The sequence below is a fragment of the Oncorhynchus keta genome, chromosome 19 (assembly GCF_023373465.1).
Source record: "Oncorhynchus keta strain PuntledgeMale-10-30-2019 chromosome 19, Oket_V2, whole genome shotgun sequence".
NCBI lineage: Eukaryota > Metazoa > Chordata > Actinopteri > Salmoniformes > Salmonidae > Oncorhynchus > Oncorhynchus keta.
Window position 1 is genome coordinate 54,084,831 of NC_068439.1, and position 101,699 is coordinate 54,186,529.

Here is a 101,699-nt window from a genome sequence, read left to right on the forward strand (position 1 = left end):
ACATAACAAGGGAGACAAGAAAGGTTCTACTTCATTGGATATTGCTATGTCCTACAATATGCACTCGTAGTGCTAGAGGGTTATGTATATTTTGTGTGTGATGATATCACTGTGGATTAAAGATTGAAGCCCCTTTTTTTGACCACTAATTCTGTCATGTCATGGTCATGGAAGTGGATGTAACATGCTACAGCACATTCATCCCTCTGTTGGTATGTTGAACGAATGGGACATCTGACTAAGACCACGGGTCTGGAAGGCAAAGAGACATTCCAACAAACATGGTAGCACACACTAAGTGCTTTCTCACTCACCCAGAAACAGAAGCCACATAATTCACAGCAATTAAAGAACCACAGTGGCCTGGGAGAGAATGAGGGAGAGAGGGGAGGGTGGATGGGATAGAGGGAGGGAGAGAGGCGACAGAGTCTCTCTCTCTCTCTCTCTTTCCCTCTGGCCGGTTCCCAGTTCTACTCATTTTTGCAGTTTAAAGAGAATGTCCTGCAATTCTACCCATTTGCCATGACTTATGCCTTGTTAATGATATCTGAGTGAGAGTGACTAACAAAATCAATGGGGGCCCCCTGGAGGTCAGGACCCCTGGTTTCTCTGTGTGTTCTAAAATCTCCATATCACTGTCCATTAGCATAGAAGGTCCTTGAATTGGTGATGGAAATGGGCACGTCATGGCATTGCCTTTGAAACATTTTCTTGAAAAAATTGTGTTTGACTAGACACGATGCTATTTTACAGTAAACAAGGACATTCAACAAGCACAACACTTACACAAATTACCTATGATTGGCTGAGAGAAATTGATGATAAAAAGATTGTAGGAGCTGTTTTGTTAGACTTCAGTGCAGCTTTTGACATTATTGATCAGTCTGCTGTTGGAAAAACGTATGTGTTATGGATTTACACCCCCTGTTATACTGTGGATAAAGAGTTACCTGTCGCAGAACACAGAGGGTGTTCTTTCATGGAAGCCTCTCCAATATAATCCAGGTATAATTGGGAATTCCCCATGGCAGCTCTCTATGCCCCATACTTTTTTCAATCTACTAATGACATGCCACTGGCTCTGAGTAAAGCCTGTGTGTCTATGGGGTGGCAAGGTAGCCTAGCTTTGGACTAGTAACCGAAAGGTTGCAAGATCAAATTCCTGAGCTGACAAGGTAAAAATCTGTCGTACTGCCCCTGAACAAGGCAGTTAACCCACTGTTCCTAGGCCGTCATTGAAAGTAAGAATTTGTTCTTAACTGACCTGCCTAGTTAAATAAAGGTACTAAAATGTATTTTTAAAAATGTATATGGATGACTCAACACTATACACGTCAGCTACTACCTTGAGTGAAATCACTGCAACACTTAACAAAGAGCTGCAGTTAGTTTCAGAATGGGTGACAAGGAATAAGTTACTCCTAAATATTTCAAAAACTAAAAGAGTTGTATTTGGGACAAATCATTCACTAAACCCTAAACTTCAACTAAATCTTGTATTAAATAATGTAGAAATTGAGCAAGTTGAGGTGACTAAACTACTTGGAGTAACCCTGGATTCTAAACTTCCATGGTCAAAACATGTTGATACAACTGTAGCTAAGGGGAAGAGTCTGTCCACAGTAAAGCACTGCTCTGACTTTTTAACAACACTATCAACAAGGCAGGTCCTACAGGCTCTAGTTTTGTCGCACCTGGACTACTGTTCAGTCGTGTGGTGCCACAAAGGGGGACCTCGGAAAATTCCAATTGGCTCAGAACAGGGCAGCACGGCTGGCCCTTAAATGTACACAGAGAACTAACATGAATAATATGCATGTAAATCCCACATGGCTCAAAGTGGAGGAGATATTGATTTCAACACCTCTTGTTTTGACTAGAAGTGTTGACATGCTGACTGCACCGAGGTGTCTGTTTTAAACTACTAGAACACAGCTTGGACACACATCCATACCCCACAAGACATGCCACCAGAGGTCTCTTCACAATCCTAAAGGCACTACATAGAGCCATGTCTACATGGAACTTTTCCACTTCGGGTAACTGATGGAAGCAGTAGAATCAGATTTAAAAAATAGATAAAAATACATTGAATGCCACAGCGGGGACTGTGAAGAGACACACACAAAGGCACAGACACACATTCACATGATAAGACACGCCCTCTACACACATGGATGTTGTATTGTAAATATATGATAGTGGAGGAGTGGCTTGAAGGAACACACTAAATGTATTGGGTAGTGTTACTACATGTAATGTTAAGTAATATTTTAAATAACTGCCTTAATGTTGCTGGACCACAGTAATAAATATAAAAATACAAATGGGATTCCTACCCACACACACACACACACACACACACACACACACACACACACACACACACACACACACACACACACACACACACACACACACACACACACACACACACACACACACTGTGGCCTCAGACACTCTCTCCCTCTCTCCTCTCCTCTTGCGTTTATGCAAACACACATGTTGTGAAAGAGAGGTCTTAGGTGACCAGGTTTGAGGTTTTAAATGGGGGGTGTTGGTTTACCTGTCAGTGTTACTGGGGACAACTGAGTGGGAACACAATCTGTCCCTAAGCTAGACTATTATTTAACCCAAGACGCCCTGGTTCACCCTCCTCCGAAGTCATAGTTCATGCGGACTCAATCAAACAGTGTGTGCGTGTGCGTGTGTCTGTATGCGTGTGTGTGCGTGTGCGTGGACAAGAGGCATGTTGTTCCATTGAAATAATTACATGTGGTTATGTAGTTGAGCTGTCCTATAATAAGTAGGGAAGAGAAAAACCCACAAACCTGCTCACTGAATGGGAAACTAGGGCTTTTCCTGTCCAAAATGACTGGTATTTACATACTTTGTCCCAAATATGCTTCCAGTTTCAGTATTAGTAGGCTTCAATCTCTTTACACGACAATGCTGTATATAAGACTATGTTGAGCTTTACTAGTATATGAAATGGATTTGACTCTAGGCGAGAGAAAACAGCATTTTTTTCTTGCAATCTGAAAGCTGAACTTTCTTATGTAAGAGCATATTTGGGTTGTCTGTATGTCTATCCATCCATTGCATGCTCCCCTCTGCTATCTCCCTACCCCAAATAGATATATGAATCAACAGATCCGAGTTATCCTACAGTGTTGCATACTGTTATAGGATCTATAGTTTCTCAACTTTGTACAATCCTTAGGATTCGATGACAATGAAAATAGCTCTTCACGAGGCATCATTGAGGGGGTAGGAACGCTATCGGACCACAGGTTGGGTTCCTGTAAATAAGAAACCTGATGATATCCTAAAACAAACATGTTGGCTTTGCTAAAGACGTGACGGCTGCCAAGACACAGAGAGGTCCAGCCACTGACCACGAGGAGACCAGACCTCCCAGTCTTCCTCTGTCTCTCCCTCCCCTCTCTGTCTCCCCTACCTCCCCACTAGTTTAAGAGGGAGAGAGAGAGAGAGAGAGAGAAAGAAAGAGAATGAGCCTGCTATTACCCAGGGTGCTCTGCAGTGGGAGTGTGTGATGACCACAGAACAAACGAATTCCACTCCGACCGCACGCAAGCGGTTCAGCAAGTTCAGCCAAGATTGCTCAATGCAGCGGTCACTCTCTGGAGTGGGGCTTGGCCTAAACCCTTGCCTGGTCACGGTCACAGAGGTTGAACACTATGTGACCGCTGGCTGGTCAAGTGCCCAGTGTGATCACTGATCACTTAAGAGCATATTGTGTTTTTTCTGCCTTTCCATTTTGTTCTTCATCGGTTTTAACCAGCTCTGGATAAGAATGGGCATTTCCTAGAACACTGCTTTACACTGACCCAACGCGCATTAAAGATCCAATGTAGCCGTTTTGACCTATATATGAAATCACTTCGGGGTAACAATTAAGTGCCTTACTGTGATTGTTTTCAATTAAAATGGGCAAAAAGTAGGGGGAAAAATGCTCCCAAGCAAAGAGCAATTCATCAATCAAGAATTTTGCTAGGACTGTCTGGGAGTGGTCTGAGTGGGGAGGGGGAAACTGAAAACTAGATGTTATTGGCAGAGAGGTTTCAAACTCTATTTCTTATTGGTCTATTAACTCATTTACCGGCTGTCCAAAACTCCATCCCACCAAAACAGGATGAAATTTCAGGCGGGCTTTTCTGACAGCTTTTACACTAAAAGGGCATAATCATAATTATCTCAATTTCACAGTACTACTCCAACCTTATAGTGTGAAAATATATATGAACACAGGAAAATCACAGCTTTGACTGTACTGGGCATTCAAACACTGACCCAAGTGTAGTAGATTTGCTTAGATTGTCTACTCCTGACACAGGTTACTTTCAGCAGGCCTAAGCTGAGCCGACCTCCAGACCATCACATGAATGACCTTTGACCTCTGCAGCCTGCCCCTGAACCAATGGGTCAGCACTTAAGATGGACAGACACATAGAAAGAGAGGGAGAGAAAAGAGAAGATAAGAAAAGAGAAAAGAGAAAAGAATAGAAGAGAAGAGAAGGAAAAAAAAGAGAGAGGGAGAGAGAGAAGAGAAGAAAAGAAAAGGAGAGAGAGAGAGAGAGAGAGCGAGGGAGGGAGGGAGGGAGGGAGGGAGGGAGGGAGGGAGGGAGGGAGGGAGAAATTGACTGCTATATTTGTTTTGTGTGTAGTCCTTTCTTTTCTATATTACCTGGGACATCATTAGACTAGATTAGTTGAATGTATTCACCTTTGTCACCTGATCAGGACTTACTGTTATAACATCTATCTCCATAACAGCTCCTTGGATAACTTACAGCTTATCTATGTGCAAGATAGAGATGCCTTCAGGCAGTCATTGAACAGCTCAATCTATGTGTCATGGGCCCCGGTGGTAATCTGTTCATGTAGTGTGAGAGGGTAGAGTACAGCCAGAGGCTGGGAATGTGAGTGTGTGTGCGTGTGTATGTGTGTGTGTGTGTGTGTGTGTGTGTATGTGTGTGTGTGTGTGTGTGTGTGTGTGTGTGTGTGTGTGTGTGTGTGTGTGTGCGTGCGTGCGTGCGTGTGTGTCTGACGGTGAGGAAAAACATCAGTCAGAAACCCTCACAAAGGCCCTGCAGCCACAGTACTCACATGTCACCCATCCACCCTGTTACAAACGGCAGGAGGAGTGGCTCTTATACCGCAACTACGCCCCTATACCCCACAGTGCTCCCCTTCTCTATCCCCCTCCTCTGTTCCCCTCTTCTCCCTCTTCTATTTATTTACCCCCCTCTCTTCTTATTTATTCTCTGCATTCACAACCGCAAAAATATGACCTCTTTTATTTGTAGTCCTACCCCCCCCCTCACACCTCTCCACCCGACCCTGTCTCATTCTATTCATCACCACAGACTGCAGTGAATTTGAAGGAAAAGAAAGAATAAGGAAAAGAAAAGTGGAGGCTGGATGGCTTCCATCATGATTTAGTCAACTTTTACCTGTGTGAAATGTTGGCTTGCGGCCAAAACGTGAAACAATACTCTTTCCAGGCCCAGAGTCATTAGCTGTACACAACTCAACTCTGTGTGTGTGTGTGTGTGTGTGTGTGCGCACGCGCACGTGTGTGTGTGTGTGTGTGTGTGTGTGTGTGTGTGTGTGTGTGTGTGTGTGTGTGTGTGTGTGTGTGTGTGTGTGTGTGTGTGTGTGTGTGTGTGTGTGTGTGTGTGTGTGTGTGTGTGTGTCAGCATGTGAGTGTGACTGTTAGGGGTGTGGTTGAAATAAAGTTGGGTCATAAGCACCTCGTGAAAAGAAGACTGTATATCCGCCATACTATCAATACAATTAATCACACAAAAACTCACACACCCACTCATACACACAGACTGCCCAGTTAGCACATAAGGTTCTGAGAACCATAGCTTGGTGAGAGCTCGGTTGTCCTGTGGTTATTTTGCATACAACCTTCCAAGAACTTTCTGGTAACGGTGCAGGATAGTTGCTTGGCTTTGGAACATTCTCAGCATATTTAAGGAGCTTGACATTATCTTCTTGATATTTCATTACTTTAACAGAACGTTTCCTAAAAGCTGAAACATGGTCTTAGGTAACGACCGTAAGAGGAAAACACACACTGTAAGTCGCTCTGGATAAGGGAAGGGAGAGGAAAAGGAGATACCTAGTCAAGTTGCACAACCGAATATGTCTGTTGAATGACTGAAATGTAATGAAGTGAGTATCCTACTACCCCGCCTCATATGTTACATAACCCTTCTGGACTTTGTCTCTGGCCATGTCATGGCTGATGGTCTGTTCGCTGCTGGAGCCATGGTTGGATAACCCCATGAGAGTTCATCATACCGCTCCACCCTCCTCCTCTCCTCTAAAGCGTACATAACATGGAGGAGAGGGAGGAGGGGAGGAGGGGGATGGTGGAGAATCAGAAACCATGTTGAAGAGTAATTGGTGTCCAAGAACACCAGGCAGTAGACTTAATCTAGCAACACAAGTGAAAGCGCCTGTTACCCCTCTCAACTACATTTACATTTACATTTAAGTAATTTAGCAGACGCTCTTATCCAGAGCGACTTACAAATTGGTGCATTCACCTTATGACATCCAGTAGAACAGTCACTTTACAATAGTGCATCTAAATCTTAAAGGGGGGTGAGAAGGATTACTTATCCTATCCTAGGTATTCCTTAAAGAGGTGGGGTTTCAGGTGTCTCCGGAAGGTGGTGATTGACTCCGCTGTCCTGGCGTCGTGAGGGAGTTTGTTCCACCATTGGGGGGCCAGAGCAGCGAACAGTTTTGACTGGGCTGAGCGGGAACTGTACTTCCTCAGTGGTAGGGAGGCGAGCAGGCCAGAGGTGGATGAACGCAGTGCCCTTGTTTGGGTGTAGGGCCTGATCAGAGCCTGGAGGTACTGAGGTGCCGTTCCCCTCACAGCTCCGTAGGCAAGCACCATGGTCTTGTAGCGGATGCGAGCTTCAACTGGAAGCCAGTGGAGAGAGCGGAGGAGCGGTGTGACGTGAGAGAACTAGATAGTGTGGTTCATTCTGAAATGGCACACTATTTCCTATATATGCACTACTTTTGGCCAGGGTTCATAGGACCATAGGGCTCCTGTTGATACCTGGAGTTTTGATACTGTGTACTTTAAATGATATGTACTGTATCTCTGAGAACTGTAACACTGAGAGTGAGTGTCAATTTGCTTTGGCCCTAGTGTGGACACTTTTCAATGACATTGTGTTTGGCATGGCACAAGTCTATTTTGTTTGAGTCCAAACTTCTGTTCCATTCTGTCGGAGTAAACAGACCAGTGGTAGAGTTGTATATCCACCTCGTACAGTATTGGGACTTTGGACAGGAGGACTGGAGCTGAAACATGTAAGGAGGACGGGAGGACGGCAGGAAGAGGAGACAGGGAGGTAGGACTTCAGATGTGAGGGGGCTTTCTCTGCTAAACTCATCATTGGTCTTGGAGGTTTGGGAGATGTCACTCATAGTGGGCCCACTTTACGTGATTTCACATTGGCGGCATGGATTCCGCCCTGATAATATCATCTTTATGAGAGCCCACCTGTGTAATGTCAAACATACACTGCAATTCCGTCTTTTCACAAGCAATTGGTGCACTTTCCCCAGTGGCTGAAGAACAATTGACTTATTATGTTTTATTGGTTGTAATGAGAGCAAACTATGTCAGTACCTCCCTTTTCTCTTATCATGAAATCATATTGACACTTGATTGGAATAAAACTGGAAAGTCTATTGACTCATTTAGTTCTATTCATCTGTGTGTATTTGCGCCCGTTAACCCCTTGTAAAAGTACTAAAGACATGATATGACTCAAAGTTGAAGATCAGAGCTCTGTTTATCAGGGTTGCAGTGGAGTAGTGTGGCAATGACTGTCTGCTCATATCTGTGCCAGACAAGGTTGTCATGCTGTGTTTGAGATAGTAAAAACGGAAGAGGCCCGAGAGAGTGTATGGGGGAGGAGAGAGGGTGTGTGGTGTGGTGTGTGTGTCACAGGAGGTTGGTGGCACCTTAATTGGGGAGGACGGGCTCATGGTTTTCATTTACTTCGTTCCAGCCATTATTATGAGCCGTCCTCCCCTCAGCTGCCTCCACTGGTGCGCGTGCGTGCCTGTCTGTCTACGTTTATGTACTGTATGTCTGCGTACAATTGTCTGTTTACCATGGGGCAAATCCCCTTCCTCAAACTGACTTAATGACAGGTCTTAACTGGGGTCTGGGGGCTGCAGGGCTGGAGGCTTTGGGAGTTGTGGTGGTGAAAGCATGATGGGAACCAAGCCTCCTATCACCATCTCTCTTATTGGAACCAGGCCTTGACTATCTCCTGGAGAGGAACTGTCTACATGAGCCCCCCATCCTCTGATGACTCCCCACAAAACCTCTGCACAGCCCCCCAACCAACCCCCTGGAATCCCCACCCTCCTTCCCCTCATCCTCTCTTCCTTCTCCAGTCAGAACAACAAACCCGTGCAACTGAAGCCTGCGGCCTGCAGTGTCAGTCTCCTGTGACAGGAAGCCACATGAGAGAGAAACTGCCAGGGAGAGCAGAGAGAGGCACTTATGGCTGTAAGAGAATCTCCCTCTCTCTGTTCCTCTGTTCCCCCGATTGGAAAAGACAGAATGAGAAGTTCCCAGTCCCATGGTGATCCACTTAACCCCCCTTGTTCTCATCATCTCTCTCTCTCTCTCTCTCTCTCTCTCTCTCGCTCTCTCTCTGGTTCTCTCCTTCTATCTTCTGTCACACTGATGAAAACCAACCACGCCAACCCCAATAAGGCTCACAAACTCCATATCTCAATCACCCTCATCATTAGACCGAAGCTCTACTCATCCTAAAATCCTACATGAACTGAACTCGGTATCCAGCTAAGCCAAAACAGCCCTAAAATCATTCTATCATACTGATTGCTCGAGTGAAGAATACCTCAAAATCCCAATCAACATTGTCTGCATGGCTTAAGACTTGTTTGTTGAAAAACAAAACAACATTAATTTGATATCATATTAATCATCAGTTTTGTCTGTATGACTAAGACGGACAAAAACAATAAGGCATTCATTAAAATCGTCTTGAAGCCAGAGCGATCTGTTTCTGGTTGGGTTTTAAAACTCATTCCTGTCTAACGGTTTCTCTCTGGCTCTGCAGGATTAAGTTGCATCCTGGGAAAGTGGTGAATGACACACACACACACACACACACACACACACACACACACACACACACACACACACACACACACACACACACACACACACACACACACACACACACACACACACACACACACACATACACACACACACACACACAAACACACAAATGACAGTCTTTCCTGTCCCTCCCCCTCCTCTTCTGATTAGTGCTGGACACTTGGCTCTGATGCAGCCTGCTTATTAATTGGTCCTTTCTCAGTTGGATCCTGGAGAGGCTCCAGAGCATGTTATGTGTCTGCAATTAAACTCTGGCCCACAGAGAGGAGGCTTGTGTGGGTGGGGAGGGCACAGTGTGTGTGTGTGTGTGTGTGTGTGTGTGTGTGTGTGTGTGTGTGTGTGTGTGTGTGTGTGTGTGTGTGTGTGTGTGTGTGTGTGTGTGTGTGTGTGTGTGTGTGTGTGTGTGTGTGTGTGTGTGTGTGTGTCATGGGGAATCTTGTGGGTTAGGATGTGTGTGTGTGTGAGAGAGAGAGAAAGAGAGAGAGAGAGGGAGATCTAGAAAGATAAATAGAGAGAGCTAGAGAGAGAGAGGGGGGAGAGGAAGAGAGAGAGGGGGAGGGAGAAAAGAGAAAGGTTCACGTCACAGTTATCATGGCTCCTCTCGAGACGACTGCACTCTACACCTCAGTTAGGACCGACAGAATCAAAATGTTTTTCATTCATGTTGTTGACTCACTTGCTGAGTTGAGTAGATGTCATACTCAGTAACTTGTAAAGACTTGCGGCGCGTCCGTGAGAAAGAATGCAACAGTCAGTCGTGGAAAGGGTGTTTCTCCGTACATGTATTTGTCTAATAACCATGAGCAAGAGCAATGGAAACAGGGTTGTACTGGTGTCGTTTGAACCTTTGGATGGCACCGTCCCAAAGAGAAACATTTGAACAGTGCACTAACTGTCTACTCTGGCAGAGGTCCCAACCTCTGCTAATGTCATGCTAATTGGAACCAAATATCCTGTCACTCCAGCTCCATTTCTCAAACTGGTACCAGTCCAATACTAGAAGAGCTTTACCGTGGATCTACCTGTTCCATCCAAAACATTAACCTGCTATTATTAAATGTCATCCCTGGCCTGGCGTGTCACTTCCCTTGCCGTTGGTTGAATCCCTGGACGATGTTGGGGCTCCAGCGAGCCGTGTCTCCGCCCCCACATGTGGAAACCATCGAAGCCCAGGCCGGAGACACAGGACTGGGCTTGGATTGGAACACTGCTCCCTCGGAACACGCTCAGGACCATGCCTTCTCAGAGAGGTTAGGGCCAGGGCGGGTATGTGTGTTTGGTTAGAGCCAGCAACAAGGCAAAAGAGCAAGCCTGTATGTGTGCTTTAGCATGTGTGTGTGTATCTATGTGTATCAGCATCACTCCGTCGATACGGGCAGGGTCTGTCTCAGCCTCAGGACTCACTGATGTGGCCATTACATTCACAGGAAACCCCCCCCACATTCCCCCTCTTCCCATTACAACCGGGCAATTGGGAACGACAGCTGATTCCGGGAAACTGTCTCGCTGCACCGTCAAAAGTTTATGATTAACAAACAGCCGGAGGAACTCAAACCCTATGTAATGTTAGTGTGCTCTCTGTGGGCTGAAACTGGGGGCTTTTGTTGGCAACAGACTGAACAGCTCATACATTCTAGATGGATGGAAGTAGTTAGACTGGTTTGATCTGGATCCAAAACAGAGGGAAGATGTCTGACAGAGAACGAAACTTTGGCCTACTACAGTATGTGTCTTACACTTACTGGAACATGCAAGTCATTTTCCTGAATTTACATTGGACACATCCTAGTGTAAATTTTGTTTTCCATCATACCTTGCTGCTCTCCCTGTATAGAGATCGTTGGTGATTATGGAGGAGAGAAAGGATGATTTGTAATGCAGCTAGATGTGGTGGGTGGGGTGGACCCCCACTCACAGGAAGAGAGATGTATCCTGAACTGGTCCATAAATCCACAGGTATTTCAGGAGGAGGACAGATCTAGGCCTAGGGAAAAGGGCCACTTTTCTACATCTCTCCAGACCTGACAACACAGCCCTTCAGGCCCCAAGCCCTCCCAGCCCTCCCAGCCCTCCCAGCCTACCCCCCACTAGCACCCTAGTACAGTCGAAGTTGAGTATTGAATCTGTGGCACAGCAGCTACAGTATGATATGAGCACGACTGTAAACATAAACACACACACACACAAATACAAACACACACACAACCCCAAAACAGCCTCAATCCTCAATTTCCTCCATTACATTATTATTAATTTGACATTTAAAAGACAAAAACCCAGTTCCCCGACTAAAAAGTACAAACATTTGATACAAAAGAGCTATTGTGTTATCTGACGTCAAATGCCATGAACAGGAAGGATACAAATAACGCACCAGGAATCCATACAGGATGTTTTCTATACTTTATATTGTGCCTTACTCTGGACACTTTGTTTCCCAATGCTTCAGTCACTTGGCAGTTGTTTTCATGAAAGTTAATCCTGGAACTGGTAGAATAATTGAGAGAAGAAAATCTAGAACTGGCAGAAACCAGGCTGCAAAAAATAAAACACAGGGACAAAATGAGCACCAACTCTGTAGGATGTTTACTGTAAAACGTACAGTAACTGTTCAAATGTCACGTGTGTAAAGTTTCCTTAGCTTGTCAGTACAGGTACAGGTAACTGCCAAAATAAAGGAAACACCAACATAGTGTCTTAATAGGGCGTCACAAGCCAGAACAGCTTCAATGAGTCTTGGCATAGACTCCTCAAGTGTCTGGAACTCTATTGGAGGGATGGGACACCATTCTTTTACGATCATTTGGTGTTTTGTTGATGGTGGTGGAAAACATTGTCTCATGCTATGCTCCAGATTCTCCCATAAACATTGTCTCATGCTATGCTCCAGAATCTCCCATAAGTGTTCAATTGGGTTGTGATCTGGTGACTGAGACAACCCTTCAAATGGCAGAAGATGGCAGACGTTTTACGTGCCCCCAGCCAACGCTTATTTGCGTTGTTTGTAACTAGTTTTTTAAAAACTTATTTTGTACATAATGTTGCCACTACCGTCTCTTAAGTACTGAAAATAACTTCTAGACATCAGGACTGCGATTACTCACCATGGACTAGCAGAATCCTCTTTTCCTTTCACGACTCTGACTCTGACGCGAAGGATACGCTGCTTCCTCGGGAACAGGTCCTGATCCCCGTGATCTGCGTGAAAAGGAGGTGGAGAAAGAGGGGCCGAAGGTCCTGCTGCCTTCTGAGATTTCGCAGGTGATGGAATAAACCCCCACTTCCCTTCATTCTGCTAGCAAACATGCAATCTTTGGACAATAAAATTTACAAGTTACGCGGACGATTAAACTACCAACGGGACATTAAAAACTATAACATCTTATGCTTCACGTAGTCGTGGCTGAACGACGATAACATCAACAATCAACATACAGCTGGCTGGTTATACGATGTGCCGGCAGGATGAAACAGCTGCGTCTGATAAGACAAGGGGCGGCGTTCTATGTATTTTTGTAATCAACTGCTGGTGCACGATATCTAATGAAGTCTCGAGCTATTGTTTGCCTGAGGTAGAGTTTATCATGATAAGCTGTAGACCACACTACCTACCGAGAGAGATTTGATCTGTATTCTTTGTAGCGTAGCTGCTTACATACCACCACAGTCAGAGGCTGGCACTAAGACAGCATTGAATGAGCTGTGTTCCGCCATAAGCAAACAAGAAAACGCTCACCCAGAGGCGGCGCTCCTAGTAGCCGGGGACTTTAATGCAGGCAAACTTAAATCCTTTTGACCAAATCTATGATTTTGGGAGTTCTATTCCTCAGCGCCCGTATTCCTAAAGCGTCTCAGGGTAAGACTGGTGATCTAGAAGGCTAGTGTCATGCCCTGACCATAGAGAGCCTTTTTATTCTCTATTTTGCTTAGGTTGGGGTGTGACTGGGGGGTGTCCTTATCTAGGTGTTTTATTTCTGTTGGCCTGGTATGGTTCCCAAACAGAGGCAGCTGTTTATCATTGTCTCTGATTGGGTATCATATTTAGGCAGCCATTTCCCCACTGTGTTTGGTGGGATCTTGTTTTTGTGTTGAGGCCTGTGAGCACTACAGAACATCACATTTCGTGTATTCTTTATTGTTTTTTGTGCGGTTCACTTAAATAAAAAGTTGTCGAACCGATTCCAAGCTGCTCTTTGGTCTGAGTATGCTTACAATGACGATCGTGACAGAAGATCCCACCACAACAGGACCAAGCAGCGTGCCCGAGAGGAGAATGTATCTTGGGCTTGGTAGGAGATAAAGGAGGAGAAGACATCCTGGACTTGGGAGGAAATTATTGCAGGAGACGAAAGCCTTCCGTGGAAGGAGACATAAGGAGAGAAGGGAGGATAGCGACAACGCCGGGGTTTGCGGTCACATAGAAAGCCCCCCAAAAAAAAACGTTTTGGGGGGGGCACACGAGGTGGTCGGCAGAGCGCGCCAGAGCCAGTCTGGGAGAAGACGGTCCACGGTCCGGAAACTCCTGCGACGGTCCACGGTCCAGAACGTCCAGCACCAGAGCAGGAGCCTCTCTCTGCGCCAGTGCCCAGTGCAGGCACGGCGTCCAGTTCAGCTCCAATGCCAGAGTCTTCCTCTGCACCGGTGCCCAGTCTAGGTAAGGCGTCCTGTCCCGCGCCAAGGCTGTAGCCTTCCTCTGAGCTGATGCCCAGTCCAGGCACGGTGGCCAACTCAGCTCCATGGCCGGGGACCTCCTCTGCGCCAATGCCCAGTCTGGGCAGGGCGTTCTACCCGGCCCCATGGCCGGACCCGTGGTCTGGGCTGGGGCAAAGGTTTTGCGGCCGGAGTCCGCACCTTTGGGGGGGGAGTACTGTCATGCCCTGACCATAGAGAGCCTATTTATTCTCTATTTTGGTTAGGTCGGGTGTGACTAGGGGGTGTTCTTATCTAGGTGTCTTATTTCTGTTGGCCTGGTATGGTTCCCAATCAGAGGCAGCTGTTTATCGTTGTCTCTGATTGGGGATCATATTTAGGCAACCATTTCCCCACTGTGTTTGGTGGGGTCTTGTTTTTGTGTTGAGGCCTGTGAGCACTACAGAACATCACATTTAGTGTATTCTTTATTGTTTTTTGTGCGGTTCACTTAAATAAAAATATGTCGAACCGATTCCAAGCTGCTCTTTGGTCTGAGTATGCTTACAACGACGATCATGACAGCTAGTGTTATTCATTATGATCTAAAAGGCTAAACTGATCCTAGATCAGCACTCCTAGTCTGAGATGCTTTAGGAATATGGGCCCTGTACATGGCTGTTTGTAGGAAGGGTTCATTAGACTGTGAAGTAAATGAGGGACCTAACAGACCATCTCCCTGCAGCCCTGCACTTTGACCTGCTCTCCTGCTATAATTTACAGCCCTCTGTGTGCTGTTGTCTGTTGTCTTTAGGTGTGGTGACATGCTGATGGATTTGTAATCAACACTCCTGTTTGTTTGTCAGGTCTCAATCGTTAGCAGTTTATCTGACCTTGCAGACAGAGTCCGTAATCTTTCTCAGGTAGCTTACACAGACGTGACATCAAAGAGTTGTAAAAGCTGCTCTTTCTGGCCTCTTTTCTGGCATTGAGGGAGGGGGGAATGTTTGTGTGTGTGTCTTACTCGCAAACTTAGAACAAAAGCATGGTGGACAGGTGTTGTGTGCAGGAAAACATTCCCTCCTCATACACACTGACCCATTTCTGTTGCTTCTAGGAAAGGAACTGGCAACACTGCTGCCACAATCACGTAGGTTAGACACACACAAACACACACACACACACACACACACACACACACACACACACACACACACACACACACACACACACACACACACACACACACACACACACACACACACACACACACACACACACACACACACACACACACACACATACACACATACACACACACACAGACACTAGAGGCATCACCATTATTAATTACAGATCAAAGACCTTGAATAAAATCCAGGGTGCCACAATTAAACATTAAGGAATTCACGATCTGTGGAGTGCTGTTGCATAAGTTCATGAAATATGGAAAGCTTCAGAGGCTGAAATATGTGTCTCCCTAATGTTCTAGCTCTGACATGGTCTGTGACGTTATTTAAGGCAATAGCATTCCTCGGAACCCCTGAGATAACATAAAGTGGTGGAAAGGAGGGAAGAAAGAAACAAGCCCCATTTGTGTATTCACTCTGTCCTAACAGCACTGAGCACCTCTTTCATTGTAACTCACATGACACCTCCTCAAGTCTCTATGGCAATTGTCCATAATGACCCATGTGTAATTTGTTATGATGACCTCATCACTACTCGCCTCAGGTCGAGCAGAAAGTACAGGAAGTTTATTTTGATTTAACCAGGCAAGTCAGTTAAGAACAAATTCTTATTTAGAATGACATCCTACTGGGTAACAGTGGGTTAATTGTCTTGTTCAGGGGCAGAACGGGGCAGAACCTTGTCAGCTCAGGGATTCGATCCAGCAACCTTTCAGTTACTGGCCCAACGTTCTAACCACTAGGCCTTTCGCCCCCAAGTTTAGATTGAGGTCATATGTGCTCTCAGTGAGGTGCGTTAACATCAACAAAACTGCACAATGACATGGAGTTGACACTTGACACAAGCGCTGCCCATTGCCTTTACGGCTTTGAACACTTAGGAGAGAACAATGAAATGGACACGGGAGAGGCAGGCTAAAGCTAACTTTACCATTCTATCATCTTCGGTCAAGTGCTGAAGCACAGCAAAGCTATGATGGGCATGATTCATTATGGAGGGTTCACTTGAAAGCTGTAATTCAGATACGTCAGTTGACTGTGTGTTTATCAAGTTTTGAAGCCAGGGGTCAGATGCATTGTGAAATGTCGAGTGTTTGATTTGGCAGCCCAGCCGCAGTGCAAGGTCCACTGTATTACTTTGGGGTTTGAGACTGCCAAGGAGAGAGAGAGAGAGAGAGAGAGAGAGAGAGAGAGAGAGAGAGAGAGCTCACCCTTCTCAGTCATTTCATTTTGAAAAATGAGTTTTACCATACCAATCAGAATCCTTCTCAGAGCAGGCACTGGAAACAATTTGGTGTAAAATAGTCTAATTTTCCTAGAAAAAGTGGAGGACATAACCACTTTATTTTTTTCAGCGTGCTTCAAAAGTATTCTTCAATCTCTGTGGCTATGAACCATGTCCTGACTCCTCAGCACAAAGGACCTTTGTCTTCACGCGACGTGACAGACTATCTCTGACATGTTCATGGTCGACAATGAGGCGACCGTAACCCAGACCGTTACTGAACCGGCATCTCTAACCACACATGCTGGGTGAGACGGTCGAGTCAGCTTCCAGCCGTATGGTTTGATGTCACCTCCAGTTTCAAGCTCTAGACAGTGATGCAGGGGGGACAATAATGGTGACAGATAATATATCACTTCTCCTCAAGTCCCCAGAATGTCACATCTCTTCCTGTCCATCCTAAGGCTATGGGCCACTGACCTCAAAATACAAACCCTGGGGGTGGACAGGTATCATATGGCAAGTAGAGGTGACTGTGGTGGTAATAGCAGACACCCAAGCTATTCTCTCAGGGAAGTGGAGGTAACTATGGAACTGCACCCTGTAGTCTGGACCCAGATCTGTTTGTGCTGCTTTATAGCCAACTTGTTTGGAATGACATTGACCTTAGGAGTTGACAAGACAACACAAACAGATCTGAGATCAGGCTACATATAGAGAGCTCAACAGGAGAATGTTATGACCATTCGCCAACAGTCTGGGTTGGAGGTTGAAAGCATATCCCTCTATCAGATGATGATAATCAGATAAACATTATGTCATTCACATCAGGTGACTAGCAGGGCTCTGAGCCAAGTATGACATCTTCACCACAGACCACAGAGCTCAAAACATAGCTTGCCGTACTTCCTCACAAATCCTAAAAGCAATGTTAGCTCACTTCAAGATGCCCTAGGAGGCCCCACCAAGGGTTTAGTTTCATTGCTAACTCGAACTCGGTGTGTGTGTGTGTGTGTGTGTGTGTGTGTGTGTGTGTGTGTGTGTGTGTGTGTGTGTGTGTGTGTGTGTGTGTGTGTGTGTGTGTGTGTGTGTGTGTGTGTGTGTGTGTGTGTGTGTACTCATATGAGTCATTCTAATATTATTCGCTAACATTTTTTATCAAAACTGTCTTATATAATATAGGATTGTATAGTATACATTTCATTACATAATTATACACATATCATCACTCTTTCTCTCTATCATGTATCCCTGAGTTAATAGCCTGATTATTATCTTGTCATTTCGACAGTGTTCTGGTTCAGTTTGAAACCTAATGGCGATGTTCCTTCCCAGATATAATTCTAGATGATGAGACCCATGAGTCCAATGCTCATGGCTTCGCCAGAGGAACAATGTGGCTTATGTAATATCGCTGACCCTCACCCAACCATCTGCTCGTGGATTCGAGGTGATCAGTCAAACCAATGACAGTCACAAGTGTGCAGGTGGGAGGGGGGCTAACTACCCTCCCCCCCTCCCCCAGAGAGGCCTTCCTTCATTCGGTGGTCGGATAAATATGTTACAGAAAAACGAGGAGGGGTGAGAACAGAGTAGACAGGGGAGAGAGAGAGAGAGGTCCACCTCAGGCCCAGTGTTGATTCTTCCAGAATACATTGCTCAGAGGAATGCAGGGGTCAACACTCTATTTCAGCAGGCCTGTAAATCCTCAGAGCTTGTTTACAACTCCTTTCTGAATCGGAGAGACAGAGGGAGAGGGAGAGAGAGAGAGAATTTAAAACTGTGTCTACATGTGACTCCTCCCCCCCCCTTTCCTATCCTCCGCTATCTCCCTCTATCCCTACCTCCTCCTCTCACCTCCCAGGCTCAACCATGCAGCCCACGCTGCCAACACACGGACGGCTTCCTCAGATTACTGCTGTGAAAAATGGTTTAGTCACACCGGCAAGCGCACCCACAACATTCCTGAGGCATGACTGAGCATTTTCTCCCGACACACACTCTCTCCATACAACTCTTTTTCTTCGACTCATTGCACTCATTCTCTTTCACTTTCTCCTTTTTTCTTTTTGCATCGCTGGTCTTCTTCTCTTTTTGTCGTCCTCAGAATTGATCATGCCTCTCTGGTATCTCCAAATCAATTTCCTCCTTTTTTTTCAAGCACACCATGAAATAGCATTAATCTATACACATCTGTTCTGTTTTGTTCTGTGTGTGTGTGTGTGTGTGTGTGTGTGTGTGTGTGTGTGTGTGTGTGTGTGTGTGTGTGTGTGTGTGTGTGTGTGTGTGTGTGTGTGTGTGTGTGTGTGTGTGTGTGTGTGTGTGTGTGTGTGTGGAGGAGGAGCCATCTAAACACGAGTGGTCAGAGGCATGTTATCCCTGTTTACGTGCCCACAAATTGACTTCGCTAGTGGAAAAATGCCTCCGTGGAGAACTGCCCGCCTTCTGTGATTGTTGTTTATTATTTCAAGCTTTCAAATTGTTGCATGTGTCGTCTTCCTCAGGGGGTGGAAAGCTCTGTTTTTGTTTGCGTGGTCTGAGCGTAAGCAAACAGAACCAACAGTGACATAGACCACACAACTCCAGATGTGTCCGTTCGTCTGAGGCTCTGAGCCCCTTGTCAGGCCTTCTTTCCAGCTGTGATTGAGGCCTCTCCCTACGCAAACATGGCTTTTGTACGGCATTCAATGTCAGTCAACCCGACAATAAGAAATCTCACCCTTTTATTATTAGGCTAAGACTTGACACCAAGAAAAAACATCCTTGCATAATCATTTAACGGGCTCTATCCTGCCTTTCGATCATCTCTCCTTCATTTGGCGGGACAAATGAGAGAGTCAAAAAAAGAGAAGAAATCTCTCCGCGCACAAGGAAGAGTTGTCTCAAAGGCTAAGCGAAAGCTTTGCATTTAATCCAGTAAACATGACGGTGGAGAGACTTGATCAAACCTGGATTTGAATGGGGAGCTCTTATCTTACCACGAGCCTCTTGTGAAATAACATACCATGTATGAACTCAAAGAAATCACAGAGGTGTTCTTCAAACAGATTCCCCACCGCTTTCCTCTCCTCCCTGCTCTCCTTCACTCGCTTTCTCTCCCTCTCCCCCGATTAACAGCGCATAGACGTTAATCCACCACGAGCAATAACAAATAATGAAATTGGGAAAATAAGTTGCAACATGGTAGAAAGAAAATATTGTTTTCCCGAAAATAAACCACAGTCCGCTTTGTATTGCAAAACAGCACCGTGTCAACAGTGTCAGGCGTCCAACACTCCGCGCCAAGGTCTCTGGGCTCTGGTGGAGAAAAACATGCTGGTCGGAAGATTGCCATGGGAGATTGGAACAGAGACTGTAAGGAGAAATGGAGAGAAGTAGGAAGAGGAGAGAGAGAGAGGAGGAGAGAGAAAGGTGGTTTACAATTGGATTGCTGCTTCCAAATCTGCACATTGAAAGCTTTGTGGAACAACGTTCAGATACTGTAGTACACTATAGCTGTTCCCATATATTCCTCTGCTACCAGAACAGCAATATTAACTGTATTGTTGATGCTTTCTACCCTCCTTTGTCCTCCCTAGCTCCCTCTCTTCGTATAATCTGTTCATCCTGTTTTGGGGGCTCTTTGTTACTTTTATCTTGTGCAGTAAGTCTTTTGGTATGTTTTTAAACTCTTATCCCCAGGGAGGAGAACGTGTCGGTCCTACATTCATTTCTCTGAAGGTAATTGCATAACCTGTGTAATTAATCATCCGAATTGACATAATGTATTTTTCCTGATGCCTGTTTTTTTTGTGCGACTTGATAAGGACCAGTTAATAACTCTGGCCCAAGTTCACCACCACAACTAGCCAAGTCCATTGGGTCGTCCGACTAAAGAGCATACAGTGATCCATTTGACTTGGCCGTCACGTTCCATCTCCACATCAGATCTTCTTGCCTTCCTATGTTCTGGACAGTGTTTTATTTTTTACAAAACGGAATCTAAATAGTTGAAGGAGTCAGTCACCCACATTGCTTGAGAATGACTCCGTCCCTCTGAGCGTACACTCCACCCAGAACCGTGTGTGTGTGTGTGTGTGTGTGTGTGTGTGTGTGTGTGTGTGTGTGTGTGTGTGTGTGTGTGTGTGTGTGTGTGTGTGTGTGTGTGTGTGTGTGTGTGTGTGTGTGTGTGTGTGTGTGTGTGTGTTTGTGTGCGGGCTTGTGTGTGAAATTAGTGCCTTTGATATTTTAAGAAGAAATAAAAGCATGTTATGTTAGATGAAGTGCCATTTAATATATAAAACATGGAGAATTCAATCAATCTGATTTTTAATATGAATAAAGACTTGCTGAAGTGGCAAGATTCAGCATTTTGACATGTCCATCCGTGCCCCATCTGTGACATCTTGGAAGATTTTAACCCACTGAACCCCAACATTTCTCCAGGTTTTCAATATAAAGCCCTAGTTATTTTGCTGCTTTGACAGTTATTACAGAAGATGATGATTTATTTCATGTAATTAGTGATTCACGTACGTCTGTCCCTCATTTTTAAGGTCAACCCTGTTACGTGAACTGAACTCTTGTTTTAATATGGTGAAACAACATTTTTTTTCAAATATTGTTTTCTGAAGAAACATTGAGCGTCTAATAGTCAAATCCTGGTGTAAATGCAGGTGAGCTGGTTCTACTCTTTTTGGCCATTTTCTGGTGTTTAGTGGTGGAAATGTTTTAACAATTTGTCACGCCTTAGTCTTAGTATTTTGTGTTTTCTTTATTATTTGGTCAGGCTAGGGTGTGACATGGGTTTATGTTGTTGTATTTCGTATGTTTTTTTTTGTATTATTGGGATTGCGGCTGATTAGGGGTGTTGTATAGGCTTGGCTGCCTGAGGCGGTTCTCAATCAGAGTCAGGTGATTCTCGTTGTCTCTGATTGGGAACCGTATTTAGGTAGCCTGATTTCGCTTTGTATTTCGTGGGTGATTGTTCCTGTCTCTGTGTAGTTTCACCAGATAGGCTGTAATAGGTTTCACGTTCCGTTTGTTGTTTTTGTATATATATAAGTTTTCATGTATCGCGATCTCTTTATTAAAGACATGAGTAACCACTACGCTGCATTTCGGTCCGACTCTCTTTCGACAAGCGAAGAACGCCGTTAGACAATTGAAATGTTTTTGTGAAGTTTGCGTTCAATTGCCACACCCTGTTGCACACAACAAGCTTCCATTCCCCCTGTCACAAGGGGATTTATGGCTGATTTAAGATGAAAACTTGTTTGTTTTTTATGGAGTTAAATATGTGCTCTTTATAACAGAATGTTGAAATAAGTGAAATCAAACATTGCATTTTTTTTTTTACTACAAAGTTACACTTCTCAAAAGGCACCGAATTGATGAAACCACCCATGAATTTGTCTCCAGTCTCACCCGGAGAGAGACAATGAAATGGTAGTGGGAAAAGGAAGTAACACATTACATGGCGTATTTCCTCTAGGGCCCCGAGCAAACCAACAAGCTAGCTTCCTCCATCGTGACCTGATGGTCATCTCTGTGTTTTGTCATAGCTCGTTTTCATCCGTTTACTATTCTTTCGAACGAATCACTTTGAATGTCAGTTCAAATTTGATTTGGATGGAAACTTAGTTTGTATAATCACTTGATTACTTTTCTTATCTCATACTACTTTGGAGGTTAGGAACCATTTTGAACAGGCTTTCCCACTGGGCACAGGTGTCAATTCAGCGTCTCTTGCATGTTGGTTCAAGGTCATTTTATTGAAATGACGTGGAAACAACGTTGATTCAACCAGTGCGTGTTGAATGGATTATAATGTACAAGGCCTTAAAGGGGAATTTCACCCTGGCTCTGCCACGACGTGTAGTCATTACTATATTAATAATATATTTGTTTTTATCATAAACACCACAATTATCGAAACCACTAGCTAGAACTTGCACATTTTCATTTTACTGGTAGAATCCGGAAGTTTCGACTCCCTGATGAACCACAAAGTCCAGCACTTATAGCGAATGCTGGTACTGCCCGTTAGGTAGAGGGGGCGTGCCCAAAAACGTAAATAGTGGCATTGTTTACTATGAACGACCAACACACAAAAATGTGTGTATGTGTGTGTGCGGGTTTGTATGTGAAATTAGTGCCTTTGATATTTTAAGTTGAAATTGTACACCAATATTGAATTTTAAAAGCCTGTTATGTTAAATGAAGGGCCATTTAATATAGACAACATGGATAATTCAATCAATCAGATTTTGCATTGATGAATGTGTATATATCGTCTATGGTTGGTTAGTTGGTTCGCAGCCAGTCTCAGCTGGCTAGCAATCTTGCTACCAATTTAGTGATGCTAGTTAACTAACAGCAAGCTGACGATATTGAAATGTCCACGTTAGGAATGCTTAGCTAGCCAGTTTAATAGAGGTCAATACAATTAGTGGGGTGGTTAAATTGTGTATTGTTGTGTATTTTGTTGAAGGTGCAACAGAATCTGATTCCACCAACATGCACTTCCAACCACTGGCTCTGCTCAATATGAAGTTAAATTGGCCAAATATGTACAAACTGATGGCTAAGACAGCTCAATTTAGAGTAAGCATGGTATAAACATTAATTGGCTAGTGTTTGTATGGTTTGTGTTGTGTTGTGGGGTTACAGGTGGTTCGAGGTAGCCAGAGGACCACAGAGTACCTTTCAGACCAATTTAGTCTACCCCTCTTCTCTTTTTACCTTTTCTATTTGTACAACTCAGATTATCTGGAGTCATTCCGCGGTGCCCCAAAGCGGGGGCCTTTTGAGTGCACAAGCATGAGGGAGTGGACACAGTTATGGAGCACAATGGGACAGAAACCAGCAAGTGACACTGAAAGGTATAAAATCAAGACTACAACAGTAATGGCACAACCGTCTCACTATTTTCTCTGCAGATTCTCCAAACACAATACAAAAAAACGTCTACAATATTCCACTGCAAAGGGCTACTATTGACAAGGATGTTTTCTTTCTTTCTTTCTTTAACCTTTATTTAACTTGGCAAGTCAGTTAAGAACAAATTCTTACTTACAATGACGGCCTACCAAAAGGCAAAACCAGAGGTAGACCGGGAAGAACTGTAGCGGAGAGGAAAACAGCGTCAGGCAAGAAAAACAGGCACAACAGGATAACAGGATATGAATAGTAACAAACGGCTAGAACTTTAGACTGACTGACAAATCAACTGTAAATTTCGGTGTTCCTCAAGGTTCCGTTTTAGGACCACTATTGTTTTCACTATATATTTTACCTCTTGGGGATGTCATTCGAAAACATAATGTTAACTTTCACTGCTATGCAGATGACACACAGCTGTACATTTCAATGAAACATGGTGAAGCCCCAAAATTGCCCTCACAAGAAGCATGTGTTTCAGACATAAGGAAGTGGATGGCTGCAAACTTTCTACTTTTAAACTCGGACAAAACAGAGATGCTTGTTCTAGGTCCCAAGAAAGAGATCTTCTGTTGAATCTGACAATTAATCTTAATGGTTGTACAGTCGTCTCAAATAAAACTGTGAAGCACCTCGGCGTTACGCTGGACCCTGAACTCTCTTTTGAAGAACATATCAAGACCATTTCAAGGACAGCTTTTTTCCATCTACGTAACATTGCAAAAATCAGAAACTTTCTGTCCAAAAATGATGCAGAAAAATGTATCCATTCTTTTGTCACTTCTAGGTTAGACTACTGCAATGCTCTACTTTCCGGCTACCTGGATAAAGCACTACATAAACTTCAGTTAGTGCTAAATACGGCTGCTAGAATCCTAACTAGAACCAAAAAATGTGATCATATTACTCCAGTGCTAGCCTCCCTACACTTGCTTCCTGTCAAGGCAAGGGCTGATTTCAAGGTTTTACTGCTAACCTACAAAGCATTACAGGGGCTTGCTCCTACCTAACTCTCTGATTTGGTCCTGCCGTACATACCTACACGTACGCTACGGTCACAAGACGCAGGCCTCCTAATTGTCCCTAGAATTTCTAAGCAAACAGCTGGAGGCAGGGCTTTCTCCTATAGAGCTACATTTTTATGGAATGGTCTGCCTACCCATGTAAGAGACGCAAACTCAACCTTTAAGTCTTTACTGAAGACTCATCTCTTCAGTGGGTCATATGATTGAGTGTAGTCTGGCCCAGGAGTGGGAAGGTGAACGGAAAGGCTCTGGAGCAACGAACCGCCCTTGCTGTCTCTGCCTGGCCCTTTCCCCTCTTTCCACTGGGATTCTCTGCCTCTAACCCTATTACAGGGGCTGAGTCACTGGCTTGCTGGGGCTCTTTCATACCGTCCCTAGGAGGGGTGCGTCACTTGAGAGGGTTGAGTCACTGATGTGATCTTCCTGTCTGGGTTGGCGCCCCCCCCCCCTTGGGTTGTGCCGTGGCGGAGATCTTTGTGGGCTATACTCGGCCTTGTCTCAGGATGGTAATTTGGTGGTAGAAGATATCCCTCTAGTTGTGTGGGGACTGTGCTTTGGTAAAGTGGGTGGGGTTATATCCTTCCTGTTTGGCCCTCCGGGGGTGTCCTCAGATGGGGCCACAGTGTCTCCTGACCCCTCCAGTCTCAGCCTCCAGTATTTATGCTGCAGTAGTTTATGTGTCGGGGGGCTAGGGTCAGTTTGTTATATCTGGAGTACTTCTCCTGTCCTATTCGGTGTCCTGTGTGAATTTAAGTGTGCTCTCTCTAATTCTCTCTTTCTTTCTCTCTCTCGGAGGACCTGAGCCCTAGGACCATGCCTCAGAACTACCTGACATGATGACTCCTTGCTGTCCCCAGTCCACCTGGCCGTGCTGCTGCTCCAGTTTCAACTGTTCTGCCTTATTATTATTGGACCATGCTGGTCATTTATGAACATTTGAACATCTTTGCCATGTTCTGTTATAATCTCCACCCGGCACAACCAGAAGAGGACTGGCCACCCCAAATAGCCTGGTTCCTCTCTAGGTGTCTTCCTAGGTTTTGGCCTTTCTAGGGAGTTTTTCCTAGCTACCGTGCTTCTACACCTGCATTGCTTGCTGTTTGGGGTATTAGGCTGGGTTTCTGTACAGCACTTTGAGATATCAGCTGATGTACGAAGGGCTATATAAATACATTTGATTTGATTTGATTTGATGACTGAACAGAGATTACATTCTGGCAGTGTGAAAGTGACAGGGCTGAGTATTTGTAGAGGTCTTGATTATGGAACAGGTTGCAGCTGGTGGTGATCTGCTCTGACTCCAGCACAACTGTCTCCGCCCACACAATCACACACATAGAGAGAGAGGGAGAGGGAGAGAGTACTGGGGGAGTGAAGGCACGTCAAGGAGACACAGGATGAGAAGTAGAGGGCGGTGCAGGAGCAGATGTGACAGGCACAGAGATTACATTTACAACTATATCTAGCCTAATAGTGTCACGTGTGCTCCCTCTCTGGCCTCTAAGTCACCAGGCTGCTCGTTATGGCTCACACCTGATTACCTTCCCTATATATGTCACTCCCTTTCGTTCCTTACCCAGGCGTTATTGTTTCTGTTCCTTTGTCATGTATGTGCGTTGTTCGTGTTTCTTATTTTGTATTATGTTACATTTATTTATTTAAACACTCACTCCCTGAACTTGCTTGCCGACTCTCAGCGCACTCATTACAAATAGAAAGAAATATGGCATAACCCTCAACAATTGAACAGTGACAAGACCGTACAAAAGAGCATACTGTAGGTAAGTATGCAGACAGTATCTACCTACAGCCATGTCTATCAGGCATGCTTAGGCAAATATTCTTTATAGTAAACCAGCGTCATTTTTAGAGATATACAACTGTAAATTGTTGTATTATTATTTATCCTCATTGTTTGCTAGGTAACTTAGCTAGCTAGCTTGCTAGATATAGAATACTTGATATTTAAATCTGTTTGGAATCCTATCTTGCGTCATGCCTATAATTCTGTGAGATTGAAATGCATCCAAGTTCATAATCATAACTGATGTCAACCCTCGTCAATTGTGTTACATAGCTAGCTAGTAAAATTATTTACAGTTGCTGATGTTATACCTGTTTGCTAACAAGTTACAGATACGAGCAGTGGTGTAAAGTACTTAAGTAAAAGTTCTACTAAAGTCGTTCTTTTGGGCTATCTGTACTTTACTTTACTATTTCTATTTTTGAAAAATGTACTTTTACTCTACTACATTCCAGAATAAACACAGAAATGTCTGCACTTATCAAGAGAACATGCCTGGTCATCCCTACTGCCTCTGATCTGGCGGACTCACTAAACACAAATGCTTAGTTTGTAAATGATGTGTCAGTTTTGGAGTGTGCCCCTGGCCATCCGTAAATTAAAAAAAAAAAAAAAATCGTGCCGTCTGTTTAATATAAGGAATTTCAAATGATTTATACTTTTACTTCTGATACTTAAGTACATTTTAGCAATTACATTTAATTTTGATACTTTAAGTAGATTATAAACCATATACTTTTAGACTTTTACTCAAGTAGTATTTTACTGGGTGATTTTTTTATGGTGTCTTTACTTTTTAAGTATGACAATTTGGTATTTTTTCCACCACTGGATACAAGGCGTGGTGCATAACAAGTTAGCAGGCTCCAGGCTAGCCAACTCTAGCTAGCCAACTCCAGTCATACGCTAACGTTTGCTGGTAAACCTAGCTTTAGGTGGATGGTTGTAAACACTGTAGCTTGCTGTTTAGTAGCTAGCCATATCTACCACTAAAAAGAGAAGAGGTTTTACAATCGAGATACAAAATATATCTGATTATAAACCTCTTTTCTATTTATGTATTTTTATTTTTTCCCCAAGTCAGTCTTGTACCATCGCTGCAATTCCCATAGTGACTCGGGAGAGGTGAAGGTGTCTGTCTATTTCAGACCTTATGGCATTTTTCAAGGATGAGCATAAGAGCACTAAAAGGGGAGAAGACCACTAAGTCTGGCCATGTGGAGAAGTGCATCTATAGTGAAGGGAATCTTACCAGTTTGATCAGGGCCAGCATGAGGGATAAAGTTTATCCCGTGTCAGTGAATGTAGCTGTTAAGTTTGAACATTTTAGCAATACAATGTGTTCTATACAGCTGTCAACATTCTATAAGAAAAGAGCCACTTAATCAATTATATAATCATTAACCAGATTACCCCCGATACCAGACTTTGATGAGTGATAACTCAGCTCTTGAACGGTATCATTGATGAGAATGAATCTAAAAATCTATTGACATTCAGAATTTGCTTTGTTTTGACATCCAGCCTGTTTCATGACCAGAGACAAATCTTCAAAGGCACAGTATTTATATATTTGGAGTGGTACATGCAGTCACACAGTCTTGATTTATAGGATCCTTCCCACTATATGATTGATATGTCAAGTGGTAAAATCCCAAGTTATCAATTTATTTTTAATTTTTTTAATTTTTTTATTTCACCTTTATTTAACCAGGTAGGCTAGTTGAGAACAAGTTCTCATTTGCAACTGCGACCTGGCCAAGATAAAGCATAGCAGTGTGAACAGACAACACAGAGTTACACATGGAGTAAACAATTAACAAGTCAATAACACAGTAGAAAAAATGGGCAGTCTATATACAATGTGTGCAAAAGGCATGAGGAGGTAGGCGAATAATACAATTTTGCAGATTAACACTGGAGTGATAAATGATCAGATGGTCATGTACAGGTAGAGATATTGGTGTGCAAAAGAGCAGAAAAGTAAATAAATAAAAAACAGTATAAAAACAGTATAGGAATGAGGTAGGTGAAAATGGGTGGGCTATTTACCAATAGACTATGTACAGCTGCAGCGATCGGTTAGCTGCTCGGATAGCTGATGTTTGAAGTTGGTGAGGGAGATAAAAGTCTCCAACTTCAGCGATTTTTGCAGTTCGTTCCAGTCACAGGCAGCAGAGTACTGGAACGAAAGGCGGCCAAATGAGGTGTTGGCTTTAGGGATGATCAGTGAGATACACCTGCTGGAGCGCGTGCTACGGATGGGTGTTGCCATCGTGACCAGTGAACTGAGATAAGGCGGAGCTTTACCTAGCATGGACTTGTAGATGACCTGGAGCCAGTGGGTCTGGCGACGAATATGTAGTGAGGGCCAGCCGACTAGAGCATACAAGTCGCAGTGTGTGAAGGAGTGAAGGAGGCTTTTTTGCCGAATAGAAAGCCGACTCTTGATTTGATTTTCGATTGTAGATGTTTGATGTGAGTCTGGAAACAAATTCAAAGAAAAAACTGCACTTGTCCTCATGTGAAAATTACAGTTGATTAAATATTCTACAGCTGTAATGTCATCAACCAAATCCAACTTTATTTATACAGCGCATTTCTTACAACGAATGCATTTCAAGGTGTTCAAAGTCATGCATGGAAAGGCATGTGGCACTTAACATCCTTCCTCTTGGCAGGCCTCTATTGGTGACCAGGGGATTCGCTCTACCACACGGGAATGCCTCCGTGAAGCTCATCAGTGTAGCCATGCAGCCAATTTTGGCAGTTCCCAATATCGGCCGTACGGATGTGGAGTGCGAGTGGAGGAAGCCAACCATGCCCAACCAGGTGCAGTCAGTTAGTGAAGGACCTGCACCCGGCTGAAGACTACAACCCTCTGTTCCGAGAGCCCACAGAGGAGGATCTTCAGTGGCTAAGCAACCGTCTCCGGGGCAGGTTCAGTGGAATATCATGTCTCCTTGAACCTGAGCCACAACAACCTCTACCCTCTCTGTCATCATTGTCTGTACCGGACATAGTTAAAAAACAAGGGCACCTGAGGCATGGAGGCATCCTGGCTGGCATGATGCTGTCGGTGGAGAAGCAGGAGGCTATAGGGCAGATAACAGTTGGACAGAGCACCAACCTCAACTGGCACAACAAGAGGAAAGGGAGGTTGACGGCCAGCAATTATGGAACAGTGGTTAGGGCCAAGCGTGTTACTGCTTCGCTGCTAAAAATGGTCCTTAGATGTCATTGGATGAGGTGTTGTCTGTAAAGTGGAGCACAGATAATGAAGAGAAGGGCACCAGACCATCCAGTGAGGCATCATGGCAAATGACCACATAGACGGATGTGCAGGAGTCAGGGATTTGGGTCACGGGGTCTTGGATCCCGTGGGCCTCGCAGGATGGTCTGGTGGACAACACAGCAGTGGTGGATTTCAAGTGTCCCTATGGTGCAAGGTACCTTACCATTGAAGAGGTAGTAAAGTCGAAGAATTTCTATTTCAAGGACGAAGGGTCTTACAGCCTCTGAAGACCATCCTTACTGGCACCAGGTCCAAGGTCAGCTCCACATCACTGGAAGGGACATCTGCTTCTTCGTTGTGTGTACCACCAAAGCTTCCATCACCATCCCCATCTGACGTGACTACATCTGACAGATTCATATTGCTCCTCTTGTCAGTACCCGTTTTCAGGGAAGACAATGGTCCAAAAATATTCCACATAGTTCATACACACACACACTAGGCTCCCAGAATAGGTTATATTGCATACAAGTTTTGCTCAAAGCATCCAACTAAAGTAATGTAAGTTCAACCACAAAGGCTGGTCTGAGTGCATCTCAGTTTCATTCAGTAGTACAAAACAATTCACATTGTATTCTATCATGGGCACAGTGGGAATTTAAATCTGTGACGATTAAATGATGTCTTTCCCTCAGAGTGAGAGAGTACATCACATCCAGCATATTTGCTGAGGGTGTGGTTGATCCTTTCTCTTTCCCGCCGGGAAATGACAGCTACAGACCCGAGTGTTATCACTGGGTTTTTGGTCTGCACATCTGAAAGACAAAAAAAAAGTTACTTTTACTAGCGAGCTACGTTGATTACTAAAATGATAACATCTATACTAAAATACCATAACTCACAGACTTGACTATAGTAATGGTAAAATAGACTGGGCTTCGGTCTATCTGCACATTTACTATCCTGCTATGTAGATCGGGATTTCTGCTGGGGTGGAGGAGTTATCTGGAATGCTCAACTAGATGATCAGGACAGTCTAGGGTACTACATGCCCGAAGAGGTGAAGTATTGTGATGAGCTACACGACTGCTCTTCTTACTCTACACTAATTCTCAAGAGGAAAGTTAAAATCCTCAGCCGTACGTAAGGTCACGGAGGAGGACCAACAGTGATAGGAGGATCGTCTGAAAGGGACTGACATGTAGGGATGTAACATAAGATTTTTTAAAAAGGCTTTTCAACCATAATTTGCAAATACATTCATTAAAAATCCTACAATGTGATTTTCTGGATTTTTTCCCCCCTCATTTTGTCTGTCATAGTTGAAGTGTACCTATGATGAAAATTACAGGCCTCTCTCATCTTTTTAAGCAGGAGAACTTGCACAATTGGTGGCTGACTAAATACTTTTTAGCCCCGCTGCATTTCATTTAAGTGCCAGACCTACTGTCCTTTCAAATCCACATTTTTCAGTTGAGTAGTTAGGTTCTTGCAAGAACCCCCACCAACTAAGGAGGTTTTTCGATTAATCCCACCTCCTGTGGGGTTCTTGGAAGAACCTATTGGGGGCAGTTTTCAGTGCCAAGAATCCTAAGGTTCTTTGAAGAACTTTGAGGATCTTAGAAGAACCCTTGTTGATCCCCTCATTTTTAGTCTACCCGAAACTCAGTGAAACCAGGTTCTTCTCTCTTGCTGCAAAAAAATATATAAATATCGCAGCAGACTGGCTGTTAAAAACACCTTGAGTGTCCCTCTCCTTTCCCCGAGGTTTGAACTGTTGGTTCCCAGGAGACAGACACACCCGTCTCAATGATTAGGTGAGTCAAACATCTTGTACTATTCTATTTTTTTCACCCGTTGGTATATATTGATAGAAGGAAAGATGTATTTGTTTATAAAGATTCAGTTGTTACATTGTTTTTATTGACAGCACAGATAATATGATTGTGTATAACGACTCAGTTATTTCTGTACGGTCTTGTCATTTATAAACAGACAGCCCCAGAACGAACACAGCCCATAAACAGAGCCCCTGAAGACCGCCCATGAAGAAAGCACAGAGAGCGACACTGTCCATGACTACAACACAGGCAGACACAGGCAGGCAAAAATATAGACAGACAAACAAAGAGGAAGCCAAGTAAATACATAACTCATTAATTTTTATAAAGAAAAAGCGAGTTTCCATAATGTTTTACCAAAGCGGTCCTCAGAGGAATAAGGCCATGCCTTGCTGGTCCCTGGGCCCAAAAATGTTTGAAAAAGGGCTGCTCTGACAAGCAAGAAATAAGTGGTGAGGGCAGACAGTTACTTGTGTCAATCACACTCAGGCCCCTCCCAGCAGACATAACCATGCATAGAGCTTTTAAAAGGGAACTGCGCACAACTGTTGCAGGACAGAGGGGGCTCTCTGCAGGGCAGAAAGAACACTTCAATCTGGACTTACCACCAGCCCTGTGCTTTAGATAAATTATTTTATATTTACTTTACAGTATCCACTCAACAAAAATGACTGCAAGTATCGTTTCTCCTTTCTTCGACTACAACGAAATGAACAAGGTAATAAATGTGTATTGCTTGCTTCGAGCTGAGGGCTAGCTAATTGCTAGCTAGCTAACTTGGTTAGCTTCGCCCAGTTCATTTAACTTTTTTTCGGGGTTGTTCAGCAAACGTTAGCGAGTGTTCTCTACACGTTTTGGATCGTAAGTGACAAACTGATGACAAAGTATAAAGTGTTTACTGGCCGCTAACAATTCAACACTTTAATAATTAGCTAGCTCACCAGGCAACGTAAGTTATCGCTGCTTCTGTCACATGTTCTTGAGTAGTTAGCGTCGCGAATTTATCATTTATTTTAAATGTTAGTTTATGGTTGTTTATTAACTAAGTGATCGCAAAAATGAATCTTTGAAAATGCAACACGTAGCTATCTGAGTTCACATCGCATGGCATGCCAGCTATTTTGGTTGAAAATAAGCAACAGGCGGATTCAACCCTAGCTGCTATTGGTTGTCTTGCAACAATTTACGCGCTTTTGTGTGCAAGCTGTGCTGTCTCGCACGGATAACGTTATGGAAATCTCACACACACAGTACGAATTGTAAACAGTTGTGCCTAAGTACCAAAAATATTGTCTACAAAGGTTACATGTCAGCATTTGACTACTGTGTATTTCTATAGCTAATGGCTTTTGAATTAGATTACCCGAAGTTTACTGGTTATCGTTTTCAATCTATTGTATTATCTAAGATGTCGAACTATGTAAAAGGCATTGGTGCCTACCAGTTTTGGGCATACCAGTTTTGCTGATTCTTCTCATCCAAATAAATCAATCACAGCACGTTTTTGGACATATTCAGCAGCTATTACCTGATTGAAGTACAATACCATTGGAAATTCATGATGAAAGGTCATGTTTATATTCTTAACTTAAATTGAAATGCTGTCGCTGCTTCAAAAAACACATTTTGATAAATAGCCCAATGTCAATAGTTTTTTAATGTCCAAATCAATAACCAGTATGCAGAAAAGGTGGAACAAAGTACTATGTTTATCTACACATGTGAAACCATAGTAATAATATTACATGTGTTTTTTTTTAAACGAGCACCTTATCACTGGTTAGAGTACAACATGAATGTTGCATTTTTGATAGACGTCACCAAAACAAAAGAAACACAACACTGTTGTCAATATCGATTGTCATGTTTAAAATCAGTTAGCTAGAGGGGGGGAGATGAGGTTCCACGTCCTGTTAAAACTAACACGGCTCAAAAAGCCACTCGTAATCTGGAAATAATGTGTACATCACTTGTTAATCACTTCCATCGATATTATGCTGAAATCAATAGAAATCAACGTTTTGGAGTGTAGTGCTGTTTAAATTAACACTTCAATGGCCACACCGAATCATGGAATAACCTATACATGTTTGGTTAGATGAGAACTTTTGGAATGTCTGTTGATTGAATTAACATTGGAATAAGCTAACCACTTAGCAAGATGGATAACTAGCTACTAAATTAGCTAACCAAAATGCTGAACTGCAGAGCATTTGGCACATTTTAGGCAGTAACTTAAGTTACAAGATATCTAGCTTGTAACGATTTTGGTTTGAATTCTACACGGTAACTAGATCACCTGACTGCACACCAGTGAGTGACTCAAGAGACTGGGGACCTGTTTACTTTATAATGAAAAATTGTGACCTGTATAATGAGATTGTTCATGTCACAGGTCACAATCTTCTATCTCAAGGTATTGCACACGTTGGCTACAGGTATTTACTTAAAGTAGATACAAATAGATGTGTATGTGTTTCAACAGTATTGAATAACCATCCCGTGGCTATTTCCAAATACACCGGTATAACACCTACTAATCTGAGGTAAAAAAGGATGTATAATTCCACTCAATTTAATTGGGTGAAATTGCAAGCTTGTCTAAGGTAGTAAAACAAACTGTCCACATTAGGGGAAATTGACACAATATAAAATCATTTAATATGTCAATTTAAGATGATAGTATGTTTCCTACTCAAACTGTTGCAACAATGACATTGTCACCCATTTAACCATTTAGAGTGTTGGGGGGGATGCTCTCAATCACAACTTATCTGGGTGCTTTAGACTAGAGCCCCTATAGCATCTGTGCAGCAGCCTGAGGGTTTGCGGTCTGTACTATCACTGTTGCGCCAACATCCTATGGCCATAATTGTTTGGCAGTGCTTTTTATTTGATTGACAGCTTGTTAGAGTAAACTGATTGCACAATTCTCTTTAACTTGTGACTTTGGAGACCAGTCTTTCTATAGTGCTGTTGAACTAGTAAGTATGTCATTAAGATCCCGGCCCTGCTTTTGTAATGCGTCTGGACTGTAAACTAACACGGCTAGCCCCAAACTTTTTGGGATTTAAGTTAAAAAATGTTTTTTTTTTTTTCAGTACTGATTGACACTTTTATTAAGCATGACTGTTCTTTTCTTTGCAGAACAATAAGATGTTTAACTACAACAACAATACTTTTGGTGGGCCCCACTCCACATCTGTCCCAGTCTGCACTGGTGCCAACAACCCTCCCTCTTGCCCCCCCACTGGTTCCCTGCTGGACAGGAAGGTAGTGGGGGCCCCCTCTGCAGGGGGCAGTGGGCTGTTCCAGCGCCGCCACTCCGTCACCCTCCCCAACACCAAATTCAACCAGAATCAGTTCATCAACAGTCTCAAGGCTGACCCCTCCTCGCTCCTGATTGGTGGTGGCAGTAACAACAAGGAGAACCGCTTCCGGGACCGCTCCTTCTCTGAGACCGGGGATCGCCTCAAGCCGGGCAGCCAGCTCCAGTGCCTTGGCGGCGGGCAGGGCCAGCAGCAGCAGCAGGTCAACTCCAGCCGCTACAAGACGGAGCTGTGCCGGCCCTTCGAGGAGAACGGCACTTGCAAGTACGGTGACAAGTGCCAGTTTGCCCACGGCATGCACGAGCTGCGTAGCCTGAGCCGCCACCCAAAGTACAAGACGGAGCTGTGCCGCACCTTCCACACCATCGGCTTCTGCCCCTATGGCCCGCGCTGCCACTTCATCCACAACGCAGAGGAACGCCGCGGCCCGCCGCCACCGTTCTCCACTTTCAACAAGATGGATCGCCCCCGCCTCCAGCACAGCTTCAGCTTCGCCGGTTTCCCCAGCCAGGGCGGTCTACAGGACAGCCCCACCTCGGTCACCCCGCCGCCCATTTTCTCCACAGAGGACCTGGGCGAGTGGCCCAGCAACCCCTTCACCTACTCCAGCCAGGAGTTGGTCAATCTGTTTGGCCCGAGCCTAGTAGGGGGGCCCCCTGTCTTGGAGCCCAACCTGCTGGCCCCGGCGCCGCACTCCCCCACTACCCCCTGCTTCTTCCGGCCCATGTCGGAGTGTCCCCCCAGCCCCCCGGACTCTCTCTCCGACCAGGAGGGCTACCAGAGCAGCCTGGGCAGTCAGAGTGGTTCCGAATCCCCCAGCCTGGATGCCTCGCGCCGCCTGCCCATCTTCAGCAGGCTCTCCATCTCTGATGATTAGAGAGCCTACACCCCCGGTGCCTGGGATGGATGCATGGAGTGAGAAAGTGAGTGCCTGTCTCCCCATGGTCCTGTCCCCCTCGTCTCCTGGCCTTGTTTACAACCCAGAAGTGGACATGATTCTGTGTCGCAGTGTTGTAGCCACTGAGTCCAATCAGGAAACTCAGCTGCCCCCCCCCTCATCTCAGATGCCTCCAATTAGTCAATCGAGGTGTTTTTGTTTTACCCAAACAATCATTCAGCCAAGTGGTCACTCAAGAATCGTGAGTAGCAAGTTGGCCCTGGGTGAAGTGCTACAATAACGGTGTACAGTAGAAATCAGAGGGGATGGATAAGGTCTGTGGGAAGTTTCAGTATGTCCCAAGGCAGGATTTCCCTGTCGTTTTGTGTGTAGCGGTGCTGCAGATCTTCACTTTGCCATTGCTGCCTGTGCCACAGCTATCTTCAAAAACATCCCATACTTTTACATCTCAAGAGGACTTGTGACAAATTCGTGCTCCATTTTTAAAAAGGGTCACATTTCCCTTCAAGTTAAACCATAAAAAAAATGATTGGACGACCAGATTAAATGAAGTGCCTTGGTGTTGTCCGATCAATGTGCGGGACTACAATTGTTACTTTTTCCACGTCCTAATGATTGCAAAAAATATTTTTCCAGCTTTTTTTTTATAAAAAAAAAAGTATATTATGAGGACTAGACAAACACAGATGTTTTAAAAAAATATTTTTTAGAATCAGGGCTGGAAGAGTTTTTCATTTTCGTTTGGCGCTACTAAGAACCCTTAGTAATTGTCTACTGGTCTGTTTGGTTTCTTTAGTTGTGTGGAGTAGGACTGTTCATCAATGTAAACTGGTCGTTAAACATTCATATGTGAGCTTGGCCTGCCCCCCTTCTCCTAGCCCCCACTCGGCTCAATAGCTGACTGAGATGATACCTCAGTCACCGCTGTCAAATCACATGAGCGCCATGCTCTCCCATCGATTCCACCTTGTTCAACTATATTGTTTTGTAAAACCTTCAAATGGAAGGTTTGCTTGTCACTGCTTATTTAACTTATCAAAATGTATTTATTGCTGATCTTAAAGCATTTTTTTTATTTTGTATTTATCTGGATAATGAAACGATAGAATATATTTTCTTTTATGTTAAATTATGATCTTCCGTATTAATCGTAAGATTGTGAAGACTTTTTTTTTCTTTTTTTTTACAGGTAATATATTATACTGCAATGACATTTTTTTTATTTTGTAACTACACTTTGATTTATTTTGAAAGTGAATCTTAATTTAAATACAAAAATGCAAATGTTTTTGCGTTTATATTTATTGTTTTTCCTCTTCCCTGATATTGGACTGTGGTTTTCAGGTTCTCTATTTTGATGTCTTAATTTCTCTTCCAGTTGTGGGCTGCAGCAGCTCTCGAAGGCCCTCTAGAATGTAGACGAAGTTGAGTAACAGTCCTCTTCCTGTTAATTCACTGTCCCTTTGACTGGGAAAAAAAATCTACATTTTAGTATTTAAGAAGTCACTTAGCCTATATAACCAGCAGTTACGCTGTAAACGACAAATAGAAAGCTCTTATTTGAATTAGTTATGGACGATCACCTATTCCGCAATACCATGCATACATTTACTAGCACTTTTAGTTGATGTGTTGTTGGACCACTCGTTCCCATAAGTGCCTATCGAATACATTCCAGGTATCCCCAAGTGTTGTGCCTTCATCACATGTTTTATAACACAGCAGATTTAAGCCCGAACTTGTAGTTAAGTATAAAGGTTAACAGGATTGACACATGACATGAAAAGCAACAGTTGAATGTATTCTTTATAGCAGCTGTTGCTGTTCACTACAGTAGTTTATTTGTTCTCATGTATTTTTTTTTTAAATGACAGATTGCAGTTTAAACTTAACTAATAAAACCCATATTTCTATTGAACATCTGTCTTCCTGATTGACAAGGGTTGTTTGAGGCCGAGGTTGGCAACATTTTTGTTGTATTATCACTGTTTATGTAATGATCATATACAGCAACCCTCTCATCACATGACTAGGGTGAGAATATTTATCAGTGGAGAAAGCAGCCCATGTACTGGAAGCTGGCTCTATTTGGGCTGGGCATTGAAGGGGAACCATAGCGTTCATGTGGGTGAAGCGGTGCTATTGAAATATTGAGCAAACAGCCCTGCTTGTTATCCTACCACATATCTTTGACTTATCTTGCTACAGTCTCTACACCAGCAAACTGGGGAACTTTGTTTTAAAGTTCCCATTGAAAAGCTACCCCCTCCCCCAGACACACACAAATAGTCAGACCAAAAAATTACTTAAAACAGTTTTCCAGGAAAACATTTCCAAGACAGGAAATCCAACTCCTGTGCTTTCTCTCTCTCTGAAACTGTTGTTGAGGGTTGGTGTGCTGCTCTACTGTGATTTAAAGAAACTGAGGAACAGCAGCCACAACTTTCAGTGCTACTTCTCGTCTTGAGGCCCTAGATCAGCCTTTCACCATGGTTACTGTAAGGTAGGAGACTTTAGCTTTTACAGTGTTGACTCTCCCATGTGTTTTGGCCAAGACTTCTCCCAGTCCCTCAGTTAGGCCTGTTACAGCTGATGAATTGCAGGTTCAGTTCATTTGTTATTCCACACATAGGCATAGCCAGGGCTGGTTCCCCTGAGGCCTGGACTTATCTCCAATTTCCACAGAGACAAGTTAGGAACCCGGCTGCTCCATTAGTCTAAGTCAATTCAAACTTAAAGCAAAACAGTGGGGCTGCATGGAATGGTACTCAGGTTTTCATTGTAGTATGCTAACAAAAAAAATCTCTAACTTCTTACCTCATGCGCCAGCTACGACCTTGTTGGTTTAGTACTCTCCCGGCTGCCTTAACCCTTTTGAATGTAGACTAGAAACCAAACCACTACCTGCTAATGACTGAAACACCCAAGGCGTGACACTTTTTACTAGAGAGAAGTGTACTTGTTTCAACAAGTGGGTGGGTGTTGCCTGGGGTACAAGGAGTAAAATACTCAAGTGCTGCGAATCCTTAGCACATCAATGATTTCTGATTCCTTTGAACAGACTTCTGCAGGAGGATCACTGTGCCTTTAACGGTCCAGTGCAGTCAAAATATTCTCAACCAATATAAACGCATGTAAAGTGTTGGTGTCATGTGCTGAAATAAGACTCCAGAAATGTTCCATGTGCACATTTGTTTACATCCCTGTTAGTGAGCATTTCTCCTTTGCCAAAATAATCCATCCATGTGTCAGGTGTGGCATAGCAAGAAGCTGATTGAACAGCATGATCATTACACAGGTGCACCTAATGCAAGGGGACAAAAGGCAACTTTATAATGTGCAGTTTTGTCACAACACAATGCCACAGATCAAATTGAAGTTTATTTGCTCCAAATACAACGGGTAATGCTTACTTACAGGCTCGACCCAATAGTGCGAAAAAAGGTATGGGTAAGTAAATATTTTTTTTTTGTAAAAATACATTTGAAAATAAGAGTAGCAAGGCTATATACAGACAGACACCTGTTAGTCAGGCTTATTGAGGTAGTATGTACATATGGTTAAAGTGACTATGCAAATATGTTGAACAGAGAGTAGCAGTAGTGTAAACGGAGGGGTTGGTGGGACAATGCAGATAGACCGGTTAGCCAATGTGCGGGAGCACTGGTTGATCGGGCCAATTGAGGTAGTATGTACATAAATGTATGGTTAAAGTGACTATGCATATAAGATAAACAGAGTAGCAGCAGCTTAAGAGGGATTGGGGGGCACACAATGTAAATAGTCTGGGTAACCATTGGTTACCTGCTCAGAAGTCTTATGGCTTGGGTGTAAAAACTGTTGAGAAGCCTTTTTGTCCTAGCCTTGGCACTCCGGTACCGCTTGCCATGCGGTAGTAGAGAGAACAGTCTATGGCTGGGGTCTTTGACAATTTTTAGGGCCGTCCTCTAACACCGCCTGGTGTAGAGGTCCTGGATGGCAGGCAGCTTTGGCCCAGTGATGTATTGGGCTGTACACACTACCCTCTGAACTGCCTTGTCGTCAGAGGCCGAGCAATTGCCGTACCAGGCAGCTGTAGAACCTTTTGAGGATCACAGGACCCATGCCAAATCTTTTTAGTTTCCTGAGGGGGAATATGCTTGGTGTGCCCTCTACACCTGCATTGTTTGGTGTTTTAGGCTGGGTTTCTGTACAGCACTTTGAGATATCAGCTCAGTCTTGATTACGTTGAGGGATAGGTTGTTATTCTGGCACCACCCGGTCAGGTCTCTGACCACCTCTCTATAGGCTGTCTCGTAATTGTCGGTGATCAGGCCTACCACTGTTGTGTCGTCTGCAAACTTAATGATGGTGTTGGACTCGTGCCTGGCCATGCAGTCGTGGGTGAACAGGGAGTACAGGAGGGGACTGAGCATGCACCCCTGGGGAGCTCCAGTGTTGAGGATTAGTGTGGCAGATGTGTTGCTACCAACCCTCACCACCTGGGGGTGGGGTAAATTAGGGGGAAGGAGTGTGAGAAGTTGAGCTCTGTTCGTGGGGAGTGAAGGGGACTTGGGAACATCAACTTAAAGTAACACATGAGTAGGCCTATTTGACTGACCGATTCACCAACAGGCCTATTTGAATGACTGACAACAGTATTTGAGTAAGTTGAGTTTGCCAAAGTAAAGGCATGGATGGAGTTGATCATTGACAAAAGTGAGGGAAATGTTTTTTAATTGCAGGGAGTTGTTTTACTTGACAGCAGCCCTAAAGATCCTGATTATAGCACCAATACTAAAAGGGGGAGCCTGACTCAGATATAAACCTTTAAAGGTGTATTACACAAGCAGAGATAATAACAAACTAGAAAACTTAAACAAAAGCAAAGTGAATATTAGAGCAGTGGGGCCATGCAATCTATCTCCCGTCCAGGCTGTATCACATCCGGCCGTGATTGGGTGTCCCATAGGGCGGCGCACGATTGTCCGGGTTTGGCCATCATTGTGAATAAGAATGTATTCTTAACTGACTTGCGTAGTTAAATAAAGGTTCAATTTTAAAAAAATGAAATGTTCCATTGTCATTACCTTTCTCATTGGTTAGGAGACGGCTGTAGCGACAGGGATGAGCTGATAGGGTGTTTTGCGTACTTCGTTCCCAGCCCCGTGACCCTGCTACAATTCCTCAGCCATTATATGACTTTTTCCAAGACTCCAGTGCTGGGCTGTGCTGGCTAAGTCAACCTGCAGGAGCGGAGCCCGAGTCCAGTCACGTGGTTCTCCACCTCCCACAGGCCGTGTCATAAGTAACTCCTCGCTCCTGACTGGCTGCGAGTCAAGCCTACGGCGACAGCATTGGGGGGGGGGAGCAGTTGCCAGGAGGAACTATGATTTGAGAAGTGCGGTTTTGGCACCGACTAGGGTCGTTTCTCGTTACAGACGAAGGCAGGGTAGTGTGAGATACTGCTGCGGGGTCTTTCTAACCATGATCAGGGTGTGTGAAGGAAAAAACAAAGGCTGACACCCCCGGTGAAGGAGTGCTGCCTGTCCCCGAGGCTGTGCTGGGGCCCTGTGACTGAACACTCTTAGCCAAGACTGAACATCACTACTTTCTCCAACATACAGCCTCAGACTGGCATACCTGTCAGCACTCATCATAAAGACTAGCTGTGTGTATGTGCGTGCGATACCTCACTACTGCTGTTGTCTTTTTCATTAGAAGTGAAATAGTGGTGTGTTTGAACTTGACATAACGAACTTGACCAAACACAGAACATAAAACAGCGTGAGGACTACTAAGGGGAAAACTAAGGGAAACTCCCGTTGCTCTTTGATTGGCGTGAAAAGAATGGCTTGAACCAACCGCATATGACTAAAAAGACAAACATACTGCCTTTTGATACTCATATGAATACTTTATTACGGTTCCTCCTCTCTTTGGCAGTGAGCTATAACACACACAAGAAAAAGCATGTGTCTACTGTATGATGTATGTAAAAGAACACACACACACACACACAGAGGGAAAAACAACAGAAAAAGGAGGAACTATCCAAAATAACACCATTGTTCAGCTAATCAGCCAAACTTCCCCTTAAAGCACTGGAGGAGCCATGGGAACAGAAGTCATGGGAACGGGAGGCATGGTAACGGCCTATCAAGTCCCATTCGAGTCAGCAGAAGATTGATGGGTTTTCCTCGAGCTAAAAGCCACTTAAAGGGTGTCAATTAGTAGCCGACTGAGAGGCACTTTTCAGTATCCCGGTAAACTCTAACAGCAGTGGCTGTGTGTGCATGTGCGAAACCTGTCCAGCCTGCTCTCTCCTCTCGCCTAGTGCCCCAGGGACTTGTAACCTGCTGAGCCACACAGCAGAGCACTGTTTAACCACAGACGGCCACAGCTGTACACAATGAGCCATTACACAGCAGCCACAGCACACAGAGCGTCAGAACTTACATACCACCACTCTGCAGGGCAGGGAGAAACATCCGTATATACATTCAGGCCTGGTGGTGAACACTGAAAGGTCCAGAGTCCCAGATGAGTTCGTGCAATATGTTCTGTACTGTGGGATGATGATGGCACAGTTGAAGTCGGAAGTTTACATACACTTTAGCAAAATACATTTAAAGTTTTTCCACAATTCCTGACATTTAATCCTAGCAAAAATTCCCTGTCTTAGGTCAGTTAGGATCACCACCGTATTTTAAGAATGTGAAATGTCAGAATAATAGTAGAGACTGATTTATTTCAGCTTTTATTTCTTTCATCACATTCCCAGTGGGTCAGACTATTACATACACTCAATTAGTATTAGGTAGCATTGCCTTTAAATGGTTTCACTTGGGTCAAACGTTTTGGGTAGCCTTCCACAAGCTTCCCACAATACGTTGGGTGAATTTTGGCCCATTCCCTCTGACAGAGCTGGTGTATCTGAATCAGGTTTGTAGGCCTTGCTCGCACACATTTTCTATAGGATTGAGGTCAGGGCTTTGTGATGGCCTCCCCAAAACCTTGACTTTGTTGTCATTAAGCCATTTTGCCACAACTTTGGAAGTATGCTTGGGGTCATTGTCCATTTGGAAGACCCATTTGCGACCAGGCTTTAACTTCCTGACTGATGTCTTGAGATGTTGCTTCAATATATGCACATAGTTTTACTTCCTCATGATGCCATCTATTTTGCGAAGTGCACCAGTCCCTCCCGCAGCAAAGCACCCCACAACATGATGCTGCCACCTGCGTGCTTCACAGTTGGGATGGTGTTTTTCGGCTAGCAAGCCTTCACCTTTTCCCTCCAAACACAACGATGGTCATTATGGCCAAACAGTTCCATTTTTGTTTCATCAGACCAGAGGACATTTCTCCAAAAAGTACGATCTTTGTCCCCATGTGCAAACTGTAGTCTGGCTATTTATGGCAGGTTTTGGAGCAGTGGCTTCTTCCATGCTGAGCGGCCTATCATGTTATGTCGATATAGGACTCGTTTTACTGTGGACTTTTGTACCGGTTTCCTCCAGCATCTTCACAAGGTCCTTTGCTGTTGTTCTCGGATTGATTTGCATTTTTCGCACCAAAGCACGTTTATCACTAAGAGACAGAACACGTCTCCTTCTTGAGCGGTATGACGGCTACGTGGTCCCATGGTGTTTATACTTGCATACTATTGTTTGTACAGATGAACGTGGTACCTTCAGGCGTTTGGAAATTTCTCCCAAGGATGAACCAGACTTGTGGAGGTGTACAATTTTTGGCTGATTTCTATTGATTTTCCCATGATGTCAAACAAAGAGGCACTGAGTTTGAAGGTAGGCCTTGCAATCCATCCACAGGTACACCTCTAATTGACTTAAATTATGTCAATTAGCCTATCAGAAGCTTCTAAAGCCATGACATACTTTTCCGGAATTTTCCAAGCTGTTTAAAGGCAGTCAATTTAGTGTATGTGAACTTCTGACCCACTGGAATTGTGATACAGTGAATTATAAGTGAAATAATACGACTAAACAATTGTTGTGAAAATTACTTGTGTCATGCACAAAGTAGATGTCCTAACAGACTTGCCAAAACCATAGTTCGTTAACAAGAAATTTGTGAAGTGGTTGAAAAACAAGTTTTAATGACTCCAACCTTAGTGTATGTAAACTTCCGACTTCAACTGTATATACTGAATGTACAAAACATTAGAAAGACCGTCCTAATATTGAGTTGCACTCCCTTTTGCCCTAAGAGCAGCTTCTATTTGTCAGGGCATTGACTCTACAAGATGTCGAAAGCGTTCCACAGGGATGCTGTCCCATGTTGGCTGGAAGACCATTCTTGATACACACAGGAAACTGTTGAGCATGAAAAACCCAGCAGCGTTGCAGTTCTTGACACACTCAAACCGGTGCACCTGGCACCTACTACCATACCCGGTTCAAAGGCACTTAAATCTTTTGCCTTGACAATTCAACCTCTGAATGGCACACATACGCAAAGTAGCAGCAGCATAACGGGGGGGAGGGGGGAATAGTCTGCTTAGCCATTTGATTAGATGTTCAGAAGTCTTATGGCTTGGAGGTAGAAGTTGTTTAGAAGCCTCTTGGACCTAGACTTGGTCGCTCCAGTACCGCTTGCCGTGTGGTAACAGAGAACAGTCTATGACTAGGGTGGCTGGAGTCTTTGACAATTTTTTGGGCCTTCCTTTGACACTGCCTGGTATAGAGGACCTGGATGACAGGAAGCTTGGCCCCGGTGAAGTACTGGGCCGTACGCACTAACCTCTGTATTGCCTTGCGGTCGGAGGCCGAGTAGTTGCCATACCAGGCAGTGATGCAACCCATCAGGATTCTCGATGGTGCAGCTGTAAAACCTTTTGAGGATCTGAGGACCCATGCCAAATCTTTTCAGTCTCCTGTGACATCAATAAGGGATCATGGCTTTCACTTGGTCAGTCAAAGTCATGGACAGAGCATGTGTTCCTAATGTTTTGTACACTCAGTGTAGGCTCGTCTTTGAGCAGTGTCCAGGAGGAAATCCGCCCAGTTGTGTATATGAGAGGTTCTGTGTCTGGCTTTCACCTGTGTTCCTGACACCGAGTACCACTTCTATAAAACATTGACAGACCTGCCTGGCTGGCTGGTACTCCCATCAGTCTCCCCTTGAGCAAACTCTGAGCTAGCTTCCCTTTACCTTCACCTCAGAGAAGCCAGCTAGTAAGACAGTGGCATTGCAATAGATCAATGACCAGTCCTTCTTTCATACACACAGGAACTGATAAGGGGTTAATACAACACTGACTTCAGTCTGGCAGGTTGGTGATGTGTTTTATTTGAATATACAGTATTGTACATGGTATTTTGAGAACAACAAGGGGAATGTTAGACACTAAGTCACAAACACAGACAAGCAGACACACACATTAAAACACACACACACACATGGCTCTACAGTTCTTCCAAGGAGCACATGTGGTCCTAAGCTGAAAAATGTAGGAGCACAATGACAAATATTAAAGAGGCAATCCGCAGTTGAAATGATAACGGCTTGTTTCTGTAAAAGGTTACGGGATGGGGCTGGATAAACTTAAATGATAGAGCTATGGATGCAAGGACTAACAATCCATGATATCAAAATGTTCATTTTTTGTTTTGAGGCAGTCTTTGTTTACATAAAGCTTATATTTTGTCTCATAAGCTCATGGGGCATTTATAAATTATACTCCTCAAGAATCAATGGGTTTACATTATTAATTTATAATAAAAAAAATGGAGTAAAAGCAGATTGCCCCTTTTAATGAGAAGAATTGCCAGCAATTACAAAATACAGGGTTTATCACCAGTAAAATAGATGTTTAAGATTGAGATATAGCCTACATTTATGGAATGGCGTTTCTTTATTCGCATGTAAAAAAAAACATCAAATAACACTGACTGGTCAAATAATCTTTTAATATGACATGTCAAATAATACAATTCTATTGTAGAATGCTGTGTGTGCTGAATTTGCACGTGCAAGCCAAGAGCCACCATTACGATCACAGTCAAGTGGTAGAATACTGCGTTGGTAATAAGGAATTATTTGTTTGACCGAATGGGAAAACGTCTGTGTGAGCATTTGAAATTAGATCAGGATCAAAAATGTTTGCAAATATCTCTGATACAGATGCTATCAGCAACTTCTGGGGTAACTAGCTAGTTTTAGCGGTGTACAATATCTTCAGTTTCTCGCATGGAATAGCCTTCATTTCTCAGAACAAGAATAGACTAACAAGTTTCTGAAGAAAGTTCTTTGTTTCTGGCCATTTTGAGCCTGTAATCGAACCCACAAATGCTGATGCTCCAGATACTCAACTTGTCTAAAGAAGGCCAGATTTATTGCTTCAGAACAAGTTCAGGTGTGCTAACATAATTGCAAAAGGGTTTTCTAATGATCAATTTGCCTTTAAAAATGATAAACTTGGATTAGCTAACACATCGTGCCATTGGAACACAGGAGTGATGGTAGCTGATAATAGGCCTCTGTATGCCTCTGTATTTCATCAGAAATCATCCATTTCCAGCTACAATAGTAATTTACAATGTATACTTTGTATTTCTTATCAAATTGATGTTATTTTAAAATGGACAAAAAAAAATGCTTTTCTTTTTTTCTATTTAACACGTTTTTCTTAACTTCTTAAAGCATTGTTGGTTAAGGGCTTGGAAGTAAGCATTTCACTGTAAGGTGTTGTATTTGGCGCATGTGACAAATAACATTTCATTTTTGAAGGCGAACTGCCAATTCCACTCTTGTGGCTAGCTTCACATAGGTGGGTCCAACCACCATTAATCAAATAAGAACTGTCTTATAAATTAGGAGTATTTTAGATGACACCACCTAGCTAGATAGTTAACTACAGCTACTGAAACGGATGTCATTTTGCTATGTTTTTGGCAAAGAACATTGTTTGCATCCATCAGCTAGCTAGCTATTTTATGTTCAGCGGTGATTGTGTAATCAATGTGTAATAACTACGTAAAACATTATGTGACGTGTAGTCATATTCAGGTCCTGATTGGTCAACAAGCCTATTTGACGTGTCAAATTGTGTTAGCGTTACGTGACACGTCAAATAGCGTTATTTGACTTGTATCATTTTTGACACGCAAAGACCCAAACACCGTTCCATATCCATTGGGTCTATATGAATCCTCATCTCCTAAAAAAGCTATTTTCCTTTCTTTCTGTGCCACCATGTTTGCATACTACCGAGGCTGCGGAGAAATCATAACAACAATTATTATTTGGGTGATTTGTTTTCTATGGTCATTGGAATTCCCAAATTAAAATTCCTGGTAGCACAGCAAAATATTTGGGAGCATATGCCCCCAAAATGGTAGCACTGTAGAGCCCTGACACACACACACACACACACACAGTTCCCAGAGTCAAAGACGCTTCAGATGGCCAACGGCAGCAGGATTGGCTTGTGTCAGGTTGTAGTTGAATCCTGTCCTCACTCTGATCGGCTGGAGGCCCGGGTCTGTGCCTTGATGCAACACTTCCTGGTTATCATCATTTCCTAGAAAACACAATACAGGGCCCTTAGCATGTAATAGATCTGGGTCTCACTGAAACAACAGAAGCGAGGTATTACATTACCAGTGTATATGGATTTTCTTATTTACTCGTCCATCTGAGTTTTATTCTGAATGACAAATACCCCCCCCATCACGAGTTCTCTCGGCGACAGCCTGGGGCTTGAGGAAATTGCTGGTCATTTGTTTGTTTCAATAGGTTACCATATTCGTAGGGAGTCAGGGACCGATGTGGGCTCGTGTGAGGTAAACATTTACAGAAAAAGTTGATCCAAAACAGACTATGTAAAACAAAACCTGGCCCAAAGAAAAATAGGGGATTGATTACTGAGACACCTATGGATGTCGTCGAGGGTATTTTTTATAAAATCTCTTTGTTTTGCCATAATCCTTATCCATTCCTCAAGGGGAGAGGAGCTGGGTTCAGAAAGCACAGTGCGGCTACAGACCATGACAAACAGCAGTACGTCTGTTTGACTGCATGATGTGAAATGGGCCCAACTGACCAAATGCACATTTAACTTGTCAAAGTGTACTGTATGCAGTTCAGACAGGTGAGGAGTAATCGTGGAGCAAGGCTAACTTTCCTTTTCATTACTTATCCATGGTGTTTCTGTTAGGTGTGTTTCTGGTAGACAGGGTTGGGTAGGTTACTTTCTAAATGTAATCTGTTAGTTACTAGTTACCTGTCCAAAATTGTAATCAGTAACAATTTTGGGATTACCCAAACTCAGTAACATAATCTGATTACTTTTCTCTTAAAATGCATAAGAAGAAGAAGACAAAAAAGGACCCATCAAATGCATTTGGAATGTCATCAGTGGTTGGTCTCTGACTGGTCAGACTCGCTCCAATGGAACAAACTTAAACTTGAGCCTTTTTTCAATATTGAATGGAATTGAGAAAACAGAAAGATGTCAATTTATTAATATCCTTTCTGATTTTAAAAGTAATATAATAATCTAGTAATCTAGTTTCAAAAGTATCTGATTACAAACACACACAAAATCTGCTAACATAAGTGATTAGTTTGTTTACATTTTTTAAAATTCAGATGACATAATCAGTTTCTCCCTAACCCTGCTACTTCTGAGGAGCTAGGAGGAAGTTCAAAAGGTGATAAACACCTGAATGTTTAGACTAGGCGTGGTTACAATGATGGAGAGCGATTATTTTGTTGCAACTCACCGCAAATTTTTCTCAAATCTACTGTATCTAACCTACTAACGAAGACACCATGTCTTCAGATGACAACACCTTACCCAACCAGTGTACTGCCACCACAATGCCGCCCCGATTCACCCGGCCCACATTTAGTTTTTATCGTTATCAAAAGCTATCTTCTTTAATCTCAAAAGATGATCTTGCTCCAGAAAAGGGCAGAAATCATAATCACAGGCGATTGTCCTGAGAACAAAAGGCCTTTTGGGAGAAGTCAATCCTAAAGGGAAGCAGCAGGACTGAGGACAATGAGGAGCCCAGGAGATTATTCTGAACCTTGCCTGGACCAAACCCAGCCGTTCCCCACCTGTTTCTGTTTCTATCACAGACGTCCCTAGACACCAGGAAGTAAGGAGCACTGAATCACAACTGTATCCATGGGAAATTCTGGTTTATAAATTATCGCTCTACTGCATGTCTGCTGATCGCTTTGTCTAATATTTGTCTTGTATAGCTACATCCATTGCTATAACTGTGAGATGGTCCACTTACAGTATGGGTCGTACAAGGCCCCTGGAGAATGCCCCCAGGATCCGCCCCGATTCGGATGCTGATTACATTTAGAAAGTAACATGATCACCGACAACAATGAGACAGCCTATAGGGAGGAGGTCAGAGACCTGGCAGTGTGGTGCCAGGACAACAACCTCTCCCTCAACGTGAGTAAGACAAAGGAGCTGATCCTGGACTACAGGAAAAGGAGGGCCAAACACACCCCCATTCACATTGACAGGACTGTATTGGAGTGGATCGAGAATTAAGTTCCTTGGTGTCCACAGCACCAACAAACTATCATGGTCCAAACACACCACGACAATCATGAAGAGGGCACCTTTTCCCCCTAAGGAGACTGAAAAGACTTGGCATGGTTCCCCAGATCCTCAAAAAGTTCTACAGCTGCACCATCGAGAGCATCCTGACGGATTGCATCACTGCCTGGTATGGCAACTGCTTGGCATCCGACTAAGGCGCTACAGAGAGTAGTGCGTACGGCCCAGTACATCATTGGGGCCAAGCTTCCTGCCATCCAGATCCTATATACTAAGTGGTGTCAGGGGAAGGCCCAAAAAAATTGTCAAAAACTCCAGTCACACAAGTCATAGACTATTCTCTCTACTGCCGCACGGCAAATGGTACCGGAGCTCAAAGTTTAGGTCCAAAAGGCTCCTTAACAGCTTCTACCCCCAAGCCATAAGACTGCTGAACAATTAATCAAATTGCCACCCAGACAATTTACATTGACCCCCCTTGTTGCTACTACTCATGGTTTATTATCTATGCATAGTCACTTTACTCCTATCTACATGTACAAATTACCCCGACTAACCTGTATCCCTGCACATTGACTCGGTACCATGTTACTTTTTACTATAGTTTATTTAGTAAATATTTTATACTTAACACTATTACTTGAACTACATTGTTGGTTAAGGGCTTGTAAGTAAGCACTTCACGATAAGGTCTACTACACCTGTTGTATTCGGCGCATGTGACAAATACAATTTGATGATGCAAGAAACATGCAGAACATTAAACAACTCCCTCTCACAGCCACACTGAGTGGAAACCGTTGAGATGTGGGGGAAATGGAGTAGACTGGTCTATGAGGATGGAGTGAAAAGTCTAAGAGGGGGGGGCACTTGATAAGAAGAAGATAGAGGGGAACACATGAGTGTCATTCCAGTTTCCAGAGGAGATTTATTGACTTTGTCCACCACAGAGGCCGGTTGCACCAGTTGGTCGCAACTCTAGGTCTGACGTAAAATGAGCTCTATGTCGGGCCCAAAAAATTGACCTGTTGCACCACCTGGGCATAAGCCTTTCTATGAGCTACACCTGGGCACAGTGGTGTAAAGTACTTAAGTAAAAATACTTTAAAGTACTAATTTTGGGGTTATCTGTCCTTACTTTTTATATTTTCGACTACTTTCACTTCACTTCCATTCCTTAAGAAAATATTGTACTTTTTACTCCATACATTTTCCTTGACACCCAAAAGTATTCGTTACATTTTGAATGCTTAGCAGGACAGGAAAAGAGTCCAATTCACGCACTTATCAACCGGACTCAATAAACACTCACATGCTTTGTCTGTAAATTATGTGTGCCTGTGGCTTTCTGTAAATTTAAAAAACAAGAAAATGGTGCCATCTGTTTTGCTTAATATTAGGAATTTGAAATTATTTATACTTTTGCTTTTGATACTTGAGCATATTTTAAACCAAATACTTTTACTCAAGTAGAACTTTACTGAGTGACTTTTACTTGAGACATTTTCTATTAAGTTATCTGTACTTTTACCCAAGTATGACAGTTGGATACTTTTTCCACCACTGCCTGGGTGTAGCTTAGGGTGTTCAATTGGGACCATCTTCTTTTAAGATATGCACTGAAAATAATAGTGATCTATACATTTCAAAACAATGTGAGTCGTGTTCAGATTTCAAAACATCCGGGGGCTTTTTGAGTTGCCTATGCACGAGCCAATAATACACTTGATTTATGCTACATAGCATGCTAAATCTGTCTGATCAGATATTAGCAAACAAATAGATGAGCTGCCACCTCCAATTATTTGCCCAGACAGATCAAACAACCAAATATACAAACAGAGATTCGGTGAAACAAAATCGCATTGATTATCAGACAAGTCAAGGGCTTTCAGTTAGGATGTAGGCTTACGCGAGTGAAAAGCAAAATAATCAACCTGCTATACTAGGCTAGCGTAGGCTACATAGCTAGCTAACATGATAGCAAAGTTCTGAATACACTGTTAGAAGAGCAAATAAACAAAAAATTCAAATCATGAACACTCACCTCAATGAGTTTCCATGACATCATTGTCACACGCCCCCTTATTTCAGTCCCCAGAATCTGACCTCTTGACCTTCCAAGACTATCATACAGCACGCTGCTATGCCCTCCCTGAGACAAATACACACCAAAGATAAGCAAACAATAAATACAGACAAAACTAGTCTGGCGGTCCCCACATGCCTGGTAAATGTTCTTCTCGAAACAGCCCTCTGTGTTTCAGGCCTCAATTTTTCTATCTAGACTGTCAAACAATGGTTGGGTTGTACCAAAGCAGAAGTGACTGCTGGGGGGGGTGACGAGGAGGAAATGGTTCACTCCAGCAGTGAGATAAACTTCATGTGCATTTAATGTTCCGTTTCACTGCCTCTCTCTCTGTGCTGCTCGGCCCGTTATTACAATCACAGTCCGAGTCATAACTGAGGCAGCTCAAATGCATTTTTACGGCGTTTTAAAGTAACTGTACAATGAAAATCTCACTTTTGAAAGTTCACATTCTGTTAATTCATCCCCAAATAATATTATTGACTGTGGCCAAAGCACTTAAAAAACCCCACTTCAAACTTGTAACTAAAAATGTTTTTATTGCCATTTACTCATCAAAGATGATGTCATCCTCCTGAGAAGGATGAGCTGGCCAATCAGCAGTCTATTCACAAGAATATTTGTAATGACCAGTATACGCCCACACCCTTCCAACACAGAAAAGCAGCTTTTTAACATACGTAAATAATATTTTTTTTAAAGAAAACTATTGCCCTCATATTATAATGAATTATAGATCATATTTCATAGAAATCTAGAAACACTAGATAGTTCTTTCAACACGACCACACTCATAAACAGGCCCAGAGATGAGTCAAGATAGTTATGGAGGATTTGCTTATGACAGACTTTTTCCCCCTTCCAAAAAGAAGCGAAACAAGACAAAATGGGTCACTAGTAGTGAGGCACTAGAGAGAATAACAACTCGGAAGGAGGATGACAGATCCTTTCTTCTCCTCTACAGGGCATTGTGGGAAGCAGAGAAGACATATTAGGAGGAAAGTGGAATTCAAGAAAAATGAGATGGTGTGTGTGCGCGCGGGTGTGTGTCATAGGGAGATGAGCGATAGAAAGCGCTCTGCAGGCCGGAGTCCATATCAGCGATAGGGGATGGGGAACAGAACAGGAGCTCTGCATCTGTCTGTCAGAGGGGGCTCCTGTATCCACCTCTCCACCTTTCATTTATGGCCCCTCAGACGGAGACAGTCGGGATCAGGGAAGGAGATAAAGGGGAATCTTGAAATGAACACCTTGGTAAAAGCTGCCGCTGTATAAAGTAACACAGGGCGGGGGGGCCTCCTGCTGGAGCTGAGCCAAGTCCATCTCCGCCCCAGCAGCCTCCGCCAAGCTCTCTGCTGGCCAGTCTCTGGTAACAACATGGGGCCTATAGGAGTCTAGGGCTATACTGTAGCAGGGTGTTATCCCTAGGCACACACACACACACACACACACACACACACACACACGAGGGGGACTAACAACACTCCCACCACCATCCTCCAAGCCTCTCTGGTTCTCTGCTGGACTGAGCACTTCGTCTGTTTGAAGTCTTACATAATAGTAAATAGCCCCTTCTCCCTCTCTCAGTTTCACAGGCCCGGGCCCAAGACAAACCTCACCAATAATCAAATCAAACTGCTAAATTACAGAGGGGCTATTACCACTCGGCACGCAGTTCAACTTCTCAGCACAGAGATTCAGCCAGTCATGGGAGCTTGACCCTTGCGGAGCTCCAGAACTGCAGCAAGAGAGCAGCTAAAGGGTTCCAGATCCACAGTCTCTGATTGCTAATAATGAGTCAGTGTGCTTGGAGCTTGTATCCCAGGCAGCTAGAGACTCTTCTGGGCCGTGCGGTTGTGTTTTTCCCCCCTCCCCGGTACTCCCCTACCCCACTCCTCCCACCCTCTACCCCTTAGGCCCGCTGGAAACATTGAGTCAGCCAAGCCATGGCCCCTTTTGTTTCATGTTTATCTATGTGCCTCTAATGGGAGGCGTTGGACCACGCTGGGTTACAGAAGAACATTGCAGCTCCGCTATGCTGCTGCCGTCTGTCTGGGCTACTAATAAGAACACCTGGGTTCAAGTACTATTCAGAAATCTTTTAAACATGTTGATTGTTTGCACTAGCCTGCCAGAGTGCCAGGTGGGTGAGGTTTTACTTTAACTACTTTTCTATTGGTTCCATCGAGACAGGCAAGTTCAATCAAGCGCAGATAAAGAATTTAAAAGGATTTCAAATAGTATTTGAACCCAGGTCTGCTGCTAATAAACTCCTCGCTCCTCCTCAGCCCGAATTAAATAGGCCATCTTTAGAAAACATCTCTCCCTTCCGATGTCATGTTGAATCGGTTGTTGTGTTGTGGCTCATGGAGCAGCAGGGAGAAGAACAAAAGGGCCCATAACATAACGTGGCCTGCGCTGATGCTCTCTCTGTGTGCCAGGCTAACATAACGCTTAGGGTATATAGTCATTAGTCACTGTGAAACTGAACAGGGCTGGCTCGTATGATTCAAATTAGAGCTCATCGAATGGGAGCCAAAATGAAACTAGGATGATTCATAAACACTCCATTTCCCCTGTGAGTTTGGTTGTGTGCGAGTGTATGTGTTTTTGGTTTTACTATCCTTGTGGGGACCAGAAGTCCTCACAAGGATAGTAAAACAAGGAAAAGTAGGGACATTTCACCAGCCCCATAAGGAAAGGGTTAAGGTTAGGTTAAAGAAAATAAGATTTCGAAATGGAATCAATTGTTTGGTCCCCACAAGGACAATAAAATAAATGTGAGTGTGAGTGTGAGTGTGAGTGTGTGTGTGTGTGTGTGTGTGTGTGTTTGGTAACCACCAAACACTGTGCCTAAATATGGAGAGAAAAAAAAAGTGGTTATGTAATTTCATTCAATTTATGTGCAAGTCAGTTAAGAACAAATTCTTATTTACCATGACGGCCTAGCCCGGCCAATGCTGGGCCAATTGTGCGCCGCCCTATGGTACTCCCAATTACAGCCGGATGTGATACAGCCTGGATTCGAACCAGGGATTGTAGTGACGCCTCTTGCACTGACATGCAGTGCCTTAGACCTCTGCGCCACTCGGGATCCCATATACACTGACTACACCATACATTAGGAACACCTTCCTAATATTGAGTTGCACCCCCTCAGAACAGCCTCAATTCATCAGGGCATGGACTGTACAAGGTGTCAAAAGCGTTCCACAGGGATGTTGGCCTATGATGACTCCAATGCAACCCACAGTTGTCAAGTTGGCTGGATGTCCGTCCTTTGGGTGATGGACCATTCATGATACACACGGGAAACTGTTGAGCGCAAAAAACCCAGCTGCGTTGCAGTTCTTGAAAACAAACCGGTGCGCCTGGCACTTACTAACATACCCCATTCAAAGGCGGATAAATCTTTTTAATTGCCCATTAACCCTCTGAATGGCACACATACGCAATCCATGTCTCAATTGTCTCAATGCTTAAAAATCCTTCTTTAACCGGTCTCCTCCCCTTCATCTACAGTGAATTAAGTGGATTTAACAAGTGACATCAATTACACCTCATTGCTTTCACCTTGATTCAACAGGTCAGTCTATGCCATGGAAAGAACAGGTGTTCTTAATGTTTTGTATACTTAGTGTATAACCAAAGCATTGAAACCATCACCAATATGCTTTTTGTTTAACAGTTGACTGAGTTTGTGCAAACGACACCCACTTCAGAACTCACACATGCTTGTACTCAATGACAACATCTCATTCTGTTTTGCCCAAGGATGACAGATGACTAGATACTTATACCATTGTCATGTTCATTAGGCACCAAACAAGATTTTTTTTAAAGTACTGAAACATGGTGGGACGACCTGGATTTTTCTAATAAGAAATGCTCATTTTTGTTTTTAAAATTTTACTTGGGTGTGAGGTAATGAACACTACCCCATGCTCATTTCCCCACATAACCTCTCTTGTGAAAGCACCACGATGTTATGTCCAGGTTCTGAGTCATATTTAACGGAGTAGGTGGTACATTTATTTGTCTTTTACGGCTGTGGTTATTAGTGTGTTAGTACATGTGATGCACTTGGCTGCCAGGGGAACACGCAGTCCTGGGAGGGTTGCAGCTGTGATAGAGGGTGACTCATTTTGGGGAGTGGGGTTCCAACTTCCAACACACACACATATATATATAAACACACACAAGTACATACGTATCTGAGGTGTTTGTCTGGGCACAGATAGATATTGACAAAATGTCTGAACACCTGCGTATGGCATAAACCACTGCTCCAGGAATGACTGAGAAGTGAACCGAAGCCATAGAGCCCAATGTGTTTAAATTCTGCTTTCTGTGTTTATAATAAAATGTTACACACACGTCTCTCCCTCTACCACACACACTTATGTCCCCATGACTATGTGGAGGGAATACTGAGCAGCAGCTGGAGAAGCTTCTGAGTCTAAACTGGAGAGCAAGCTAGCTACTGATGTGTAGTGATGAAAACCACCCATTCACACATCAGAGTAACACTAAATGAACAGCATGTGAGAGGTCACACACCCAGGCTATAAAAATACTCGTACTGTAAACAGAAGTGGTCATCAACACACTGGACGTACGGACAAAAGCAGCCTACAACACCGTATTGTGTGGGAGTCAGTACGTGAAACAGTATTCCCACTACAATCTTTGTTTCCCTCTCAACCCTAGGCTATAGTTATAACTATCCCTCCCCTTACTCCAACTGCAGTCTTCAATATCCCCTTTCTCTCTCCAGGTTTTGACCCCGTTTCTCCTCAGTGCTCGTTTTTATGACCCCTCTATTCATGTGAGTGGAGTCTTAACTACCCTGGCCCTCTCTTTCTCAGTCTCTCGCTTTCTCTCTCTGGCACAGGAGATTAAAGTCCACCAGATTCCTTGCGCTGCTAGGGGGTCCGAAAATATTCTCTCTTTTTCATTTCCCCTCCCTCACCTTATTTTCTCTCCCAAGATAGTCTCTCGATATGCAGCAGCAGCAACCTTGGGACTATTCAAACCCTCTAGAAATTTGGGGAGAAATATTATCTTTTGAAGTGTAAGAAGGAGAGGGGAACAACTACAGAGGGCTTAGATAGAGAAGACATGGGGGAGCGCCCAATAAAATGAGTATAGAAATGTAACAGAACGAACGAGACGAGAGCTGAGACAGAGAGAGCAGAACAGAGATTGAGAGAGAAGGAAATAAATAAAAAAAAGGGGAGAGAGAAGGGGGGGGGCATTTCTTTATAAGACGAGGGAGAGGAGAACAAAGAGGTCTTTGTGTGGAGTGCTGAGAGAGTGAAGTGGAGCCAGGGCTTAGGGAGTGTTTAACAGTGTACACTGACTGCATTCCAGCAATGTGATTACGAGCCACTTTTAATTTATTCTCCTCCAGGAAACAGACTTAACTCTTCCCTGCCCTTCCCTAGACTTCTAGTCTTATTACATTTTCTGTTACTCTTTTCTGTTTCACTCTACTTTCTCCATAACTTTTCCCCCTTCCTCTCCAAAATTTGTCAGTTCTGCTAATATGCTCAAGACGACATTTTGTCGGACAAATACTACACCGTGTATCTAACTCCACAGCACTAACGCGTTGCATTAGAATTCATGAGGGTTCAATTGCTAAATAGCAATGTCATGTGCAGTTTAATAGTATTGACGTTCGAGTGGAATGGAGCACAGTGAGAAGGACTCATATGTGATTGGAATAAAGCAGAGGAGAGGACAAGTTGCCATTGGCCAATAAAGTATGAACACAGACCAAGTCTCTATACCAGGGACCATCAACTAGATTTAGACATGGGCCGATATTTTCTTGAGCGGATGGCTTTGGAGCTCTTGGGGTTTGGAGGAGCGCCAGTTGGGGAACCCTGCTCTATACATCCCACTCTATATATTTCTAGCGCACACACACACACAGTCCGGATATAAGATTTAAAAGGCATGTATACAAATCCCTTCTTATTACTCATAATCCCATGGAGAGGACACACTGGCAACAGACTTCCTGACAGATATGTACTGCAGAACTGAAAGCAGGCAGGCGAGGGCCATTCATCAAAGCAAACACACTGCTTATGGGACAGGGGGAACACAGGTGCTCGTCTGGCCCCTTGTGTGTGTGTGTGTGTGTGTGTGTGTGTGTGTGTGTGTGTGTGTGTGTGTGTGTGTGTGCATATACAGTATGAATGTGTGAAGAGGCGCTACTAGGCCTTAATTAAAACTTCAACACACTCTCCCAGATAAAACAACGTGCGTAATTAAAAGTCTGGTCATTGATCTCTGTGCCTCCTGACTGTTGACTATGGTCTCTGCTCAGTACACAGGAGGGTTTGACTGGGATGTGTCTTATGAGCCAGGCAGGCTGAAACTCATTCAACTATTTCATATTAACCACTTTAGCAAACAACAAAAAAATAAAATAATCATAGCCTTGTCCCAGATTGGTTTTTGCTGTTTTACATGACATTGACCACATAGGAGTTGGAAAAACAGCACAAACAGAACAAACAGATTCGGGACCAGGCTAAGAGAATCATGGCAAATTCAGATAGGCTCTCTATGGACTGTAAATTACAGTCAAGACTAACTAGAGACCTGGAGATCTAGGGCAGTGGTTTTCAAACCTCTCCTCGGAGACCCCCAGACTTTTTACAATTTTGTTGTAGCCCTGAGCTAACTCGCCTGGGCTTGATGATTAGTTGACAAGTTGAATCAGGTGTGCGAGCTCTGAAGTAGTTCAAATACATGGAACGTCTGAGAGTCCCAGAGGAGAGGATTGAAAACCCCTGATCTAGGGCACTCAGTCAGTCTCCCCATTCTAGAGCCAAAAGTAGAGAAACAAAAAGAGGGGATTACAACATGAGTACCTCAAGGGAAGCATATCTGTAGGAGGAAGTGAAAGCGTTTTTATTTCAGAGAACGATTCATGTTAATATACTGGTTTCATATCATTTTTATTGTTTCTAAATGTGTCGTGTTAATACCACTACACTCAGTGTTCTCATTTAGTAGCCTGGTGATCTATTTGTGCTGTGTAACCAATCCCTATGGGTTTGGCATTAACAAAGACCATGTAGGAAGGAGTTGGCTATACTGCACAAACAAGTCCGGGAACAGGCTACTCTTTTAGTGCTAATACGACCAAGGAAGTTGCTTATACTGCACAAACAGATGTTGGACCAGGTTACTTTTTCAGCCTGACCATGACAATTTCGGAGTTGGCTATACTGCGTAAACAGATCTGGGACCAGGTTACTCTTTTAATGCTAATGCTACGAAAAACCACTTATTGCGGAGTTCCACAGTGAGTCGGCAGAATGAGTGTGAAGTATAGAATGTGACAGAGATTAGGTGTAATGGCTGCCCCTCCCACCTCTATGACCCCGTCACAGTTTCAGATGTGATGGTGGACCACACACAGACAGAGGCAGAAACAGCCATAGCAGAGTAACCCACATCCCTACAAGCCCTGCGCTTGCAAGTCTCACCACACAGAGAGACAGAAAAAGAGGGTGGGAAAAGAAGGGGTAGAGAAAGAGAGAGCAGGGGTGAATCAAACCGGCCCAACCGCCACCTCCTACCACAACTACCCAGGTACTCTCTGGCTGGTGCCTTCCTTTCCATCCAGTACCCTTCTCTGGACAACTGCGCTGTCACCAGCCAGCTGTTAAGCATGAAGAGAGAGAGCGGTTGGTCGGTGGAACGGAGTGAAAGGGGAGGAGGAGGAGGGGGTGGTGGGCGAGGGAGAGGGCAAGTGAAAGTTGGCCCAAATAAAAAACCCTTCTCAAAGGGATCAAAGTGGGTGCATGGCAATTTAATTCCGAGAGGATATTGGTGTTCCCGTAGGCTTCCCCCGCTTCCTGCCTCCCCTACCCCTACCCTCGCTGCCCCCGCGCTGAGTCTTAAGTCGCACAGCCACAGACCAAACAGGGGGACCATTATTCCCCACCCTCTGGCCTGCTTCGCTCCGCTCTTGCACCTACTCCACTGTTAACTCAGTCTCTCTGACATACAGTACCAGTCAAAAGATTGGACACCTACTCATTCAAGGGTTTTTCTTTATTTTGACAATTTTCTACATTGTAGAATAAAAGTGAAGGCATCAAAACTATGAAATAACATATGGAATCATAAAGTAAATGGGAAAAAGGTGTTAAACAAATTCTTCAAAGTAGCCACCCTTTGCCTTGATGACAGCTTTGCACACTATTGGCATTCTCTCAACCAGCTTCATGAGGTAGTCACCTGGAATGCATTTAAATTAACAGGTGTGGCTTGTTAAAAGATCATTTGTAGAATTTCTTTCCTTCTTAATGCGTTTGAGCCAATCAGCTGTGTTGTGACCAGGTAGGGGTGGTATACAGAAGATGGCCCTATTTGATAAAAGACCAAGTCCATATTATAGCAAGAACAGCTCAAATAAGCAAAGAGAAACAGTCTAGCAATACTTTAAGACATGAAGGTCAGTCAATACGGAAAACTTAAGTAACAGCCACATCTTAACATCAACTGTTCAGAGGAGACTGTGAATCAGGCCTCATGGTCGAATTGCTGCAAATAAGCCATGACTAAAGGACACCAATATCAAGAAGAGACTTGCTTGGGCCAAGAAACAAGAGCAATGGACATTAGACCAGTGGAAATCTGTCCTTTGGTCTGATGAGTCCAAATTTGAGATTTTTGGTTCCAACCGCCGTGTCTTTGTGAGACGCAGAGTTGGTGAATGGATGATCTCCGCATGTGATTTCCACCGTGAAGCATGGAGGAGGAGGTGTGATGGTGCTTTGCTGGTGACACTGTGATTTATTTCAAATTCAAGGCACACTTAACCAGCATGGCTACCACAGCATTCTGCAGCGATACACCATCCCATCTGGTTTGCGCTTAGTGGGACTATCACACCTCCAGGCTGTGTAAGGGCTATTTGACCAAGAAGGAAAGTGATGGTGATTTATCAAATGACCTGGCCTCTGCAATCACCCGACCTCAACACAATTGAGATGGTTTGGGATCAGTTGGACCGCAGAGTGAGGGAAAAGCAGCCAACAAGTGCTCAGCATATGTTGGAACTCCTTCAAGACTGTTGGAAAAGCATTCCTCATGAAGCTGGTTGAGAGAATGCCAAGACTTTGCAAAGCTGTCATCAAGGCAAAGGGTGGCTACTTTGAAGAATCTCAAATATATTTTGATTTGTCGAACACTTTTTTGGTTACTACATGATTCCATGTGTTATTTCATAGTTTTGATCTCTTCACTATTATTCTACAATGTAGAAAATAGTAAAAATAAATAAAATTAATTGAATGAGTGGGTGTGTCCAAACTTTTGACTGGTACTGTACATGGAATGAGATTTACAGCACAAGACCTCTACTATGGGAACAAGGCTGCTGATGCTTATGGGTCAAAGTTCATAGGTCACAGGAACACAAAGCAACTCAGGTGGCCCTCAGAAAGAAACTGTAATCAATGTCTCTTACAATGAAATGCAGTAGTGAGAAACAAAGAGGACATGTAGTTTCCATTGGCTCCCAGCAGAGCCCTATAGCAGTTTCATCACTACGGCCCTCTCAAGTAAATACATTACATAATGCCCATTGAACGTCTTCCACTGCAAATCTACCATTCCAGTGTTTTACTTGCTATTTTGTATTTACTCTGCCACTATGGCCTTTTTTGCCTTTACCTCCCTTATCTCACCTCATTTGCTCACATCGTATATAGACTTGTTTATACTGTATTATTGACTGTATGTTTGTTTTACTCCATGTGTTACTCTGTGTCGTTGTATGTGTCGAACTGCTTTGCTTCATCTTGGCCAGGTCGCAATTGTAAATGAGAACTTGTTCTCAACTTGCCTACCTGGTTAAATAAAGGTGAAAAAAAAAAACATGTTGAACTGAGGAAATACTGAGAGAGTTCAAAAGGGGCCGCTGGTGCTATTGTGTGGCTGCATCTTTCCTGCCCTGGCGTTTAATAGCTATAGGCTAGTTTTCTCTCTGTGTGGTTGACGGTGGAATTAGGAAGTAGCTGCTGGCCGACCTGTGTTCAGTATGTGGGTGTGTGTCTCGTCGGTGTGTGTGTGTGTGTGTGTGTGTTTGTACTTGCATGTGTGTGTGTTGGCTGGGGGTCCTTCAGAGGATGTGGCCAGGGCAGGCGTGTGGTGTGGGAACGGGGCTGCGTGTCAGCTGTCAGGGCTGGAAAGGTCAGGCCGCAGGAGCAACACAGGGCAGCACTGTCTGTGTGGCAGGGCCGAGGGAGGGAGGGAGAAAAACAGACACAGAGAGAGAGAGAGAGAGAGAGAGAGACAGAGGATAGAGTGGGAGAAGAGTCAGCTAGACAGAGCGTGAGTGTGTACATGTGTGTGAGCGAGAGTGTGTATGTGACTGCATTCATACATGTTTGTAAAGGAGAGAACCAGAGAGAGAGAGCTAATCCCAGCGAACAGCTGCTGGCGCCTCAGACACATCAGGAACAACAGCACCACTCCAGCCCTCTGACAGACAGACACCACTACTAAAGGTTAATGAATACGAATGAATAGGGCCATAATTAACCAACCCAACACCCTCCATAGGTACAGTGTGTGACTGACATAAAACATCAACCACAAACAACACACTGTGTTCTGGTCTCCACAGTGGGAGGCAATACTAGGGTTGCAAAGCTACCAGTAATTTACCAAAGTTACCGGAATCTTCTGTTATTTTGGTAATTAACAGAAAAACTATTGCAATCCATGGTAACTTTGGTAATTTATACTTGAATAACTAGTGCATATATTATGTATTCATATTTAGAATTAATTTTGTATACATGTGTCCATATTATGAGTTTCTAGCAGACAAAGCATATGGATCAAGAGAAAATAGTCTAATTAATGAAAAAAGCATCTAATCAACAATGGCATTATCTGCAACTTTTCCAACTGACTTTTTTCACAAATGCCACCAGTTTGACGCCAAAACATTGACAACAAATAAACTCAGCAAAAAAATAAAAACGTCCTCTCATTGTCAACTGCGTTTATTTTCAGCAAACTTAACATGTGTAAATATTTGTATGAACATAAGATTCAACAACTGAGACAAACTGAACAAGTTCCACAGACATGTGACTAACAGCAATGGAATAATGTGTCCCTGAACAAAGGAGGGGTCAAAAGTAATAGTCAGTATCTGGTGTGGCCATTAAGTACTGCAATACATCTCCTCCTCATGGACTGCACCAGATTTGCCAGTTCTTGCTGTGAGATGTTACCCCACTCTTCCAACAAGGCACCTGCAAGTTCCCTGACATTTCTGGGGGGAATGGCCCTAGCCCTCACCCAGGAAATCACGCACAGAATGAGCAGTATGACTGGTGGCATTGTCATGCTGGAGGGTCATGTCAGGGTGAGCCTGCAGGAAGGGTACCACATGAAGGAGGAGGATGTCTTCCCTATAATGCACAGCGTTGAGATTGCCTGCAATGACAACAAGCTCAGTCCGATGATGCTGTGACACCGCCCCAGACCATGACACACCCTCCACCTCCAAATCGATCCCGCTCCAGTATACAATGCTCATTCCTTCGACAATATACACGAACCCGACCATCACTCGTGGTGAGACAAAACCGTGACTCGCTGTGAAGAGTACTTGCCGCCAGTCCTATCTGGTCCAGTGACGGTAGGTTTGTGCCCATAGGCGATGTTGTTGGCAGTGATGTCTGGTGAGGACCTGTCTTACAACAGGCCTACAAGCCCTCAGTCCAGCCTCTCTCAGCCTATTGAGGACAGTCTGAGCACTGATGGAGGGATTGTGTATTCCTTGTGTAACTCAGGCAGCTGTTATTACTATCCTGTACCTGTCCCGCAGGTGATGTTAGGATGTACCAATCCTGTGCAGGTGTTGTTACACGCGGTCTGCCACTGCGAGGACAATCAGCTGTCCGTTCTGTCTCCCTGTAACGATGTCTTACATGCTGACCAGACCGGACACGTCGCGTGAGCGAGCATCGCAAAATAAATTTAGAAATCCATGTTATTCAATTATTGGACGCGCCAACGAGCGTCTGCGATGTCCAGGGCTAAAATAGAACTCCTTTCTATTTCTGACGCAGATTGCGCTGCAAGTCCTGCCTCTCCCATCTCCTCATTGGTTTATAGAAGCAGGTACCCACGTGCCATCTCCTCATTGATTATACCCACGTGGGTGATTGAAAGATGAAATGTTTTGCCTGTTGTGGTAATACTATGAAAGTGTAGATGCCAATCACCATATAAGTTCAAAGATGAAAAAGCCTGGAAGGAGGAGAGATGACTAGAAACATTTCAGTTTGCAGTTTTATGTGTGGATTAATTGTCAGAGTAGAGGACCTTGTGCATTTCAGGTAAAATAACAACTCAATGTTTATATCCCAGGACAAATTAGCTAGCAACAGCAAGCTAGCCAAATCGGACAAATTAGCTAGCAAGTGCAAGCTAATTAGCTAAATTGCCATACATGTTTAATGCTTTTCGACCTGTCCCCAAATGAATGTTATTGGTTCAGTTTGTTTTGATATTTTAACCTGCGTGTCATGATCGCGTTTGGTGTAGGGGGACAAAATGCATTTATTCACAATAGCGTACGATGGCGCATGCGCGCAGCCGGTTTGGGTTCCATGTTAGGCATCTCACAGTACGGACATTGCCATTTATTGCCCTGGCCACCTCTGCAGTCCTCATGCCTCCTTGCAGCATGCCTAAAGCACGTTCACGCAGATGAGGGACCCTGGGCATCTTTCTTTTGGTGTTTTTCAGAGTCAGAAGAAAGGCCTCCTTAGTGTCCTAAGTTTTCATAACTGTGACCTTAATTGCCTACCGTCTGTAAACTGTTAGTGTCTTAACGACCGTTCCACAGGTGCATGTTCATTAATTGTTTATGATTCATTGAACAAGCATGGGAAACCGTGTTTAAACCCTTTACAATGAAGATCTGTGAAGTTATTTGGATTTTTACGAATTGTCTTTGAAAGACAGGGTCCTGAAAAAGGGATGTTTCTTTTTTTGCTGAGTTTATATACTAGCATAGTAAAATATACTGAACAAAAATATAAAATGCACCATGTAAATTGTTGCCATAAATGTTCCATACGCACGAAAAGCTTATTTCTCTAAATTTTCTTTGCATCCCTGTTAGTGAGCATTTCATCAGCCTGATCAACTCTATGTGAAAGAGATGTGTCACGTTGCATGAGTCAAATGGTGTTCACATCAGATACTGACTGGTTCTGATCCACACCCATACCATATCAGTGACCAACAGAGGCATATTTGTATTCCCAGTCACACGTAAATGAAATACACCGCTGGAACGCCGAATAATGTCCTCATCATTCGAAAGATGGATCAGAAAAATCAGGTGTTTTAATTGGCGTATGCTTACTTTGATTTTGACCTGACGCAGATTAAGATAAAACAGAGTACGGTGTTTATATGAATGATGCGGAATCTGTCTACTGCCATAATCACTTGAATATCTAATTATTATTGTGCATGTAAAAGTTCTCGGTGACCAAATCTGGGAGCAGCCTTAGACGTTGACACAGTGTGACCTCAAGCCTCTATTGTCCCACAAACAGATCTGGGACCAGGATATTATCGTCCCACACTGATTAAACAATGCAGACAACCTGACATACCTGATCGAGCAGTGGGTTCACCATGGTCTACCTGATATAAACCACTGAAAACACAACTACTGATAAGAGAGATGTTGGATAAATTACAGAGTGGTTGCCAACGGTAATCACGTTTCACTCCTCAGACGAGGAGAAATATGTAAACAGTGCATTTCTATGTAAACTGGTCAGGACGGGCTTGCCGCTGACAAACAAACACACAAAAAGAGAGAGAGAAATGGCTTCCCATAGACAAACAGCACTCAAGACTGTCATCAAACCATGGATGCCTCCATTCTAAACAGAGGAAGAGCCGAACCAAAACCCAGAATCGGATTTCAAACTTGGAGATTAAAATATCTTGGATGCCATCCATCTGACATTCCAGGGGTTTTTACATGTGTTCGGCAGTTGCATTGAGTTGCTCTGAAAAGCAGAGGAACTCAATGAACTGAACCGCAAGAAATGAAAGAGGGAGAATTGCAGAGGAGGAGGGGTGGAGGAGGGATCAATAGAGAGTTCGGATGAAAATCAGACCTTACAGACAATCCCTTTGGTCATAACTTTGTAACAGAATGACAGGACTGGGACCAGACCATACAAGACAAGGACCCAGGCATATTTGCACTGCGAAGCCTATAATGTTGCAACCCGGCGTGTCAACACTCCAACTTTAGCCACCTCCTCCATCCTCCTAGGTAGGCGTTCACAGTGAACCAGGTCGGTGAAGGGCAATATAATGATAAAAGTACCGGGTACCGACACGTCGCTACCTCATCTGAAGGCTACCTCATCTGAAGGCGTTATGATAGCGGAGTTCACAGTGTACTGTAGGTGGGTGGAGATTAAGAGAGAGAGAGTACATCTATCAGTAGCGGCCTGGGTCATGTTCAGTAGGGCACACAGTTTCAAAACGTTTTGCAACGGAAAACAAGCTCAGAAACTAGCTCCCGGTTCCACTCCATTTCGAAAACGTCTTCCAGGAAAGAACCTGATCTCATCTATCAGTAGGGGCCCTGTTCAGGCAGTATGACGCCATGAGGTTGTTCAATACACTGTACCCTATATACCCACTGGGATCACTCTGGTTACATGGCCTCACATGTTCCACCCGATCCCCAGCTACAGATAACATGCACATTAAACAACAGACGATATTCAAGTAAAACCTCTCACTGTCACAATGATGTAAAACGAGGCCCAGACAATAGGTTGACACAGTATTGGGTTTACTAAGATTACAGGACAACAGTGAGGAATCAGAGAAGCATGGTTGGGTCTTGGTTGACTGAAAGGGACAGGGGAGGATAGGGGGTCTGCGTCTTAGGTTTAATCCTCACCTCAGGGCTGGAAGATGAACCTGAATAAGTCTCCTTTGTCACACACGCACCCAACGACCTGTGTCTTTGACGCTTACACAAGTCTGAACATGTGGATGTCACACCGCTGGGACCGGATTGGCAGAGAGCTGTCTGATGGGTTACACAATAACTTGTCATCATATATCCAGTCCTACTTAAGATTCTCTAAATCCGCCTTTCTTAAAGGGTCGAGGACCTGTTAAATGGTTAATTAAAACCTCTTAAAGATCGGGTTAATTTTTTTCAACTTGTTAAAAATAGCGCAAAATTTCAACGTCCTGCTACTCATGCCAGGAATATAGTATATGCATATGATTAGTATGTGTGGATAGAAAACACTCTGACGTTTCTAAAACTGGTTAAATCATGTCTGTGACTATAACAGAACATGTGTAGCAGGCAAAACCCCATGGAAAACTGTTCACCAAAAAAATAAAATAATAATATCCCTCCGCCAGTTGTCTGTATTGTCTATGGCAAGGGAAAATAAATAGCACCCAGTTTACAATTCCTACAGCTTCCACACGATGTCGCCAGTCTTGGCAATTGGGTTGAAGTTAATCCTTGGTGAAATTAAGAATAGGCACTTCCTGTCATCGGGTACACCGGAGGAAGTTTTGAAAGAGAGAATATCGACCAAGATTAAGACCTGCTGCTATTGAATACAGATCTCCCCGTGATCAATTTGATCGATTATTAACGTTTACTAATACCTAAAGTTGGATTACAAAAGTAGTTTGAAGTGTTTTGTCAAAGTTTATAGGCAACTTTTTTAATTAAAAAAAAATGACGTTGCATTTTGGAAAGCTGTTTTTTCCTGGATCAGACGGGCTTCATAAATGGACATTTTGGGTATACATGGACGGATTTAATTTAAAAAAAAGACCCAATTGTGATGTTTATGGGACATAAAGGAGTGCCAACAAAGAAGCTCGTCAAAGGTAATGAATGTTTTACATTTTATTTCTGCGTTTTGTGTAGCACCGGCTACGCTAATTCTTTTGTTTATGTCCCCTTCAGGTATTTCGGGGGGTTGCATGCTATCAGATAATAGCTTGTCATGCTTTCGCCAAAAAGCATTTTACAAATCTGACATGTTGGCTAGATTCACAACGAGTGTAGCTTTAATTGAGTACCCTGCATATGTGTTTTAATGAATGTTTGAGTTTTAGTGAGTACTATTAGCATTTGGCGTTGCGCATTTGCATTGAAGTTAGCGTCTCACCTTGCTCTAAGAGGTTTGGTGGGTCGCGACGTGTCAGTGTACATTTATAGCAGTTTAATTAATTACTGGAATTGATTTGGCACTTTGCATCTGCGCTCTCTGTTCAGTGCGATTTCTGCTTAAGCAGCGGTCTCTGCTCAGTTTGGCAGCTGCGCGAATGTGAGAGGGAGATGCCCGTGTGCTTTGCTGTTTACCGGATCTTTTTTCTGCAGTTCTCTTGAAGATCACTCCGCGACACACACGACGCAGCGCTGTCGTTCAGGCAGCAGATGATGTGCTGTCAGTCACTGACTTGTCATTCCCACTCGCCATCACTCACTCACTCATCAAATGGATTCATGCTAGCCACAAGTTCTGACTGAGCTCAATTGTCATGAAACGCAAATACAGCGATGAGTTTCTCTTCTCTTTCATAGAAACGTATAACGAGGAGTGCCCACAATGTGTTTTGTGCGGGGAAGTGCTTAGTAATGAGACTCACATAATGAACAATTGAATAAAAAGACACATCCTAGCCAAACATCCACAGCATGATGGTAAACCCAGGGAGTTATTTCAGAACAGGGCAGAATGCTCCAGGAAACAGTGCTTCGACAGTGGAAAAGTAAGTCAGCTAACAGGGCATTGTTGTCATTTTATAACGGGTGATGATGAGCAGAAATAAGGGCGTACTAACTCTCATAGTAGTAGATGTGAGTTTCTCTTTCAAACAATCCCCTGGCCTTTTACACAGCTAATAGGTAACATTCGTCACAGCAAGCTAGCTGCAACCCTAAATAACAGTACAGATGAAGATGAAAAATTCAGGCCTTCTGTACATTTAACTGTAGAAATGACTGTTGAAAACTAGTCTAGGTTGGAACTGTAATCTTTTTGAGGCAAACACACTGAGCCCAGAATAGACATGCTTGATGAAAACTTCAACATGCCACACAACTCTCATAAGGACTGTGTGTGTGTTTTCTGGTCTACAAATGTGATCAATCAGTTTATTCCAGTTCAGAATAAATAAAAAATGTCTATATTGCATTTATTTTAGGCATAAGGGCAATGAAATGTACCGATATTTATGTATAGTTGCATATTTTCCTAAGCTTGGGTCCCAAGAAAACAGACTCTCATTTGAGTCCCAGGCAGAAAAAGTTCAAGAACCCCTGCTAAGTGTATAAGTAAACACAATATAAAAGTTGTCCTTCTAATGGAACCAACACAGAAAAATCTGGAGACTCTCTTACTAGCCCATATTCCATTGTCATCTGGTTTGTGAGTCTCTGAGTGTCTCTCCTGCAGAGACTGACTGCTTAAGCTGTAAAGTGGCAGTAACTGCATAGGACCGTAGGTGACCAAATGGAATGGCACAGACATAGCACAGCGAGCTAGCTGAGATAGGGTCCGTAGCCTTATAGAGTTACACAGTTACTCAGGGTTGTGCAGTGACAGCACTTTTTCGCCCGTAGTGAGCTGCCAGGTTGGCCCATAAGTAATCCTGAAAACAATAAGTGAATTCCCAGGCATGCGGGATCTTGTGGAGAGGAAGGTGCTTTTTCTCTGATGCTTTTTTCTCTCTCCAATCCCCCTATCCTCCTCTCTTTTTCTATTCTCTAACCCGCTCTCCTCTCAAGCACCTGGCTCGGGTTTGGTTCCACTCTTTCTCTAGAGAGAAGCCCTTTGCTTTTCAAATCATCATCATCAGACCCTGTCAGGGGATTTGCAGTTCCCTCACAATTACCCACCTCAACTCTTTTCCAACGACTTGAAAACGCACGGTACACAGATAAAGCTAGCAGCTAGCCCAACAGAAACGGTGACTGAAATATAGCCTTCCACACAGGTAGACTACACTTGTGTCTGTTCCCACTATCTTTGAGCTATGCTGGGAATGGTCTTTTTTTTGTGTCTTTTGTGGCTTCCAAAGCTCCTGATGTGCTGTATTCTTCCACATTAGTTTCCCAGATGTTGCCTTGTGTATCTATCAGAATTCAGACCTGGGCTCAAACACTATTTCAAATCATTTCACTGACTTTAACTGCGTTTGATTGAGTTTGCCATGCGAATAATAAAATAGTTGCAAAAATATACATCCCACCCCTATGGCTCTCCAGGCAGGCTAGAGAAAACGCTCAAAGTATTTGAATGATTTCAAGTACTATTTGTACTCGGGTGTACTAGTGTCTGTGCATGGTCTCTTCTGTCTCTCTCTCTGCGTGAAACAGAGAACCCATCTGACAGGCCCGAAGAATGAGGGGGTTGACTTTCTGGCAGGGCTAGTCCCAAACCCCGGTCACGAAACCGTCTCCTGACAAAAGCTGAGGGGAAGGGAAGTTACGTAATGCCCAGGGATAGGATAGCTAGCTGCTGCTGCTCCTAATGAAAGCAATGTGCGATGGATGGATGGAATGGTAATGAGATCATTTAATGAGACGCAAGGAGAGGAGAAAGGGAGCCAACCGTCCACTGCCTGGCTCGGGGTGCGGAGTGTCACATTTAACTTCCACACACCAGTTGTCCAATTGGATTGGACGGGCAGATGTTCTTTTTTCCAGTAAAGCACACTTTCCCCTCCTTGCGTAACCATGTTGTACATAAAAATTTAAAAAAGTGTTTTTAAATAACCATTTGCCAGCTTTTTGAGTAGGCCTAGCTAAAATTGTATAAAAATCTTCTGGAAATGTAATGCAGGTTTCCAAACCAGTTGGGTCGTAGAGGTTGGGGATAAACCAGGTATTATTCATGACATAATTGTGTAATCGTGCACCATTATCATCGAGAACGGCAAACAACCTAAAATTACAGAGATATAGCATCTCAAGCCATGTCCTATCTCAAAGCAGCTTTCACAAATGATGATGAACACGTGAACAGCTAAACCCGACAGGGTCAGTTGTGTGTGTCAGCTACTTAGTGCGTGCATCAAGGGGACCAGTTGTTGGCATGACGATGCGATGGCAGGGTGAGAGTGAGTGAGCAGTGAACACTGAGGGCGAGTTTGTACCCACTGCATCATAAAGCCAAATCAAAGCCTTGGTGTATTCAGTGGGAAAAAGAAGAAACCACATTCTGGTAGGAGAGCTCTATTTGGAAGCTGGCAGGAAGCAGTGCTCACATCACATCAAAGACACACTTGTGAGGAGAAGGCCAGATTAACACGACCCATTCACTGGAGGAGCGGGAGAGGAGAGAGAAGAGCTTTTCAAAGAAAGCCATACTGGAATACGACAAGAGGATACTAACGCTAAGGCTGGGAATTGCAAGAGTCTTCACAATATAACGCTATCACGATACTTCGGTGCCGATAAGACATTTATTGCGATTCAGTACTGCAATTTGATTGCGTTTCGACGTTCCAAACATATTGCTCACCATGTCTACTGCGGAGGGATAAGAGAGCCATAAAACGAGCTTTGATCAGTCATGAAAATAAAAGTGCTGAAAACATCTTAGCTTTTACATTTACTCGCATAGAAAGATTGGATGGAAACCGGGTTCGAGACAAAACAATGCTCACTTACAATGGGGTCCGGAATTATTAAAGTTGTCACATGCACAAGTACAGTGAAATTCTTAACTTGCAAGCTCTACCCAACTGTGCAATAATCAATGTCAAAATAGTATAACTATATACATATAGAACCAGTCAAAAGTTGACACACCTACTCATTCAAGGATCTTTCTTTATTTTTACTATTTTCTACAATGTAGAATAATAGTGAAGACATCAAAACTATGAAATAACATATGGAAACATGTAGTAACCAAAAAAAGTGTTAAATCAAAATATATTTTCAATTTTCGATTCTTCAAAGTAGCCACCCGTTGCCTTGATGACAGCTTTGCACATTCTTGGCATTCTCTCAACCATCTTCACGAGGAATGCTTTTCCAACAGTCTTGAAGGAGTTCCCACATATCCTGAGCACTTGTTGCCTGCTTTTCCTTCACTCTGCGGTCCAACTTATCCCAAACCATCTCAATTGGGTTGAGCTCAGGTGATTGTGGAGGCCAGGTCATCTAATGCAACACCCCATCACCCTTCTTTTTTGTCAAATAGCCCTTACACAACCGAGGTCTGTTGGGTCATTGTCCTGTTGAAAAACAAATGATAGGTGGGACAAAGTGCAAATTTGATGGGATGGCATATCGCTGCAGAATGCTGTGGTAGCCATGCTGGTTAAGTGTGCCTTGAATTCTAAATACATCACTGACAGTGTCACCAGCAAAGCACCCCCACACCACATCCTCCATGCTGGGAACCACATGCGGAGATAATCTGTTCACCTACTCTGCGTCTCACAAAGACACAGCTGTTAGAACCAAAAATCTCCAATTTGGACTCACCGGACCAAAAGGACAGATTTCCACTGGTCTAATGTCGATTGCCTGTGTTTCTTGGCCCAAGCAAGTCTCTTCTTATTATTGGTGTCCTTTAGTAGAGTGGTTTCTTTGCATCACTTTGACCACAAAGGCCTAATTCACAGTCTCTTCTGAACAGTTGATGTTGAGATGTGTCTGTTACTTGAACTCTGAAGTATTTATTTGGGCTGCAATTTCTGAGGCTGGTAACTCTAATGAACTTATCCTCTGCAGCAGAGGTAACGCTGGGTCTTCCATTCCTGTGGCAGTCCTCATGAGAGCCATTTTCATCATTGCGCTTGATGGTTTTTTCGACTGCACTGAAACGAAGTTCTTGAAATGTTTCGTACTGACTGACCTTCATGTCTTAAAGTGATGATGGAATGTAGTTTCTCTTTGCTTATTTAAGCTGTTCTGGCCATAATATGGACTTGGTCTCGTACCAAATAGGCCCATCTTCTGTATACCCCCTACCTTGTCACAACACAACTGATTGGCTCAAAAAGCATGAAGGAAAGAAATTCCATAAATACATATTTAAGAAGGCACACCTGTTGATTGAAATGCATTCCAGGTGACTACCTCATGAAGCTGGTTGAGAGAATGCCAAGTGTGCAAAGCTGTCATCAAGGCAAAGGGTTGTTTAACACTTTTTTGGTTACTAAATGATTCCATATGCGTTATTTCATAGTTTTGATGTCTTCACTATTATTCTACAATGTAGAAAATTGTTAAAATAAAGAAAAACCTTGAATGAGTAGGTGTTCTAAAACTTTTTACCCATAGCGCACGCGTGCGTGTATAAAGGGCTGTCAAAGTTAACACGTTAATAACGGATTAATGCTTACATTTTGGGGAAGAAATTAAAGCATTTTCTTAGTTTGACCCCCTGAACCATGCATTGTTCCAACTTAAAACCCTGGCAGCCGATGCGCTAGTTTGACAACACCTTTACTAGCTAGCTACTTGTATGGACTGAATGATGGACAATACTAGTGAGGGGCTTTTAAATGGCTAATTACATTTCAAATCCCTCCCAGATGGCTCTCTGGATTCATTTGCATCCACTGCAAGGCTTAATTATTTTATTACCGAAGTACATTGAGTCTTCGGTATAATTTCCCCCCCTTCATTATCATTATTCGTTACTTTTATTTCTTATTTTCTTACTTAAAACACATATTTTTCTCAAAACTGCATTGTTGGTTAAGGGGCTTGCAAGTAAGAATTTCACTGTAAGGTCTACATTGTTTTATTCGGGGGATGTGACAAATACAATTTGATTTACAAGCAAAACATACCGTTGATGCCGGCAATACAAGTAACGTTACTAGTAGCAATGGAGGACATCTTCGGCAGGTTAAGCTAGAAGTGTGTGCGCACGAGAGGCCTATGTCGTCGAGCAGCAAGCTTCCACAAGCAATAGCCAAGAGGCTAGCTACAGCTTACAGGCCAGTCCACATTGTGGAGGACGAAGGCTTGAGGGATATAATTTGGATCGCGTCAAACGACTCAACGTACGAGATACCCGAGAGCCACCGTCGTTACAAGAATACACCAGCTGTATGAAAGCGAGAGGGCTACGAAAGCAGAGGAGTTGAAGCATGCAACGGTTGGAAACTGCATTCACACGCTCTGGCCATAAGGAAGACAGAAGAGAGGCACTGCTGAAATGTGCCAGAGCATTTCATGGATCTAGCAAAACAGTAGAACATTGATAACCAGGTTAGCTCAATTTGCACAGACAGCACACGGAACTTGATTACAGCTGCGAGACATCTGCATTTTGAACACATGCACTCCCATCAGTGTCCCTAGTACAGCAGGTTTGACAATGCCCTAGCCAAACGCCCGTAAAATGGTTGGGCATTTCAGCCCACCAACCGCTGCAGAACTAGGACAACATCAAGTTGCAAATGGGCTAAAGAAGGAATCACACGCACAAGATGTCACAACGAGATGAAATTCTACTCTGGAAATGGTAAAGCATGTTCCACAACAAACAAGGAGATGCTCTGGCCCAACAGAAAACAAACATCACCATGCCAACCACAGCTGAACTGGAGAAACTGCAGAAGCTGAAGCTACTACTGGAGCCCTGCAGGTAATCTTACTATTAGTGTTATAATATTTTGTGTTTAAGTGTGAGAGAGTGAGTGTGTAAAGTATGTGTGGGAGAGTCTGTGTATAACAAGTCTCTCACAATTGACTGAAGAGATTATGAAATACTTTTCACTGCAGGTACTTGACTGAACTTCTGGGAGGAGAGAAGTGCATTTCCTGCTCAGTGGTGTCGCCTGCTTTGTGTCATCTCCTTCGGGTGATGGAGTGCTCTGATGATGACCCTGCCTACATGGTAAGATTCAAGCTGACATTCACATGGCTGAAGATAGCCACATCACTCAACCCAAGGTTTAAGGACTGTCCACTACAATGGGTCACAGCATGCAAGGGCACACACACTAGGCTGGCCTGCAAAGGTACCTGGCAACGCCTGCCACATCAGTACCTTGTGAGAGGTTGTTTTCACTCTGGGCATATCGTACAAAAGAAGAGAGCAGCTTTATCATCTGAAAATGTCAACAGGCTTGTTTTGTCTATGAAACTGGCTCAGTGAAAAGAAATAGGAGGACGACTGAAGTGTATGGTCACAGGTTTATGTTCTGTGGAATTCATGACATTGTTGGACAGGTTTATGCTCTTTGTTCCCATAGATCCAGTTCTTTTTTTTCTTATAGCCAACCCTCCAAATCAGTAATTGGGAGGACAATCATTTGGAATGGCTGAAGCTTCAACTGTGTGTGTGAGAATTTATGAGGGAATGTTAGTAGGCCTACTGGGAGCATTATTAAGTTACAGGACTTTTGTATTGCTTTACTTATGGGGAATTTGCCAATAAAAACTTTGATACAAAATAGTTGTGTTTGAGTCAATAAATGCCTGCTTAAAAAAAGTGAATGTTTTCATTTAGCACCAAATTTAAACAAATAGAAAATGTATGATTAACAGAATTTAACGATTAATTATTTGAATAGTTTGACAGCCCTATCTATTCCCAGGTCCAAAACTCCTTTACCTCCGTCACACGCTGCTTGGTGGGATATTTTGTCACGATCGTCGTAATGAGCGGAACAAGGCGCAGCGGGATTGACGTTCCACATCTTTATTATGGTGAAACTTTAAACTAAAAACAATAAACCAATAACGAAACGTGAAAGTAGTGATGCACAAACACAAAACATCCCCCAAACACAGGTGGGAAAAATGGCTACCTAAATATGATCCCCAATTAGAGGCAACGATACCAGCTGCCTCTAATTGGAAACATACAAAACACCAACATAGAAATATTGAGCTAGAACACCCCCTAGTCACGCCCTGACCTACTACACCATAGAGAACCAAGGGCTCTCTATGGTCAGGGCGTGACAACAGTGCCAATAACACATTTTCTGGAGTAGTTTGAGGTAGAAATGTACATGTAAGCGGGGATTGGGAGAAAGTGACTGGTAACAAGTTAGCCTAGTGGTTAGAGCATTGGACTAGTGACCGGAAGGTTGCAAGTTCAAACCCCCGAGCTGACAAGGTACAAATCTGTCGTTCTGCCCCTGAACAGGCAGTTAACCCACTGTTCCTAGGCAGTCATTGAAAATAAGAATTTGTTCTTAACTGACTTGCCTGGTTAAATAAAAAGGTCAAATAAAAAAATAAAAATTGAAGAATGTTGAAGGCCACTGTGTTCTTGGGGACCTTCAATGCTGCAGAAATCTTTTGGCACCCTTCCCCAGATCTGTGCCTTGATACAATCCTGTATCGGAGCTCAAAGTACAATTCCTTCGACCTCATGGCTTGGTTTTTGCTCTGACAGACTGTGAACTGTGGGACCTTGTATAGACAGGTGTGTGCCTTTCCAAATCATGTCCAATCAACTGAATTTACCTCAGGAAGACTCCAATCAAGTTGTAGAAACATCTCAAGGATGAGCAATGGAAACAGAATGCAGCAGAGATTAATTTTGTGTCTCATAGCAAAAGGTCTGAATACTTATGTAAATAAGGTACTTCGTTTTTTTATACACATTTGCAAAGATTTCTAAAAACCTTTTTTTCGCTTTGTCATTATGGGGTATTGTGTATAGATTGAAGGGAGAAAATGATTTTATCCATTTTAGAATAAGACTTTAATGTAACAAAATGTGGAAAAGGGGAGAAGGGGTCTGAACTTTGCGAACACACTGTACATGTACAGTTGAAGTCGGAAGTTTACATACACTTAGGTTGGAGTCATGAAAACTTGTTTTTCAACCACTCCACAAATGTATTGTTAACAAACTATGGTTTTGGCAAGTCTGTTAGGACATCTACTTGGTGCATGACACAAGTAATTTTTCCAAAAACTGTTTACAGACGGATTATTTCACTTACTACGTATCACAATTCCAGTAGGTCAGACGTTTAAATACACTAACTTGACTGCGCCTTTAAACAGCCTGGAAAATTCCAGAAAATAATGTCATGGCTTTAGAAGCTTCTGATACGCTAATAGACATAATTTGAGTCAATTGGAGGTGTACCTCTTTGCTTGACATCATGGGAAAATCCAAATAAATCAGGAAAGACCTCAGAAAAATAATTGTAGACCTCCACAAGTCTGGTTCATCCTTGAGATCAATTTCCAAATGCCTGAAGGTACCACGTTCATCTGTACAAACAATAGTACGCAAGTATAAACACCATGGGACCACGCAGCCGTCATACCGCTCAGGAAGTACTTTGATGTGAAAAGTGCAAATCAATCTCAGAACAGAAAATTACCTTGAAGATAATGGAGGAAACAAGTACAAAATGATCTATATCCACAGTAAAACGAGTCCTATATCGACATAACCTGAAAGGCCGCTCATCAAGGAAGAAGCCACTGCTCCAAAACCACCATAAAATAGCCAGACTATGGTTTGCAACTGCACATGGGGAGAAAGATCTTACTTTTTAGAGAAATGTCCTCTGGTCTGATGAAACAAAAATAGAACTGTTTGGCCATAATGACCATCGTTATGTTTGGAGGAAAAAGGGAGAGGCTTGCACCATCCTTGCTTCACCATCCCAACCTTGAAGCACAGGGGTGGCAGCATCATGTTGTGGAGGTGCTTTGCTGCAGGAGGGACTGGTGCACTTCACAAAATAGATGGCATCATGAGGTAGGAAAATTATGTGGATATATTGAAGCAACATCTCAAGACATCAGTCAGTAAGTTAAAGCTTGGTCGCAAATGGGTCTTCCAAATGGACAATGATCCCAAGCATACTTCCAAAGTTGTGACAAAATGGCTTAAGGACAACAAAGTCAATGTATTGGAGTGGCCATCACAAAGCCCTGACCTGAATCCCATAGAACATTTGTGGGCAGAACTGAAAAAGCGCGTGTGAGCAAGGAGGCCTTTACAACCCTGACTCAGTCACACTAGCTCTGTCAGGAGGAATGTGCCAAAATTCACCCAAAATTCACCTTATTGTGGGAAGCTTGTGGAAGGCTACCCGAAACGTTTGACCCAAGTTAAACAATTTAAAGGCAATGCTACCAAATACTAATTGAGTGTATGTACACTTCTGACCCACAGGGATGTGATGAAAGAAATAAAAGCTGAAAAATCATTCTCTCTAGTATTATTCTGAAATATCACATTCTTAAAATAAAGTGGTGATCCTAACTGACCTAAGACAGGGAATTTGTACTTGGTTTAAATGTCAGGAATTGTGAAAAACTGAGTTTAAATGTATTTGGCTAAGGTGTATGTAAACTTCCGACTTCAAGTGTAAATAGGAGTAATAGTGACGAGTAGCAGGATTGATAGATAATCAATCATAATTTTAGCAGCAGGGTAGGATACACCAGTACTGCCTGCTGGACGGGTGCATGGAGAGCAGTCCATGTCTCAGGTGGCTGGAGTCTTTGGCAATTTTTCAGGCCTTTCTCAGACACCTGGCATGTATGTCCTGGATGGCTGGGAGCTCACCCCAAGTGATGCACTGGGTCGTCTGCACCACCTACAGTAGGGCCTTCCGACATTCCAGGCGGTGACACAACCATGGAGCAGCTGTAAAGGTTCCTAAGGATCTGATGGGCCATGTTACGGACCATGTTACATCCTCAGTGATGTGGACAGTAAGGAACTTGAAGATCTTGACCCTCTCCACAACAGCCCCGTCGATCTGGATTGAAATGTGCATACGCCCGTTTCCTGAAGTCCACGATCAGCTCCTTGGTCTTGCTGACATTGAGGGAGGGGTTGTTGTCCTGGCACGACACTGCCAGGTCACTGACCTCTTCTCTGTAGGCTGTTTCATCGCCGTTGGTGATCAGGCCGACCACAATCGTGTCGTCAACAAACTTGATGATGGAGTTGGAGTCGTGTGGCCACACAGTTGAGAGCTCTATTTTCATATTGACACCCTTGATAAAGATGAGCAAAAATGACTGCATAAACAAACTTAAGCAATAATGCCTGAGAACCCGGGAATTATCGTGCAACAACTCTCGACAAGGGAGAATTGTCTTGCTGGGAGATCCATTCCTGGATAATAAAAGACAATAACCCCAAGCACACATCGAAATCCAGAAAGAAATGGTTAATTGGCCACAAAAATCTACATTCCTGGATAATAAAAGACAATAACCCCAAGCACACATCGAAATCCACAAAGAAATGGTTAATTGGCCACAAAAATCTACATTTGGCAATAGCCATCTTGGTCTCTGGCCTTCAAACCCCTTGTAAACCTGTGGTTTGAACTGAATAGGGCAGTCCATAAGCGCAGACGAAGGATATCAAGGATCTGGAAGGATTCTGTATGGCAGAATGTTTTAAGATCCTTCCCAAAACATTTTAGAAAAAGGCTCAGTGCCGTTACCCACGCAAGGTGATGTATTGGGAAAAAAAAGGTGTCAATATTTTTGACCACTCCCTTTGAGAAAAAAAGATGACTTGTTCCACAAAACATCTTTCTCTGAGCAATTGTATTATAAAATAATATAAAATGCCCAATTGTTTGATCATACAATATAGCTCAGTATTTAAATTATTTATTTTTACTGTCATTTTTGCTCATCTGTCATTTTTGTACATTCACACATGGATGAAGATAGGTGGCAACAAGTACTTTGTAGACATTCTACATCTCATTGTGAAGAATAAGTACAACGATGCCTATTTTTTTTCAAATGCAATGCTCAATCTACTAAAGTGTGGAAAAAACAGTATAGTGTACCCCCCCTTAACAGAATGTTATTTTGTGATATTACATTTCCTATAAAACTTTAGCGGTGTCTGGCACCAACATAGATCAACAGGAGCCTGAGGGCTTGTGGGTAAATCAAACGGTTCCAACTAATGAACTCTGACAGAGAGGCAGTGGGGGTGCGCAGGTTAAACAGGTTACGACTCTGAAACCCCACATACACAAACACCAAAATACCCCTCACCACACGCTCTTTTAGGCTTTGATTTATGTTACCGTGTTCTAATAAGATTTCAGGTTTCAGATTCGGAGTGAAAACAGCCCAGTGAGTTATGGCGAGCAGCTTGAAGGGCACATCTGTCCTGAGGGGGAATCTATGGTTTATTCAGTGGTCAGATACTACAGAAGGGGAAATGAAGGGGGGCAGGTGGGAGCGAAGGAGAGCTCCTCTTTCACTCCACTCTTCCTGTTCTCCAGTTCACTGAATGTACTACTGGAATATGCAACATCAAGAGAGAACAGAGAGCTGCTCTAAGGTAATATTTCCATATGGAGAAAACCTGCTCTCAGTTTCCTAAAATCATAGTCATATGACTATAAAGCCCTGAGAGGTGGGCTATTTGCCCCTTTTAACCCAAACGTGAGACAGGGTCATGGGTTTTGTACATTGGGTGAAGGGTTAGGGTTAGGTTGTATAAAATACAGTAAGTGCCCCCATTGGCTGGGAAGTCAGCTTCATTACAAGGAGGCCATCTGTATGGCCAGCTGACTGACTGTCGACTCACCCTCTAGACGGATGCCCTCCTTCTGGACGGTGTAGTTTAGAACAGCAAACGGGGCCACAGGTGACTTCGCTATCACAATCTGTGAAAGGGAGAGAGAGAGATTAAGTGAGAGAAGAGAGGAGATACGAAGGTGGGTTCACTGGGTTGTCAGACAGTCACATTCTTTGACAGAGCGTAAAACACATAAGTGAGAGATGTTACGCATCATGAAGAGATAGAGTGATCTCCAACACGACACTTGAACCTGAGAGGACACTCCCCACTAGCATTCAGACAGAGCGTCACAACCTATTGTCATGCAGGCAGTTTGAAAGTCAGGCGTCGTCGAGCAAAACATGACAACACGAGGACAACGGGGCACGTCGCCAATGGGTAGGGTGTTTTTTATTGGGCACAATGGGATAAGAGGAGAGGGGAGTGAAAGGTTACTTGGGTTGCTCCGATGCTGCCAAGAATTTGCTTTCAAGCCACTTGAAGATGCCAACGTGCCCAGATCTGTCCCTTTTGTCCCCTAGCCACAACACTGATATTGTTCAGATTCAGTGTTAGTTACATGTACAGGGTTGCAGGTATGATTGCAGGGTACAGTGAAAATCTTAGGCTCCGCGCTCCAACATGCAGGACTAAGTTAAATAAAACAATGAAAAATGGTAGCTAATAAAAATTAAAAAACATATCAATAGAAATATTGTAGCAGTGATGAATAAATACATATCCATTGGGGTGGAGGCAGAGTAAAGACTGTAGAGGGGGTAAGGGGGAATGGCCATAATGGGAGCAGCAGTCAGACTAAATTACCAGAGGGGGTGTGGGGACCAAGTGAAGTAAAAAATATACTAAACAAAAATAAAACGCAACATGTAAAGTGTTGGTCCCATGTTTGAGATCCCAGAAATGTTCCAAAATGACAAAAAGCTTATTTCCCTCAAATGGTGTGCACATATTCGTTTACATCCTTTTTGTGAGCATTTCTCCTTAATCCATCCACCTGACAGGTGTGGCATATCAAGAAGCTGATTAAACAGCAGGATCATTGGATAATAAAAGACCACTCTAAAATGTGCAGTTTTCTCAGAACACAGTACCACAGATGTCTCAAGTTGAGGAAGTGTGCAATTGACATGCTGACTGCAGGAATGTCCATCAGAGCTGTTGCCAAAAAATATCATGTTCATTTCTCTACCATAAGCCACCTCCAATTTTAGAGAATTTGGCATTACGTCCAACTGGCATCACAACCATAGACCACGTGTAACCATGCCGTGGCTGGAGTCCCCGATGATCTTCTTGGCCTACCTCCTCCCTCTAGACCAGGGACCAACAACTAGATTCAGCCTCGGACTGATTTTTTCTTGAACATAATCACCAGTCATTTGTAGACTGCAAATGACCTGCGTGGGAATACTTGGGAACAGATTTCCAAAATTAATATCAATTGGAGCTGATTTCCTGGTGTTTTACAGTCTTCTCTCCAAAAATGAAATGTATAAATTATAAAAATCAGAAAACTTGGGAGACAAATAAAACCAGCGGCACCAGTTGGGGAACACTGCTGTAGGACGTCTCGTTGTTGTTGGTAATCAGGCCTATTACTGGTATGTTGTCAGCGAACTTGATGTTGAGAGTTGGAATTGTGTGAGGCCACGCAGTCATGCGTATACAGGGAATACAGGAGGTGACTGATGACGCACCCTTATGGGGCCACAGTGTTGAGAATCAGTGTCGAGGAGGTAATGTGAAAATTCTGTGCAACTTCCGGCGCATGTTTACTGTGAACAGTGAGGCTGTACTCACTTTAAGTTCATTTTAACAGTGGTCAAGTAGGCTACTGTGGCTATTTGATCATAATGTAGCCTACCAGAGTGGAGGAAATGCATCCCATAACATTTTAACATGGAAATAGCTGTTCTAGCATTCAGCGTACAGTAGCAGCCAATGTGTGGTGTTCAATGTAGGCCTACATTCAATGACACATTTGAAAAAACATGCAGGGCTTGACATTAACTTGTTTATACACTTGTCCTTCAGACAAGGAGGTGACTGAAAATGCACACATTTTTCACATTTTGTGCTCTTGTAGGGAGCAATCACTCCCTCATTGCTGACTGCAATTGATCTATAACTGGTCTAATAACTCACTAAATAGCAAAGGATATGAACACATGCGCACGTCGCTACATGTAGCTCTTATTTTGATCTCAAAACAAGCACATCTACACACGACCGTTGATGCTGTAAACACAGTACAGTTCAAAGTGAATGGCACTGATCCATATATGGCAATGGTCTATTTGCATATAGGCCAACTGCACCTCTGATTGGTTATGGCGCACCGGTCTGTGTAGAGTATGTGCCTGCCAATGCAATAGAATCCTACTCTGATGCATTCTGCCTTGCATAGTTTGTTTTGTTTCGGTATGTTGCATTGAAAGTGGGTAATATACAAACGTGTGCAGCTTAGAGAGAATATTGTCTTTGATTAGCCTCTCGATGACTGAAGTGAGTGCTACTGGTTGATAGTCATTCAGTTCAGTTACTTTCCCTTTCTTGGGCATAGGGATAATAGTGGACATGAAGCAGAAGGGTATAGTCGCCTGAGCTAGAGAGCGATTAAAAATGTCAGAAAAAACAGCCAGCTGGTCTGCACATGCTCTGAGGGCACGACTAGGGATGCCACCTGGGCCGGCAGCCTAGCGAAGTTTAACCCGTTTGAATGACTTCCATACGTCCTCAGTGGGGACAGTGAGAGTATGTAGCCCACGTTGTCATCAGGGGCTTTCCTCGGCAGCTCAGGGTCATTGTGCTCAAATCGTGAGAAAAATGTGTTTATCCGATAGGTGGTGACCACAATGTGGCTGGCTTTCCTCTTGTAATCCGTGATAGTCAGGAGCCCCTGCCACATACGCCTTATGTCCAACCTGCTGAATTGCTCCTCCACTTTGTCCCTATACTTGTGTTTCGCAATCGTGATCGATCTGCGTAGGTCGTATTAGTACCAAACTATTTTCCCCGGTTACCTAGCCCCATTTACATGCAGCATCTCGCTCTTTCAGTTTCCCTCCAAGGCTGCTATTAATCCACGGTTTTTAATATGGCTGTTTTTAAAGAGACTATCGGTATCAAATCATCTATGCATTTTCTGATGAATCCGGTGTATGAGTCAGTGTATTCATTGCCGTCATCTCCAGAAGCGATCTAGAACATATTCCAGTACACATGATCAAAACAATCTTGGAGCGAGACTTCTGATTGGTCAGGTCTGTACAGCGTTGGGCCGACCATCGGAACTTCCCTGGAGTCTATGTTTGTAGGTGGGGAGAAGCAGGATGGAGTCATAGTCGGATTTGCCTAAAGGAGGATGGGAGAGGGCCTTATACCGGTGTCGAAAAGGCGTGTAGCAGTGGTCATGAGTAAAATTTCCAAGAGTTAGATGCATGTTGGTAATAACTCAAATTACTTTTGTTAAAGTCGCAACAAGTTTGTTCAGGGTCCAATGAAGAACTTTGAGAGCATTGCTAGTGTCGGCTTGGGGCTGGATGTACACCAGCCATGACGATAATCCCGGAGAACTCTTGGAAGGTAAAAAGGGCAACATTTGATGTCAGAGTATTCCAAGTCGGGGGAGCAGAAGCTTGCAGGTTCCTGTACATTTCCCCTATCGCATCATATGTTGGTCATAAAGCAGAGCCCACCACCTTTACTCTTACGAGAGAGAGCCCGGTTCAAAAAACTGTAAAGCCAGCTGGTGGTATGTCAGAGGAGGAGAACCAAGTCTCAAATCAACTGAATATGTTGCAGAGTCCCTCTGGAAGGAGATCCTAGCTCGGAGTTCGTCAAGTTTGTTCATTAATGATTGAACATTCGCGAGTAGTATGCTCGGTAATGGAGGACGGGTTGCCCAGCATCTTAATCTCACTTAGACTCCCCCACTCCGTCGGCATCTTTGCTTCCTACTCTCCGGTAGGACTCCCAAGCAGCTAGGCGCCTCGCCGAAGAAGCTAGTCCATTGTTCCGCCATCTCAGGGAATTATGAGAGGTTGGGTAGACGTTGAGTACCCAATAGTTCTACCCAGGTGTATGAAGTAATGCACGAAAAAAACTGAAAAGTCTAAACTTGCAATGTTTTATTGGAGCTCGAGTCAAAGCACCCTCCGTCAGCGCCATGTGGCATGGTTGGCGTGGTGTTGCTTTAGCGTTAGTCTCTCTAGACAGTTGGGTTGCCTCCCACAATGTACCAATGCTCCAGCTTACACGTCTGTAGAAGTCAGACAGTTGGGATAGAGAGGACGAGTCAGAAATGGGACATGCGTCACCAGTTGTGTTACTGCCTTATCCGCTTGCTGCCCTAGCTAAACATGAGCACAATTCCATGCCACATTTTCAGCTCCGCCTAACCAACCTATTGATTTGTTTGGAGAGTTGTCTGTCTGAAGAGGACCCACACTGGAATATTTTTTCTCCAATTACAAAATGTCAAAGAGAATGAAACATCCTCCCCAGACTTTGTGCGGTTGCTCCAAGCTCTGGGATTTCCGATACTACTTAAGCCTGGTCCCAGATCTCTTTGTGCCATCTTGCCAATTCTAGGTCATTCAGTACAAACACATTTGGGGCCAGACTAGTGTCGCATGGCCTGGCTCAGTTCAAACCAGCCTGGGCCTTTCAGCTACCACCATCTAAAGGAAGAACTAAGCGAAAACAAGATGATTGAAGTTGCTGCAGCATAAATAGCTGTAAACAGTGCAGAAATAACGAGTGCAGCGTCAGTGTTTTTGGAAGCGCGTTGAATCACGGCTGTGATAAATGTTATTGTGAAATGACCAGTCAAAATAAGGAAGTGACATTTTCTCAGTGTTCTTGTTTCATCAGGCTTGACAGACTCTTGGTGGGTTGAATGAGAGGTCATTCTAGCCATGCTGAACCTCTGTATGAGCTTTAGACATAGAAAAGTAGAGAGACGGAGGCAAAAGTGCAGACACGGAATAAAGATACAAATCACCTTACAGTTTTCTTTGGGACAGCATTAGCTGTGAAGCGCTATGTGTCTACATACTCATTCTACAAGCTTTAGCCATAGGCCTACTGATCGTTCTTTACCTTCAGTGAGCGCACTCACTGTGCATCCAGTCAGTTACACATTTACTATGAGGGGGCGGGGGGCTCAGATTTGCACTAGTGGAAAGAAACAATCCCAATGGCATCTAATAATTTTAAACGTTTTATTTCCTGAGGTGCAGTTTCAACATTTGAGCATATATCTCTACTTAGGGCCTAACCAGCTACAGATGTCTGCTTTAACTGCTGTTGCTTTATTTCAGTTAAAAATAAACGTGAGTGCTATTTCACAGAGGGGGATTAGATTACCTGTGGTCGGTAATCAGTCATTTTCGCTAAACCCACTTGAATTAGGACCAGTGTGAATAAATGCCGTCTCAGTGATTTTCACAGGCATGCACGGCTCTGCGGACCGCAGCGACCAGTCAGCTCCCTGTTTTCAAAACCGCCGTGCCCACAATAACATGTCATTAACTCTGACAGAGACAAGTCTCCCTGCATAAAGCCATCTCATGTTTTCGCAAATCAGTTATTTTATTTTATTAACCTTTATTTAAACAGGGAGTCACATTGAGATAACTCTTTTACAAGAGAGCCCTTAAATCTACAAGGAAATAGTGGCGGAGATGAACGTTTTGGAGGCTAGATAGATGACTGTCATGTGTTCATTTGAGCATGGGCAAACCGACAGAGCAGCCGGAGCATATAGGCAGAAAGACAGACAGGCAGAGGCACACACACAGCGTCAATGAACCAGCCCGAGGACCCAATGGACCCAGGCACCAGACTGAAGCCTTAATGGACCAGCAGTTGAGGACCGCTGCTTTTCCTTTCATGCTGGTTTTCTTTTGGGGGATTTGGATCGTAAAAAGAAAAACACAGAGCCTTTCGTTTGGGCCTCCGAGGCTTTTTGGGAGTTGACTCTGGAATGCACCCGCAGCTCTGAGTCGTGCAGGATGAGACTAAAGGGAGAGTAGTGTGTGTGTCTGTCTGACCGACCACACTATTTCCCCAATAGAGAATCTAAGCATAGCCATAGTTCAGTAGTTTTAAACGGTGTGTTCTGTGAAAGTTGGTTAATAACAGTTCTGGATAAAGCCCAAAGAAGACATAGGAAGACTGTTCCTTTCCCATAGTTAGTAAGACAAAATGGTATCCTCCGTGACATATCGTATATCACCTGTCTTTGGTGTGCGTCTACATACTGGACAATGAGGCGGGTGTTGACGCTATGACTCCACGTGTTCCCCAGCGCCGCCGTCACATACCCAGAATCCCTCTCATCGGATGCTGCAACACACAAACAAACATTACAGGGGTTGAGTTCAACTTTGAACTGCACTTACACTTGTGTGATGTGTTATCTTTATTTATTTCATACAGGGGTCATACCATGTCATTTCAGCAAGCCATGACACCTACCATCAGATTGTTCTGAAATAGTTTCTGTAGTTAGAAACAAATAAGATTAGTATTCCTGAAACAATTTGTTGAAATGAATTTGCTCTCTGAGAAATTAAGCTAATTCATTGCACCCAAAATTGGCCATTATAATTTATAGGATTCATATTATATTCAACTATATTACCTAACATCAGATTTGGACCAGAATTCTTCCTAACAATTAGTAAGACATGATGAATCCAATACAATGATCAAAAGCCACTCACGGGCCCCCCACCCCAACAACCAGTCTACAGTATCAGTGCTCTATGTCTGACAAGCTGCTGCTTGGAGTATTGCTTCTTCAACTTTTGTTATGTACTCCCTGTGAATCTGGTGATGTTTTTTTCCCCCTGTTCAGAGAAATCAGCCATTGAAGCTTGCATTCTATACAATAAAATAGTGTGAAAGTACCACGTTTTGCTCACTAGATGCCGCTGCACCTGCTACTGCAACAACTATCAATTTTGCTGGTCTCTTGTGTTTATTAAATGGATTACAACATTTTCTTTGCAACTTTGGGTAGAAAACCAATAGCTTTTGCTCATGATGAAAATAAATTGTGGTAAAGAATGCAAGCTACTAAAAATTAAAATGGCCAATTTGGATGAAATCAATGACCTTCATTTCAACAAACTAATGTTTCAGGAGTGCTTATCTTGTTTGTTTCTAACAACAGAAACGATTTCATAACAATCTGAGATGTTGGGTGTTGAAATCCTCTTTCTTGTACTTTTTGAGTTGGAATGACTCACTGACTGTACAGAAACTTGGCAAATTGCAATTAATTTGGAAACTGCAAATTCAAAACAAACTGCCTTGAAACCTGAAAAACATATCACTATACAGTAGGTAATGTAAGTATCGTCATTGATTCATCCCCATGATTCATCATTATTCCCAATTTCCACTGTGTGTGTGTGTGTGTGTGTGTGTGTTTGACCCTGCAGGCTATGTAATGACCATTAACCAGAAGACAGCTCCAGCCGCCTGACACACTGTTATTATCGCTTGCTTTTGTGTGACCATGGTTCCCTCTGCTCCCATGACACCAATAAACCTTGGCTGGGCCTGGGATGCTAATTCTGTCTGCTGAAGGATGAGCCCTGGCGGGTGGCGGTGTGTGTGTCTGTATGAGTTCGCGAGTGTGCATGTGTGTGTGTGTATGTCCGCAAGCGTGTGAGTGTGTGTATGTTGCTGTGTCCTTTTCATCCTCTTCCTTGATGTTTTTTTCCATGGAGTAAGCAGGGATTCTGCTCGCACAAGTGTCCTATCAGCAACTCTCACTTCCTCAAAACATTTCCTGTGGAAATGTGTGCAAGGCAGAGAAAATAAAATAGCTGCACGACCATGTGACGGAAGTTCCCCCAGCCGGGAAGAGCAGCAGCAGCAGTAGAGAGAAACGATTCATTTTAATATCACAATATACTAGGTAGGAGACATACAATAGACTAGAGTAGTACTACAAACAGGGAACACTGGTTAAAGGCAATTAAGTTGAGATAGGACTGAATAAACTACGGGACAAAAACAGAAGACACACAGTACTAGAAGACCAGCGGTTTCAGAATCAAACCAAAGTGGAATATAACTGAAAGCATTGGGCCTTAATGCATCTAGCTAACCATTAGGGCTCTTTCACTAACATAATCAGTGTACAACTGGCTCACGAGTTTGGGAGCTGAGGCAAAAGAGACGAAAAGAGAAGGAAAGAGAAGGCCGGAGGGACTGAGAGGCAGACTAAACAAACTCCATGTGCGCTGCAGACATCTGCTGCACAGCTCCCTGGAGAAGGATGGGGGGGGGGGGCACGCTATCAGCCTCTTTCCCCTGCTTAGCTCCCCCTCTGCCTGTTAGACAGACCTCTAACACAAACACCCAAACCATAACACACACACACACACACACACACACACTCCTTCATTCTATACCCCTAGCCCCCATCCTAAACCTCCCCTGATCCTACAAAGCCAGCAGCCCACACATTTTCCCACAACTGGCCAGGAACAGAGAACAGATAGTGTAGAGTCCAAAATCCTGTCCAGTGTTTCAACACACTGTCTATGTAACGACTTGTGCTCGCTGGATGGCTCCTCGAGTGCCACAATAAGTCCTAGCGCAATAAAAGTGTTTTAAAACAACATTCAAGGACATGTGTTACTAATATATAGTTAAAAGGCCTTGTCCTGCTTGTGTATGACAGAAAACCATACAGTGTTTGCCTCTCTATGCTAATAGAGAGAATGGATATCATATGGATGGATAGCCATCTCTGATCGAGCGAGAGCTCTCTGGAAAGGCTGCCCCGCTGTGCAGAGGAGGAAGTGGCTCAAATAAACATGTCCAGTACAGATTTCAACCTCCCCCTTTTCCCCCTCTCAACAACTCTCTCGCTCAGCATCCCATTCACCTTTTCTCTAGTTGTTTATCTCTCTCGTTCTACTACAAACCCAACCCAATTGGCACTCCAGGCAGGCTAAAGCAGACATAGTATTTGAACCCAGGTCTACAACCCTCTCTCCCCTCTGCCTTCTGTTTTCCTTTACCCTCTGTCCCTTAGTAAACCCTATTGGTCTAGTGGCTGGAGAGCTCTGTGCAGTGTGGCTGTGTGTGACCAAGCCTAGAGTGTAAGACGGGCGGTCGATTAGGGCGACTGGTTGGGGGGGCCCAATCATGTAGATAAAGTGAGGGCATGGAAAAGTGTCTCAGTGTGTTGCTGGCTGGCTGCACACAGTGGCTCTCCTACCAGAGGCAGTGGAGGAGCTGAGGGGCTTGGATCATTGCAGCCTCAGTCACACACAGTCAATGAAGGAGCCCTGCTGTTGACAAAGAGAGGATGTCTGTATGTCTGTCCGCTGAGGCCTGCTGTTGATTAAGAGAGTGTCTGTCTGTCTGTTGGGCCCTGCGCTTGACAAAGAAGCTGTCTGTTCATTGTTGACCTGGGTTCAAATACTATGTCTGCTTTAGCCTGCCTGGAGTGCCAACTGGGTTGGGTTTGCACTTTTGAGAATATTCTATTAGTTACATTGCACCAGACAAGCTCAGTCAAACACAGCTCAAGTATTTGAAATGATTTCAAATAGTATTTTGAACCCAGGTCTGCTGTCCTCTGGGCCCTGCTACCTGTCTGTCAGTCAGTCAGTCTGCTGAGCCTGGCAAACAGAGGCCAACTGTCTGTCCACTGGTCCCTGCTTTCCCACAGTGACCGGCCTGTGGCCCCCTCAGTCCCATCTAACCCTAGAGGGAGCACGGGGTTAAACCACAGTTTAGGCCCAGTTTAGCCTCTATTAAAGGCAATTTTTATTTACACACAAACACCCCGCACAGAGGCAGGTGTGCACACATATACACACGGAACACTTCACAGGAACATTCACACAGCAACTAGTCCCTCCATGCACAGAGTGACCGTATCATTACTTAGCTGTGTTAAGTAATGAGCTCACTTCTCACACAAAGATTCCCTTAGGTGGTTGATTCCTCTTTAGTCCCTACCCATATTTAGATGATTCATACGCTTCAGTATAATATTGGTTACCCAGAAGTAAAATTCACATGAAAGTTGTCACTTCCACAAGAGATTAGCTCCAACACTACGTTTACTTTTCATCATGAAGTTTATGTTACGACAAAATAAACGCTTGTCACGATGACCTCTCTCCCCCATTACACTAGGAACACCAACCCTCATCAATAACTTTAAGCTTTACACTTGCTATTGTGAACAGCTAGCTCAGCCAGCTAAGAGTTTGGGGGATTTTCTATGCCTTGCCTTGGGCATCGCCTGTTTCAAATGCTGGCACCAAACTACTGTTGGCACTGGGCTGGCTATTGAGTTGAGTTTTCATCAAAATGAGGTCAGAAAGAGCTTCAGTTGGACAACTGCAGTTTCACTAGATTAAACACAGAGAGCTAGGACAGACCTCATAGGCATCCAATGTCCCTCAGAGACTGAACTCTTTTCATCTCTAATATTACAAATATCTACAGAAATAAATCTTTCTGTCATGAAAAAAAAGTGGGGGGGGTTCCAATAATGAAATGCTACCCTTTCAGCTTCTGGCACATAACACTGAAGACAAGCAAAGGATGATAGCAATAATCAGACATACGAATTCAATAATACATTCTCTCTGTACTGATAGCTGGGCTAGAGCATGTGTATAGGTCAGGCCAGCAACCAACCCATCTCTACCTAGTAGTTTCTCTACACACTCATCAGGCCTCCGCAGTACCAGAGGCTACCTAAAGCCCACTTCAGGCCCACCTGAGTCACAGTACTGATCCTAGACCAGGTAGAAACCAGACTCCCCCTTTCCCTCTCCTCAGACTAGACAAAGGGCCTTTTCAGACCTTCCATCACGCTCGCCACCCCAGCCAAATCCCAGGAGACCATCGATGGGAGAATCCCAAAGGCGACAGAGGCTGACATTTGACTGGAAACCTGAGACGCAGGGATCTCTGGTTGAAAACAGCATAGGTAAAAACCTGCTTGCACGAGACAAAAGGGAGAGAAAAAAGGTGCGGGAGATAGAAAGGGAGGGATGGCGGGGCTAGAGAAGAGTCAGACCCAGGGAAAGGAGATGTGAATCTGATTACATTAGCAGAGGGGTGAATCAGATACACCCTACTGTCGAACTCTCCCCGCCTCCCCGCCTCACCCCTCCATCCAAGGACATATGGAGAGAGAGAGAGAGAGAATGAGAGCAAAATTTGAGAGAGAAAGAGCGAAATGAGAAAGAGGCAGTCCTTCCTCGAGGGGGAAATCACGGTATTTAATGAGAGTGTAGTTGGTGAAAGAGAGACTACAGTTACAGGTCAATGCCATGTATCTATTAGATAACGTAAGAGAAAGAACCCGTATCTCTTTACTCAAAGGCTAGTCCGACTACACCGCCGAGACACAGATACATATCCACACACAGGCTATACTAAGGGAGTGATGAAGATGGGGACATTATAACAATACAGGATACAGGTCATAGAATAGCTCTGTTACCAATGTGATGGTAAACAGTAAGATCAAACAAATCTCTGTGACCCATCAGAGACGCTCCATGTGTTTCAAAGAGTCACACGCGAGGCGACCGGCTACAAACATCCTCGGTGCATCACTACATTAGTATGTGTTGAATCCAATGTTTCATTGGATGGTTAGTATTGCAGTTACATTCAGACGTGATCAGTTAACATGGAGGCTATTTCGTTTGTGTTTGTTTACCTCCCCTGAATGACGCAGCGCTTCTCTCTCCTCGATCGCCCACATGCGTCGTAATCTGGTTGGTCAAGACCACCTATGAGGGAGGAAAATAGAGAAGCATGAAGAGAATATTATGACGTTAATACCTTCCACAAAGTGCTGGTTTGCCATGCTAAATGTTAATTTACAAGGTTTTTACGCAATATCTCAAAGCAATATACCTTAGACTATGAACACAAAATATACCAAAATTATTTTTGGGAGTTCTGGTAAGTTATTTCTTCAAATGTGTTTTACTTGTCCTCAGATGACTGATGGTCAATAGTAGGTTGGAGGTCATCAACATTAAACGATATGGATGGTCTATGTATCCAAACCCAACCAAGCGGGAGACAAAAGTATTCTGAATATCATCCGGTCCAAGTCTGACACAGCAGAATTGAGTAAATTCCCTCAAATAATCAGTGGTGGTGGCTCAAAGTAGCACTTGGTGAATCAAATTGGCCTTGATAAAATACCAACATGATAAAACTGTTACCAATACAACAGACTCATAAAAAGGTAGGCCCAAGGCCTACCGTCACATGAGCTATAATTGTCCTTTAAGCCTCCAGCTTGACAGAGCTACACTGTGCATGTGAGCCAACCGTGGCTGACATGAGTCAAAGTCCATATGTCAACAATAAGGCTACAATAATAAACTCATGTTTGGCAGGCAATGAGCTCCCCATGTGTTGTTCTAACTAGGAGAAATCCAGAGAAACAACACAGTTAAACTATGAAACCTTGGCTAGGCAACAGATGTAGGATCTTAATTTGATCCAGTTTGGTACAACAGGAAAATAACCTGAAGCACCAGGAACTGTGAATTATAATTAATGAACAATTGTGTAGGGGTCAATACATTTTTCATAACGGAAAATATGTCTGACATTTCAAATACATTTTAAACCGCAAATACACTACAAGTATTCCATGTCCTGAATTTCACAAAAGTTCTCCTGCAACAGGGTGATCAAATCAAGATCTTACACCTGTACATCCAGTAAACTCACACCAAATCAACAATTCCATACAACCTAGGAGCGGAATGGAAGCAAAGGGCTCCAATCTACCACAGTCATCCAGTCTCGCAAAATTTGGCACTGTGTCATACATCAAAACAAGAACTAGTACATTTAACAACCTGGTTGGTTTGGCCCTGGGTGCTAATAACAAAAGTCTTTACTTGTTTAATCATGATAGCCCTTATAAAATACTCAGTGGGCCACGAGCAAGGTAGGCTATCCTCACTGTGGTTTCTTGTCAGGGCACATTTCAGTTAATAATATGGAGGAGGTGAAGGCAAAACACTGTCAAGTCCAGACAGACCTCACATGAACCACAAAATGCTTGTACGCCAAAACACGGGTGTGGAAAATAGCATATGACTTACACCGAAGCATAATGATCACACAAAGGCACACATACAAAATAAAGAAAGACAAGTTAGCTGGGAAATAGGTAATGAATGAGCTTAGATGTTTAGTATAGCATAGGATAGGCTTAGAGCCCTCAAATTAGACACACAGACCTCAAAGCCAGTTCCGCTGTGTTTATTACTATTTATTTTGTTCATTATTCGTCTCTAAATCGAGCAGATTTAGACCTATGACACCAGGTGGGTGCAATTTATTATCAGGTAGAACAGAAAACTAGCAGTTGTCCAACTCCAGACCTCGCTCGTGGGGTAAGATTTTGATACCCCTGGCGTAGAGTATAGTATAGTCTATTATAAACTCGGTGGGTCGAGCCCTGAATGCTGATTGGCTGAAAGCTGTGGTATTGGCTGATAGCCACATGTATGAGAAAACATTTATTTTTACTGTTCTAATTACGTTGGTAACCAGTTTATAATAGCAATAAAGCACCTCAGGGGTTTGTGGTATATGGCCAATATACCAGGGTTAAGGGCTATATCCTGGCACTCCGCATTGCGTCGTGCCTAAGAACAGCCCTTAACTGTGGTATACTGGCCATATACAACACGCCCCTCATGCCTTATTGCTAAAGTATAATAATATAGTATTAAGCAGACACTTACAGTGTTCAGTAACTGTCAGGATGATCTTGTTGCTATGTAACGTCAAGGTATGTTAACATGTACATACAGTCATTACATTCTGACGTGGCCACTGCATCCTTTACAGACATATACAAATAGCTACCAGTAAATAAGCTGTCCATCACTACTATACACGGACAAGCGCCAGACTCTTAGAGCCCCTGGGCAACAGCTGTAATAAACGCCACCTGTTCACCTCTGGCGGAGTCCAGAGTCCTGTGTTATTAGCGGGGAGATGGATGTAAGAACTCAGGACACACTACCAGGGGACTGAGGAGGAAAGCTTGAGTAACACCGTCCAGGGACTGAGGTGGTGACTTAAGATTTGTATCTAGTGGAAAGTTCAGGGGAAAGTTGTGTTGGTAGACTAGAAACTGATTTGAATCCCCAGTGCTAATAGCCTGGCTAGGCCAGCAGTTGTAGTAGGTACCTAGTAGGTGAGGTGATACATCTTCAGTGCTTTCCTGCCCTCTAGTGTTGAACTGTGTTACTGACACGAATGAGGATGCACTGGGGTCAAATAGGGCACATTTATTATTCCTTGTGAGATATGGTATGGATTAGATATTTTATTCCATTTTAGATTTCAGGAAAACATTTCCTACAGCGTGCAATGCACTATTGCCTTTCACCCTTTCCTTCCAAATCCCACAGAGGGCAGGTTCTTTTTGTCTTGGATTACTTTGTGATAACGCTGACATCTAGTGGCTGAATGGCGGTTCTGCAATATATTAGGCAGTCAGAAGTGGTATTAAGGGACTAATTATGTGATTTGGGGGGGGGGGGATTACTTTTTTAAAGGGTAATTATAATGCAAAATGAAGGAACATAAAATTACGCTGATATCTAAAATATAACAGCCCCTCCAGAAATGAGCCCAATAACATATTGGCCCATACTATCAGTCAGGTGTGTTACTTAGCAATAATCATTATCACCTGATGTAGCCCATCTGATACAGCATAGTGTCTATAAATTAATAAATAGGCTGAGGGTTTCAAATCTGAATTTACCCCATCAGTCTAATTAGCTAGATCACAAAATCCTAACAGTCTCTCTTGTTGCTAGTTAGCAACATATGACTTGAATGCCACCCCAACAAAAAAAGCATTCCACTGGCACTCAGCCAAGGATCATGTACTGTGAATAAAAATTTTGCCTACCTGTTACGCCTGACCCTTGTTACATTTAGCACTGGTCTTCCCTATGCACTCAACCCAATGGCCAATGCTAATGCGGGTAAACCATGCCGCTGGTAAAAATAAATATGGTTCTAAAATGGTGCATTTTCGCCTTCTCATTTCTTGGATTTGAGAAGTGTAGCTCGTAACACTTCAGAAATCGGTGATTCTCCTCTTTTAATAGTGGCCATCAAAACGGCTTTCAAAGTTGTTGTTTTTTAACGCGACTGCATTGAGAATGTTGTATGACTGGACATGCATATTTCTTCCCCTGTGCGGCAATTTGAATGTGCCTCGAGATTAATATTACTTTCTCGCATAGAATGCGACAGGCTGAACAATTGAATAAGTAAACTATTCTGGTATGGGGTAGTCTAATTTTGCCATTGCTTGCTCGTGTTTTTGGCTGTGGAAAATGAAATGTGGAGAACAAGTACAATAACCAAAGCAGGTACCAGGTCTCAGCTCCACCTGGCTCTCATTTGGATCATAGGTGCCTTGTCTCAGATCCGGCCCAATTTAACCCCTGCACACACACTCACAGGGATGTGAAAGGCCTGAGCCAGGTATTTGAGGGTGGCAGCCTCCTGGCCCAGCAGGTTGCTGCGGTGACTGAGGTTCCCAGGAAGTGTTGTGTCATACTCCTTCCTCACCACTGAGGCCACCGAGTCAAGAATCACCAACCCAGCCTTGGAGGAGATGATGTCCTCCTCCAGCCTCTCCAGTCTGGAAGGAACCAAAACTAAACTTTATCAATACCAATATCACTATTAGAAATAGTCCCGTTCACACAGTTTGCCATCACCCAAAATGCTTAATGAGTCCAAAACATGCTTGAGGTAAGTGAGAGGAGACGATTGAATGACATATTTCAGAGAGACTCAAAGCAACATGGCGGCCTGTACCTGTCCAGGACATCCTGACACGTGAGCTCCTGAAAAAGGTGGACACGTCCAGCCATCTCCAACACACGCTCCTTCTCACAGAAATAGTCTGGAAACCTGTTCTGAGCAATCTCCACTAACCTGGAAGTGGCAAGAACAAAACATTTTAGGCCACACAATGCATTTATAAGACACAGAAGATAAGATTATAGAAGAGATTACATAATAGAAGATTATAAAAGACGTGACAAGATAATGGATATGCAGGAGGGGAGAAGAGAAAAGGAGGGTGATGAAAGTAAGTCCCAATCACCTCTCTGCTGAGAAAGCCGCCTCTGTATCTATGTAGATAACTCCGCTGTCGAGGCCACCCATGTACTTTGGCAGAGTGGCCAGCACACTGAGCATCATACACACCTGGCTCTTCCCACAACCTGAGGGGCCAGTCACCTGAAAGTGGGAAAGGACGTTTGTGATACATTTTTTCTCTCTCCCTCCATCTCCATTATAAACCTCATCACCCTCTTTATACTCAGTAAGGAAGGTGTACAACCTCTGTGAGTGTCCCCCGTGGTAGCCCTCCCTGAAGCAGTCTGTCCAGGGCAGGTAGGGATGTGGAGAAACACAGGTCAGCCCTCTGCTTCCACACCTCCAACGCCTGAAGAAAACAATAACAATTTCATAAGACAGAACAGTGAATTATGACAGTGATACCGGTGATGTTGTTGTTGACTTACCGTGGTCATTGAGGGGGCACAGGCCTTGCTGACTGACTGAAGTAGCATCAACACCTGTTGGTAACTCTGCCCCGCGAGGCGCATCACCTCTAGAGGTGTGAGGGACAGCAGGTCCTGGTGACAAGGGGCATAGTAGTCACCGTTGCGAAAGGCATCTCGTTTCTACCCCATCTATTCTTTGATGTGAGAATATTAGATAATGGTAACATTTCACATGGTATAAACTTGTAATCCACAACGCTAACAACACAGCATGTAATAACCACCTCGAGAAATGAGACTCGACCTCTTACCTGGCAACTTTCAATTTGGTGGCGCTTGAGTCGTTCGCATACTTCGAGTGACACACCCGTTCTTCTGAGCTTTTTACTTGCCATAGTTAACTAGTTAATAAAAAATGACAAATTCAAAGACACTAGTTTCCCCTTTTGTCTGTGACAAACTTGTTTTGTTAGCTAGCTAGCTAACTTCAGCAACAACGAGTGGCTAAAGTTCGCTCCGCAAGTGGCAAACGCTAGAATCTAATTGCTCTAGCAAGCAAATTATGGCTCAAATATAAGAAATTCCACGTTTTGCAACATGATTTAATTTATTTCACGGCCCTGCTAGCTAGCTACATGAGTTCTGTTGCCTTGACAGCAGTGTGGCAAATAAAATACCCCCACTTCTGCTTCGGCTTCTTCTTCTTCTTCAGTGGAGTTTAAAGAGGGTTTGCGTCCAATATGTTGCATTACCGCCCCCCAACTGTACTAATGTATAAATCCATTACACTTGGTGAACACTGGTGGAAACAGTACCCAACTGTCATACTTGAGTAAAAGTAAAGATACCTTTATAAAAAATGACTCAAGTGAAAGTAACCCAGTAAAATACAACTTGAGTAAAAGTCTAAAAGTATTTGGTTATTAATATACTTAGGTATCAAAAGTAAATGTAATTGCTAAAATATTCTTAAGGTATCAAAGTAAAATAACAATTATAAATAATTTCAAATTCCTTATATTACGCAAAGCAAACGGACACATTTTCTATTTTTTTATTTATTTACAGATAGACAATTTTCCTGTCCTGCTAAGCGTTCAAAATGTAACGAGTACTTTTGGGTGTCAGGGAAAGTGTATGGAGTAAAAAGTACATAACTTTCTTTAGGAATGTAGTGAAGTAAATGTAAAAGTAGTCAAAAATATAAATAGTAAAGTAAAGTACAGATACCTGAAGAAAAACAAACTTAAGTTGTACTTTAAAGTACTTTACACCACTGTTTGTGATACAAAATGGGAAAGGGGAAGTAGGAAAAATATATATATATTTTATTACCCTACCAACTACCCTACACTCTTTAAAACCCACCATATTATTCCACTACTTTAACCCTATCTGATCCTACCCTAGGGCAATGATCTTAGAGGACAGGACACTACCACTCAACACACCCTGTGAAAACTTCTGATGTCGCTGCAGCTGCCACCACAACTAGTGATGCCAATTTAGCAATTTTGTTGCTAGATTTAGCAACTTTTCAGACTACCCTGGCAACTTTTCTTTTCAAACAGCACCTAGCAACAAATTTAGCTACTTTTCAAAATTTATTTGGAACTTTTAGCAACTTTTGAAAAGTGACTCAAACACAAAAATACACTTATTTTCCCTCTAAATGACACACAAACTATTTTCTCTGTCGCACACTCAGTCACAACACACGTGCCTTAAAAAATAAGAAGTTTATATTCAAATACAGATCAACAATTTACATTCTTACATCATACAAAACAGAACGCAGGTATTAATGAGAAAATACTGGGAAAACAAACAAACAAAAATATTAATAAAATAAAAAACAATTCTAATGCAATTGTAATGATTTAGGAAAATGTCATTCTTGTTATTGTTTACTAGGGTTAATGTTTTAATAAAATGGTTAAATTCAATCAAAATAATGTGTAATTTTGGTATAGAATTTTTGAATTTTTGTTTGTGTATTTGGCAATGTTACATTCTCCAGTTTCTGTGTTGCAGTTTGTGGATTTGCATGTGTGTATTACAGGAAATCACTTCCTGAAATCCCTCAAGCAGCTGATTGGTCGACTCCATGGCTAATTGGAGAGCTGACCCCGCCCCCTCGTCAAGACGCAGCTGTCTTCAATTACCCATCCCTTCTGAAGCTATATAAAAGCCAGTGTTCTGATCAGAAGAGAGATCATTGCAGAAAGATTGATTGTGATATAGAGAATTCAATTGCTGAGAGCTGTGTTGGTTGTTTCTCAGAAAGTGATTTGGTATATACTATGTTAGTTGTTGCCGAGGGAGCGGATTGGTTATGTCTGGTATGTGTCAATAGGACGCACTGTTTTGATTATTGAAGTAGTTTGTTATCCTGTTTCATTTGTTCCCAGGGGGGAAGGTACCTAGGGAGTGCTTAGGCAAGAGGCCCGTGGGCATACATATAGCCGTAGTATATTCACTGTCTAGGCACACTAGGGTAAGACCTGGGTGGACCACCCCCTCGTATTTTGGAAAACTGTCAAGCTTGCTCATCTCCTTTTCTCTAAGGTTCTTTAATTGTATCAGCTCTTTGGTGCATTTAATGGCTACCACTGACAATTCCCATCTACTTCCATGACCCAAGTCTTTCCTTGCAAAAACATCTTTAGCTAATGATTTGATGTTTTCAATGAGAGTAGCATCTTTAAGAAGTGTGTTTAATTTCCAATATCCTCGAGTGTACCTTTTTAGATTTTTTTTTAGTAGCTTGTAAATTCAGGGAGATCAATTTAATCAGAAAAGCAAATTGTAACAAAAAAGGGGAAATTAGGAATACATCTATTCTAGATTTATGTGACAGTTTTGTTGGTCCAGGTATGCCTGAAATAATGCCAGGCATCCTCAACACAGAGATCCTTGCATAATGTAATGATAATGTTATGAGGGTTTTGACTCGTTCTAGGAGTCAAAACGTGTTTCATTAAAATCCCCTGAAATAATTCGAAAAGCATCTTGAGTATTTGCTTACATCCTGCACTTTCCTGGTAAATTGGGTACAAATGGTCTTATTAGGAGCAGGTGAGTTATGTCCGTATACATTAGATTATGAAAATGGCATTGTCAAGTTTAACAGTTACTATGACCCATCTGCTGTCTTGTGAAGATGTAGATTCTAGAATGTCACCTTTAAACTTGTGAATAAGTGTCAAAACACCAGAAGAATGATTTGATCCATGACTGAAATAGGCCATATCTCCCCATTGTGCTTTCCAAAATTTCAAATCACTTTCACCCGAATGAGTTTCCTGAAGGACAAAATCTGCGTTACTGCATTTACAGTATAAAAATAAAACTTTCCTTTTTTTAGGATTCCTCAAACCCCTAGCATTCAGACTAACGATATTGAGTAAATTGAAAAGCAACTCCTGCATTAAAAAATAACACAGATAACAAGTATTAATGTGAACAATAAAACAAACAGTGAACCTTGAGAGGATTACTCCGACGGAAAACTACGCTCAGCTGAGGTAGCGGTGGTTAACAGAATAACATCTATTTACTTTTCTTTGGCAAGTGTTCATCAGTTGTAGTTCGAACAGTACATTTATTTGTGGCAGTACATTAACTGTACTCATGGTAGTACTCACAGTTCCAATTTTGTTAATGTCAACAGTACCCAGTATTCATTCTTCTTTCGATAAACGTGTGTGGAACCTTGAACCCAAGGTGGCGTCGCTGTGAGAAGAGTGTTTTCTCGCTCTTCAAAGCAACATTGAGGGTTAGTTAAATATTGGCTCTTAATATTGAAATAAACTAACTCTAACTTGTTTTATGGACATGGGATAAGTTTAGATTTCGTTTTTGTCAAGTTGAATGGGAAGAACACGACAGAAAGACAAGAGTAGACGAAATATCCAAGTCTCACAGAAGACGGCAGACATGCTAGTTAGCCACAACGAGGACCAGAGCAGCATGGATACACAAGAAGCCGCGATCTCAAGCAAGAGAAAGAACCAAACTGACCAGGATGAAATCCTTGCAACCTCTTTACCTCAGACCCCAAGTTAAAATCCCTGGTGAAAAAAAGTAAAAGAAGACATTTCCATGTCGGAACTTTTCTCTGCAATCCGGTCCCTGTCTACAAAACAAGACGCCACGCTCTCCAAAGTGTCCATCATAGAGTTGGCTACCGAAGAAACCTCAAAGATCGATAATTTGTCAGAAACTGTCAAATCAACTCCACATAATTGTGAGCGAGAACAAGGAAAATATAACGTTCCTAGAGAATGAGGTGGAGAAAATGCAATCCAAAAATAATGAGCTGTGTGAGAATGTAGTTGAACTTCAAAGGTACTCTCGCAGGTGGAATCTGAAAATCCAAGGTGTAACAGAGGTAGAGGGAATTAGAGAAGTAGTCATTCATATCCTGGGAAAAGTGGCTCCGTGCATCAAAGACAGGCTAAGAGACGTGATTGATGTGGTACATCGACATGGGAAACGAAGATCTGATGGACCCCCTCGCAATTTCATCTTGCGCTTAACTATGCGCCATTACAGGGACATCATATAGAAAATGGCCAAGGGGAACAAGTTTCTGGACGAGAAGAAGCTCTGATACCGCAGGATCAGGCTACCAGGGAGAGGCTGTGGCCGCTTATACAGAAGGCACGACAAGAGACACAACACACGTGTCTGGCTGCAAATGTGCATTGTGAGCGACGTCAGCAGTATGCGCTCAGCTCGTGCACAGGCAGCAGAAGGCCAGCAGAAATTTCAGCAAATTGCAAATCATTGTTGGCTGACTGCAGGAGCAGTAGTGCGGGTTCGACGAGCCAAACCCAATTAATATAGTTGGTCACGAATGTTTGATCTTGAACAGAACGTACAACATCAATCAACATGTCTCAATCAAAAATGTACAGCCATAAGTACAGAAAACAGTGGGAGTCTGTCTGTTCCTGAACAAATGTCAAGTCATATTTTTTGCTGAGATGGCCAGTCAATTTGAGTAAAGTTTTTGTGTAATGACGCAACGTCTTTTAGCAACAAATCAACCTGCCTATAGCAACTTACCATGAAAATGAGTTGGCAACATCTATTTTCTGTGACTTATGTTCCATCTCTGCAGTACAGTTGATAACCATTGCTATGAACACTAAGAAACCCACCTTACTGAAACATATGTAACTCATTGGCCTATCCCTCTGTTCTGGCACAGATCTACTATTGACAAGGATCCTCTCAGAATCCCTCGCCCTTAATCCACCCTCTACTTTCTTCACTGCCTCAGCATACGACTTCTTCTTCACTACTCTGACCCTGGCCACCTTAACCCACCTTTCTCGCACCGGACACCTCCGATCCCCAGCATCATGGGTACCCGTACAGTTGACACACACAACCTTTCCCAACAAAACTACACATTCCTCTGTCCCATGTCCTCCTGCACACTTTCTACATCTTGGAATCTCCCTCCTACACACTGCTGCGACACACCCGTAAACGTAGCACCTATAACACCGCAGTATATTCGGCACAAAAG

General features: G+C 43.4%; 2 protein-coding genes across 5 annotated transcripts; one reads left to right on the forward strand and one right to left on the reverse strand.

Annotated features, from left to right (window-relative positions):
- Positions 1–31,624: 31,624 nt before the first annotated feature.
- On the forward strand, positions 31,625–37,244 carry zfp36l1b (zinc finger protein 36, C3H type-like 1b). Its single transcript, XM_035793873.2, has 2 exons — positions 31,625–31,817; positions 34,247–37,244. Exons 1-2 carry the CDS (start codon positions 31,767–31,769, stop codon positions 35,303–35,305), a joined length of 1,110 nt encoding a protein of 369 aa, XP_035649766.1. The 5' UTR covers positions 31,625–31,766; the 3' UTR covers positions 35,306–37,244.
- A 7,353-nt stretch (positions 37,245–44,597) lies between these two features.
- Positions 44,598–96,900, reverse strand: rad51b (RAD51 paralog B). 4 transcript variants are annotated; one of them, XM_035793874.2, is made up of 11 exons: positions 96,469–96,900; positions 96,176–96,289; positions 95,992–96,096; positions 95,752–95,888; positions 95,460–95,579; positions 95,097–95,280; positions 91,291–91,363; positions 85,807–85,916; positions 79,572–79,650; positions 61,080–61,210; positions 44,598–46,853 (listed from the first exon to the last, which is right to left on the reverse strand). In XM_035793874.2, exons 1-11 carry the CDS (start codon positions 96,550–96,552, stop codon positions 46,788–46,790), a joined length of 1,203 nt encoding a protein of 400 aa, XP_035649767.1. In that variant the 5' UTR covers positions 96,553–96,900; the 3' UTR covers positions 44,598–46,787. The 4 variants fall into 4 exon arrangements, with proteins under 4 accessions (XP_035649767.1, XP_035649770.1, XP_035649769.1 ...); XM_035793877.2 differs by having other exon boundaries at positions 96,176–96,346; XM_035793876.2 differs by having other exon boundaries at positions 96,176–96,351.
- Positions 96,901–101,699: the final 4,799 nt, after the last annotated feature.

Coding starts and splice junctions, on each gene's coding strand:
- zfp36l1b (XM_035793873.2), top strand. CDS start 31,767: ATGACTGCAAGTATCGTTTCTCCTTTCTTCGACTACAACGAAATGAAC. Junction 31,818..34,246: donor ACTACAACGAAATGAACAAG/GTAATAAATGTG, acceptor TTTTCTTTGCAG/AACAATAAGATGTTTAACTA.
- rad51b (XM_035793874.2), bottom strand. CDS start 96,552: ATGGCAAGTAAAAAGCTCAGAAGAACGGGTGTGTCACTCGAAGTATGC. Junction 96,290..96,468: donor ACCAAATTGAAAGTTGCCAG/GTAAGAGGTCGA, acceptor CCTTGTCACCAG/GACCTGCTGTCCCTCACACC. Junction 95,580..95,751: donor GCGGCTTTCTCAGCAGAGAG/GTGATTGGGACT, acceptor TGCCACTTCCAG/GTTAGTGGAGATTGCTCAGA.